The sequence below is a fragment of the Fringilla coelebs genome, assembly GCF_963513975.1.
Source record: "Fringilla coelebs genome assembly, chromosome: 4".
NCBI classification, from domain to species: domain Eukaryota; kingdom Metazoa; phylum Chordata; class Aves; order Passeriformes; family Fringillidae; genus Fringilla; species Fringilla coelebs.
The window spans coordinates 72,526,816-72,636,804 of NC_140032.1; the positions used below are offsets into that span (position 1 = coordinate 72,526,816).

Consider the following 109,989-nt stretch of genomic DNA (forward strand, 5'->3'; position numbering starts at 1 on the left):
CGGGCTTGCATCTCGTTATCCCAACTTGGGCCACACGTGGGCTGTTCTCTGTCTGGACTGCAAAGACATTTCATCAGTACCTCAGGATGTGGGCAACGGTGCTCAGAGAAAAACGATTCCCAAGGGGCACCTCAGTAAGGCTGCCAGCCCAAGGAAGATGGGAACCAAAGATCTGGTGTTTACAAAGAGCTGTGCAGTACTTACTGAGCGCTGTTGTGCAGTTCTCCATTTCACCAGGCCCACATAACGGGATCACTGTTGTGCCCAGGACTGCTTGTAGTAGGTAACCTATAAGAGAATAAAAACGTCAGTCAAAACTAGATGCATTTTGAGTTAACTATTTAAGCTGCTGTAGTAATTAATGCAAGAAGAACAGAAGCTTCTCATCTCAGCTTCTCATGGTAGGAAAGACCTGAAGTTGAAAGCTGAAAAAATACAGATCTGAGTGATGCACTGCCTACACTATATACAGCAGCCCAAAGAAACATCTCTGAAATACAAAGTTAAAATGCAGAACAACAAGATTCAACAGAAACCTGGTGTCTGTGACCACCTCTTGCCCACACTCTGAGTGAAACTGGGCAGGAACAGGCTTGGAGAGATTATGGGGAGAGGCAGGAATTAGGCCATTTGATGATTATGTTAGGTTTCTGACTGGCCTGGCATGGCACCAGTGCAAGGAAAATAGCCAGGCTTCCCCAATTAGGCATGACAGTCCAGCACTTATCACAGGAGGAGTCCTTTTGCTGATCAAAATCAAGATATCCTTGACTCACAACAGCCCACAGGAAGAGAATTTCCTAGGAATCTGCAAGTCAGTGCAGCTGGTGACTCAGCACACCAGGTCAGTGCTGAGCCAGGCTGAGCACCCCACCACCGGCTTGAGAGACCACAGACTGCTGCAGGTAGGCTTAACACCAAAGCTGCTCTCTACCAGAAAAGAACTTGCTCAGCCCTCTCCTGGCTGAAGACAGCTGAAGGGCTGGACAGTTCCTGCCCAGACACCCGCTCCTTTGGCAGTTCCTCACTGAAAGGCCCGCTTGCAAAGCCGCTAACACGAGATACCAAACGCTCCTCACCTGCCCACGGACTTGGAGAGGGTACTGACCACTCTATGGACCCTGGGCCACTGTTACCTAGCACAACACCAGAAGAAACAGGCACGGCTTCCAGGTGTTCCACTAGTTAAATGCACACTTGCAAGCAGGTCTGGAAAGCCAGCACAGGTGCCTGCAGTTTCACGGCCAGTCCATGAGGACTAGGGAACGTCTGCCCCGGCTGGCCATGAAATCCACCTGGCTAAAACTCCTGCTGTGGTCACAAATTAACCTGCTCGTGAACTGCTTAGTCATCAGCCCCATTCCACGGAAGTCTGTAATTTGTGTCTTTGGGCTGTTTGCCTCCATTAACTTGTCAGGTCATGCATGTCTAATGGAGGGAGTGTGCCTCCATAATTTCCCGATCGTTCTAATTCAACTCCAGTTATTAGAAAGTGCCATTACATCTCAGGGTTAAATCTAGTAGTGGTAATTTATGGATTTCCGGCAGCTCATCTACTTCTGAGCGATCAGTAGGCTTCCTTTATCCTTCATTCCAGCTACACACAAAACTAGCAGGAATATCTAAGAGGGACAGGGCTTCTTCCTGGTTCTGCATTTTTAAAAACATCATTCCTCCTTCTTACCTCCCTCCGCCAAGCTAATAAACCAAATTTCCACCAAGCTCTAGAAGAAAGAACAAAGCCCACGTTCCCCAGAGCCAGAGCAACAGATCCATGATGCCAGCAGCTGTACCAGCTGGAGACTCCTGTGCCTACTGGCATGACTCAGCAGGACCTGCCTTTCCCTCCAATGGGGCAGGACATGCAAGTTTACTTTCAGGGTGGGATTTTTTTTTTTTAAGCAGCAGTGTGCTCACTGTAGATTGCCTCAGCAGCAGCAGCAGCAGCAGTTTAACATTTCTGTGAGGCCCATCTGAGCTGCTAAAACATAAGTTCAAGTGTGTGAAAGGAAAGGCCACCAGCTGTCAGACAGGCAGCCCAGGGACCTGGGGTCCCAAAAGATGCTGGAAGAAGATTTACCGGGTCAGTTCTTCTTCCCAGGAACTAGGGAGACATTTCAGGAGGGCTCCATGGACTAAGCTGCTCCCTTGGAAGGGAGGAGCTGTGGAATAGCACAGCAGCGTCCCACCAAGGACACATCATGTCACAGAAAGAATTAAGGACAGAAATGAGCAAAAGTCAAGGCTAAACCTGCCAGAGGTATCCCACTTGTTAGGCAGATGGATGAAGCCAGCCGAGGATCTCATGCAGCCTACACATTTCTGTCACAGTTTGCACGCTTCCTTGACCTGGGCACAACCCGAGCAGCTGCTTTTTAAGCTGGAGTTCCCAGTTAGCAGAACCCGGCTTCCGCCTGTGAGAAAACTCCTACCAAAAGGCCCACGGAAGAGACAGGTCAGCTCTCCTCTTGGCTCCAGAAGGAAGCACGGCTTTCCAGTTAAAGGCCACAACTCAGACATCTATGGGGGACAAACTGAAAACAACCTCCTCCTTCTCCAACACTGCCCAAGGGCTTTCCCAGTGCCAGCCATGTGCAGGTGCCTCCTCCACCCCATTGCAGGCTCTCAGGGCCGGAAAGGCTGGACTGCAGGCGTGGATATTTGCTGACACCCAGCAGTATTTGCCGCTTTTGGGCAAAGTTCTTCCTGTTCTGCACTGCTCTGTTTTGCCCTTTTCCCCCATGCACATATTTCCCCTCTGACATCACCAGAGGATAAGGGATCCGCACACAGCACTGGGAAAGGAGAGCCTTTCCCAGGATATTTATCAGATGATGCATACTAAATACAGCACCTGGGAGAGGTTATATTTTTATTCCTTCACTGTTCATTAAGCAAACACAAGGTACAAGATAAGAGTAATGAGGTGGTGGATTTTCATCTGAGTCTCGCAGTTACGCGAGGGCTACATGTTGTATTCCTACACCATAATCCCATCCGGATTCACAGGTATTCCTGCAAGGCTCACACTGACAGCACTTACTGGAACAGGAATAATGCTGCTTACTTGTCCTTCCATGAGGGAAGAAAGGAAAATGAGGGCCAGTGACCAACTGCCTTCACTTCCTGCAGCCTTCATCAGAGACATCCCGCAAGGGTTAATCATCAGTTTGCCCACTGTGAGCCAGCTGTAGTTTCCAGTGGCAGGATGACTGCTAAGAATGAAGGATGCACATGTGAGATACACTCAGCTGAGGACTGCTCTGTGGAGGATTTACAGTAGGGGAACTGTCAAGTTTCTGAGAGCTCCATCATTATTTGAGTTGGCTTGGCTTTGTCTGCCACCCAGATTGCCAGTCCTGCACTAATTCACCCGAATGGTGCCACCTCCCAGTTGGCCTCTCTGTGGTCTCTCTGTCACAGCAGCAGCACCTACACCCTCCCCGTGGGTTGCACTTCCAAAGCAGAGGTGCCCAGGTGACATGCACCTGAAGGATCTCAGCCCATTTTAACTGCAAAGACAGACCAAGGTGCATCCCTTTCGCCTGATTTTGGACATCCAAGGAATGTCTTAACTGTCTTCTGTCTTCTTTGGGCAAATCAAGTAGGGAACATGGAAGTTAGCCAGTCTGTCCCACTGGCTTTGTGAGCATCCCTGCTACCACTGTTTAATTCCAGAACCGCAGACTCACAGCTGTGGATGTCCAGGATCAGGTCACAGCAGCTCTAAGGCAGCCCTGGAAACACCGGTCTGTCATGGGAAGACTGGTGCTCCAAAACTGCTACAGGCCCACAGGATCATCTCCAGCAGTGCCAGGACTTACCCTTGGGCAGAGATAATGCAGTTATGTGCATCCCAGTAGCGCTTCCACCGCTCTGCAGACCTACGCACCACTGATCTTACTCACGTGCTGCCCCTGTGCCTTGGCCACACTGCTTCCCACCCCCTGCGTGGGGCTGAGGTCCCTGTGCCACAAAAGCAGCAATCCCTTACCACTTCCAGCCAGACACAATGGCCACCAGCACTTGCCCCATCCTCAGATGCAGCAGTCTTTATGCTGAGCCAATTTGCTGAGAGCCAGGAGAATCTGACACGGGAAAACCTAAGGACAGCAGGTCCGGGCAGTGCCCGGTGAGCCCGGAGGTCCGACGCCTGCCTTCCCCGCTGAGTGGGCACTACAGGGAGCACAAGGACATCGGTGCCAAGGCTCCTGCAGCAACTCCCAGAAAAGGCAGGGCCCCACCTCATCCCCATCACCACCACATCCGCATGTGGCTGGCACAGCATCGTTTCCCCTCAGGAGCGAGTGACATCTCTATCTCACCACTCCCTTGCTGCTGTCTCCAAGCCCACAATAGCCAGGATAGGAGCCTGGCAAGGAGACTGTCACTTCAGTAAGGCTTCAGCCATTCAGCAGGGAACCTCCTCCAGTCTGGCACAACACCAGTGACAGTCTTCCCAGAAGCACCAAGTTCTGCTTACACTCCTGCCCTGGGAGGGGAAGGCAGTAAAGTGCTCATAGCACTTGTTATGATGCCACCTAGCTATGACTAACCCATCCCTTACTATTAAATGTTGTGCCTGCCCCGGAAACAAAGAAATTCCTATACAGATCCATGAAGACATACCAGTTCCTACCAGTGTCATTTTTGAGCAAAGCATGGCTGACTCACAGACTACAAGACATTCAGCCTGCTGTCCTGGCAAGTGAGATGCTGTGCAGCAGCTGCTCCATCAACTGTTATGGAAATACTTGGCAAAGACGAAAGACACAAACTCATACTGCAGTGGGCTCAGAAGGTGAGGAATACAACTGTCCCAAAAGAGAAGTCTTGGGAACTGAGTTTGTCCATCAGCTACAACCTCGAGCCCAACATCGTGAGTGTGAGAACATGCTTTGTCATTAAAGCGAGGCGTGAGTGTGCCAGGTGTCAGGATCTGCTGCCCACAGAGCTCAAGTTGCCCAACAGGGTCAGCTCTCAGCAGCTGCCACCTGTCTCTGCCAGCACTCCATGGAGGTGTGTGACAAGGATCAGCTCTTGCATCACAGCACACCCAGGCCCCAGGACTCTTGATGCTCTAAGGACACACGTGTTCACTTGAGACTTTCAGGTGGCTTATGTCATACAATGGAGTAACACACTCCCAGCGAGGAGGTGGAGAAGTGTCAAGCAGAAGGAGGCCACAACCTGTTTTGTTACGATCAGGAAGTCTCTGCTGCTGTGAGGATTCACCCACTGAGCTCGCCCAGAGCACGGCCTGGGCGAAGGCAGCACGACCGGGCTACAAACAGGACAGGTCAAGGTGAAAGAGACAGACTGCACTGAGAGCAGAGCTGGGGAGGAGGGAAAGAATGTCCACCTTCACTCAGTCACAGGACACACCTGGGCATCGCACAAGCAACGAAACATCCTGTAAGAACACACCACAGTGTGCTGTGTGCTCCACTCCTCAGCTCATACAATCCACCCGGGTACCCCTGCCAGCGCCCGGGACTTCATCTCGGAGGGAAACCCATCAGCCTCACCTGAAGGCAACCTGAACATTATGCTCTGACGCAGATTTCCCAGCAGCCAAAGAACGCCCCTGCCCCAGGACGCAGCACCCGGTACCCTCCCAGCCCTTGCCCGCAGGAACGGGGACATCGCCGCTTACCGAGGAAGAGCAGCAGGCTGCGGGCACACAGGCAGCCGGCGTCCATCGCCCTCGGTCCCCGGGGAGCAGAGGAGGCGGCAGGAAGGGAGGCGGCGGCGGCAGGAGCGGCGCAGCGGTGTGCAATCGCCCGGCCGGCTGGCCGCACTTTATGTGCCCGCGGAGAGGCGGGGCCCGGCACGGTGACACCCGGCCCGCCCGGCCGGGGGCAGCGGCTCTCGGCTCGGCCTCCGCGCTTCCTGCCCCGCCGCCCCCGGGCCGGGTCGCCCCCTGCTCTGCCCGCGGGCCATGCCCCGACGGCGGGCAGGGACAGCACCCCCGGCCCGGCTTGTCCCGGCCCTTCGCCCGGAGCAGGGGGCACCTCTGCCCCCTCCCGCCCTCGGCTGATGCCCAGGCACATTAGGTGTCCCTGGTTCCAGCAAGTAGCACTGCAAATAGTTCCTGGGGCCGTAAAATTACCCGAGCCCTCCGAGCAGTCTAGCTCATGCACTGACGCCCGGGATTTCCCAGAGCTGTGGATGCCTAGGGCACAACCTCGGGACCGCTGTCTCTGCTTGCCCTCAAAGCATCCGTCCGTGCGATACGCAATGGCACGAGCAGTGGACCCGGAGCCAGCTGCCCAGGTAGCCCCTGCCAGCACACAAGGGACCATTGCATTGCCATGAACACCACCTGCGCCTAAAGGAAGGTTTGGGAAACACCCCAGGGTGCGCAGCTGGAAACTTGCTGGCCTAATCTCCCATCTCCTGGCATTTCTGAAGTGACCCTCAGCACACACGTGCAGCTGCCAGGGAGCCCCAGAGCTAGGGGCAGAAATGGCTCATTAACTTACAGCACGGGCACCAGGAATGCCAGCACCTCACCTGGCACCTGGGCTGGCCACAACGGTCTTGAGCTCAGAGGGTGCGTATTCCATGCTCCCCCTCCAGCCCCTGGCCTCATCACGGCCCAGTAACACAGGCAGTTCCTGGAAGCAACACCTCTATCAGTTATAAGATCCTTGAAAGAGCAGCCAACAGCTACTTTTTAAAAAATTCCTTCCAAGCATCCTGCTGAAACCCACGCACTCTGACGCTATATTAGGCAAGACCTTGTTCAGCAGTTACATCCCACCATCGGATGAGCGAGGGATCCCACCCACCATATCGTACTGCACACATTTGCCTAAAATATGAAGCGTGTTTCATCTCAGGAAGCTGCTCAGAGCAAGGACGGTTTACTCCTTTTCCTTTTAAAGGAGAAACCCTCTTTCCCTGCCTTAGCGCTCTCCATAAAGGCCCATCGATACCCACTTTATTGTGGCGCTGATAAGCCTATCTCACAGCCAAGGGAACCTCAGAACTGACACTGAGCTGCACTGCACCAGCTGATGACTCAAGTGTCCCTAGTTTCTCTGTTTTAAAAGCAGTTATTGATACTGAAATTGAAGAGAGATAACTGTAGAAGATATACTGCAGATAATGCAGAATCCAGATACACTGGATACTGCAGAATTCCACACACCACAACTCCATGGTCAGAATGCAGTTCTAAGGAGTGAAGACATTCATTCAGGGGGCTGCGATAGATCTGATACTTAAAAATCATGCTTCTTATTTTCGGAGCATTTTCTTAGGTCTACAGTGGCAGGGAGATGCTGAAGTGAAAAAAGGCAGTATGTTGCTACAGAATAGTGTGTCAGCACCACTTATTAATTACCTAAGTGGTATGAGAGTTGGCAAGATAAGGTAATAAAGCTCGCTGTGAAAGTAGCATTTAGAAGGATGCCCTCCACAGCAAGTGGGACGTGATACAGCTGGAATCTTTTCCTAAGTCCCCTTTTTTTCCCCTCTAATTAGTCATGCCATGCAGATGGTGTCTTTTTTGATGCTGCATGACTGTTTTTGTTGCTTCCTTAATTTGTGCTGATCCCCCTTATTAACGATTTTATTGTCTGCTCTTTCAGGGATCATAATGAGTAAAGGAAGGAATCACAGTTATTAGCAACCTGTTTCTGTGTGTGGGCTTACAGATGCCTTAAAAAGCAGCATCACCGAAGAACTTCCACTTTATAATTAATTTTACCCTTAAATTCCTGCATGATTTATCCTCTGAAGGGCAACATTTAATTATAGTCCTGTACCGGTACCCAGATACCAAGTAACGCTGACACAATTGGAGCAATTCATTGGAATTTCCTCTTTCAGACCTGAATATGTGGAAAACAAGTATCACGGGCACATCTTTGTTCCACCTTTCTGTAACGCGCTTTGTTTCACAGCGCCTGATTTCTCATCCGGCATCCCCGCGTGCGCCTTTCACCATCCCCTCCTCCACGTGGAGGATGCCTCCTGGGGTAAGGCTGGCACACACCTTAAGAGCCAGTTTTCCAAGAGGCCTTGCAGCATCAATGGGGTCATTGTAAGGCAGGCTCCTTGCATCCCACAGGTGCCGGTAGGAGCGACAAGGCTGCGCAATGCTGGGAGGCAGCGCTGGTTGGGCAAGAGAGCATCACGGGTGCATCGCCGCTGCTGGCCCCGATTCCAGCCGGGGTGAAGCGGCACGCCCAGGGCAAGGCGCCCAGGGATCCCTGCCCCTTGGCACCCCACCAGTGAGGAGCCCCCCAAATGCTTTGACATTCCGGGATTTTTTTCTTTACCAAGTGTAACAAGGATACGAGGAACTACCCGAAGAACTTGTGCGAAAGAGTTGCTTGCTTTTATTACCTTGCGCTGCCTTAATAACCACCTTTAAAGAAAATCTCTCTTTACAAAGTACAGAGGCTCAGCTGAAGTCCTTGCTTCAGCTTGCCTCAGTCCTTGCAACGTCTCAAGCATTCACCTCCCCCTCTGGGACAGAGCAGCAGATTCACAGCAGTGATTACTGCACAGGTACAGACTGAGCCTTGTCTGTCAGTGTAGCCATCAGAGATGGGGCGCAGCACTTTCTATGAACAACATGCCCCTTTTGATTTAAAGAGGAAAAAACACAGCTTACATGTATATTTTTCTGTGGTGTCTGTTCTCCTCATGGGGACTCGCTATAGAAGAATACATATGTTCACAGCAATAAACACAAACACTTTACCTGTGTGTTTTTACATGCCTAAAACCATACACAGTGAGTGTCTGTATCACTTACTTTAGATGCTTTCTGTAAGGCTTGCACCCAGTTTTGTGCACTGCTGCTCTGGGCATGGATCTGCATTGGTTTCATCTCCTGAAAACAGGACAAATTCACAAAATCAACTTTCTTGCTAGAAAGTATTTTTGCAATGGAAAGAAAATAATTCCTAGCCTTGCACAGATGCACTCACCACTGTTACACACAAAGTAACAAAGAGCAGCAATGTCATAAATTCTTGGGAAAATCATCCAGAATTTTTCAAACAGCATGAGTGCATGTCAGTACATCCATATGCAGGCTTACAAACAGCAAGCTTTCACTGCACAAAATGAGAGATGCTCAAGAAATCATCTCAGAAGGTCAGACATAATTGGAATGCGCCTCACTTGTGACAGCACTTTCATTTCAACTACACAAGATTCCTATTAAGTTCCAAAAGGGATATAAAAGGCAAGTACATGTGCCATTGGAGTCACACTTCAGCAGTGGGATTTGAAGTGCTGGGGGGAATGGTTGGACTCAGTGATCGTAGAGGGTCTTTCCAACCTAAAAGATTCCATGATTTTGTGAAAATTATAAATGGTAAAAAACTTAAGACTCATGGGAACGTGCCCTTAGGACAAATGCCCTAAGAAGGGAAAGTATTTTTAACTGGAATACGTAGACGCAACTGGCTGGAGGAAATGGAGTAGAGAAAAACCTTGAGCCAAATTACTCCGTTTAAAGGTCAGTTTCCAATTTGCCGTGAATGCAAGGGATGAATTAAACAACCACTCTCTCCTATAAACTATGAGAGTTCAAATACTGCACCCAGGGCTGAAAGTGGTCGATGCCTCTTCCTGTAAACACAGCATGAGGTCAAAGTTACTTGACAACAAAGATGTTGTGCTATTAAAAATAAGGAACGATTCCCCAAATTCACTGACTTCTTTGCCAACTTATTCGGTCAGCATTAACCAGCAATTTAAAAAAGAAAGGGAAAAAAAAAAAAACCCAAGCAGCTAATTCTAATCCATCTCAGAAGGTGGCATTGAAAAGGGAGACAGGTCTCCCAGTTCATGCTGCATTCCTCCCTAAAGGGCAGTTTTTAAAACTTCATTCTCCTGGCTTGTATGACTTTGCCATTACTCTCCCCTGGGCAAACCGTGAATGGCTCAACACATCTCACGGGCAGCAAGAACTTCTTAATGCTCAGCTAGTGATTTCCCTTTCCTAATTACAGCCCAGTGCTCCATGCCGAGTGATTTCTTAGCCTCCAAGGGGTTGAAGCATTTCTCATTTGTGGAATTTTTCCATGGTTTCTGCCTCTACTTGGTGCTAAACAAACCCATGCCCTTGCTGAGAGTGGTATCAAGCCAAGTCTCCCCCATATCACTGTCCCTACATCTATTAATTGTTTCTCCTTGTTTTGGGTGAACTGTTTAGAACAATTACATAGAACAGAATAATAGAAGAACAAAGCATGAAACAAAGGGGATTTCCCCACAGCATGTAGTAGGTTGCAAGCAAGCTGGGAGAACACCAGCCCCTTAGCCATCAGTCCTGTGTGCTGTTCTGTCCATCAGCAACTCTGAGTTTATATAGTCATCTCTTCCACAGAATTTCCTGTTCTCCAGGGACAAGGATTAACTGCTGAGAGGCAGAGCACGTGCAGAGGTGCAGATTGCCTTCTCTGGCAAGTCACCATGTGCACACATGGGTGCATCATTCATGCCCCTGACCAGTGGCCAGTAGAACTGAAATCCCTACACGGCAGCATGTCCCTGGTGGATGGCCACGTGGCCCAGCCCCCCAATGGCTCTGCCCAGAGAGGGACATCCCCCTCGGGACAGTGAAATTATGGCAACCCCACTGTGACAGGGGTGACTCACAGCTGCTCTCAGGTTTTCTGCTCAGCAGTCTCTCCTGGCTGGGGGCTCTCCATCTCGATCTTCCACGCCTCTCCTGCACCGCCCATCGGGACAGCTGGTGCCAGCATGGGCAAGACAAGAGGAAGATGCTGTCAGTGAGAAGCACACACCTGCTGAAGCACAGCACCAGCCTCTAAGGCCCGTGCTAAAGCCCAAGCAATATGTGCTGCACACACTCCATCAGCAGAGCCCCTGACTCTTCACTGCTCCATCTGAGAATCCTGGCTGTCACAGGCCTCAGCTGCATTGGCTTCAGTCCCCTTGGCAAGTTTATTTAGGCCCTTGATAAATATTTTGCTCTTCTATCTCAAGCACATATGAACAGAGGAAGGGCTGACTAGCAGGCTGTTTCCCTGCCTGCACTGGGCCTGCTGAATTCAAAGCAGCACTGAGCTGTAACTCAGCCCAGGCTCTGCTCCACCACTGGAACTTCAGCTGTCCACAGACTCCACGTTTTGGCTGCAGCACAGCAGTGACTGTCACCTGCACGCCAACCATGCACACGGGAGCTGGAGCACCCTGGGCAGGAGGAATGTGTCATTAGGGACGATGGAGTAAACAGCAATCCACCTGAAACCAGCTCAGCCAGCACATGTTCCAGACACCAAATCTAGGAAAGAGCCACAGGTCTCTGGTGTATTTGTTTGGCCTGGTAACCAGCACTAAGCACTGTAGCAGATGCACTTAGTGGAATTCCCCCATCCACTAGCATCATGGGACACTCCCACTACTGTTCTGATAATTGCTATTAATCATTACCATTACTGAAGTGACCAAAAAAAAAAAAAAGTAGGAAAAAAAGGCTGTGAGGATCAGGCCTTTATTGTGCTGGCTGTTGTCATGCAGAGGTGATGAGCCAGTCTGCCCCAGGGAGCCCATAAACACAGGTGCCCAATTCATCGCTCTAGTCACGTTTCAAACTAGGACACTGCGGCCCCCAATGAAGCTCTCCTACAACTCCAGCAAAAATAATCCCTCCAGCTAACATCAGCTGGGAGCCAGGCTAGATATTATGCTCTCTGGCTGCAGGCAGATGCAGGTAGAAAGGAAAGAAGCTGATCAGAAATACTTTTTGACGTTGCAACACCCAACAACACATTTCCATTCAGTATTTTCCCTGACTGGGCCCAACCTGCTATAAAACCCATATTCTTTGATCTCCAATGAATTCAGTACCACCAATTCTTGGGAGCCCATGAGTCACATGGTATGTGGAAACCTCTGGGGTTTGGTTTGGGAATGACCAAGACTATGTGAAATCATCTTCTAGTCACTGCCTCCTCCCATCAATGATCTGAACATCATCTCAGGTATCCAAGTCTCCCTGGACACTGTTCCTAGGTTACACACGGAAGAAATGGATTAGCCAACTGGGTACTGACTGGAAGCCACTGTAGGCCTCTGTGGGGCTGAGAAGGGCAAGAGCTCCTGCACATGTGGAAGCAATCTGCCTACAATGCTGATTTTTCCTCCCATTTATGCAGGTCAGGCTGCTATCAGCTACCAGGAAAGGAGACAGACTCCAGTTCTCTGGTCAGGGCTGGCTGCTCCCCAACCTCTCTCAAGAGCACAGCCTGGACTAAAAAGCAAAATAAAAGGTGTTCAGTGCCTGCATATTTCTCTGCTCTCTCAGCAAGGAGCTCTGGGTTTGCCCAAGGGCCAAGAGGAGGCAAAGGCCCAAGCCCCAGGGAACTTGTCCATCACCCCATCCACGGATACGGAGGGTGCCGGTTGTTTGAGGTGCAAGTAGGAGATGGGACAAGGCAGGAATCTGCAACTAGATGTCCTGGGGGGGAGGTGGCAGCAGCCGGGTGGCTGACTGTGCCACTTCCCGCATAACTCCTCCATGTGGTATCTACACATCCACCCCCTCGTCCTCGTTCCTGCAGCTTAGTGTTATTTAAGAGAGGCAGGAGATTTCCTTTATGACACTGGGAGCGCATGCGTGTAAATCAAGTGGGACAGGACAAACGCCAGGGCTGGGCTCAATTAGATCAGCAATCCTATTAAATTAACAACAGCACTTGAGCTATGGCTGGCAGTTCTTGATCGATCCTCCTGTAGCCAGGGTCTGTGTCCTTCATGTAGGGAATTAAGGGCTAGGGAACAAGGATGAATTGGCCAAGTCTGCCAACCACAGATTTGGTCTCTGAACCTCATTAAACTTCTGAACAACAGGAGTTCCTTTACAGGATTTTCAACAGATATCCCTGAGAACCCCTTTTTCGTGAGGCTACACATCAGATGCTCAGGATGAGAAACTTTTGGCCCCTGACTTGCAGCGCACCTACAGCCAAGGTCACTCCTCAAGCATCACTTTCCAGCTCCACACATGGATGAAGCTTCCCTCTCCAAACCTCCAAATCCAGCACACAAGCAGCCTGACATCAGCCTGAAGCCCATTAAGCCAGCACAGGAGAAGATCTGTCTAAGGCGAAACATGCCAGACCCGAGAGCCTGTCCAGAACACAGCTCTGCTCTTCTGCCTCCATCCTGCCTCCTCAACCCTTCCCCCTGTTTTGTTCCCGTAACATTCCCCTTCCTAGCTTTCCAGGAAGAGCTACAGTTCACAAAGCTCATTACCCATCTTCCCAAACCAGCCACTTGAAAGGGCACACAGGTTAACTAAACTAAGCCAGAGGTCTCCCTGCAAGGCCTTTCCCAGCGTCCCGGGCTGCACCTTATGCAAGGCGCTGCGCACGGCTGCGCGTGTTTAATGACAGCGCAGCAGCTTTGATTGCCGCGCCACACCATCGGAGCGCCCGCTGCACTGCTCCTGTCAGAGCCGCCTTTTACGCACATCTGAGTAACAGTGCAGCCTCTGGGCAACGGCCTTCGATTGTTGACGTGGCTCCCATAAACAGGATATCACCCATTTGTAAATATCCTGTCAGAAGCCCCTCAGCTGCACTTGACCGCTTTGATGCATGCCCGTCTGCCTCTCTCCCCTACGGCTTCGCTGGTCATGTTGCACAACCCCTACTGACCACGCATTGCCTCTCGTGGTACATACCAAGACTCGTACTTCGTGGCTTCTACAAGTTGTTTGTAGAGCTGGTGCACTTGGAGAGCGTTTTCTGGGGAATTTTAAGTCAAAGGAATGATAGGTGACTGTTGGCATTATTTCCCAGAGGCTGATGCTGCGTAGTTCTCACTCAGGTAGAGAAGGCAAGGGAGTTACACTGGTGGAATGCTTGTTGCTACATCTTACCTAGAGGTAGGGTTTTTTTTCTCTTTCATATAAACAATCCACTCCAGCTAAACTAACAAAGTGACACACGGAGAAAAACCTACATTTTCTTGTGAGTTTCTTCACTGCTGCAAAATAGTTTTTTTGGATGGTCAATAATTAAATACCTGTCTATAATCTACAAATTTTCTGCAGTAGATCCAAACATAGCTTTCAAAAAGAACTCATAACACCTAACTCTTTTGTTTTGGCAGTGTATCTCAAGACAGAACCTCCTAGCAGAGCTAGAGAGAAGCTCAAAGTTCCCAGTCAGCTAAATCCTTTATTAAAAGCAAGGCACACTTCTCCTGGTTGGCTCATATTTGATGAATGGGGTAGCCAGCTCTGAGGGATGGAAGAATTGCTTTCATGCAGAGGGAAGCTCCAGCTTGGAAGAAAAATGAAGAGCAACACTGAGAACTCTTGGTGTAGAAGAACCAAGTTGAGCCGCTGCCCATTCGCATGTGAACAACCCACTACTGGGAGTGTGCTGATGCCAAGTAGTCTGACAGGACATCCCTGGCTCCAAAAACAAATGCCTTGAAGAACTCTAACTCCAGGCTACAATCATGGTAGCATCAGGTCAGATGCCAGCAAAGCATTCAGCTACTTCGGCTAAAAGGACAAGATTCTTACGTGCTTCACAAGCAAGAAAAAACTAGAACCAGTCTCATTTCAGTCTGATTCCCAGCATAACCTCAGTGGTGTTCCCAAAACTTTCCCAGACAGGACACCATTTTCTTCTCCTCTGCTCCTGTGAGTGGCACAGACTGCTCTGGTGTCATCCCTACTGCCACCTGGAAGTGTCAGGCCGGCGTTACACCCCTCTAACCCATCATTAGCACGACCAGGACAGCCACAGCCGCACCTCCAACAGACATTGGCTGGGAAAGGAAATCATCAGGAACTGGTTTTATTTAAAACAAGGGGCAAAGGAAACAATGTCAAGTCCTGACCCCACTTGTTCTAGGGTATATCGCTGCATACTGCACTATGAACCCAGCTGGGACCCAGATTGCTCTGCAGATAGAGCAGGAGGAAGCTGTAACATACACCCACTACAAGTGTACCTACAGCTAAGGAGCCAGATAACTAAATGCCCTTGGGGAGATATGAGAGGCACTTGAGGCATAACGATTGCTTACCTTTCCCTTACCAGGTAGGCAGATAAACACAAATATCTCTGCTCAACAGTGCCTGACAGTCTGATGCAAGCCCTCAAAAGCAAAGAAAATTAAGGCTTAGAGCAAAACATGGTGCAAGGATATCCATCCCCAGTGACAGAACACTCCCCCATCATCTCCAAAATAAGCAGTTCCAGAGAAGTGCACGAGTTGGCAGAGGTCGTGAGCCCAGCGAGCGTGGGAGAGCAGAGGCCGGCGCTTCTGTGCAGGACAGGGAGCCTGCGTGTTTCACACGGGCATTCCCAGCTTCCCAGGTGCTGCGCCGTGTTCCGACTTTCAGTCACGTGGCTGCTGGGACACACACAGCTTACCGCATGCTAAGGGAGGGTGGGAGCAATTTGCTTTACTGCTCCTGCCAAAAGCCTCTATTACTGTATGTTATGAAAGCTCTGCAGAGGCAAAACATTCCTAAAACCACTTTATTAAAATTAGTAACACCCGAAACTCCCCCCAGTTGTTTATGGATGGCAGGGCTGAAGGAGGCAAGGAGCAAAAGCAAAAGCAGAGGCAGAGAAGGCTCCGCTTTCTCTGCAGCGTGACAGGCCAAGGGAGGCTCTGGACAATTTCAGCTGGCTACTGATACATCGCCTGCTTCCCCCAGAGGTCACGCTGGGGGCAATACTGGTTTTCCACCTCCAGATGCAAAGTGTTACGTAGGGACTAAGCGCTGGTTTACCGTACCCCAGCATCTCTGAACTGCCTCGGAAGGCTGTAACACTTCCACCCCCGTGGCATCCTTGTAGCTATTGGGATATTTGTGTGATGGCAGCAGGGAGGCAAGCACAGGGTCTGCAACTCGTCAAACATGTGCAGAGGCAGGGACTCCTACCTCTGAACCTGTGCTCCACTCCTGCCCTTCTCATGGATCACTTCCTCTGTGGATGCTGAGCCAGAGCAGCAAGGCTGGCGCCCAGGCTCCTGTTCCTGATGCTGCAGTCCTGACCCATACTGCAGGAGAAGGGAAATTTAAATGTGACCACAGAGAGATTAAAGAGAGGAAAACCATCAGGTCATTATATTCCCATGCCATGACTGCTGTCCCCTGGGCCTCCTTCCCCCGGGACACGTCAGACCCTGTGCACGGCAGGCTCAGCCCTGCAATCCGTGCTATTCCCTTTGCTCACACTTAGCACAGGCTAAATCAATGGTTGCTCCTGCCCGGCACCCAGCTGGCTTGTTGCTTTAGAAAAGACTGGAGCCACATTCAAACTCCAGCCTCTGAACTAACGGGCCACCTGAAGCAGATCAAGCTGCTTTTGCACCACCTCACTCATGGTGATATGTGGAAACCTCTGCTTGGACTTCTCTGGCAGTGACTTGCATTAAATCATATGGAACTGTAATTTGTCTTATTTATATTAATTGTAATTTCCATCAATTATCATTTTTGCATTCTGCACAGGACCATAGACCCCAGGGCAATTTCTGTAGAAAGGACTGGCCAAAAGCTCTGCTGCAGAATAAGAAGACTGTGCGGGCCCTGATCTGCACCTTGTGCATACAGACCTGCCCCTGTGCCAGGGCAGAGCCCCCCACTCCAAACCCGCCACAGGCCACAGGAGGGACAGGGCAGGGGGCACAGGGGGTCCAACTCTCCCCCACAGTGGTGGGGTTTGGGTTTCCCTGAGTTCTTGGAAGGGTAATGGAACATTTTCTGCAGGGCTTTCTGCACATGTATTGGCTTCTCATCTGCATGAACCTAAGCTCTGGGTCAACAAAGATTATTTTTATGAGAAATAAAGACAAACTCGCTGTTCAACATTACAAAAGCACCTGATATCTAGGGCAGAGCCTCAGCTCTTCATCAGCACAAAGTATGGAATGCACATTAAAGTCTGAGATTTTTTTTATCAGACACATACAGGGCATTTCTGTCAATATTTGACTGTGTTTTTCCATGTCACCTTGACACTGATCACAGAAAATATCCTTTGGCATAACAGGAATTCAGCACACAGCTTAAGTGCTGAAGGAAGGACGTGCAAATAATGAAGCAATGCACAACCCTAAACAAATGTATTCCAATGTTTGGAAGACCAAGGGAACTCATGTCCCATCTGTGCCATGTTTTCTTTCAATGCACATACACAGAACTACTTGTATCGACAGAAGCAGTCTCACTTCAATTCACTGAAATTACGGACAATGCAGAGTCCCCAGAAACCCCCTGGCAGCCAAGGACTTCAAGAGGCTTTACCCAAAATGTGCCTATGTATACACACACGCTGGGGCCAAGTGCCCCTGAGTTTCCTCCTCCACCCAGAGTTTTTAACCTTCAAGTAGCATTTAAAGTACACGCTGTTACTGTTGTCACCTTGGCTTCCATCTCTCACCTTGTTCTTGATTATCATGGTGCTTCTCACTCAAGCAACCACCACAAACAAAGAGGAATTTTTAGCAATCCCACAGGACTCAAAAGCCATAAACACCTAAATACCCATGGACTGAAGGCAGTGCAAGTAGCCTGAGTCTGCACCCTCTGAAGGCAACAAATGCTTTATTACAGCCTGCAGCAGGGCTTGGAGTTAGGCCAGAGCTGACTGGGAAAATCACAGAGCCCTACTTTATGATTGTCTTGAAAAGCCTTCAGTGGAGGCCTTCCACCAGTACATCTCTCAAATGCTTAATTGCTTAAAAAGGAACCAAACTAACCCTTACTTGGAATCATCTTAAAAACCCTTATGAATTCCTTTGAGACTGCAGTTTGGATGTGGCACCTGAATTACACGAGGGCACCTGCTCCTGGCTGGGAGTTACCTCTTTTGGGCAGGCCAGGAAGGATGACCCTGAAAGGAACTGTGCTGGGCCAGAAGGAAAGGGTCAGGGAGGAATGCAAGGGAGCACCCAACTGGCTCAGAGCACCCCAAATTCCTCGCTGTCACGCTGAGGTCACGGACACTTCTGTGCAGGCCTTGAAGAGCTTGTGTGTTGGTGTAAGGTCGTGCCCTCCCCCTGCGTCACTCTCCATTCTTCCTGGGAACAATCAGGAAGAAACTCCGGGTGTTTCTTGGCTCCTGCGCACACTTTTCACGCACAGGGGAGCACCTAGCCCATAGAGAACATTTTTTTCCTGCTGTAATCTTGATGGAAAATGTCGTTAGTGATGGAGAAAGGAATTCAGGAGACGGCTGCGAAGTGCCTGAGGGAGAAGTTTCATATCTATTTGCACAAGACATGCCGTGAACATGCCACCAAAGAAGTCAAGAGAAGCATTAACAAGGTAAGGGGAAAGGGCAGGAGAATTTCCTCTTTCAGCTCCTTGGGAGCCCTGCCTGCGTTTCAGGGCATCGGTTTGCTCTGGCAAACCGGAGCAGCCTGAAAGGGCACTGCAGCAGTCATCCATCCATCCTGAGACACAAGGCAGATTAAGCTACCAAAGTACCATGTCAGAACTACAAGGACTTACACCCAAAAACTTGGCACCCGAGACGCTGAGTTCCCAAAAATCACAAACACAGGGCCAGTTGCAGGCTCTCGCTGAGTTCGCCTGCCTGAAGAGCATCCCTCCAAGAAACGCCCATGAACATGCAGCGCCCTAGCCATTTAAAAAGATGAGGAAAAGCACAAAATTCTCAGCCAAATCTTGCATGTTCTGGCACGGCCCGTAACTGAAGGTCCCCCTCCCAGCCCGTGTCACTGACTCATCCCGCCCTGCTTCCCCCGCCCAGAGGCGGCAGACCAGGGATGCGCTCAGGGGAAGCGCTCAGGTCCTCCCTGTGGTGAGGCTGCCGCAGCTCCCTGCGAGGCCCAGCTGCTGCCGCACGGCCTTGGGATCCGGCCTTGGCATCTCCTAAAGGCAGCTCCTGGAACAGCGCTCCCGACCAAATCCGCCGCCGGGCTGTGCAGAACGGCCGGCACGAGTCCATAACATTGCATCCATCGTGGCATTCGCCCTAACACACAGACAGACTTAGCCTTACCAACTGAAGTGATGTCAAACAAATCAGCTTTGCTCACGTTACTCAGATGTTCTTGCAAAGCTCGGCCCTGTCCTCTCGTGTCTCGGGCCTGGCTGCGCTGTTTGTCAGAGGGAGCTCTGGAGAGGCCTCTTCGCACAACAGCTTTGGACAAGGAAGAGAAAGGAAGGGTTCTTGCATTCCCTGTGCCCCCTCACACAAAAAAATCTGACTAACAATTAAAACCAATAGGCAAAGAGCATAACAGATTAAGAGCACCAGGGCCCATGCTCTCACACTCCTGCCAGTGGATTGCAGTGTTCCCCTTGGCTTGGGAAGCCGCAGGTGATGGCAGATGGACTGGCACATAGCAACAGTGCTCCAAAAACTGGGCTTCCAGGAGCAAGTCAGGCCTGAGGCAGCAGGGGTGGACACCCAGCTCTGGGCTCACAGACATACTCTGCCTAGGAAGCTGTCCCATGCTGGGCAACTCAGGCTGGCTCTCCATCAGCCTAGCTCCCATCAGCCAGTGGCAATGCTGCCATGCCACATTTCGGTCAGTCCTGCCCAGGAAAGACAGCTGGCATTTGAATATCAGTTATTAAAAATACAGTAAACTGTATTTCTCCTTATTAAAGGACAAAATACCTTAATAAAGAAATGCCACTAGGGAACCTATACAAGGAAACTTCCTTGCCAATATTTACCAGACAAATCCCACAAGAAGTTTTGATTAAAAATTAGCATTTAAGTGACTCGGTCTTACACAGGGGATCAAAACCTCACCTTTGGATACCTTTCACGTTTTTATGAATTAGGAAACTGAGCCCACAGCTAAGGCAGGTGGCCATTGACAGATGGCCCTAATTCCACAAATGGAAAATTTGGAATGGCTATGCAAGACATACCTCAACTACCAAGTTCAGCTCATCCCAAACTGCTCCAGAGAATGAGCATTTAAAGCTGTTTTAACCCTAATTTGTCTGTTGAAACTGCGTCACATGGGCTATTTTTATGTTTATACTTATGAAAAATGGAATTAGAATTTTAATTTGACTTGTGCAACCTCTCATTTAGAGGTTTGCTTGCCCACAGGCCATGGGCTTCATACCAAGTCAAACCCTGCTCTCAACCAAAGCCAGCCCGTGCCCCAGCTCCCAATCCTGGCAGCCACAGAGAGGGAGCTCTTCCCACCTGCACAACCAAGAGGCAAAGGGCCTGGAATAGCAGAGCTCCCAAAGCAGCCCAGTGAACACAGCTCTCGTGCACACCTCCTGCAGTGCACCCAGGTCTGCTGCTCACAGAACCTGCTCTCACCTCCTCTCAGTTCAGCGAGAGTAGGAGCAGCCCCAAGTCTAGTCACAGCACCAGGTTTTACTGCTGTCATGATAATTAATGACTACTTACACTGAGATTTTAATGAGTACCTGCACTTTTTTTGTTTGTTCCTCAGCTGGGTCATAAAGGAGGAGACCCAGGCGGTTTCCTGGATTTGCAGTACAATAGGGACCTCTACAGGCGTTCCCCTGCTCCAAGCAAGGCTCAGGACAGGTAAGAGCAGCCACAGCGGAGCTCTGTGACACACAGACCACGGAGCAGCCAGCACTGGGTTCCGTGCCAGCATTCACTGAAATCAGCAGGGCTATGAAGACCCTGCCTAGGACAAGGCTGGAGCTGACTGAATCCAGCTCGGACTGAATCTGAATCCTACAGATAATTTATCAAGCAAATTGTCTGCTCTCAAACACACTTTGCCACAACGCTTTTCAGGATAGCTCCAAAAGTTAAAAAAACCCAGTAAATCTGCACTCATATCACCAAGAGAGAAATGAAATGAATATTCAAACAGAAACTCATGCTGCTCGCCATCAAACTTGCTTGTTACCAAATCTGAGCCATTTTCCCCCTCTCTCAACACTTACTGTGTTACTGGTCTACCCAAGCACCAGTTCTTAAAAGAACTCACAGAGGAAGGATCTACTTTTTAAAACAGTTTGAAGTCTGACATCTCTCCATCATGTGGGTTTAATCCCTCTTTGCTCTATTTCTCCACAGAACATGATTCTTAAAGCCTTGCTTCCTAGACATGGGCTATAGGCAATCAATTAAGAACTGCAACCTTCAGGGGTGACTGGAGTAATTCTGAACTTCATTATGAAATCAATTGCATTACCAAACTAGCCTTCTCCCTGTGGGATGCTCCAGTGTATTTCATGGACCAGAAATGAAACAAAACCTACAACAGGTGTACAGAACTATAAAGGTCTAAAATTTTGCTGAGAAGAATATGATTGCTGAGGTTTGAGCTTGGTTTTGGGGTTTTGCTGGAGGTGGAGGGGAGAGTTGGGGTGGGCTGTTTCTGGGGGTCTTTTTTTGGTTTCTTTTTTTGCATGAAGCTGAGAGTCACTAGAAAGTGACCAGTTCCACATCTAGTTCTTAGTACACAAGCACAAGGCAGGACTGCACTGCTGCAGCAGCAGGAATCCAATTTGCACTTTTAATGCAAGTGGGATGGAGAAGAAACCCTGGTGTGTCCTTATCCCAATACACTGTGGGTTACTAGGAATAACAGAAAACCTCCAAGGAAAAACTGGCTCTTACCTGCGTGCCAGCCACCAGTGTGCCCCAGGTGGGACAGGGACACTGTGCACTCAGAGCATCAATCCAGCTCCTTACACTTCCCTCCAAAACCCATTCAAGTGTCCTTAAGGCCATCTCGTCCCCAGGCTTGCACCTCACTGTGTGCAAGAGACCTTGCTGGGAGCAGGGAAACTGCTGGTCCCCACCCAGCTGAGCATCAAATGGGAGTTGAACTCAGGGAAGGTGTTCCAGTGGCAGCCCCGCACACCTGCACCGTGGCTGCACATGCCAGCGGAGCAGGTTCAGGGCTGGCTGGCCTAAGGGCAGCCCAGCTGGAGACATGTGCCGCAGGAAAAGCCAGCGTGGTTCCACCGGCCTGGATCATTCACAGGGCAAGCGCTCTGTCCTTCAGAAAGGAAGATCCTGGTCTTGGATGTCTCTGCCCTGCTCCTGCTGAGCCGCTGCCTCCCCCAGCTGAGGCAGCCTTGCCTCAGAGTCCCACAAACGCAGAGGCTCCTCTTGAAATGACAGCTTTTGGCACGTGCAGCTGGAAAGGGAAGGAGAAGCTTACAACTCTCCTAATTATGCCACTACAGAAAGAGTCTGAGCCTGATAAATGAGCTAGGAAAGATGATCCTGATCCTCTGACAGGCCAGTTCTGCAGGAAATTCAGCACCGTAAGCAGCAACACACCATTCCAGGCTGGCAGCATCTGTCACTTATCAAGGAAGGGCTCAGCAGGGCTGACTCCCTGAAGCAATCTGAGGCCATGCAGATTCCCTCAGCCCAACTGCACCCTGAGTCAGTCATGCAGCCATGCCTCACACACAGCTGGGGCCTGCTCTGAGGCTGTGCTTCTGCAGGGCAGGCACACAGCACCCAGGTGGTGAGGAACCCTGTGCTGGAAGCTGTGACTCCACTTGGCAAAAGAGAAATAAAATAAAGCAAGCATCTTCTTGTCCTTCCTGCCTTGCCTTTCCCCCCATCTTCATTTTATTATTTTATTCTCATGCTGTCCTGACACCAAGTATCATTTTGCATAGCTCAGGCTTACCTGGTGCTTCTCCCTCCACTTTTTCCTCCACTGGCAAAAAAATACCAGCAAACTCTCACTTCCAAAGCCACCTCGAGCCTGAAAGCCAGCTAGTAAAACATATTTCCCTAGGTAGTCTCCTGCTGAATTGTGGCTCCTAAGTAGACCTTCCTTTTCACTTTTGTGTGACAAAACTTGAAAAACGCAGGTCCATGTGTGTTGCTGTAGGTACAAAATGGCTCAGTGCAGTGAGTAAATACCACTGAAAGGGCACTTGCATATCCTGCAGGGCACCTGCTTGACCTCTGGTATGCAAAGGGTGTAACAAACATCAGTAAGAGGACATTCAAACAAACAGAATGCATCTCTGTCCAACAGTTCTCCTTGGGCAAAGTGAAGTCCAGATGTTCCAACTCCTGCCCTTAGAACTTGTGTGACAAGTGTGCACAGACCCCCTGAGCCAGTTGTGTAGGGTGTGTGCTCCAAGACAGCCCCTGCAGTGGAGAAGGGCTGGTCCTTGGGAAGTGGATCCTACACCAGCAGTGTGAGCACAAGACACAACTCACTGGGGAGAGGAAGATCCACTCACGTGGCAGAAACCCTAAGGCTTTTCATCCTTTGGATATTCAGCTCCACCATTTTCTCCTGAGACCAACAAGCAGGATCTGTCACCTGTGTTTTCCTAATGACATGCACATCTTCCATTTCCATGTGAGATGGGTGAAGGGTGTTTTTCATTTGTGAGGATGTGCAGACTGTAATTTATACCTAATTGCCCTCTCACCACCTATGTGTGACAGAAAATGAGAGGGCCACAACTGAAAGCTGACTTGAAGATAGTCAAGAGCACAAGTTAGCCAGCAGTGGAACCTAAGAAAAGGTCAGAAGAATGGAAAAAAGCAAGCAGTGCAAAGATTTGACTGGAGATGAAGAAGACAAAAAGGCTGAGGATGAAAACATTGGTGTCCATGTGCAGAGGAGCGGTGCCCAACCACTCCTCTCCAGCAATCCTTTTTGTGTGTGGGTATGCTGCTTGCTCCCTCTATTACATGGGACTCAAGCAGTGTGTCATGTGCTGTTTTATTTACTGGTGTCACAGAGCCGAGATGGCTCAGCTACTGATGAGGACGCCCACATGAGAAGCCCCCTGAATTTCAGACCACTGAACTGCCACACGCACCTTTACCCTTTCATACACACTGCAGCATTGTCACCACAGTCTCAGAAATACAGTTTTTTCAACAAACAACATGCATCCTTGTTGTCAAAATTAACTCACATAACCAAGAAACTGAGCTTTCAGCAGGGCACCTGAACTTAGGAGCCAATATTACTCCACAAAACCTCAGAGTACCAATTGCCTTTCTCTGATAGACGGCTGAGCACAGCAGATGAGCCTACAATGTGCAACAGCTGAAATGAAAATCTGAGAGCCATCTCAAGTCACATCAGCACTGGGAAACACTCCAGCTGTCAGTGAGACATCCCAGTTAGTGCCATTATCTTCAGAACCAATTTTCTTCCCTTTTCCTTGAATCAAATCTTTGTACCTCCCCAGTTCTTTGCAGCTAGGATGAATGGAACCAAGCATCCGATATGCCATCTGTTAGTCCAGGGTGGAACCGAGGCCCTAAAATAAAAATTTCTTTCTTATTCGAGTGGTCACATTGTCCCCATAATGTGCAAATGGAATAGACAAAGTCTGTTTCCTGGGAAAAACTGTAGTGAAGTTTCATAACCAAATTCCATCTTCTCCAGCAATTCAAGTCTTGTGCAGAAATCAGGGCGCAGCAAGGCAATGTTCTGACTGAAATTCCATAGAACTGAGGAGCTGCTGTAGGATGTTTGGGAAGAGGAGAGTTCATTGTCACAAGCACCCTCCATAATCCATTTTGAGAAAGGTGCCTGGTTGCTTTGCTTATGAAAACAATAAGAACATGCCATGCCCGGAGGTGTCATGGTCTGATTTTCCAGGAATTGCCTACTGTCTATACTCTAAGCAAAGGATGGTTTTGAGAACCAGACATTTTCCTCAGTCCAAAGCATTTGTTGTCCTTTATGGCACCAGAAGCCCATGCTTGGCCCAGCACACCAAGGATAACTCTTGGGCTGGGAGAGGGCTGTTTATCCACACACACAGCCAGTAGACAACAACACCAGAAGCCAAATGGTTGGTGGTCAGTGCATGATGTCCTGAACACAGCTCCACTCTGAGGAAGGTGGTGCTTATCCTCCAGAGAAGAAAAAAAAGAAGAAAACAAAGCCAACAAAACACACAAAAGACCAAAGCAGAACACTGTACAAGTGCTTGAAATGACTGAGAACAGCTAAGACCAACCAGTCCTCCCCACAGCAAACACCAGGCACAGGGCAGTGCCCAGAGGCCTGCCAGTGTCCTCAGCTGCTCGCACCTGGGGACCATCCACCCTCACCCAAGAGAGGAATTCTTTCTTCAACCACACACAGAGGCTGTCAGTGCTGTGGGAGTTCCCTTGGCGCGCTCCTCTGCCGCTCCCTGGAGCTCATCTCCTCGGCGAGGCCGGGGTACCTGTCCCGTGGCGCGGGGGGCCTTCCTCCTCCGCAGGCAAACCGGCGAGCGTCCCAGCGCCAGGGCTTCACAACGCCGTCTCACCCACACACACCTTGTAGGGGGACTGCAGCTTCCTGCATCTAAAGCAGACAGCAGCACGTGATGCGCATCAGCCAAGCCTCAAACTGCAGCAGCCTGCACAGAACCCAAATCTGGCCCCCAACTCACTTAGGCAGCCCAGAGGAGCCCCACCGTTCAGACAACTGCACCACTGGACACACCAGAAATCAGAGGTATAGAGTGTTAGTTCCTTGAAGATCACACCACAGATTAATAGCAGGGAAAACCACAATCCCAATGCCCCTAAAGCTCTGCCCACTGAAATTCAGATCAAGGTAATCAGAAGGCTCCAGATCTCCCATACCTCTTTCTTACATAGCAGTAGATGATGGCGAGTATTCCACTGGTGAGTATTCCTATCCCAATCCCCACAGCAATGTAGCGCTCATAAGAATTATGTGCATAGGAATTTAGTGTTAAATGTTCACACCTCTCTCCATTATAGCCTGCAAGGCACCTACAAAATAAATACACATCATGCAAAAATCATTCAGAGCTTGTTTTGCTTTCTATTTCAAACACACATTAGTTTTCATCAGTTTCGAACAGATCACAAGAAGTCTAAACAAGGAGGGGCTGAACCTGGTGCTCACTCAGAACCTTTCTCTTCCCTCCACCAAGACTACCAGTTGTCCCAGTTTATCTAGGTTAAAGCTCGCTTGAGTACTGCAGTCACAGCAGCAACGCAGTCTAAACACTCCCTGGTTGTGCAGGGTGTGGACCAAGAGCACTGTGCTCTGCTGATCCTCAGCTGCTGTAATGTCTCCAGAGGCCAAGGCTGCCCACTACACATCCTAGAGAATTCTAAGGACACCATGGTCCTGACTGGTACGCAGCTGTGGAATAAGGTAGTTGGAGCTGATGTGTTGCAAGGCGCTGTTTCCTTCTTAGTACTGACTGTGAACATCTACTGACTCCTCTGCTGCTTACTCCAGTACCAGCTGTGATTTGAGATGGCACCATAGCAGTGACCTACAAAGCTGTGAATTCCCCCTCTCCCTTCCTCAGTTTTACGCTAGCACAGCACTGCAGCCTTGTTAGCAGTCCTGAGGCACCACAGCACTCAGGTCTGTGACAAAGTTTCATCCTGCAAATACCTGACCAACACGGTGAAGCTGCACATGCAGCGCACGAAGAATCAATCCCTGAGTCAATTTTGAAGAAGGGTACAATAGGCAGCATTCCTTACTTGCATATGGGCTTCCTCAGCTCGCTGTGGAAGGCGCAGAGCCCATTGATACAATAGCTGTGGTGTTCCTCAAGGCAGGTCTGCATCAGCTTCAAGAGCTTCGGCTGCTCTGAATAATCTACTGTGAAACAGAACAAAGTCATGTTACTTTTAGGACAAAACACTGAACGTATTTTCACACCTGCAGCAGAACAGACACTGTGCAGCAAACACTCTGTATATCAATTTACTGCGTGGTGTCCCGTGAGCTGGTTCAGTCAGCACTGAACAGAGCAAGCTTCCCAAACAGTCCAGCACAGCTTTGAGAAAGCACTAACTGGAAATAAACCACCTGCTCTTGAGGAACATGCACAGAAATGACTATGGGATATTCACATGGGGCAACATCAGCACTATCCAACCTGCAATCCAATCAGAAAACCTACCCCAGAAATAGCAGGGGTTTAGGACACAAGGAGAGAGACCACTGCATTATTCTCAGTATCCTTCCCAGTCTCGATTCAATTAATAGTTCATTTTTTCTTTTCCTTGTCCCAAGGCAAACTATTGCACTTTTAGTGCTCCTGCCTGCCAGCTCTGCAGCCATGGGTGAGGATGAATGGTGGGACTCTTCCCTCCCCTCTCTTCTCCATGGTTCAGTGTTAGCTGAGTGTGCCATGACAGTTTTAAGCTGCCAAGACTGCCTGGATGGTTTTTGCTGTGCAAAAGCACAGTCCACAGCCAGCAAGGTTCTGAACTTGTGCTGAATTCTCCACGACTGGGTCAGCAAGCACACTTCTCACACAGAACATGCTACCTTATTCATGGTGATTCAAAAGGGAATAAAGAAGTGACAGGAACAGGGGTGCAGCAGGTGAGGAGAAAGCTCCAAAGCTTTGCCATCACTGCAGGCATCTGTTCCAACTGGTCTCTCTACCCAGTTCCAGGAATCACTGACGGGGTGGGGTGTCCAAGCAATGACTTGCTATTTCAGGGGACTGCCTCAGTGACAGCTGAAGGTGATTTCCTAACAGAGTGCATGTCAACAGCAGCTTTCAGTTATGACCACAGGAAAAATAACATCTTGCAGCAAGGTGACAAGGTCTGCCCAACCAAGGTGATTCAACAAGGGCACAGCAAGCAAAACCCTTCCTTTCTGACTAAGTGCTGAATCAAGGTCTGGAGCGGGCACAATCACGGAACCATTGCCACGCACAGAACACTCAAGCCTCCGTGAGGGCAACCTGTGATCCCACCACACACTTTTCAGGATTAACAGCACCAACCCCCTAAACTCCCAATCAAATTCCAGTCTGAGCCATTTAACAGCAGGAACCTCCTTTGTGTGCTCTTCTAAGTAGTTTTGGAGGTTTTTTTCCTTCCTCCTCTCTGCTGCTTTATCAGAGGTGACAAGCAATGGCAAACAGTTGCTCTTGCTAGAGCAGCTCTCAACTTGATCTGTGAATGATGTGGTTTGGACACCCAAAAGGCATGATGCTATCACTGACACTCACATCCAACAACTCCTTTGAGAACAGTGTGTCTCACACCTGACAAAGCAACCAGACTCCCAGCTTAGCACTGAACTTAGGGAGAACAAGTGACAACTCAAGTCTGCTTGAAAAAATGGCATGATGGCTTACTGCACTTCCTCAGAAAAGCTCCAGAGGTGGGAGAAGCACGTCTTGTTTCAGAATGACCTTCTAATGGCTGAGAAAAGGGCATCCTAGCCATCCTTCAAGTTACCCACAAGTTCCTCTTCACACTGCGGGGCCTAGAAACACAATGCAAGGGAGGAAGTTGGTGCTGGCTAAATAGGAGTTCCAGTATCCAGCTCTGGCTCTTTTCTGGCTGGCTCTGGGAATGCTGCTGACAGGCTCGTTGGCTAAGAGCACAGTCAGCCAAGGACGAGGCCTTAGAGGGACAGACCTCAGGACAAAGTTAAGAAAGCGCAGTTTTCGGGATGAAAAGACAGATTTTGGGACAAGAAATGGATGACCCTACCGGCTGCACAGGAGACCTGTATGTTGTTCTCTGATGAGGAAAGCACAATGGAAAGCAAGTGGTCAGCAGAGGTGCAGGGCTCAGCATGCCAAGGAGATCCAGGGTGCCAGGGACTCGCAAAAGCCCAATCTGGCTAGGTCTAAAGTACCTGCAGAACAGCTACCTAAGCTCTGCAGGGAAGGGTTTCAAAAAACAGACAATGGCACATCCACACTTTTCCCAGGAGCCTGCTCAAGCACTCGGACACCAAGTGTTTTGAATCGCCATTTCAGCACAAAGTGCCCAAGAAAACAACTGAAAATACCCTTTAATGGGAGACCTCAGCCAGCATTTCCCACCGCCCAAAGTACCACGCTGCTGCTAGGCCCTGAGAAGGTGTCTACTGCAGTGGTTTCGTTTTTCATTTCCATCTCTCCCACGAGGGGAAGAAAGAAAATAAACATTAGGAAGATGCAAATTCACACCCCAGAGGCACAAAATCCCCAGCCACCTCTCTACCCCAACTTTGACCAGATGGATTGCCACATCCCAAAATCCCTCCTCGCTCACACCAGCTCTGCCAAAAGGTGGCAGACTTCCACCTACCCACATCTGCAGGAAACCTGGCTCTGCACAGGCACCGCTTCCCTGAGTGCCGGTGCCATTAAAACCCAGGTCAGCCTGGGGCAGCAGCCTGCCTGGAAAGCACTTGAAACAAACCAGCACATTCCTTTGTCCCGTCAGGAGGAAGAGCTTGGTGGGTAAGATCAGCCATTAAGTCTACACACAAAAATTCCGTGTGCTAATTATTTTGACATTGCAAAAGTACAAATTACCTGTGAAAGAATGAGTCTTGAAAACAAAAAGGATGATTTCCTAGCCTGCCCCAGAGCGTTACATTAATTCCTATCACACTGCCCGCCTAGATACTAAACAAGCTGTTGAATAAACAGGTCCATGTGTGAGGAGAGAGAAACATGCCGTGTAAGCACTTAACAGCTGCCTGCAACTGAGTCATTCAAATAGATATACCTGGCAAGATGTGACATGAAATCAGGGTTACAGGTACTTGGGAGCCTGGGCTTGCCAAAACTAACAGACTGGCAACAAAAGCAGTCAGCCAGTAAGACCATGACAGCTCAGCCCACAAGCATGGTGCATCAGGGAGGAAAGGCAGTGGGAAAGAGGAGGCAGGGAAGGGCTCAGTCCCAGCTCCAGAGTCTCTTTTTCAGGCTGCATGGAACCAGCTGAGGGCAGGAGATTCCATGTTTTTCCCAGTGCAACCATGACTTTCCCTACCCCTAGCTGCCCATTTTGCTACGAAGGCCATGCCATGCCAGCTCCCAGCTCCTCTCCATGGCCTTTCCCCCTTTCAGATAGTCACTGCACCTGGAACCCCCCCGGCCCTAGCACTGGTGACAAGTAACGCCTGTGGGACCTAAAAGGCGGAAACGGGATCAGATCTTGTAAATAGCAGGCAAAGAGATTGAGCAGAAATTAATGGTTTTCCACAAACAGCACCTCAGTCCCCAAAGGGCTTGAACCCCACAAGAAACTGCCAGTTTATCCAGTGACACTGAACCAGGAATTCATGTTCTTAGAACCCAGAGTGACTGAACCCTGGCAAGTAAATCTTACCACGAACTTAGAATGCACACAGGAATAGAAGCTACCAGGAAACTGGAGAGATTCAGTGAGTTTCTCTGGTGTGTTTTTAAGCATTTCTTTTCAATCTTCTTTCGGGAAAGGCTGTTTATTAACTTCTCACTGGCTTCGTAAGAGGTCCGCCAAAATGTAATTTTAACTCCCTGCATAAAGGTGTGCTTGAATGTTTGTGAATTTGATTCTACCTTGGAATGGAAGTCTCTTAAAGGAAAATGCTGGTGTCCAGTTGACAACCACAACTCCAGCTGCCACAAAGGTTCTCAGACTACTGCAGACATGGCTGTGACCCTGTAAATAAACCTCCTCTTTGTTGAAACATGACCTATTGCTCCTGCTTTCTAGAAACAACACTAAGAGGGCATTGAACGAGCCACAAGGTATTTCCACTTCACTATCCTCCCGTGTGCAGCTCTGCAAGAACCGTGTCACAGACTAACCAAACCAGACCACAGCGCTGCACTGATAAAACAAAGTACTGCGGTCAAAAATCAACACCTTACCGATTTCACATGCATACAAGCGTGTGCATACATATTTTGTGTGTATGTACATGAGGAACCCACACATACAGTGTGTGTATGGATCAATGCATATATAGAACACTGCCACTACAGTGGCAGAAACAACACAAAACAGCTGGACTTGTTATGAGAAAATAATAAAAAGCTTATGGATCTACTAAAAAACGCATGGAAGATATCCTGTGACGACTTAGAACTGACAGAAGATTATTTGTATGCAGCTTTATACACCTTTCAAAGTACAGAGACACTAAAAAGTATTGCAGTTAGATATTCCTCTCCTCCTTTACGGACCTGCCAAAACCTCATTCCCAGATGGCACAGCTCTCCGAAAGCAATGACATCACCAGCATCTCAGGTAACATCAAGAACGCAGCTGGCAGGATACGCACAGCTCTGCTCTCAGAGGTTGGCAGGTAAAAGAGCCTGAGTTCACATTTCAGTCAGGAAAGAGAAAGGAAGAAGGGAGGGAGGCAGCACTCTGAGGAGGGCTGTGAAAGCCCAGAGAGCCAAAAGCAAAACAGCAGAGACAGAAACTACTGAGCAACAACTCATGACAGGCACCGCTCCAAGTTGTGCCTGTTGGTTCTCACTTCTGTGCATGAGGTGCGTGCTGAGGTCAGAGAGAAACCAAGCACCAGGTGAAAAGAACAAATTGCCATCAGAAACCCCCATCCTCAGCCTTAAAATGTCTCCTTCAAATCATGACTGAACTTGAGTCAAATGATCCTTCAGCTGCTCACAGCTGAGCCTATCCCAGCCCTTACTCCAGAGAGGCTTCAAAGGCTCCATGAAGAAATCAGCTCATCTCAAAAATCCCACAGTGTCAAGGGACAGAGCACGACAGCAGCTAGCATCACAGATTTTGGTGGAGGTTTTGGTTTGTTGGTTGGGTTTTTTTCCCCTAATTGACAGATTAATAGAGACAAACAGAACAAAAACCAATACCTTCAGTGTTGTTTTTTGTCCAATTATTCCGTAAGTCAGTGCTGAGGGATGAAGCAGTAATAGCTGACTCTTCACTCAGTGCCCCCATTGCTGTGTAATGCAAATAGATGCTTACTGGAACAGAAAAGCTCAGTATATCTATTCAAGGTTCAATTCACCCAAAAAAACCACTTCATACAAGATGTACTTCAAACAAACCCCAGAGAAGGCAGCAATACAATAACAACTCATTTAAAACACTCTTGCCTCAAACTTCCTTTTGACACAGCGTAATTATGATTGTGGGACAACAAACGGTGGCTTGCAAATTTCCCAAAATACAAATCCATCCTGTTTTCCATTCTATTGTCTTGCACAGTTTACAGCATAGATACATGTAACATAGTACAACCTTACACCTATTTACCAGTTTAAGTAGCTATTTTCAAAGACTCTTAATTACACCCTATCAGTTAAAATTTCATCCAGGTTTCAAATGAAGTAGCTCTGCTTCCTTCATCTCTGCACACCTCCCACCCCACCACCTATCTTCAGAAGGAGAAAGGCTTTGTTCCTGTTTAACAACCCCTGGCACCTCACCACACCGAAAAGCCTCTTCCAAACCTACCTTTCAGCAAAATATAGATGAGCATTCCAAATGCCATGGCAGGCAGCTGCTTTAACACCTTCTCAGGTCTTCTTTCCAGGTGGCTTGCTTGCTCTGCTTATCTGCGCTCCCGTGTTTTCTCTTGCACTTATACGCCAGGAAGCGTCATCTCCTGTTCTCACCAATCAAAAAAAGGTGCATCTGGTAACAACCTAACCCCCAGGGCAACCACACATTTATTTAGGAAACTGCTATTATCTAGCAATGGCATCAGGTTTTCTTTTGAAACCCTAGTTTCCTATTACCTGTGGGCATAAAAGTGCAGTTTTAGAGCGAGACCCAGAATCTGACAGTGCAGAAGAACAAAAAAACAGCCAAACAAAGGCGAGCCAAACAAAACACGAGGTGAAAATGCGGTGTTTCCTTCTCTTCACAAGGTAGGTCTTGTATTAGTTCCAGGAGGATATTCACCCTCAGGATGCTACAGTGGAGTTCAAGTGCAGACACCAGTCCCTGCTCTGCTGATGTTCCTCCCCTGGTCCTGTCTCTCAGTCCCTGCCATCCAGAAGAGGAAATTCGGGAGTGCCACATTAGGAAGCAATCGGGCACAAAGATAATGGATGGTGTTCTTCATCAGTGACTGCCAGCGGGGGGCCTTTGATCCCAGGCCCTGCAAGCCTGAGGGCTGTGCTAATCCCTTTCCATTCAGCCAGGCTGCGCACAGCCCGGGAAGCCAGGGACCCTACTGGCCGGTGCCAGGCCTGGGATTGCTGGCTAGAGCTGCGGGGCACAAGTCCAGACCTGGCCAGACACAAGCAGTGACGAAACACAGACTGAAAGAGCAGCTAAGCTGTTGCCTCCTATAGCAGCAGATCCCTTCATTTCTGCTAGAAAAGTCCATCTCTGCCTCTTGGAGAAGCGACTATGCTCAATGTGAACACTCGTTACATAGTTACATAGTGTTTGCAGGGTCTCTAGAACAGACTTGTCAAACATGCTGCTCGTACTAAACCACTCTCCACAGCTCCAAACACTGTCCAGCTTCCTTGGGCACAGGCAGCTTGGAACAAGTAGGACTGGTCTCTCTGAAGGGTACTGATGCGCCCAGACAAGAGCAGTTAATTGGAAAACCCCGGTTCACTAACAGCCGAGACATCAACAACCTGACTGACCAAAGGAGAGCTACATAGTTCATCTCAGCAACAACTCTCACTTCCTCAACTCTGAGCTCCAAGCAACAAAAACATTTCACAATTTTTAGATTTTAAAACTCGAAGTCTTTCAATAAGTGTCCTGGTAACTCTGATCAGCTCATGTCCTTCCTCTCCCCAGCATTCTCCTCCGTGATCTGTAGGATTACATCTAACCACTTCACGTGTTAAGGGAAAAACACAAGCTAGTTATGCATATTTTAATTATGCCTTTTCCTGCTCACGGACTGCATTCCAGGAGGCTTTTCCCTTCCTTTGCTATCCTGAATTACTGCATGCCTGCACCCTGATTGAGTGCCGCTTGCACACTCCCTGGACGGACAGGAGCGTTTATGCCTACCCGGATAACCTCTGCCATCAGTCCCAAGCAGAGATGAGGCTGGTGAGCCCTGCTTTCAACACTCAGTTGTACAATGGCAGCTGAACCTGGCCCGAATCCGAGGGCAGTCTTTGTCGTGAGGCAGCGCAATGGGTGCGGTAGGTCTGGGACGAGGCTGCAGGGGGCAAGGCCGTGCTCTGTCTGCCACAGGGCCTCTGTCCTCGGACAAACCTTGACCAGGTCAGGCACACCAGCGTGCTTCCTGGGGCGTCTAATGGGCCTTGCCCTCCTGATGTTCCTTCTGGATGTTCTCCCGGCAGAGAGCCTCTCATGGACGCCTCCAGCAACTCTGCAGACAGCAGCAGTGGAGCCAAGCCCAGGCCTCACAAGCTGGGCTGTAATGCTAACCAAGCTACCACAGGATAAAGGGAAAAGGCTTGCCATGCACAATGACCTGCTTGGAGGGCATGACACAGGCAGGCTCGCTCAAGGAACACAGTGCTTTACATGGCTACTCTGCCAAAAATCACAGAGATGATCAGAGTTAAAGCAGAGAAAACAAACGGCAGTGCAAGCAGATGGACGCAGCAATGACTGCGCAACACAATAAACAAAGGAAGAACACAACCGTGCCCCAAACCACATCAACAGCCTCCAGCAAGGCCAAGGTAAGAGCGAACAAGTTTTATTCCATCTTTCAGTCATGGGGTGATGAGTCCAAGTACAGTCTCCATAGGTACCTTCATCCTCCTACCACTTACATTACCACAAATTTATATTACCACCTGCATTTAAAAAGACGAGCAAGTGTCCGCACCATTGGCACTGCATATTTAGTAATAATCCTGTCAAACTTCTGCAAACACCATGCTAAAGTAAACTCAAAACCCATCACAAGAACAATCAGCATGGAAATGATGCTCCACCTGGACTTATTTATCACAGTAAGGGCATTTTCCCCTTTAACAGCAAGAGAACGTAACCACAGTCTTTTTCCTGCCCCTTCCAAGTCATCCATAGCCCAGTAGCAAACACCTATGGCTCCTGATGAAAATAAATGAGTAATCCCAACTCAGATAAAGACATGGAGCAGTCCAAACTGTCTACTACTGCCTTCAGTGGGAACATGACCCGTGCACACACTCAGCTGAACTGGCATCTCAGCAGTAACTGCCATAGATCCATCCAGGAAACAACTTTGGGAATAGAAGCATACTCATCTTATCCCATGTGCTCTTCTCTAGCCAGCAAAATCCTGTGGCCATTGAAGCCAAGGCTTACAACACAGATTAAAAAAAGCCCTCTTCATGCACTTTGGAAAAAGAAGAGAATCATTAAATGGCTTAAAGCTCTAACACAAATATTTCATGAGGGATAAAGCTTTGGTTTTCTCCTCCTCTTGATCTCCTGCCACACTACATATGTTGTACATGTAGAGTAGTTTTAACTACCTTGCACTCGATTCCAATCAATTTCATACCATCCCATTCAAGTTCAATCAAATTCAGCCCAATCAACTGGTCAGGCTTGAGGGGTTTCTGTGAGATGGCAGGATTAAGCACCAAAAAGCAATTTGCCCAGACATGGAAAAAAACAACTCTAGTCTCAATTCTAGCTACTTATTCATGCTTACCTCTTGCAGATGTTTCAAGTCAGAATTCCACCAGCCTTCAAGCTTATTTGACTCTTAAAAAAAATTTACTGAACACTTGCATTCATGTCAGCATTACTGCCTGGCCATTGCTGGCTCTACTTGTTAAAAAAAAAGTATTTAAAGACCCTGAACTACGTGCAGAGTGCTTAGTGACCTCAGAACCCAAACCATCTATTTGAAAGATATCTAGCATGTCTTAGTTTTTATATTGTTTAAACAGGTCCCAGGTGTTTACAAGACCTTGATAACTGCCCCAATACATGGGTAAAGTTGTAATTTATGCTTCATTCTTCAGTCTCAAACACATAATTGGCCACCACCACCAACATACCTCTGTAGGCTGCATTCTCCAAGTCGATTTTGCCAAGTCACAATAAGTCCATAGGAGGTAAGACAAAGTATCTGAACATTTTATAAACCATCAGATTTAACATACCTGACATGAAAAAATAAATATAATGTAGAAATAAATATATTTATAGTAAAAAATAAGTGTTTTGTGTATCAATAAATAGAACAACGCGGACTCTTCTTCCAAGGTAACCCATTTGCTCTAGTAAATGAGCTTTTTAGCGACCAGGAGTGTGTTCTTCAGAAGCATTGCAACAGTCATAGGTCCTACCCCTCCCGGCACCGGAGTGATAAAGGCAGCCTTCTTCTTCACTTCTAAGAGAAAAGAGAAAACAGCATTGAACTAGGAATGCTTCCAAACCTTTTTTCCCCACATATGCATGAAGGGCTGTGACTGGCAGGTACTGCAGGGAAGGGACCAGCCAAGGCAGAAGCTTTACTGCAGCCAGGGTAGGGATGGAACGTGGCCAGCACCGGGGCTGCGAGGTACTTCTCCTAGGCTGAATGTATCACCCAGGGCTAGCTCTGGGCCAGGGCTGCACAACCTGTTCCAGCTGATCGACCTGCAACACCTTGCCCTTTCCCCATGGCAGCACAGGCACCCACACAGCCCGCACTCCCACAGATGGAGGGTTAATCCCTTTTGGCAGGGGGCAACTTTCACCCATGTGACCCGGCTGACCAGCTGTCCCAGGAAAATCTGTGGGACACAAGGTCGGGATGAGCCCAGGAGAGCAGCACCGATGGGCATGACATCTGTCAGCTGGGACACTGCACCTGCTATATCCAGGAGAGCTATGGAAGCTGGGGATGCCATTCAGTAGGTAAGGAGGTGACCCCCCCCCAACTCTGTGTTCCTGAGGGGCAGCACACAGAGCAGGAGGTTGCTGGAACTGCTGCCATCAACAGCAGAGCACCAGCAACCCAGTCATGCACTGAGCCTCTGTCCCCCATGTGACAGAGGACACACAACCAACACCATGGATGGTTTCAAGCATCAGCACTTTTTTATTCCCCAGTACAACCTTTTCTACCCTGCTTCTCACACGCAGGACACCTGTGTGGCCTTGTACTCTTTTGTGATTGGTCAAAGCACCTCAGCATTCTGTGCTCATTTTCCTTTAACAATGTTCACCTGTTTTACACAGCTGCACCCCATTAGGGATGAGGCTCAGCCACAGCCCCTTCTCCTCTGTCCCATAATCTGTTCTCCTACAACACAAGCTATAAAGACACTCTGAGATCATAGAAATACATTTAAAACTGGAGAGGGAGAGAGTACAACTTTGCTTCATTTCTTTTTCTGCTTCACACTAGAAACAAAGAAAAGAGTTCACTTCAAGAAAAAATACAATTCTACTTGCAAAATTCCCGTTGCAATTTCAGCCACAAACACTCAGTTCCTCCAGAAAAGACTTCTTTGGAAAGACCTGCCCCTTTGCACCCTGGTTTAATCTAGGCACCCTAGTTTTACTAGGGTGCAAAGGGGCAGGTCTTTCCAAAGTACCACAAAGGAAAACCTTACTGATGAATTATCTCCAACCATTAGCCATGTTAGACTAATCAAATTCAGCGTGCACCTTGAGTGCATTTAAGTTAAGGTGTTTGCACGAGCAATTCATGTAACACAGCAATAAATCCCAGCTTGATCTTCTTACCTACTGTGCACAATGCCATTGATCAGAACTACAGGCTGTCTGCAAAGGAATCCTGCTCAACTTCATATCAACTCACCTCTTGAGTACTGAGAGTCAGGGTTCTTTTAGGGCACCTCCATGAGAGGTTTTTTTGTTTGTTAGTTTGGAGCTTTTTTTTGCTTGCTTAGTAATAACTTCTTGGTACATCATTCCCCACTTACAGAAGCTTGGCTTTTTCAAAGGCATTCACAGAGGAGACGACTGAGCAAGCACAACTGACACAAACACACTCAATTCCACTCAAGTCCCTACAGAGCAGACTCTGCCTGGCTATGAGAAGAGTAAGAGACTGAAAACTAGGCACCTGGCTTTGGAACAAACAAGATCACTTGCTACTGCTTGAAGTGTATTTTGCTTGAATCTCTGGAATCTATGTGGTGCTTAACTGTCAGGAATAAGAAGGTCTCAAAAAAAGAAATATTACAAAAGAAGTTGAAAAATTGAACATTGGGGATTTTGGGAAATGATATTCACTAGATTTGAGGAGCCAGACATAAATTAAATTAATGAAATGCTGTCTGAACCTCTCCCGTGGCAGGGAACTCACGAGAGCATTTGCCAAGTTAACAGCAAATACTTCACCCAACTGAAGAACAGAAGACCAACCCTCACTGAGGAGAGCTGGTAAATACAAGCAGGAGGGTTTTCATTACCCTGCTGACTGGGACCACCAGATACACTGCTAAAATATATGGAAAGGAAATCAGGCTACAACGCAGTTTTTCTTCAGATGTCAAATTCAACAAATTAACATGTCGTATGACAGTTGCTTCTCAATATTCTCAAACACAAACAATTAGCCTTTTTAATAGTCATACTATTTTGAAGTACCTACCATTTCAGAACGGTGCTTAAAATTAATACAGTTACTATGAATTATCAGATTAGTGTCATCATTATTGAAATGTATCCACATCTAAAGAAAACACAGCCATTCACACAGAAAACACTGTAGGCACTTGAAATTGAAACACGTTTGTTTCCATGGCAATGTTACCTACCTCTTTTTGTGGTGTTTTTGAAACTACTCCCACCTTACCGACAAAGAGGACAGCCCACAACCAGACCACGCCTTTCCTCAAGAATGCCTTCCAGTGCCTGTCAGGTCACTGTCAGGTACAGCATGCATTGCCTGTGGTGTTAGCAACCCTACCCAGCAAGAAACACACAGTGCACTGTTTTCCCAAGTTGTTGGGGAATTCTTCTGCCCATACTCTACCATGATGGAAATCCCTTTGGGTAGGCATGGTAGAAGCCAAATTTCCTGTCAGTTAGCAGAAAACCACCCAGACAGCTTATGCACAAAAGCTGATCCAGATTTTTGAACACACAACTGGCATCTGTGCTGGGGAAATCACCATCTGATAAGTTCCCATTGGTAAGAGTAAATACAGATATGGGGAGCGCAATTTTCCAAGATGAATGCCAGCGACCAAAGGGGGACGATAGCTGGGCCTCAAAACCGTCAGTAGACTTTGCTGGTGAAGTGAAATAGGCCAAAGCAGAGGTCTCAGACACCATGTAAATGTGTGACTGATCTCATGTAGGCAGGTGAGGTGGTGCGCTGTCAGTTCCATCAGGTCCTGCTTCTGCTTCTCAGGAATTAAGTAACTTAGTCCACAGCTCTATCCCTGCTTTCTCCAGAGGGGTGCTGGTCTCTCAGGCCTTCCCCTGACAATCTGGAAAATGCAAATCAGACGCCTATGGGGGAGGAGCTGCTATTCTGCAGCTTCTGTAGAACCTTGAAATCTTCCTTTGATTCTTGAGAAGAAATGAAATGTAGATTGTTTCCTTGAAAAACAGGATCCGCTGCTTTGGAGACAGCCCTTCATTCCTAGGTTCCTTTAAAGCTGAGAACATCAGACACCTAATAGGGTTAATCACACAAACCAATGGCAAGTCTCAACCTGAAGGCAGTTCTGGGTCTTGTGCATCTGCATTAAGTGATGCAGAGTAATTCCTGCCTAAGCACTGTTTCCACACAGCTTTACGAGTCCCTGCAAAGCTACACTAGATCCCTGCATCCCTGCAGCGCTGCCCAAGTGAGAAATCATGTGCTCAGCAGCCACACTAGATATCCCAGGTTCTGCTCCACACGTTCTGGGATTCTTCTCACTTCGCACTGTGGGATACCAACCAGCAAGCATCTAGCCCATTTCTCAGAGCTCCTCCTTTTTCTCATCCTTGTTTCTCTTATTGCAGCTATTTTAACTGCAATATAAAGAAAAACCACGGAATTCTGGCACAGCGCTGTAATTCAAACAGCGCATATCAGTAAGACCCCTGAACAAGACCCTCTTCTGTGCAGGAGAACCTTGACTGGCCATGCAGCAGCTTACTGACCCCTGCTAGGCAGCAGCCTTCTGGCTTCAGTCACAGCATAACACCAGCCTTCTGATTCATTCCTGGCAGTCATGGAGCACAACAGGCAACAGGCAGGCAATAAGGTCTGCAGGGTGGCAATACGGCGACGTGACCACATGGAGTGGGCTCTTCTTGATGGCAAAACACACGCCAGCTCTTCGAAATCAACTGAGAAAGGAACTAACTAGAGCTACAGCAAAATCACCTGGAACGTCCACATTCTGTTTTCGTGACCACTGTTTGGGAAAGCTGCACAGGGAGCTAATTTGGAAAGGATTCAAGGAGCGAGGAGCAGCCTATAGCCAGGCAGGTATCACAACGAACGCGGAGAGGCAGCAAACACCGTCAGACGCAGCGGCTGTCACAGAGGCCAGGCTTCCTGCACACCGCTGCCAAGGCACGGCTGAAGGATCACCATTTCCACTAACTAATTGGATTTGAAGACTCTGGTGGGTAATCCCCTTGAGAGCAAATGCATAATAGAGGCCCATCACCTCTGACCACATCTATCACTTAGTGGGGCTCTCTGCTGCTCTTCAGTGATGGGAATACCTCCCTGCTCGTGGTGGCACCAATTTTCCAGGGTCTCTTTCACACTGTCAAGTCAGAAAGAACGGTTCCCATGTGTAGAGCCCTCCACTCATATCACAACTATGTCACCTAATGAAGATCTCACACAAAGGACACCTTTTCTACACAGGCATCTAATGAAGACTCAGTCAGCACTGCTGTTTGTCAAAAATCTGGAAGGAATCGTAAAGAAACACAAGCAATTTGGATTTCATTGCTATTTCCAGTTCCACTTGCAAAGGTGAGCTACTATTGTGGCGTGTTACTACCCTGCTCTACCAGTTACTCCTGGAAATGATGCTCCACCCAAAAGAGCTGTTTCAACTACATGTTCCTGGTCCTTGTAGCCCTCCTCCTTCCTTGGCATTATAGTTGTGGCAACAAAAGCGGATAAAACAGCGCCAAGCGCGCCCACACGTGCACAAGGCTCCTCAGAGAAACAGATCTCCCTTTCTGCCACTGAAACTTGCTGTCCAAAAGCAGCTAAAATGGCACTGGGGATCACACAGGGATGCCACTGCTTCTGCTCCTTCCTGGCACTTCACTCTTCCTCCTGAGGCTTCCAGAAGGCAGGACAGCCACTCCCCAGAGCACAGAACTCTTAACATCGACAGGGACTCTCCATGTGCTGTGGTGGTTTTACATGGAGAGCTGCACAAACAGTTTACTATACCCCTGCAGTATCAGGCTGGGTGTTCTCAGTGCTTGGCAGCTGACCTCCACATGCACAGTGTTCTCCTCTCTTGCTCTTTTAGATACCTTGGAACTGCACAGTCAAGTACTCCAGACCAAACCATTACTGGTTTCTGATGTGGATGCAGTTTGGAGTGTCAAAATAAAGAGGACATGGGGAGAAATGGGAAATCACAAATACTGTTCACTAAAGGCACCCGTTATTTTCACAAATGTTTACACTGAATTTAACAACGAAAGACACGAAAGAAGAGCTGAAATGCATCCTTCTGTTGTTAAAGAGATACAAAACCTTTACTCCCTCACTTACCTTGCAGAGATTAGAAGATGGGATCCAAGTATGGCAAGATAAGCAACTGAATCAAAACACCTTTCACCCACCTAATAAAATTTATTTCCACTACAGCAACGTTTCAGCCAGATGACCAAGTGAAGGAAGACACTTCCATCTATTTTTGAAAACGAAATTTGAACTCTGATTGCTCACTTAAATATCTCTCTCTCCACAGCTGGATTTTTCTCCTAAATAAGTGGATGAAGAGACAATAGATACTGGTGGGCTATGTGATGCTACACAGGTGCCACACCTTAAGCCAGCCATTTACGTGCCTGGCCACAATCTGCAGAAATCATTTTCACTCAGGCTTAAATATAGATTCAGTCAAGTGATCCAAGAGGGGAAAAGGATAAAATTATTTGCTACACAAACATGCTGGCTTGTTCCATTTCCTAACTGCCAGATCAAGTACTTGCCAAGGGTGGTTTACTTGCTAGTCTTCAGAACTGTATGCACAGGGATGTTTTTTGTTGTTGTTCAAGATTTAGTGAAACTTTCACCGATACCAATGAACCAACAACAACTTCCCTTTGGCAATGCACAGAGAAATGCTACTTGTAACTCCAGTGGCATAATCCAAGCTGAAGTTCCTCCCTCTTTTTTGGATCTTCCCTCCCCCCAGGTGAAATCTTAAGAACAACCCACAGCAGACATGACAAGACAGATACAGTGCATCGCTGAAACTCTGAATCACTCCTTGCCACTGAATCTACACCTTTATTGCAGACACAAGGTCCCGTGTTTGAAGAGAAACAAACAAGAAGGATGCAGGTCTACCTCTCTCCAAGTTCCAGCTTTTGTACTCTCCCACCTGCTAAAGCTAACCGAACACCTGAAAATTCTCCCTACTTTAGTTCAGCTCTGAAAACAGAAAATGGAACCTTCTATTTGTGATATCACAAACCCAGGCAGGATAAGAAAAAAAAATTTTTTTTCAAGCTGCCTTCCAAAAGATTTGTTTTCCTGGAACTCTGTTTCACACATCCAGTTACATATTTCCAAACACATTCCAAGAGAGTCGCTCAGCTACACTCATGCAGGTAATTTCACAGACTTTAACAGACACCTAACAGGCATGATGAATAAAAGCAGCAGGGAACTAAGAGAGTGATGTAATTAGCTGGCTCAAACCATTCTGAAAATAATTAAGCTTTGAAACATTATGCCAGCCAAGATGTTAATAACTGCAAAAAAAACCTGTGGGTGATTTTCATACTTATCAAAACAAGGAACTGTTGAGAACCATTAATAATGTGGGTAAACGCTGTCTAAGCTTCCCACACTCAACACTGCCAATAGGTGCAACAATCCTGCCATTCCTGTCTGGAGCTCCTCCAGAGCAGAGATATTTAATCAAGTTACATTGTAAACTTGCTCTGCAACAAGTTAAACATAAAAAGATCAATATGTAACAACAATTTTTATCTGCTGGGCTTGCCTGAACCAAGATGTTAGGCACTTTTAGATGAACCCACATTAAACTTCAGCTTAAAGGGGATTTCTAAAGCCAATTTAACATTTTCACAGACAAGTGTAGAGGAAGAGAGCAAAAGGAGGCTTGGAAAAGCTGTGGTTTAATAACAGCTGCTATGAACAGCAGGAGACCCTAGGCTTGAGAGAGCAGAAACTGTTTTCATTGATTATTTTCAAACATTTCACAAATTCAAAAGATTAAAGTAACTGGACACAAGCACCTTCTACACCACTGCCAGAAGAGCTCATCTGCATCTCTTAGGGGTTGCTGGCACCCGTAATTAAAAGTAGCACTTCATTTCCTAACTAACAAACAATTTCTTAATAGCAGGGAGATGTGCTCTTATTTAAGTAAATAAGTTACAAAACATTGCTGAAAACATAGTCTCATTTGAGACACTACCTAGTCCAAAAATTCACCATGAGGCAATCCTACAAACTCCAATGTATTTATGCAACAGATTCGTATGAATAGTGTTTCACTGACCTTCAAAGTCCACATCCCCAACTAATTTGGTTTTTCCTGTAAGAGGATCGTGGATATGGTTGATGCCTACGTCAATCACAGCTGCACCTTCTTTGACCATATCAGCTGTAATCAACTTTGGGATACCTGGAATCAAACACATACTTCATTACCCTGGCCGAGTAATCTGAGGTTATCACTTTTGAATGATATCAAGGGGCGTGCATGCACAAAACAGAATTCTACAGTGCTGAATATTTATACACCCCACACTGAACACAACCATTCCTCAGTTGCACACAGTTTGCTACTACTACTAGAGAAAAGACAAAAATAAAAACACAAAAAAATCCCACCTGAAGTTGTGCCATGGGATTGGTTTTGGGTCAAGAAATACACTTAACCAGTAGGCAATTTGAACTACTACAGTAATCCCAGCAGACAACACAGGTCTTCCACAGGGACAACACACCATATCTTGCTCTTTAAAGCAATTTGGGAGACTTCTGCACTTGACAGGGAAGGCCCAGCCTGGGCACTGCACACCTTGTGGTGTTTGTCTCTGTGGTGTCCTGGGGTAGGAGTTTTTTGCTATTAAGAAATTCCAGCTCAAACAGCCACAAAAAGCCACCACAGCTTTTTCACATGCACCATATTTCTCCAGCACATGAAAATGTGAAGCTTCTTGATACTCATCATGAATATGTGCGTCAGTCAGGACCCAAAAAACCTAAAAGGTCACTTCAAAGTCTAGCTAATGAAACATATCCACGGCGCTATGACTCCTGTCAGGAATTTCCTCCCTACCATGCAACCTCCAACTTCCAGTAGTGGGAATTTCCAAACTAAATATTACAACTCCCCTTGCTTCTTGAGCAACTCCATCAGCTTTTTGTTCTGAGAGCAATGTTAAAGTACCTCCAGAAAGGGAGCCTGAACTCCCCTCTCCCCATCAAAGCAACTTTCTCTCAGGTGGGGAGAAGGGAAAATGGAAAAGAAACCAAATCCATACAGGCTGAAACTGCAGCTTTTTGGAGGGAAGCAATGGTGTACAAGGCTCTGGCTCCACGTGCAGTGCTGAGCACTGACACGCAGGCATTTGGATACAGACAGTACCAGGACACTCCTTGCCCTCCATTCCTCACTCCCCCATAAGACACCCGCCTCAGACTCTGCTCCTCATGTTGAGCAAGCCACGATCTCACTCTTCCCCAGCCCGTTTGATAACATCTGACTGCATCTCCTTCATCCCCCTCTGATGTAATCCATGGCAACCTGGCTGGTAATTGGATAATGCCTCAGCCTTATGGGGGTAAATGACCTGTGGGTGATAGGGCTGGAAGCATATCACTGGAAGCTGTACAGTTACACGCTTTGTAAAACGGTTTGATAGTAAGCCAAATACTTAATAGCAACAAATGAACTCACCCCCAAACCTAATGAACAGATCTAGCTACTTAAGCCTCCTTTACATACCAAATAGGAAGGGATAAACATTAGGGTAGGTTTTCCTCAAATGCACTGACTGAAGAATATGGAAAAGCCTTTCATTGGCAATTTTCACAGAAAATGATGAAACACATTTTAAACAAAGGAAAAACAAGGCCCCACCTAATCTGAGTTTAGGTGCAAGAACTGCCAATGTCCAAGGAAGCCAACCAGAATAAAGGGTCTGATCAAGCAGCACTTCCTACGCAAGAGTGCCACAGATCACGTCCTGAGGGACAGCACAAGCAGTCCAAGCAGAAGTTCATCTGGCATTTGGCCCAGTCACTTCTGTTCATCTTGAACCCCTCTCCAAGAGTTCTGGTTCACGAGTTCTGCTGCTTCCATCACAGCCTTGCCTGTCCTGAGGTGGCACTAGGAGCACCACTGGGTAAAGCTGCACTTACACCGCTGCCATGGGGCTGGGCTGATGGCAAAAAGAACAGACTGCATGGGATGCCTGTACAAGCAAGGACTGCAGGCCAAGATGGGTAACCCCTGCGCTGACATACGAAGTGTCAGGTGTGCTTAACAGCAAACACAATGCCTTGGATAGAAATCCAAAAGCTGTGTGGTATTGAAAGATTTCAGGGAGGGGTAGGCTGGACAAGAGCAGCACTGTTGGAACTTAAGATACAAGGAGCCGAGCGGGAACAAGAAGGAAGGAATAAACTGCATGGATAGTTACAAGGCAAATAATCAGGAAAAATGGTGCCCGAAGCCTGGGGGCAAATGAGAGACAGCACACAGAGCCAAATACTCTCACATTCAGAAGTAACAGAGACAAGAAGCACCTGATTTGAAGTATTACCAAAACTATCAAAGCAAGTGAACAGGAAGGCACTCCAAGGTGGAGCACCAGATCAGAAGGGACTCACTACAAGAAGTCACCAATCAGGAGCCAGGATGCAGATGGCTCTAGTAAAAGCAGCACACAGGAAAAGGAACCTTGGTCTTCCAGGCACACACAAAAAAAAGCTCTTTTCCATTTGCACATCCTGTGCAGCAGCCTGTAAAAGCAGCCGCTCCAACCTGGCAAGGTACAAGTTGCAAGAAAGGTAATGCTCACTGAACAGATCACCCATTTCCGGGGAGTGTGTGATCCCAGAGGTAAAATGTGCACAGTTCTCATGTAACAAAAGGAAGCTTGGAGTGATTGCACCTTTCTAAAACATAACTTTCCCCAGAGCAATACACCGGGGCAGGGCTGTGTGCTGTTTGCACAACCTAGCCCTAGGTTTTTTCATCATTCCAAGTATATCTCAAGTTGTGTAATGAGTGTTGTATCATGCTCCTGTTACAAATCTTACAAGGAAAATAATGGGAAAGGTAAACATGGCTGAATGACTACTGGACCATTTAACTCCAAGCACAAACAATGACAAACCATGTTCAGCACAGAAATCGGAAGCAATGATTACACTGGAAGCAGTGAATTTGGATGAAAAGTTACTGGTTTATTTCCAGTTAGCATACCATCGCTGTCTTTTATTCACAGTGGTGAATTCTGGTCAGACCCACAGTTGAACAATTAGATGTGGGACAAATAAGTTCTTTCTTGATCCTGGCCTGCCTTAGTAAAGAGGCAGCGAAGCTAAACCCTGAAGGAAAAGGCATCTCACTTCAAGAGGAAGTGACAAGCTTTAGACACGCACCTGTCCATCTTCCTAGAAAAGACATACTCAGGTCTTGGGTATTGAGGAAGAGAAAGAGGGGGAAAGGATACACAGAAGAGGAAAGACACAATCCTCTTGTAGCCCTACAAAACTGTACAAAAGAAGGATGATATCCCTGAGCCACAAAGGGAGTCAATTTTACTGAGGTTATACTAACTTGGGTCACTCTATTTCTAAAAATTAGTTTGTATTTCTATATATATTTCCTGTAAACAAAAACAAAGGCTGCTTAGAAGCAGAGTTCCTCTTGTTTCCTTGGAAGAGATTAGTTAAACTCCAAGTATTGCAGTTAACATTGCTTTAAGAGTACAGACACTGATCTTTCAGCCCCCTTTCTCTAGGCAGTTAGCATTGTCTTTCTCTTGACATGATAATTGTAGAAGAGAAAAAACACCAGCCATCACTAACATAGGTTACCCAAAGCTCCAGTTAATTTGGCAAGGTCGGCCTTAATTCTAACAGCGAGGGAATGATACCGTGGTTTTATGAATGCAGGCTCCAGCTGATTTAAAGAAACCCTCCTGTCAAAATTTAAATGACTCATGATTTTTCCATGGCACAGAGAAGGTTTTAATTTACATAATTAGACCTGTATAAACCATGCACTGACTGGTTCCCAATCTTGAGTTCACTCCGAAGTCTCCCTAAGGGAAAGATGTCACATGTGATGAGAAACAGTTTATGAGTCTGCAAATGTGAAGGGCAAGAACAAAGAGCCAAATCACTCGCCCTTCCTACAGTGAGAAATCCTACCCACTGCAACATCCTCAGCGAGCACTGATTATTCAGTGAAACGTGAAACAGCCAGTGCCACAGACACAGACTGCAGGCCTCTTCTTAGGTCTGAAATGCTGCAACTGGAGCATTAACACCAACCAGTATTACCTGCAGCAACTATTACTATATCAGCAAGCTGTGTATGGATCTTGAGCTGCTCTTTCGGGGTGTATCTGTGAGTGATGGTCACTGTAGCATCACCTGAAACAGAAGACAAAACCAATAATTGTCAGATATAAAATGCTATAAAAAGCCCAGCATTTACCTTCAGGCACAAATTAATTCCTCTGGTACATGAACAGCAGAACAGATGATCAGATTTGTCTTGGCATGTGACTTTTAAATCGGCATAGGCAGAAGACTCACAACACTTGCTGCTCACACATCACAAAACATTTGCTATTAAAAATTCGTCCCAGGACGAATTAATTTATGAACTGTGGACTCAACTCCCTTCCATGGGAAGTGAAAACCTTCCATAGCTTTGCTACGTTCACTGGAACTCCGCAAAGCAAACCCAGCACAGAATCCAGTATCTGTTCTACCAAGCCCAGTGTGGAGAGGGTGCCACAAGACTCAGCTGTTTGCCACACACCAAAGCTTCAATACAAGACCACCAGCAGAAGCCCATGACAGACACACCCTTCTGCTCCTGCAGAATTAACTCTCCTGGTAAGACATGAAAAACCCTCGTGCTGTTTGATGGAGATACTGAGGAGAGGCCACGATACGAACAGTCACAGGAAGAGGGTCTGAAGCCTCCTCCTGCATCCAACAGCAGGTGTGGTACTCCCTCAAAGACTGCCCGAGCAAGCAGCAAGAAGAACAGCTCTCAAAGAAGACTCCTTTGAACCCTCTCTGCCATTACTGGTGCTGCACAGTGTTCAGGTGTTACATACTCCCACCTCTGCCTTCCACTCAGACACCTACGCCATGTTATCTGCAACTAAGCTAAAATCTTGTGCCTTCTCAGACATGACCATCCCACCTGCTTCCTTTGCAATGTGTGTGACTGGTCTAATCTGTGCCTCTCATCTTATTAACTCTCTCAGGCATCTCATCTTCAACCTTTCTGTGCCCTGGCTTCACTGCTCTCTCACCTCTTTTTTTATCCCTCTTCTTCAGGCTCTACAGTACACATCATCTCCCCAAAGACAAGCAGATCAAGACACTTGCAGATAAGGAAAACAGAAAAGTACAGGCTAAAAAAAATAGTCTTCCAACACCTGCTTTAAGCAAAAGAACTATGTCTTGCCCAAAATCACAATCATTACTCGGCATAAAGGTTGAGAAAAACCAATGGATAAAATCCAAAGTTACAAGGTTATCTCTGAGGAAAAAAAGTGGCACTAATTTGCTTCTAAGATTTTAATGAGGATTGTGTCTGTAGTCAGCTCCTGAACCTAATTAATTGCTTTCACTACCAAAAAGGAAAGGAGAAAATAAAAGGGGAAAAAAAAAACCAAAAACACCCCTAGCTTGAGAATAGCAGTCCAGAAGCTTACAGATAGCTCAGAAAGGGGAGGTTTTCCATTTATTTGTGATCATGCCCAAACAGAAAATAAACAACTATTTTTACACTGCTACTTCTGCTGAAAGAAGAGGAATATATTTAACAATTAAGATTCCCCATCATACTCCCAAGCCAATTCCCTACCTTACGAAACAGAGATAGTCTCTTGACCTGCCTACACAGAACATTATTTATTTTGGAAGGGTTTCACATAGCTTTTCCATCTGATCAGATATTGCCACCTGCAGGACATGAGTGTATCTACATAAGAAACATCACAAATTATGACAGTCCCCAACTATTAATTTTTGTTCATCATCTCGAAAGAAAACCAACCAAAATGCACAACAAAAAAAGAAAGTAGTACCATATACAGCCACCCCTTGCACGATTTCTCAATTAAAAAGAATTCATCAAATAAGCTCAGTTGAAGAAAAAACTCTTTCATGACCAATAACCTGACAAAGTTTTTTCAGCATCCCACTGAAGGTCTTCTCTGGTCCCTATCCTGCTGAGTTTAAACAAAGAAAACAAAGCTGAAACAATGGCCTGGCCTCCCTTCCCTTCCTTGTGCCATCCAGGCCAATCTGTTGCTGCTCACAGCAGAAGCAGAAATTAAACCCAAGTGCCGAAGCTGAAGCAGATCTTCAGGGAGGGAGAGCCCCATCTGTGAGTCAGGGAGGAAAACTCCACCAGATCACCCCAAATACAGAAGTACTACATCACACAGACACTTAATGCCAGCTCATTATCAGAGAAGTACTTGTTCCTTTGTTTTCTCATTGCCAGCTGCTTTATACTCTGTGCCAACACTCAGCAGACTGGAAAACTAAAAAACTACCTGAGAAATAAACCCATTTCTTCAGATTAGGAAAAGATAACTTCAGTAAGTTAACTCTGTATCTAGGCTCCAGTGTCAGCAAGGAGCTACCTGACCATTCTTCAGTCCCTACACCACATATGTGACACACTTCGAACCACTGGCAATGCCAGCAAGCAGGGTTTCAAGGGAAGTCTGACACGCCAGGAACCAAAACATGAGCAGAAGACCATGAAGCACCATAAAAATCTCATGGGCTGGCCCCCCAAAACAAACTGCGCTACCAGACAGTCAAACAGGAACTAGAAACCCAGGACACAAGACAAAACTGAGCCACGGATCCAATCCACTCAGAAGCTGGAAGCTGCAAGCAGTATTTAGTTGCAGCTAAAAAGTGCCCATGCAGCTGCTGAGGGTTTTGCAACAAGTTGCTGAAAGCATCACAGGTCACTAGGTCTCCTCATGTCCAGGTGGTAAGCGTGTAAGGAGCTCCTAACATGACCTTGTGTTCTACCAAGCCTACTTCAAACATCAGCTGCACTGCCAATAACAAATATCACCCAATATTTGCAGCAAATGGCAAAAATGCTACTTATTTCCGTGGGAATGAGGATGAGACCTGAACTACGTACCAATGGTAATTACAATCCAGGCACTGAGAGAAGTTCCAAATAGCAACTTTCCCACAGAGGCTGAATGGAAAAGCCAACTCTATGATTAGTATGAAGCTTTTAGTGTTTTATTATAATAACAGATTTCACTCCACTCCAATTAAACAGGCCTGGGATTAAATGTCCATGTGTACCTCATTTGTGCACACCACCACAGCAGTTTCTAACATCAAAATGAAGTTGCAAAAGTACAGCATTCTATCTAAATTATATTTAATTTCTACAGCACAATTATAGCAGCACATGTAGGCTTCTGTAATTAGAATTACTTAAAAATATTTCCACCACAGCACTCAATTTCCAGGGGGATATGAACTGCGCTGCAGAAACACCCCCCAGGCCAACAAGTAATCGAGGTACTCAAGCTGAAAAGTTCCTTGGTTGGTCATTCAGGTACTTTTGTAAGCAACACCTCACTGCCATAGCACAACTCAAGGGTCAAGCCACACCTTCTTGTTTATTCACACATAAATGTGTGTGTGCTCACTGGTGCCTGACCAACAAAACCAACACTGAACAAGCATGAGGGTAAGACATATCAACAGCTACGCTGTAAAACCATCACCAGAGCCTCTGCAGCTCTTCAAGGCCTCACTGCCAGTACTACCCTTCAAGGATCAGTAAAAATAGTAGCTGATTCAAATGGAGGAGGAAGTAATGACTTAACACCAGAAAAAGTCAAGTCCAGAAACTGCTCCCCTGAGAATAAGGCAGGAAATGTGTTAGCAAATTTATTTGCTTGGTCCAGCTGCAACTGTTCACAAGCGCCAAAAGTTTCTCTTTAATCTGAGTCCCCTAGCCAGCTTTATTTTGAGGACTCAACAAATGGAAACACTGAGACAACATTGCTGGACTTACCTCCAGGCCTTTCATGCTCTCCATCAGTATGTAAAAGCATTGAAATAGGCATTCCAACATTTTTGGATCTTCCGGCTACAAGAACATTTTTTCCAAAAGTTTGTATTCCTTGCAGGAAAAAAAAAAAGAATTAAAAAATTGTATTCCAGTATTTTGATATAACTAAACGCTTCTTTCTCAATCCCCACAACAGAATTATTTGTGGTTGTGGACTGCTGACATCAACACGACCTGAAAATCCCCAAGGCTGAATTTGAGGCATAAATCTACAAAACAACTTCCAGCTTTCACCTCGGAGAAAGAAAACTGACAGCTCATTCAGGGTACCTGAATCACCCTTAGCAAGGACTTAATTTCCTTTTGCTCCAGCCACAAAGGGAAGGACTTATGTCTACCAGTAAGAACATGTGCATTCTAAATAAAAAATTACAGCTATTGCAAACATATGCATTTTTCCCTCTTCCAGTACTAAGTGCTTCCATTTTTTGTTCTTGTTTTATCCCCTTCTCTACAAGAACTCACGCACCCCATCCTCTATTTGACAAACAGAAAAACAACAGCACAGAAAATTCCCTGCAAAACTGTGAGATCCAGAAAGTTACTGAAGTGTTCCACCAAATACTACTGTCTACGCTTAAATAATAGTTGTGCTAATGGCACAAGAGCCCATCTACTTGGCAGCTCCTTATTCACATTAATACTCTAAGTGCTTGTTCTTGAGTCAGCCCAAAGCATTTAGAGAACCTTGACCTCTTAGCTCACACCTGAGTTCATCCCTTGCTCGCCTCCCAGGATAAGAAGTGTTCCAGGAGAGCAGAGTCTCTTACCCGTCCTTTTTATGATCTCCCAGACGGCAGCAGCGGTGGCAGGGATTATGGAAGGCTGATCCAGACACAGCCGCCCGATGTTCATGATATGGAACCCATCCACATCCTTCTCAGGGGCGATGGCGTTGCACACCGTCCGCTCGTCTATGTGATCTAGGAGACACACAGCCCTCAGCTACAGCTCCTTCCCTTGGCAGGTGCCATCCATGCAGCATCACACAGCCCAGACGTGGCCAGGGCAATCAATTACTGCTCTTGATTGAGCCAACTACACACCCCATAAAGGCAGTTTCCCCTTTTCAAACAGTTTGCTGAAGATTAGGTTGAGGCATTTGTCACAGCGTCGATACAAGGCATTCTGTCAAAATATGAGAACCCAGTACGCAGCTGAGAATGACGACAGTAACTATAAGAAGAAATATTTAAGGAAACCACTACTGCAACATATAATTCTTCAAGTGGCTCAAAAACCCCAACAAACCACAGAGGAGCAGTTATATGCATTTCCCTGGTTTCTAAGCCCACAGAGAACACATGAGCTAATTTCTAAGCAAATTCACAGAAATCTCAAGCTGAAGTAACCTTGAAGGTATAACTTTCCTTTTCCAACAAGACTGGTTTTTTTAGCCAACTGTTAATCAGTAGGACCAAAACACATCCTGCTTCATTAGAGAACCAAGAATACACCAACCTGTTTGATATTGGTAATCTCAAAACACTCCATGTGGCTTAAACGGCATTGCCGGCACATTTTCATATGCATATCTATTCATAGTGAATATTTCTCATATGCACTAATGATACAGGGCAGCTCTGAAAGTGCTTAAAGCTTATACTGCATAAACATTAGTACTGATTAGGAAAAAATGTATTTGCCAGACCTCTCCCTGCAGAGTTACAAACCCAAGCATAAACCTGAAATAAGTAAGACCTCAGAGGAATGGCTCCACAAAACATCCCATACTAACCCAAAAAGCAAACTGTGTTTAATGACTGACCCACAGCCTGCAGTAACCCAGTCCTGTTGAAGAGTTTTGTCTGGGAGAAAGCCAAGCTGACCCCCAGAGTGGGTAGATGAGGAGACAGCCACTGGCCCTCTGTGGGTTGATGACCAGCTTGTTACTGAACCTCCTGGGAATTGGGTTGTTCCTCCCCAGCACCAGCAAGTGAACCAAAATACCTTCCCCTAACCCTGACAGGTAGGCCGGGGGTGTATCATTTCCATCTCACAGCAATTGCTTTTTGCATCCCTTACATGACCCATTCTAGCCACAACCTGAACACAATCCAGCAACTGTGTGGCAAGATGTCCCAGCGTCCGAGTCAGAGAGCACCACAGGAGGTTTAAAAAAAACCAAATAAAGGAAAATAAGCATCAATAAGGAAATTCAGATGTTGCCAGTAAAATATTTTAGAGATATAAACAGGATGTTTTAATTTAGCAGGTTTTTGTGGTTTTCCATTAGAAGGAGTTAGATAATTAAAAGATAAGCATGTAGACTGTAGAACTTAAACCAGGATAATCTCCTGTTAAAAGATTGCCAATTAGAAAACCCCTAGAGTTAAACCAGGCTGCTATGATTTACAGTTTAATTCTCCATTTTATGATGAGAGCAAGTTTACTTTTAAATCCTAATGAGAAAAGACTGCGGAAATTAAGTACATTGGTGAAAGAGTCCCTCAGAACTGAAACTTGCCTCACAGACTGAAAGCAACCATAACCCTGTTTCTATGTCAACTTGGGAATTAAAAAAGAAAACAAAACCAAGGAAGAAATTTGGAGTAACCTATTAAATGGCTTTTGTAAAAAAGAACTTGTTACCCCTAGGCAAGTCAGTTCTTCCAACACAAACTTGGCAGCCATGCTTTGCCTTGTGCCTAGGATGAGCAGAACACTGCTCTGAAAAACACCTCCACACTGTCTTGAGCTTCCCAAAACCAGACAGAGAATGGACACAATTATGTTAAGGGAAACAAACAAAAAAAAAAAAAAAACCAGACATGCTTTGCATGGATATTTTCAACATTCAAAACCGATTTGCAGAACACAAGAACAGGGTTTATAGTCCTGGGAAGAAATGCAGCCGCACAGCTGGGGACAAGTAAGCTGTGAGCCAAAGAAGAAGCTCCCACATGCCTTCTTAATTTCCAGAGGAACAAAGTAATTTCTTAATTATCTTACTGTCAGTCTCATAAAACATGAGCTGATAACCATACAAATTTTCTTGCTGTTATTACAAGCCACTCCCCAGGCCGAGTTGGTCTCTGCACTCCTCCTTTCCCTTTTTGGCTGAACTTGCAGGATTACACTGGGTATCACTGGCCAAGCATTTGCCCACAGAGAAACTCCTATTTACACAACAACTGCCTCTGGTGCTGGCACATGGAAAATAAAGACTGGTTTTCAAAAGGGAAGACTACTGAAAATAATAACATAGCACAAGAAGCGTTTGAAAAAAATACTTCATGGATTTTCATCTTCTCTCTCAAACATATTAATATTTTGTGGCCCTCTCCTGGGCAATTCAAACCAACACAAAGGAAAAGCTCTAGAAAACAATCACAAGAAATGCACTCAGAAGGTGCACAGAAAATAATTTCTCCTGAGGCAAAGATTACAATCCTCAAAGTTAAGTTGCCCCAGCTTACAACAGTGCAACAGAACACAGCTATTTCTGATGCTCTTTTAAACCCAATGTTGATCAAAAGCTACACTTGGTGTGGTTTACTGCAAAAAAGCCCCAAATCTCCCCCAACAAGCTCAATTCTGGATTAAGGAGCCTCCACTGATAGAGTTTTCACAACTTCTGGGCTTGGTCTCCTTCCTACAAGACAAATAAAATTTGAAAAGTGAGCTAACTTAGCTTTTGGCCCTTCAGTTTCTTAAGTTCCTTCGAGGAAAAAAAAAATCATTTATCTGAGTTATATTGTTAGAGAATTACATTATAACTCATGGCAAGTGCTTACTAAATATTTCCACTTCATGACAAATTGCACATTTTACTTTACTACACAGACACTGCAATATTGACAAAGTACTGCTATGGATCAAATTGTTCTAAAGCTTGTCCTAACACAAGAAACAGCCATGCCTGTCTGATAGGTTGGAGGGAGGCTAGTCAGCCTTCATGTAGTTATTGTGACACGTGTGTCACACTTCTTGGGAGCCATGTCCAGACAATTTTAGGACCAACCCTTATTTAAGAACTTGAGCATTTCAGCGCAGAAGCACCAAACAGTTCAACTGACACAGCTAGAATTATCATCAGGCTTTTTTTCTTTCCTCATGTTGCCCAGGTTTAAATTCCCTACATTTTGAGACTACAAGAAGTTCTGAACCGCGCACTGATGGAAGCAGGCTTTAGTGACCTGAGATCCTCCTCATCAATGCATTTCCATAAATGCATTTCTATGAGTGGTACCTAACCATTCCCCTGAGCACCCTCTCCACCAAGACACGGGTCACCTCCTGCTTTTGGGGAACACAGCACTGGACTGGGAGCCCAGTGTATCAGCCTGCTTCCTTGGCTACAGGCTTCAGACAGGATGATTCCCCATCCTCAGGCTGCTGGTGCTCCATCTTCTGCAGTTCTCATGGCTGCAATGAAGCTTTGTTAATTACATCACCTGCTGCTGTGAATCTCTGTCAGCTGGAGAGATGTTCCTCCAAAAGAAACTGTCCACATTCCATCAGCTCCTACCTTAAAGGCCAGGACGTGGCTCCAGACTTGTGTTATACTTCCACCTTGTGGCAATTTTATTTCAGTACACGGCCCATTTCGGGCACCTTTCACGTAACAGCAAGTGCAAACCCTCCTCATCATGAGCACTGCTGCTAATTACAAACACAACCAAAGCATTTTTTCCTCCATAACTCTCAGTTTGGCTGTTTTATAAATAAAAAAGATTTACAGTTCTTTATTTCTCTGCAAGTTTTATCACCTCAAAAACACCACTTGGACAGCTATCCCCTGGTGATATTTCAGTGAGATTTCATTACAAATTAGGAGAAGGTAAAAAACAGCCAAAAATTTAGTCAAGGCTTTTAGGACCTTTGCAGAATGTTCACCTGGAACATTAGGGCCAACAATGAAAACATAAACGTTGAATGCTTAAGGCAAAACCCGGAATCACTATGAGAAAGATTATAGCATCACCTGCTACATATCAATGTTGCATGACATAGAGGATAAAAGCTTGGAGTTCAAGGCAAACCAGTGCAACAACCCCAAAAAATAAAGAAGATTAAACTGGATAAATTATGTGAAATGCCTTGAAACACCACTGTGACAGATCATTAAAAAAGTTTTACATAGGAAATTATTCTCAGGATTCATTATTTTCTTTAAAATGAACTGCATATTCAACAAAAAAACACCTCAGCTAACCCTCCATTACGCAGGTCCTATTTCAAGAGTTTCTTATGGCCCTAAGGTACACTTGCAGCCCAAAACTATTAAACTCTTTCCTCCTATATGGACTGTATATGAGGAGTGGGACAAAAATGTCACGCACCTGGGAGAGGTAGCTGAACTAATAAGCCACTAACTCTGGAATCCTTGTTGAGTTTCGCTGTCATATCCAAGAGCTCTTCCTGTGAAATGTCTTTAGGCCTCAGTATGATCTCACTAGAAATGCCTGATAAAAACAAAAGACAGAAGACATATCAGAATAAGGCTACAGAGTGATCAGCTTAGTCATTTAGTCCAAAAATCTGTCTGGTATTTAAGAACTGTTTCCAAATACTATTTTAAGATACAAAATGAAACTTACAGCGCCCATTCAAATCACATTAAAACTACTTTCTTCCTACATCCATGCAATTCCTTAGTTCCATCAGAGAAAACATGGGAGAAATCGGTGCAAAATTTAATTAAGACACTATGGGGATTCCTCCTGCTTTATTTTTTTTTCCTTAAAGCTTACCAAAGGAACACTTGTATGACATACCCACAGCTGCAGCTGCCTTTATCTTGTTCCTGACATAGATGTGACTGGCTGGATTATCTCCTACCAATATGACAGTGAGATGAGGCCTCTGGTTCCCAGCAGATATCCACGATTCCACATCCCTTCGAACTTCCTTCAAAACCTGGTGTGCAAGCTTCGTCCCTGAGACAACCATTGCTTCATCACTATCAAAATAAAAAGATACACAATATTTAGGGCTAAAATTGCACCAGGATGAAAACACCTTCAAGTGTGTCATCTACCATTTTGAACACTGCCAAATGTTTTTTTTCACATGGTGGCATTTCAAGTATTACTTCAAAAACACAAACATACTACAATACACAAAGCATCACCACGCAATTTCAGAAGGTTTTAAGGCTTCACCCATACAGAGAAACATCACACCACTCCAGAAGGCTGAAAAGGTCTGCTTTTTCTTGTTGAATCTTTTATACCCTCGTGGCTCATGCATCACCCCTGTGTGCCCTCTGTTCCCTGTGGTGATTGGTCAGTGCCCCTGGGCACTCCATGGCTCGTTACCTTCAACAAGGTTCACCTGCTGCTCACAGCTGTACCCAGTTAGGGATCAGGCTCGGCCACAGCCCCGCTCCCAATGGAACAAACCGTGTGCCTACATCCACTCTCTCACCTGAAGAGCGCGGATGTGCCAGCTGTGCACTTGGACAAGGAGCCAGAACTCACTTCCCAACACACACAGCCGGCCATGTAAACATACATGAACCTGTTGCAGCTTGGAATAAAATAAGAGAATGTTCTTACCCCCTTAAGTTTTACTGGTTTAAGGAAAGTTCCCCACTTCCCTCCTCAAATTTTCCTAAAAATTGATTTGACGTAGCATTATTTACACTATTTTTTGTCCAAGCCTCAATGATATATTTCTCATCTTCCTAGCTGATGGGAAGGGAGTCAGTAAATAGCACTTCTCACATCTGTAAAATATAAAAATAGCAAATACTGAAATATGTTGATGCTTCTTAGGTTTAGAACCTAAATAAGTCCTTTGGTGGATATGTCACACAAGAACTGCATGAACAAATAAATCACCGCCTGTACAGAAAGCTTACACTGCAGCAGGCTATTCAAGACATTAAACTAAGTAATGAATAATTATTATTGTAAATTCTACACACATTAAAACATTGACCAGGTGTTGGTCAATGACAGGTTTAATGATAGATTTGTGACAGATTTCATGACCAAATTAAATGACAGACTAAATGTGTGTTACTGCCCCATCCTGTCCCACTGTTATCCCACCCACCCAGGGATGCTCTTACTCTGAACCCAGCACAGATTTACCACAGAAAATTCTTCTCGCTTATGTACCCAGTGACTTGCAGGCCATGACACAAACTGAGATCTGCAGTGTTATTTTAGATCAATTTGTACTCTAAAAGCCTGAGATCATATCCAGCATCACAACAGGACATGTCCCACGCCCCATAAAAACCTCTGGAAAATTATTAGTGCAGGGATATCTACGTTTTGCAGAACTGGAAAAAACAGTTACTAGCAACGCAGCACAGAAGCAGGATATGCACTGGCCCAGAAATACAGCTGTTTCTCCCAAAACTGGCAGAATCAATTCTCAATACACAGAACATCCAAGGGATCAGATGCTTATTTCAATGGCTGTTCAGCTCACTCACATCTTTTCATTCTTGACATCACAAAGACAGCGCTCTCAGCATTGGCACTTGTGATGTGCTGAACCTCTTTGGTCAGATTTCAGCCAGGTCTTACAAAATTACATGTAAATTAAAAGGTTCATAAGCAGGAGCTCAGAGAGACCTTCCCATGCACACCCAGGCAAGAGCTCAGAGCTGCAGTGCTGCAAAACCAACGCCACAATCCCTTTGCAGACAGTGTAATAAATTAAACACAGGTCTCAGGACACTGATCCCCAGTGCACCAAAGCATGCCCTGTTTGCCACCAAACAATGAATATACACAGCAATTCTGTATAAATCCACTGACAGGCTCTTTAAGGTACCAGGAGCAAGCAAACTCGCAGATTCCCCTCAGGGAGGGGGTAGGAAGGTCACACTGCGAGGGTTTCTTCAATTTCAAGGGCACCGCTTAAATCCCCCATGGATCACCAAGGCCAGGGCCCCGGCCCGCTGGCCACCGCTCTCCCGCTGGTTCTTCCCCGTTTGCCCGGGAAGAAGCGCGGAACTCAGCAGGGATCGGAGGGCATCCATCCCGAAGGGCGATCGCGGGGGGCCCGAGCCCGCCGATCCCTCAGGCGTTTCCCGCCCTCGGACCCGCCGCGCCATGAGGGGTGCGAGGATGAGGAGGAGGATGAGAAGGAGGGAGGGGGAGAATGACGAGCAAAAAGATCCGATCGGCGCAAGGTACCTAGCGGCGCTGCGAGGGAAGCTGCTGGTGCTGCGAGCGAGAGTTCGCCACCGCCTCAGGGGCGCCCAGCCCGGGCGCAGCAGCGCGGCAGACGAGGAGGAGGCGGAGGAGAGGGACAGGGCTGTGCTGGCCGCCGCCATTGCGGTCGGTCCCCACCGACGGAAGCGGCGCCGCAACCAAGCGACGGCGGGCGGGGCCAGCGCCGGCAGCGGGACCGCGGCCAGAGCGGGCGGAGCTCCGGGACGGGCGGGGCTGAGGGAGCGCAGGGCAGACGCCCAAGTGCGGACGGCGAGACAGGGACTCGGAGCCTCAGGGTACAGCAGGAGCCGCGCAAGCGATGCCCCAAGCGCGGGCTCGGCCGCAGCCTTTGGCCCCCGTGCGCTGCTGTTCCCGTGGCAATTCAGGGTGGGCAGACACAGAGCCCCACGGACAAGCGCCGCTGCTGCCGTTCATAGTTATTTCCCGCACTCCCGTCTTTTCTGAGGGGGAGGTGTCAGGGAATGGCTTGTAGCTTGTATATCGGTCACTTCTGTCACGTTCAATGGCAGATTTTATAGTAAAAAATCGCCTGTGCAGAGTGTAAGGAGAAAACAAACCAAGATCTGAAATGGCATATAAAGAGCAAGCCAAAACAATAACAGCACGCTCGCCTGCCTACTGACAGCGGGAAAATTCCTTTATAAAGCTGGAAAAAACTCTGGAAAAATGTGTCAACTTAGTGAGGCTTCATGTTCGGCTATGATCCTGGCAAGGTTTTTGACGAGTTAAATGTTTCCAAAAGCAATGTGGCTCGGGTGCTTCCACAGACAGCGTGCGTGCTGGGTTTTAACGGCTTGCCCTTTCCAAAATATTATTCTTATCAAATTATACCTTAAGGATAAAACCACCCCACTGTCCGCCCGCCCCTCAGCATCCCCGCTCCACCGCTCACCCGATCCTGCCGCTTGTCCCGGCCCTTTCCCTCGCCGCTTGGTTGCGGCGCCGCTTCCCCCTGTGGCACCGACCGACCTGGCTGCGGCCACCACAGCGCCCTTCTCCTCCTGCTCCGCGCTGCTGCTCCCGGCCCGGGCGCTCTCAGGGGCTGGCCAGCCTTCCCTCACCTCCCTCCCGGCGCCCCGGGCCGGCTGCAGCGCCAGCGGCGCCCACCGGGAGGGTTTTCCTCCTGGCTCCTTCCTCCTCGCCCTCCTCATCCTCGGCGGCCCCCTCACGCTGAGGCGGGAAGCGCGCGGCGGGCAAAAAGGGCGGGAAAGGCCTGAGGGGACGGCGGGGAGCTTTGGATCGGTGTGCGGTGAGGGACCGAACGGGGCAGAAAATATCAGAAGAAAAGTAATAATTTCAGAAGGTAGTAACCGTAAAAACAGTGATAAACGTTTATAATGCCATTCAAAAATATCGCTGGATCATTTAGATCCAATTTTCATGCATGTTTTCGAGTAGAAACAATCTGATCTATCTGAAATCGCGGTTTCCGTATTACAAAATAAGTGATAGATAATAACTATTCTTACTTGAAGTAGTAACAAGTCTTTCTGCATAGTGACAGCCTCCAAATTCTGTCAGATATTTGCAGAAGTGTGTGCTGTTTTGGCTTTTTTGCTGTTTTTCATCATTAGGCAAGAGAATGGGGATTTTCCACTTCTCGTAAACTGGATTGACATATCTTAATTTGGTTTAACTTGTCTTTTGGTTATTCTAAAAGAATGATTAAGAATTACAGATGTTGCCAAGAATTCTAGTGTGTAGTCTAACCACACATTACAAATTCTGTGTGATACGGAGATCTTCCTGTGGATCTTACCTTAAAGCTTATTCTATTAAAGGGGGGGGAAAGAAAAGAAAATCACAAATTAAAATTCTTGTTTTCTGATAACAAATCATCAAAGCGAATCCAGCACTTTATGTTGCTTTTACCTGGGTGTGCAGATAAATTAGCACTGCTACTGAAGTCAAGAAAAGATGTCTTTATGAACTTAAAACAAACCAAACCCACAGTGAAGTTCCCAGCAATCCCCATACATGTTATGTGCCAAACTGTTCTTCAGCTGTCTTTGGTTCTGACAGATCTACTTACCAGCTGATTTAAAGATTCGGGATAGCACTCATTTATAGACCATCCCAGAAACTAGCCTCACTCCGTGTCAGTCACACAACTAAAAAAAGCCCCAGAAATTTTATGTCAGGTCACAATTTTCAGCGTGCTTTTCATATTAAAGGTCGCACTGCTGATTTTATCTATATAAGCCTCTCCAAGATCGCGGCATTTTCCATATTGAAAGTGTGGCTATTTTTCCAAAGAGTCTTGAAAATTGCATAATCTCCAAAGAGTTATGCACGTGTTAGTTGCTATTCCCTTCTGTATCTTCACAATGTTACCATAGTATTCGTGGGGAATTAGAGACATTGTTGCATGCATGTCCCACCGCTTCAGAGTTCCCGACTCTCTGAATCTGTTTGTTTTTTTGGGGTTGGTTTTTGGGGTTTTTTAAACAGTTTTTTTAAAGTTTCTGCCTGAAATTTGGAAGTCTCTACCTTTCCCTTGCTGAATTTCTGCGCCTTCTGAAAGCGGTCCCGGAGCCTTTCTGCCCCGCTCGGTCCCTCACCGCACACCGATCCGAAGCTCCCCGCCGTCCCCTCAGGCCTTTCCCGCCCTTTTTGCCCGCCGCGCGCTTCCCGCCTCAGCGTGAGGGGGCCGCCGAGGATGAGGAGGGCGAGGAGGAAGGAGCCAGGAGGAAAACCTCCCCGGTGGGCGCCGCTGGCGCTGCAGCCGGCCCGGGGCGCCGGAGGGAGGTGAGGGAAGGCTGGCCGGCCCCTGAGAGCGGCCGGGCCGGGAGCAGCAGCGCGGAGCAGGAGGAGAAGAGCCCCGTGGTGGCCGCAGCCAGGTCGGTCGGTGCCACAGCGGGAAGCGGCGCCGCTGGGACACGGCCAGAGAGATCCAGGTGGCGGCGGGGCGGGACTGGGCTGAGGGGCGGGCGGAGCTCATCCTTAAGGTAAATCTCCGCAGTTCGTAGCTGAGCTTTGAGAAAACCTTTATGCTGTTTCTTGTCCGTGAGAAGCCCTTTCTGCAGAGGGCATAAGATCCTGCTTTTTATTTCTGTGGAAGCCCCTTTACGTGTAGCGCCTTCATTTGAAATGTGTTCAGCTACTTGGATCAAATAGTAGTGGTGAAACCCCCGAACTCTATAATAATTGTTGCTCTCTTGGACGGGGATAGCTTTTGAGTGCACTGTTTCTGTATGGAAGAGGATAGTGAGCTCAGGTCCACGGAGCAAGATGTTTGGCTGGGTTTTTGCAGAAGCAGGTGCTCCTCTGTTTTTGATGTTAAATGGAATATATTTTTCAAGAACTTTTCCTGCCTTCCTAGACAGGTCTACAAACGACTGATGTGTTATTCAAATGCTGGCAGTGATAATTTTTGAGCACCCTTGTAGACTAAGCATGTTTATTTTATCCAAGAAAGCATGGTCTGCAGGTAAAGAGAACAAAGCAATTTCCCAGTCATTCCTCCAAATATTTTATAAACGGTTTCATTTCATCAAGCTCATTACAAGCACAATATAAGCTAATTACTCAAAGCTAGAACTGCACATGGAAACCAAACTCTCTTTTCAATTCCAGAGAGAAAACAAAAAACAAAAACGAACAGAACAACCAAACAAAACAAAAACAAAACAGAAAACCCAAACAATTTCAAGTGTTAAACGTAGTTTTAAGTTGCAATGATAGGCTTACTGCGACTTTGTACATTTGACTTATCTACAGGCACTTATGTGAATCCCTTAGGGTGCTGTGAAGATTAACTTCATTCATGCTTAATATCTTGAGAATTTCAAAGGACTGATGATAACAATTCCTGAGCCCCACGAGGACTCAAAAAATCTGAGATGCTTTTGATGTGTCCTGTTTTACTAGCATTTCTTCTTGGGCAATGTACTTTCCTGCTGAAAACTGGGTGGGAGGCAAAAATCCAGAGTTGCACAAGATATTCCCATTGCTGTTTTAGTCAATTAACTTACATCTAAAGAAAAACACATGACATAGAGCAGAAGGGAAGAGCTGTAGAAGTTTTTACTGAGCCATGGTTTTCAAAAATATCATATTAAATAGGCTTCTATTGCTGCTGGTAAATTATACCTTTCAGCCTTTGAAAAAATCTGGTTATTGTCAGTGTTTTAGTCACAGCCTTTGCGGTGTACTAGGCAGGGAGAGTGAAAAATCTGCCTTGGGACTTTGCAAATATCTGCAGCTCCGGCAAAGTGAAGTTGGATGTAGCTCTCTCCAGGCTGTTCCTGAGGCAGACATGGTGTAACAGGGCAATGTGGTCATTTCAGACAGACACCATTCCCAGGGGGAAAGCCATTATTTGTGCAGACACACTGGGGTTTGTTGAGAGGTGGCCAGTGCAGGCAGGACTTTCTCAAGGTTCTGAAGAGGGAGCAACAGTCTCGGATCACCTTTAAATGGCAGGTGAAAAAAAAATCACCATTTTTTAAACAAGGAAAAAAATGTACAAGGAAATTCACAAGGAAACGGAAGAACCTTTCATGCTCTCTACCCATGGGTGTGTAAAGGAAACAGATTTCTGTATCACCTTCATGCATCTGTCCCATGTTCTGGGGATGAGCCAGCTTTCCTCAGGTGACGCAGGAGAACACTCACGACTCCCCGATGTCAGCAAGGCCAGGGTGTGGGTGTGCTTTCTGTTGGATTTCAGGTGGATTGCATTTCATTTCAGTAGACTTGTCTGTCACTAAATGAGTACCATGTACCTAGTGACAGAAGAGATTGTTTGTCCTAGAAATGTGCACTGAGGAATCCCGACAAGGGGATTCTTGGCTTTCAGAAGTGCCAGAGATCCTTGTTACAGCTGGGACACGAACCATTTTTCTTCTGGAAACAAATTTGCTGCTGCAAACTTTTACTGTTTCCTACCATAGCAGCACTGTTACTCCTTCCCATTCAGCAAAATGCGTGGAGGTGGGCTGAAGAATAGTAAGAATAGAAATTCCTGCAGATTGCAGGGGTGTGCCTGGATTCAATAGATCCATCCTGGGGTTAACCTCTTCATACCAGCAGTTCAGATCAGCTTCACATCAGAAGGTTTAAGTAATGTGCCTCTGAATATAGAAACATGTTTTCTTGGCACTAAGTGCCCCGGCACTTGAGAGAGAACCGATCTGCAGGTGTGTCCAGGAATCCCTGGGTACACAGAGGTTGCTGCTTCCCTGCATCCCGCCAGCCCAACTGACAGAGGTACACAGCTCCATTTAACATGGAATTCACAAAAACCCAGGGTGTTTTTCAACAGGAAAACATTTTTATTGCATCGTATATTTCATTACATTGTCATGAGAAATCCACCTCTTTGCATACAATTTTCCAAAGCAAAATAATGAAAATTAGTTATTCTTTATGAGTTATGACACTATGTCATACAAGCAGACAAAAAATGTCTAAGTCTCTCCAGAACATTTACCGTTCCTTTAGATCTTGTGCATAAATACCAAATATTGTAATGTAAACTCATTTAAAAACAAACCAACTAACCAACCTCAACATTATCTGGTTAAAAACCAAACCAGTCATGGCACAAACCCCCACAATTTCATAGAAATTATTAAGTCCTTCTAAGTATTGAATAGGGGCAAAAAGCCTTCAGGGGCAAAATGTGTGATTTCATTAGACAGTACATTGCGCAATAAGGTCCGAGGCATTAAAGGCTGGAGAGTTGGAGTAGGAAAAAGAGATTCGGCAAAACATTCTTGCCTGAAGCAGCTTTTATTCCCGTGTAATCCTGAACAGGCACTGAAATGTGAAGTGCCAGCCAGCACTCTCGTTATTCCTGATGGAAGGATTACCCCCAAACATCGGCACAATCCATTCAAACCTCTCCCGTCACACTGTCTGCAGACATTTGCAAAATCATCTTCACGATGGGCCCAGGTTCTTCTCGGGTATTAATGCTGTTTTATAGGAACTTATTGGCAAACAGAATTTGGCTGGAAGGAGCTTGCACAAAGGTGGAGCAAATTCTGAGAAGGTTGCTGAGAGGTGTCCAGCAAAGCTTCCACTGTCTTATCAAATGATTCAATCACTTTATCTCAGTCAATAAAAGCATGCATAGGATTGGGCAATAACAAATATGAGGGGAGGGAATGAAACATAGAACACCTGATCTACAAACCCATCAAAACTAGAGAGTTGAGCTATTGTGTTCTCATAGCATCTGTTTCCTGGGATCTTGTGGCAAACAGGTAACTTCATTCCGAGGTGTTCTTTCCCTCACTCACAGCTTGTTGGATGAACTGCAATAGGCAGAATTCAAATTATAAAGCGAGCCAGGAAAACTTTCCATAAGTTTTCTTGCTTAGACCAGATAATAAATCCCACAGAGGGTGTGGAAAAGATGCCTGATGGTGATGATGGAACGTAATGTGGCTAGATTTGCAATTAATCGGGGATTTGTTGTGGATCCTCTCCCTGACAACCTTCTGGGTTGTCTCTTCCCCAGCAAAGAAGCCACTTTCTGGACACATTTTTGGTGTAACTAACCAGATTTCCCTACAGGAATGCATAACAGAATGTGGCTCGTTATTCTTGGGTTTAAACCCCTCCAAGAAGTAGGTTTGGCCCCAAGCGCTGGCGACAGCTGCCCCGGCAGGTACCTGCGGAGGATCCTGGTGACCAGGAGCTTGACCCAGGGGGCGGCGGGGTCCAGGCAGATCATCTGTCCCTGCTTCATCGTGGCTCTGCGGGCGAGACAGGGAGGAGGTGAGGCCGGGGTCGGTTCGGCGTGCCGGGGCCGGGGCCGGGCACTTACTTACATGACCTCGGGCACGGCGCAGTGCGGCCCCTCGGCGAGGAACTCCAGGCGGGCCAGGCGCCGCGGCGGGATCACCTCGGACACGGTCTGCACGCAGCGGCAGCGCAGCTCGCCGGCCAGCGGCGCACCTGGCAGGCGAGAGGAGCCCTCTGAGCCTCGGCTCCGGGCTCCCCCGAAACCCCCCGGCCCCCCGCGCACCCCGGCCGCGGACGGATGGGTAACCCCGACGCGGTCGCTTACCCTGGCAAAGAGCGGCGGCGGCCAGGAGGAGGAGGAGGTGGAGGTGCGGGTTCATGGCTGGTGCTGGCGGCAGAGAGGGTGCAGGAGCCGGCGAGGCGTCCCCCTTTCCCTGCCGTGCTTTTATTTCCTACCGGGAGCCGCCGGGGAATTTCCCGGAGCTGAGCCGGGGGGCAGTGCCCCTTTGTACCCTTTCCACCAAGTGGGTGTGTGCCGCTAAAGGAGCAGGGCGGAGAGAAAAGATCGGCTGCTGCCGGCGCAGCGGCTCCTTCAGGTTTGGGAGCGAGGGAAGCGGGGCACTGCACCGTCCCGAGAACCTCCCGCGGTCTGCTGGGACCCCATTCTCCGGAAGGAGCGGCGGCTTTTTGCGGGGGTCTCCTTTAGCTTTCATGGGGCAAGGTACTGAGCCAAAGGGGAATTTGGGTTCTGGAGCTTGCCTTGGTGCCAAACCGTGTGCAAGCACGCACTCTAACCCAGTGGGCATTGCTCTCCCCTTCATTCACCTACATTTTGAAAACGGGACATCTTTTTTTCCTCAAGTTTCCGTACCTACACTCTACTACTGAAAGCCTTCCGTTCCACTCCTTTGCACACAAGAGGTCACTCTCTTTCTTCATTGCTGTCAAGACATTTTGCTAAGTTCAGTTATAAAGAAGCAAAACTGCAGTTTTCTATGAGCTTTTAATGAAAATGAGCTGCAGGTTTTCTAAATTTTATTCAGGCATAGGTTTAGATCAGTTATGATCAGCACAATTTCTTTTGTAGTAGGTTTTAATATGAAATATAATATTGCACTTTATTTGTCTTGGTTTTTGGTGGGTTTGGTTTTGGTTTTGGTTTTTTGTAGCCAATCTATTTTCTTCCATAGACTTTTGGGAACATGAGTGGAGTTCCTCAAATCAATTTGTTCCAGGGTCATGCTGCCGTAAAAAGGGATTAAGGAGATAACAGCAAAGACTCCCATTCCTGGGCTCCATTACCTACAGCTCAGCCAGCTTCATAAGCTGCTGGCTTAATCCCTCAGGAGATCAGCCTTGCAAGAAGATTGTATGTCACGAGCAAATGGTGATTACCCAAGTTATCAGGAAATATCTAATGACTAATTTGGACCCCTTTCCAGATACAGCTTGGTAAGACGTCCTTGGGAGCATCTGGCTTTTAGCTTGGTCTTAAAAGGAAGCTACGTGGCCAGCTTAGGGGCAGCCACTAATCAGAAACCTTCAGTGAGATCCCTTGAGATCATGGAGGTGGAATCACCATGCCCTCCAGGTCACAGCCACACAAGCCTTGGGCTGCAAGTTCCCCGTACGGTTGTCCCAAGGAAGTGCCGTGTTCTTTGCAGGAAGGAGGATTTGCCCAGCCGCAGCAAACGGAGGCAACAAGCAGGTAGGATGGTGCACAATCTGCTTCGGGACGCTGCAATTATCGCTGGCAGATCCAGCTGGGAGTGGATGTGGGCAGCAGATCACTCAGTGTCACTCGTGCGCAGTCAGATTACACACTGCTCTGGGACAGTACACATGAGTAAAGACAGCTTACGTGACAGCACTTGGCTTTATGCTTGTATGACTGCTCACAAGAACTGACCCATCGGACTCATTCCACAGTGGTTACTGCTGAGGAAATTCCAGATGTCTCCTGGGGTCTGGAGTGTGAGGCTGTTTTTAGACATGGAGCAGCAATGTGTGAAAGTCTGCAGCCAGCTCTGCCTCAGACTGCTGCTCCTCTGTGCCAAGAGGAGCAGCAGTCAGATCATGGACACGCTGTGGTGCAGCAGATGCTACAGACCCTAGTCCTCTGAGTCAGGGCTTGCACAAACAGGCCTGGAACAAGGGAAATGGGTGTCTCTGGGACTACTTCAACATGCAAGACCATCTGCCTGAGCAAGGCTTTGTACCTGCAGACTTCAGATTGCTTCTAGCTCCCTTCTGTGGGAATGTCAGTAAGGTCTCTTCAGTCCAGATGACAGCAGCAACAAGGCTGAGCTGTGGAGTAACTGTCTTCAGTTGTACCCTTTGCCCTGTTTCCCTTCGCCACATTTTGCAAAATCCCTTTAGCAAGTACATAAAAGATAGGGGGCAGACAGCATCACTTTAGAAAGCTGAGTTTTTCCCTGCCTGCTGCCCTTTTTCATTATAGATAAGTTTGCTGTGCACTGAGTGCAGGTGGAACAAATAGAATAATGAAATTACTTGGATTAGAAGGGTACTTTGAAGGTCATTTTGAATTAAGTTCGTTATTGTGAGTGGTGGTGTCAGTGTAGCTGGGACAGAGCTCACCACAAGGTTTGTATTTGCCCCACTGAAGCTCCCCTACAAGTCACCCAGCTCTTTAGCAGAAGCTGCTGTGTGAAGATGCAAGAGGATTCTGTGATTCTGCGGAATCTCTGTGTCCTTAGCCTGGGTCTTGGGGTTACTGGGACACAGGAAGCAGTCCCAGCTCAGGCAGGCCCTGAACGGGTACATAAAAACAATAAACTTCACGGCTCAGTTGCCTTCACATTATCCAGTCTTAAATTCATTACATGCAGGAAATTATTTGGCTGCCTTGTTTCAGACTTTGGCTGTGTGCCTTTCTACAGCAGGTATTTATTTGGCTTGGCACCTGTAGTGGGAGCCATTCACTGGCAGCAGGCCCAGGAGAGCTACAAGACAATTAAACAAGAGATGTCTCACTTCAACAAGTGAGGACTTCTCCTAAGTGTACAAGAATTACTTTGGAGGATGTGTCCCAGATACAAGTGTAAGGTGAACTTTCATCATGGCCTAGAAACCATTTAACATGGCCAATCTCTGAAGGAGCAGTCTTATTTCCTCCAGGGTTTTTATTAGGAATGATTTATGTTCTGATCTGTGAAATGTCAAGTCATTACTACCTAGTACAGACTAAAGTCAGAGAGTATGGACTGCTGAGATCCTCTCATCTTCATTATGTTACCTTTCTTACCTATACCAGTATGTTTCATAGTATTCCCTGGCTATGATGAGGTGCTGCTCCCTAGCACCTATGATTCCTCCTGTGGATCCAGCTCTGTCATGAAGTACAAACATATTTGCTGGAGGCAGAAACCAAATTTCAAGCTACAGTTTCCTGCAAGGTAAGTTTTATATCTATCAGATATTTCATTTCCTTCAATTTCTCAGTGTGTTTCTCAAGTTTTGAAATGTTTCCAGTCCGTATGCCCTTGAAAATAATAGCAGAAGATATAAGAGATTGAAGTGTCCTGGTGTTCACCTTGTGTCATGGAGAATCCCAACTCCATTTTGCCAGTGGCACACGTCACACGTTGTGTGCTCATTTCTGTAATACCTTTTGAGATGTGAAAATTCACGCTTAAAACAATGATCTATAGCAAATGATGCTCAGTATCTTCCTGCCTGCCTCATGCATCTTCACCTAACTTTAACATTCAGGAGCCCTCAGGTTTTTGTTTCCCTTCCCCAGAGTCAGAGGGTTCTCACCCGTGCCCAATGCCGGGAATCAGAGCGTAAACATGCAAACACACTGTTGATAGCTGAAAGGAATGTGTTTGTATTACTCAGGCATTACCTTGGCAAATAGAAGCTGTTGGCTCTGAAAACTGAGTGTTTGGCCATCATTTCTTTGTTTTTCAGTTTCAGGTGCCAACTGACCTCCTCTGAGATCACTGATGGGACTGCAGAGACTGTGGTTTCACTGTCACCTTACTAAGTGGGACTCCTGCACACACAACAATCCCCAAAAAGTGAGTGGTTGGTGGTGAATTCACTGGTTCTGGTATTTTACACCTAACATATAAGGAGAGAGGAGGGGCTTTGTTTTGAGTTTGGGACTCAACTCTTTAAGCAATTGGTTCTTCCCTCTGCTGAGGGTGAAGAATCTCCCAGCTTTTTAGTGGCAGGCATGACCCTGGACAAAGATTACAACTGTGTGGCTCCTTCCACCCCCACACAGTTGTTGAGTTGATAAGCCTTTGAGGTCATCACAGCTTCTGAAAGGCAGAAAGAGCTCCTCTTGGCCTTACCACGAGCAGAAAATGCTCTTTGTCATACAAATTGCCTGTAGGCTTTCATCCTTGGATCTGTGTGAACTTCATAACAAAGATTTCAGTCAACCTGGAAACGAGCTGTTTGGAAATAAATACATAAAAATTTGTTCCATCTGCAGGTAGTTGGAAGTAAAGAAAATATGAGTCTCTTAAAGAATGAACTATTCACCCCAACAAAACCCCAATCCAAGGCCCCAGGATAAACATTCCCCCCAACGTGGCTTAAGGCAATTTCAGTTTTCGGACTCAGTGGAGCTGAGTAATTTTTGGGAGTGTGCTTTGAATAGTTGTGGTCTTTTGGTTAAAGTGATGGCATCACTTGGGAAAACAGTGACACGAGACATCTGAACACTAGAAAATTGGAACGCTCTTTGGAATAATCACAAAATCTTTGAAGTCTTCTCTCATGACACCCAGTCTTGAGTCCTGTCTGTTGCTTTCATTGCTAGTGTTGCAATGAAGGAAAAATGAAGAAGTCATACTTGACTTACACCCTAGGAGACACTGAAGCTGCCATCTCAGGGAATGTTTCCTTTCGGCCCTTAGGGTGCCATGTGCACACACCATTTGAAACAAACCATACAGGGTACTTTTCATGCATTTTCATATTTTTTAATGGTCATTTTAGTATCAGAAGACATTGCATGCTCTCCCTCATCCTTTCCTCTAAGCAGGAAATGGAACATGGAAATGACTCCAGCATCTGGCCTGCTAACAGGTCAGGTGTGTGCAGGTGGATTGACAGCTCTTTCCCACGTTCCTTCCTCAGCTGAGTCTCCTGCTGACCTTGGTGAAAGATTTATGTATGCAAAAACCATTTGGGTTTTCCTTGTTGGTAACAAGGAGTGGGGGAAGCTGCAGTGTTCAACACGAACCAGCTTCAACAGAGCCTGTTTTCTTTGGCTCTTCCTGTGGAGATTGTGCTCAGGCTGAGCAGTGCTTACATCAATGGCTTCTCTTTTGCAGGATGATGGGCTTTGCTCTCAGAGGTGAAGTACCAAACAGAGAAGAAAGCAGAAAATGAGGAGCTGATGGAATTTTTGACTGCAGGGATGCAGTAAGTCAGCAAGCCTAGATTTTTTGGCTTTCTTATTGGTCTGCTGCTGTCAATGTCTGTCTCAGCAATGAACCAGCTGGGGGGCTGTGCATTCCTTTATTGGCTATTGATGAGTCAAACACAAAGCTTTCAGAGAGTCCGGGTCTTTGACAAGCCACTCGCTCTTCACCGTTTGTAGGGAGTGACTGAGTTCCTTTCACACAAAGGTTGGACAAACTCTTACTTTTCAGTGAGAGCAATAGAATGCAGGGGATGTTCCAAGTTCTGCTCTTTGGTCCTTTTCTGGGCTTAGTATATCCTGCTTCCCCTGTACTTTCTACTGTTGCAAAAGCCTGACCAAAGGGAGAACAGGAGTCACTTTTCTGTTGCTTGTGATGATCTGCTGCTGTGGCAGGTGGCTGTGCTTTTCTGAGTACCTGTGAAGAGCTCCTGGCTTTCAGCTAGAAACCTTGCCTTTTAACTGCACTGCAATTGCTCCATCTGTGCCTGGGCTTTTCCCCCACACACATTATCACACATTCTTATTCCTTCAAGAAGTTCTGCATCAAGTAAAAACAAAGTCCATGTGGTCCAGGCTCTCATTCACATGTCCTGTCTCACTCTTCATGAAATGTGCCATGGATGCTTTAGGCACACTTCACACAGAAGTGGTATTTCAAGCTTTTGCAGTTTTATTGCCATTTTGGCTTTAGCACAGCTGTTGAATTTTGATTCTCCCGTCTGCTTGCAAACTTGTAAAAAGTGTGACCTTGAAAACAGAAGAGGAAAAGAAGAATTGTAAGTATTTTGGAAGTCTCCTTATTTTGGTGCAAGCATGGTATATATACCTTTAATAAAAGAATCAGACTAAGAGAGTAGACTTATTCATGTGCTTCTCTTATGAGCTATGAAGCTTTCATCATTCTGGAAAATTATTTCAAGCAAAAAGCTAGAAATCGTGAATCTTAGGAGTGCAGCAAGAATGTTTCTTCATGCTTAAAAGTTATTTTTCTATTTAGCTGAGTCAGAAAAGCTGCTTAACTCTCCTTCTCAAAAACTGAAGGCTCCTTTGGAGGTAAGTTGATTAACTGGGTCTAAATATGCTCTCAAGCCACTTGCTTAACTACTTCTTATTTCTGTAAAAGATAAAAATATTAGAATTTCCCCAGTTCACCTGTCCTCTAGTAAGGAATAGGAGAAATCAACAGGCTGATGCTGGAGTTGCCAATGTGCACCTTGGGAAGTGCAGTCTTACTTCACTTTTCTGCTAATGTCCTTGGCTGAGTCGGTAGAGATGGGTTCTGGGAAACCTAGTGCAACTCTTTTCTTTCAAAAAAATGTTGACCACATTGCTCATGAATTTGAACTTCCATGGATTATGATAATTGGGTGTATCAGATGTTGATGCTTGTTAAAATAAATGATATTTGTTAGTGATGAAAAGTTATTCAGCACAGCTATGTTGAAATCTGCCCACAGAAGATTGTAGAGACGTCACACTACTGCCTGTTTCATGAAAGGGCAGAGGAAAATAGTATCAGTGAGCCTGGTTATACCTATAACCTTCCAGATTCTTCCACAGAATCTCCCTCTCCATAATTCCACAGGAATTGTGAAGTAGTCTTTGCGCTGACTGACACCAATGGTTGTTACTAGAAGTAATTTAACTGCAGGTGATATGAAAGTCAATTTTCATGACATTTTTCAACAGCAGAGATCTCAGGCTTATTTTTATAGATGACAAAATGCTTGTTTCACCTGTGCACACAGAAACAAGATGCCTATTTTCTGACCCCAAATTTTCCATGGCAGTTTGTGTAATTTCCTAAGAATCCATTCCCTGTAGAGTTGCTCATGATATCTTGTTATAAACAAGAATAAATTCCTGAAACAAATCTGCAATATAAAGTCTGTCCTACGCATAATTTTCCTGGGAAAAATGAGGTTTTCCCTTGTTATGTGACAAGAGCATAAGAAAAGCAATCATTTGAGAATGGGAAGCAGCCCATAATTAAAAGCAAGTTAAGCACGTTTGTCACCTAACACAAAACCAGGATGTTTATGTTAGCCAACACTATGTTTATGTTAGCCATTATTCAGCACAGACAGAGAAATTGAGGCCGAGAAACTCATGCTTGCATTCCCTATACTTCTAAGGAAGAGTTGGAAGTGTTTTTCAGGGACTTTCCAGTATTTCTCCCCACGACTTCCTCTATAGCTTGCGGTGTTTATACATTAGAGAGAAATATACTTTCGTTATTGCAAGGACAGCAACCACAGACACTTGAGGAGAAAAATTGCACTTCTCCATACAAGAGCAGAGCTCCAGCAACCAGGCATGGGAAGGGGAGTTTGAGGATAGGGAAATGACAGGAGGTCATGGCTTGGTCAGTTGATAGTCGCCACTTCTCTTGCGCCCCAAATGAACCTGTTGGTGCAAGAAGGAAATAAAAGTGGTTTGAAAGAAAGGTGAAGTAAGGAGCCAGGAGCAAGGGACAGAAAGGATATGTAAACCTCTGCTGCATTTCATGATGTGGAAGGCACAGAAATGAAAGGGAGGTGAAGAATGCACACTGTAAAGTGGACTGGTCTTCTGACAGTCTTGTAGAAAGACAGTGTAAATGCTAAATGAAGTGACCAGAAACTTTCATGAGATTGGGAAAAGAAGGAGATGGACAAGAGCACGTAGTTAACTGCAGTGAAATCTCAGGGTCCATCCTTTTCCTGTGGTGCAAACGTCCTGACCCTTAATCACCCGCTGGCCTGCTGCCTGCTGCATTACACAGACATGCACATGTACCCACACAGACGCTGACTGCAGGCTCTGCTTGTTTCCAAAGTGTGCACTTCTCCCCCGTGACTTCTGATAGCTGGAGGGCCACAGGGCATGTTGTTTAAAATGGCAGAACTCTTCTAGCTGATGCCAAAATAAAATGGTGAAGGAGAGAACCAGCATGAATCTTACTGAGAAAGGTCTTCAAGAAAAAACAAGCCAGAGACAGCTGTCTTGTTTTATGATCACAAAATTACCCAGGAAAAATCCCTCAGCTGTTTTTTTACTGTCTAGATTGTAGATAAAAGTGAAGTAAGAGTTTGCATCCCTCAAATAAACAGTTATCCTCTAGTTATAAATAATAGTCTTTAAACTGATGCCTTTTCTCTCCTATTCCCTGTTTCCTTCTGGAAAGTTCTTAAGAGAGGGAGGAATCGTGTTCAGCACACTGCATTTCAGGGATCGGAATAGGAAGCAATTGTTACACCAGGACAAGTGCTTGCTCTTTGGGTACCCAAAGTAAAGGCGACAAATTCCCGTTTCGATGGTCAGATAGGGGCATTTTGTTGTAGTAAAGATTTACAATTGTGAGGCTGAAGTGGACACTTAGTGGTGTTTAGGCATCTAGGGGTAAAACTCTTTTATCTGCGAGGGAATTGGAGAAGGGGCCTTGCCCTAGAGCCCACCAGTCTCCAGGGATTTGGAACAGCCTGAAGAGAGGAGAGCGAGCCACTTAGCCCACCTTAAGAGTCTGTGTTAGTATAGTCAGGAGTGCCAGGCTACCATAACAGGGTGAGTTGTGGCACCATGGACTTAAAAATATTCATTTCAGTTCAAGAAATCAGGATGGCAAAAATAAAGCACAATTTTCAAATAAAGCAAATGAAGATTTAAAAGATCAAGCAGAAAACAAATGTTTTTTTATATATAAAACTTTTAATAGTACATTTTTAGGAATAATTACACTCTCATAATCAAAGTCTAGGTATGTAAAATGCAGTTTTTTCCATCAGCTGATGAAGTAGGTTAATTAGGCATACAATCAAGTACAGAGTAATGAGATCGTGAATATTTCTCCAGAAATGGATAGCAAGAATGAAAAATCCAGTAGAAATTAAATAAATTATAACTGTTTTCTTTCTTACATAGAAGCTGCTCAATAAATACATCTATAAATACCACAGAAATCACAATCCATAAATAGCAAATAGAGCATGACACACTCTGTAGGTTAGGTTTTTCAAGTGAGACATTACAGTCCACGGTCTGGCCACAGGCTGACCGCGGCTCAGGAAGCTGTTGTTAACACAACATACTGGCACGCTCCAGGGGAGCAGGAGGATTCATCAGTTTGCTGGTGAGATAGCAAAATGATCAGGCTTAGTGTGAATAAGCTGTGCTGCAGGTGCATTGCACCTCACTGCATTTGTTTGGCTCAAGTGGCTGCCAAGGTTCTCCATCTCCTTCAGCAAACCACTTTTCCTTCAGTGTCACGGGCAGATGTCCCATGGACAACACCGACCGTAGCAAAAGACTTCCTTAAATACACACAGTTAAATAAATAGATAAATAAATAAAACCATGAGCATTAACAACATAACACTGATGCAGGATGTGGAAGATGGTGCTCTGCTTGAATGACACTTTTCTCAAACATTTCTCTTGACAGAAGAGCAGAAGCATTTCCCAAATTTTTTCCTGTCTCAGTGTTTCTTAGAGAGGAGAGTCAGAATTATCTTGAGCCCTGTTAAGAGGGGAGGGAAGAGGATAATTTAAAAGAAGGTTGAAGTTACCACTGCTTAGCATTGCACAAACAGTTTAGGATGCAGGGTCCCTTTCCCGTTCTTTGCGCTATCTTGAAGCACAAAGAGAATAAAGTTGATGCTTCAAAAGCAACTGCTGAAATCCCAGTGTGTGCATGCCTGCTGTCCAGCTGAGAAACCTCTGCAGCACAAGCTTCTGCAATTCCTCACAGCAAGAACCTCATCAGCTCAGAAATAGCAACTAAATTAGAGGAAGATGACTTTTTAAAGCCTTATTTTACAAAGGGAGAAAAAAGGTTCTGCGCTTCCCTGCAGACAGAGTTGCTGTAGTCAGAGGTTTAGTACTGACATACCAGCTTGAGCAAGGACCCTGAAGCACAGCCAGAAAAACTAAGACTGATTCTAGAGTTAAGTAGGAAGCTTCCCTATTCTTTAAATCTGATTAGGAAAGAATGGGAAGTATTGCTATGGAATCCTACAAATCGGCTTTTTCTGGGAGGTTTGCCACTCGGCTGCCCAGACAGAAAGGTAATGGGACTTACCTGGCCAAAATTGCCTTTACAATCAGCTGTACCCAGGGAGCAGTGGGCTCCAAGCACACCTCTTTGCCAGTCTTCAGAGTAGCTCTGCAAAACAGGGAATAAAGAAAAGCCAGGAAATTACTACATGGATTTGTTTTACTCACAGAATGTAATCTTGCATTTTTAGATCAGATAGTATAAAGTCATCCCAGCTATTCTAGGTTAGACTTGGCTGTTTTGCTTTATACAACTGAAGAGACCAGAAGCACCCAGAATTGTGTCTCTGTGTCCGCTCTGAAAGCAGACACACATCCCCAAAAATGTTTCCCTCCATATATGAATGCTGGTTTTGGATGTATTTATGTTACTAAAGCTTTCCTACACAATTATTGAAACCCCCAGTGGTGAAAAGGTTTGAGCAGAATAAGAATTTTAACATTTCAGTTCCTTTGTGCTGTTCAGACCAGCTTAGGTTGGTTCATTGCTTCCCTAAATCTGCTTACTGGAACTTAGTTTTTCTCCTTGAGTCTGCCTGCCTAATAAATGCAGGATTCAAACTACATCATCACCTTATGTACTAAGAGCTGACAAGCCCATGAAATTCACATTCTACCGCTATAAACATTTAATATGTCCCCTGACAGCTGAACAAGGGTCAGTTCAGGAATATGTAAGGTCACAGAGATGGTGAAAAACAGGGTGTTTCACTTAAAACCATCCCTCCCAAAATAAAAGCCGAGTCTGGCTGCATGAGGTCAGCGCGCTGGCTGTGGTGCTTGTGCAGCCTGAAAGTGCAGCAGCAGTGGCAGCAGGGCAGGGGAAGGGGAGGGAACCTCTTGCAGGGCTACTTACATGACTTCAACGTTCTTGCAGTGGGGGCCACTCTGTGTCAGCTTCACGTCCTGGATGGATTTCGGGGGAATGAACCGGGAATGAGTGGCTATGCACTGGCACCGGAGCTCGGTTCCCATCCTTGCCAGGGTCCTGCCTGTGGGCAGAAAAGGCACGCTGGGCTTTGACAGGTGCTCTCATGGTCCATGCACCAGACATAAAGCACACCTGTCTACTGTAGCAACATTCTCAGTTAAACCACTGCACTGGTCCAAGCTGCCTAAATGCTCATCTCATGGGGAGGGTTACCCAAGTTTCAGGGGAAGTGATGCCCAAGTACACTGGAAAGTAAATTAACGAATCTTATAAAAATGAACCCACATATTTCACTGTTACTAACCACACTGACTGCACAGTATGGTTAATTGCATTGTTTTAATATCTGGATCAAATACTTGGCCACTCTGCAGAAGACAGAGCCCTAGATTTGTTCATTAATTGGAGGTTTGCCCATGTTTCTGTGTTCAAATTGTTTGCTCTCCCTTTCCAACTTTGTATTACTTGCTTGAGGCGGCATGGTTACTAAGCAACAAATACGAGATGATAAACTGCTATTTGTGTGGGAACAGAGAGAAACATTAAAGCACTCCAGAGCAAAAATCTGTCTCCAGCCACAGAAGAACCTGCCTCCAGCCACATACACTTCAAAAAAACCAGAAATAAAGCAAATGCAAGTCACATCCTTAAAATATTTCCCACAAGATGTCAGTAACTCTTCAGTCTGAGGTCTACATGGTAGATTTCTGACTGAAGAGAGGTGCTGAAAATCTCCCAAAAGACACTAATTTAGAGAGACAAATCGAAAACTACCCTGCAAGGACAAGCATCTCAGTTGCTGCCTCTGCAGAACTGCAGCAAAGGGGGCTTTGGGAAGCTTTACTTACCTTGAGACACAGCTGCTGAGATCAGGAAAAGGGCCAGGACAGCTACGAGTTTGCCGTTCATGCTTGGATAGGAGTTTATCGCTGGCCTGTTTAGGTCTAGTTCTGTGAGCTGGAATCCCAAAGGATTGTTGATTCTTGCTGTGTGTGAGGACTCTTGATCCTGCTTATATACTGTTTTGTGCCCAGCCTCTGTACTCTACTGGCATGGAGATTGCGTTAGAGGAATTTCCCAGATGCAGTAAAAAATGAGTCACATGACTATTGTGAAACTTCTTCCTAGATGACGAGGAATTATTCTGCAGATACAATTAATACAAGGCATTAATTTATTAAAATATGTCTATGATAGTCACACATTCCAATTATTTTGGTAGACTTGTAAATTTCGTGCTTTTTCTAAATCATATCCTTATTTAATAATACAGCTTCAGAATGGTTTCAGTTACATTTATCATAATAATATAATGAGTTAATATGTAATATTATAATAATAGGTTGGCACTTATTATTGTTTTCTTCAGGGTTATAACTGTTCTTTGTAGAGGTATCAGATCTATACTTGAGATACTGAATTTCTTATTCCCACTTATGGTGACAACTTCTGCTTACCTGATATAAGCCACCAGAGTGGAATTCAGGCAGTGCTGAAATTACTGAGAAGCTCTTTACTGGGTCATGATTTTACCTCAGCATTAGTTTGACATAAGAGGTTTTCATTTTAGTTATTTTCATCCTCCGTTCAAGGAGCATGGTTCAAAGTAAATTCATCACTAATTCTTTGTGGCTAATAAAGGCTGCAGTATTCAAAGCTTTCTGCAGGAAGCAGATGCAGAATTCTGAATGGATTTGAAAATCATGCCTACAAGATTTCATGTTACACATGTTAATGGATGATAAACAGAGGAAGATTTATGTGCAAACTAAACAGCATGATCTGCTGAACACAACTGATTTCATTTCATCTGTAATTCCAGACACTTTTAATGAGTATTTTCTGAAATGTTCAGTGACAGCAACCCTAGGTCCTAACAAAGTGGCACAGGAGTGAGAGCTATGGCGCTGTACAGAGTTTTCTCTTAGGGATCCTTGCTGTATGAATGCCGAGCTTCTATTTGCTGTGGCTGGGGATAATACCTTGCAAGGGAGACAATTCCAAGGGAGGATGGGTCAAATGCTGAACTTTTCCTTGAGTTGAGATCTGTATTTTCAAACCCAGCTGGAATGGGTGTGATTAGGAGAAAGCCGCCTGTTTTAGTGCAGTAAAAACACCGTCCTTTTGACATGATGACTTTTGCTGCTTGTTGTCTTCAAACTCAAAGCTTTGTGGTTTTGGAATCAGTGGATTAAATGAGGTACTTCTCCCCAAATCTGGGGACTTCATAAAAACTCATGTAAAGCATTGCAGTTTATTTACAGTAAGAATGGAATAGTTTGCCCATAATTTATTGTAGTTTCCTGTGTACCACTTATCATTAACTTGATAAAAGGGACTTTGTGATAAAAATTCATTTGTTTCCCATCGCTCTGTGGGCTGTCCCAGGAAAAGATCCAGCAGCCTTGTGTCTCCTATCTCCTACTGAGTATTAGGTTGACAAAAGATACTGACTCCTGATAGTGCAGCTCCTTAGCTGTGTCTCTCAGAGAACTTCAATGAAAAATACATTTACTTCTCTGAAGGTGTGAACCAGGAGAGGGTTTTCCTATGAACTTCAGGTTATATTTTACTGCTAGTGTTCTATTATGATGTATATGTTGTGTTATATTAATGTGTGGTTTCACTGGTGCCAGATTGTAGATGTTGAAGTTTTAACCAGTTTACTTGGAAGGTTGTATTGTTTTTTTTTCTTTTGAGCTCTCTCTGTGTCTCCACATATGTAGGCACAAACACAGAGGTTAAATTAACATTTGATTAGAGATCACACTTTTCTTAGTTACTACTTGCAGCCTTATTATATCATTTTGGCCTGTGCCGAAATGTTATTACTATCTGAGGAGATAAAAGAGAATTCCCCTTCAAATCCCCGAGTGAAATCAGTGATTGCTTGTGCTCCTGACCATCAGGCACAGCTGTTTCCTGTGTGTGGCAGTAACGGATCTGCAGAAATCCCCAGGGCAGGAGTGAAGCCAAGAGTCTGCTCCACCTATGATGAGCCCTGCCCCTGAACTAAGAGTCAGTATCTGCCTAAAAGAGCAGGATGTCTGTCATGGAATAAAAATCCCTGCACTTTTTCACCAAAGTTGCAGTTTCATTGGGGCTGTGTGAAGGGAGAGTAAGAGAGACAATGTGAGGCGTGAAAATGTCGAGGCATGAGATCAAGCCCAAAGGCCAGGCACTCCTAAGCTGTGTTTCTGGGAGTGCCACGTTTTGCCCAAGCTCTCCCTACATCCCTTCAGCACTGTGCCCAGGATCTCATCCAGGTTTTTGTCACGGCAACTGCAAATCCGTTATGGGATTGTGGCAGCTCGTTTCCCTGCCAGCCATCAGAGATGACTTGTGCAAATGGAATTGCTGCTCCTTTGGAAGGATGGCGTCATGAGTGAGCTGATACTGCCGCGAGCAGAGACCTTCCATGCTAAACCCTGTAAAAACCACGCTGGCAGGGAACAAAACAACGCTTACACAACAGTCTGACTACTGAAAGACTGCTGAAAAGGAAGCAAATACCTCCCGTGCCTATGTTCTAAGGCAGGATATAGCTTGTGTTCCCCATGTTGCAGGATGGAAACTAGTGGTTTGTTGTGACTCATCAGCTTGTCTAATAAGCACAAAAGTCAAAAGGGCATCTTTAGGATCTTGTCTGGGACCCGTTAATCCTTGCCTGTAGCAAAGGATGCCCCTGCACAAGGGACACCCTGAGGGGGATTCAGGCGTACTGAGGCTGAGCTGCAGTCCGTCACTGCTTCGAGTCGCTCCAGGTCCAGAGGAGGGTTCCAGCCCCTGGGATGATAAATTTACCCTGAAAAAATTAGGGGTATGTCTTGTTTTAGGCAAATTCCATCCTCTCCCTTGATAAGTTGTGCACACAAGGCCCAGAGGCCCGGGAGGCCAAGATTTTGCTGGAATGAGGGTTCAGCCGGTCTGTCAACTCCTGCCTCCTGTGTGTTCTGTGTTCCAGCTACTCTTGTACCCAGGGAAAATCTCACTCTGGCCTCTGAAACCACCTCCTTTTCCCCACAAGGGCCTTGGCACTCAGCTGCCATTCTACTCCAGCTGCAGAGGGCTGAAGGGACAAATAGAGGAGCTGGGAAACAATCGCTTCCGCTGCTCAGAAGCTGTGCCCAGTGTTGTGCAAACACTTGTGGAAGTCTGCAATGAGGCAAAGGTTAGGGAACCGACACGTAAAAAGCAAGATATCTGCTGGACATCAGAATTGCAATAGGAGGAAGTGGCAGCAAGGAAAAGGAGAAAGGCTTAGGTCAGCTTGTGGGATTTTTCAAACTTCAGTGTTTAAATATAGATGGTTACGTAGCCTTAGATCACAGGAGTGCTGGACTTTCCTGAATCCCTCTGGAATCACAAAGTAGCAGTACAGCTTTTAGGTTGATTAGGCTTTTAATATATGTATTTATAAAAATAATAGCATGTTACTGCATATTTATTTTTGATATGTATTTCAGCTCTGCTTGCAAAGAGTCAATTCTCTATTTTAGCTTCCACTTAAAAATTGTTGAGGATGAAATGAAATGCTTGATTTGCTTCAATTCAACATGAAAATGCCTTGAAAATATTAATATAAGGCATAAAGTAATATGAGAAAGGACGCATTAGTATCACCTGTAGTGTTAACATAAAATACTAGAAAATATTAACAAATATACCTGCTACAAACAAAATTTATCTACCTGGTATGAACTGAAGAGATTCTGAGTCCACCTAGGGAATTGTTAGGCACCAGCACCAGGGCTTTATCTGCCCTACAAGGCTGCATTTATTGCCCATCTTGCATTTGCCTCTCATCAGCTCAGCCAGAGGCATTCTGACTGTGCAAGCAAGACCTGAAGGTGGCAGGAGGAAACACATGGTGAGTTTGAAGAAGTTTGCGCCAGGAACTTTTGATTAAGTTAGAGGCAGTCAGTGGCCATGACACGCATCACACCTTCATCTCTGACTCTCATAAGTGAGACCTCTTTGTAACTGCTGTAATATGTAAATTTGATGTTCCAATGGATCTCAAGCTGATGGACAGGTAAAACCTCGCTGCTCACCAAAGCGTGATGGTGGGGCACCAGGAAGAAACAGGGGATGTGTTCCGCCAGCTCATGGATTCACGTCTGAGTCCAGAGCTGCTTCAGTGAGTGGGCTCCTGGGGGTCAAACTTCAAACCCCACCACCCCCCCTTGGGCTCACAAAACTGACCCCCATAGGGCGCTCATGGCATTTTTGAGTCCTCCATCACTCCATAACTCGTACGTGTCTAGTCTGATGAGTGCTGCTACAATCTGCACTTCAGCGCTTTCTACCTCAGAAATCAGGTTTATATGGCCAGCCATAAGCAGCGTGAAGCAAATCACTAAGACAAAACATCTTTTTGACTGTAGAAAGAAATTAGCAATACATCAATGGGAATTGATACATCAACATTACTGTTAAGCCATATAAGCATTCCCCTGGGCCCTGGAAAAACAACACAGAATAAATATGTAAGCTGCAAAATCGTTTTATATAACAAAAAATGGGGTCTATTAGGGTGTCAGATAGAACATGGGGCTCGTAATGCCAAGGTCACAGGTTCAATCCCCATATTGGAGTATCACTTTAAAGTTTGTCTTAATGATCCTTCTGGGTCCCTACCAACTCAGGCTAATCTGCGAACTAACATAAGAGAAAAAAATTGACCTAGTATTTTCTGTTATATTGAAGTAAATAATGTGTTATTTTCTTTGGAAAGATGACTTCTGAACTGCTCTTGGTGTATATGTGTACGTGTGTCTCTTTGCTCGCATCTTCCTGCAGCACAGCAAACAGAAGTAACAAGGGTGATGTAGTGTCTCTATTTTTAGCCGCTCCCTTCTGAAAGCCGTGAGCTCCCAGTCTTTACCCCCAGGCTTACAGTGACTTGGAGCTGCTGATGAGACAGGAGGCATTTCAGGTATCAGCCCATGCTTGCTTGCACCTTCCTTACACCCAGACAAATCCCCTTTAGTCACTTATAAACGCTCTTCATTCCTGATCTGGTGTTCCTATCATGCACCCAGCACCACCCCAAGATCTCTCTCCTGTGTGCTGAAGGTCAGCCTAGAATGTTTTACTTCTGTAGGAGCTCTGTCAATTTTTTCCTGTGTCAATCCCTTTGGCTACTTCCTGCAGGGAATTTCACCTGGTAGTTTGTTGCCTAATCAGTGACTCTCCCAAGGTCCTTCTGCAGTTCTTCATAGATGAGCCTTGTTTTCAGATCATTATTTAGCATCACCAGAGTACTTCAGCTCTGGCAAATTACTTCCCCAGACCCGGTGTGGGACGGCCAAACCTAACAGGACCCCACACAAGGTGGTGTAAGAATCCACGGGTGAGGTCCCTTTGTCAATGAAAATTGATTTTTTCATTCTGCTCTTCATCTCTATGTATTCACCTGTTACTTATCCATTTCCAAGACATGTTTCTTTGCCTCTTTATTTCCATTGTTTAGTGAGGGCTGTGAAAGGATTTCAGAAAGACAGTTTGACTCTACCTGTGAGACCTGCCACATCTGTCAGTCCCGTCTTGTTTTCATCTTCAAACAACTGCAACAAGTGGGTGAGAGATTACTTCCTTCAAAGCTACACAGATGCTTCTTTATTATGAGTTTATTCATGTGTTTGCTAATTGTATCCATTCTGTTTCAGTTTAAGTCAGGCCATTTAGGGGTAACTAACTTCATCTTGTTTATTCTCATCCTTACAACACTTAAACACTTTCATTAACCTTGAGCTCCTTGATCTATCACAGACAGAAGTTTAGAGAGAGCGACAGCAAAAAAAATAACATGAATCAGCAACCATCTCAGGGAAAGAAAAACAATAAACTGTAGTGATGTAGCAGAGGGGGCATTCTCATCAGAAATGATGGCATTCTCAGCAGCAATGTTTTCCCTCATTTCATATCCTTGCAGAAATCCAAGGTTTATTCTTCCTTGACTTTTCTTTGACTGGTGACTCAACATTGTCCCTGGCCCTGTAATTAGATTAAGTATAAAGTGAATTCAGAAATTAATTAAAGAAAAAATCACTATTAATACAAGTTAAGGGAGAGCAATAAGTGCTCACAAATGATAAATGACTTATTTTTTATTGTACTAACCAATTGACATTTGTGCAAAGAAAAAAAATTAAAAATCGAAACTGTTCCTGCATTAAGTGCTTCAACAGGAAGAACTTCTGTCTGCCTGTGTGCAAAGTAGGGATTTGACCATCCCTGTCTACAGGAGTGAAAGCTCTTGGAAATGCCAGCTGCATGTCTGAATTATACCCAGAAAGGAAGTGAGGTTTTGGGACTTTGATTTTTGGAGGTGTCAAACACACAAAATGTGCTGTCAGCAGAGATTTAGGGGCATCATAGCCACGGCTTTTTGGGTGGTTTAACACACCCGGAAGATATCAAAGGAAACTGTTTCACTCCTCAGGCATGTATAAATATTGCTTTAGAGAGGACTGATGGAAAGAATTACCTATGCCTGAAGAGGGTGAACATTTGCATGCCAAGAATTTAAGTAGCCTTCGAAAAGGGGCTTTTAGGTGCAGGTGTTCCAGGAAAGGGAACAGCTCACCTGGCCAGCAGAGCCTTTACGGTGAGGCGGATCCAGGGCGCAGTGGGCTCGACGCACACTTCCCTGCCGTCTGTCAGCGTAGCTCTGCCAAGAAAGGAGCACAGGAGTTAGGGCCAGGTGTGTCCCTCACACTTCTGCTGATGGCTGGAAATTTCTCTTAGCCAGTAGATGAAGGACCTGTTTGGTTTTGTCTTATGTGTTTGGGGGTTTTTTACAGGTATTTATGCTATAATCTTATAATGAGCCTCTAATGAATTTTCTATTAGGTTTCAGTTCTTTCTCTGGCCATTCCTTAGCAGATCTTTCAGGAACTTAATTATCTTTAAAAGTATTTTTTTTTTAACCAAGCCTGGCTTAAATTACCAATGCCTAGTGAGGTGGAACGGGATGCCACGCAGTGCTGCACGTAGGGTGTAATTGTACAACCATTATTTGCTTAAGAAACCATAGTGAAAGCATAAAAGCCTGACAGAGCCCTTCTGTTTACTGGTTGCACCGCCCTGGTTTCTGTGACTAGTTCCAGGAGTGGTTTTAAATGAAGCTTACTGTATCTTTTATTTTGTACCCACGTGGAGTATAATCCAAATGCCCCACTCCAAATGCTCCATGTGAAATTCTGACACAAGAAATAACTTGGGGCCTTTCAAACTTTGCCACATGCAGAGGAAATTGTTTTAATTCATGTCAAGAGGATCAAGTTTGTGTCTTTGATTGATTCTTCAATGTCTAAGTTATTAATTGTGCTCTGTGTTCTGTGAATCTTATTCTGCCCTCTGATGTTGTTCATCATAAATAAGATGACAGAAAGAGAATTAAAATACTGTCTGGAAGCTGCTTGTAACACTGGCTGGGAATTAACTCATTCCTTTGGACATAAGGCCTCATTCCTGATACTTGATGTCTCTGAAGCTTTGCTAGGAAAACATCCTGCCACTCAGAAATACTTGAATAAATAGGATGAGAAATGCTGGTTGGTTCCTCCTGTAGGAAAAGTGCTGTTTAGGAAAAGTGCTCACATGATTTCCACATGTTTGCAATGAGGTCCTCTTTGGCTTAATCTCACATCCTGAATAGTCTTGGGAGGGATGAACTTGGAATGAGTGCTAATGCACTGGCATTGGGAGCCTCTTTCATCTGTCTTCTCCAGGGCCTTACCTGTGGAACAAAAATCTGTTATCTCTGGGTACATGGACAGCGCCTTTCTTTGCTCCCCAGAAGCAAACCGCATTCTCTCCTGTAGCCTCATTCTTGCTCCTCAGGCACTCTGATTTGCTGCATGCTGAGATAAAAGTAACTGCATCTGCCCAACACAGCAGCTGCATTTTCAGAGCTGTTGATGTGCAGGTGCATTTGAATTCAAACTTGGATTGCTAAGGTTCTGCCATGATCATCTGCTCATATTCCTTATTCTTTCTTGTAAACAGGATAATTCTTGCTCTGTCCTCAACCTGCCTACTAAGAATAAAATTGCAAAAAGGATAAAATTGTCATTTGTAAAAGAAGATCTTTATGGACATATTCAGGGAAAAAGGGCCTGTTTTAATTCAAGCACTTATTAAAATCTAGAGACAAGCATATGTTGTGGCAGAGGAATAAATTCATTTGCAGACAGAAGCACATTTTACACCTGGAAACATCCATAGCACCTTAACAGGCACAAATGATCCTTTGTGCTTCTGAATGACAGTTTACTGAGGATGCACTTCTCTTGCAATAAGTCATCATGGGCCCAGCACAAGTCCACTTGCATTTGCATGTGAATACTTATTAATTGCTTACATGATTTTTAAGAAATAATTTTCTTACCTTCTGACCCTGCCATTGAGACCAAGCAGAGAACCAAAGTGACAGCAACAGATTTGCCACCCATTGCTGTGCACGTTTTCTTCTTGACAGAGGTCCTGCTCTGGTGCTGTTTCCCATCAGGTTTTATACCTGAAAGGCGCACTCCCAGCAGCCTGAGTGCTGAGAGGTGGGTTCTGCACACGCAGGTTTCCTAACACATGAGAGTGTTGCACAAGAAACCCAAACCTCTGCTCAGTCCATTCAGTGGCACTTCAAACCTCCCTAGCTTTTGCCCCTGTATATTTTCAATTATTCTTCAAATTGTTGTTATCCATCACTTTCTGTTTGCCCTTCTCCACGGGATATTGGCTTTAGCCAACAACGCTAGGCTTGCGCTTGGAAATTAATACAACATCACCAGACATCTCTCCGAGCCAAAATAAAGAGACTTTTCCCCTCCTCTGTGAATATAGAACTTCTGTTCAGCTCTTTGCATCAAGCCTTGTGCAAAAACATTTACCCAGCATAGTTACAAGAACTTTTCATCCCAATCTTGCACACTATATTTCGATATGAATCGGATGAAGTTATTCAGTCAGTGTTTTATGAAGACAAGACTCAACTCGTTTCTCTTGCTCTCTGAAAGGATTTTGTCTTTTTCAGTTTGTCTAAAGGGATTTAGATGCTTTATTCTGTACTGAGAAGTCTCTCTAGCCATTAAGCAGGAAATGATGAGCTTAAAATGACTGAGGCATCATCACCGAAGTCACTTAAGCTCTTCTGAAACTCTAATCTGTTCATAATATGAAAGGAGAAAGTATCTGGCAGTAAGGGCTGTAATGATACTTTGTTAAAATAAACACTTAGGAAGTTGCTTGTTTTTCTTTCTAACCTCATGCCTTTAGAATAATCACAGGTGTTTAAGACAGCAGATAAACACATGTGGCTTCTACTGACAAGGAGGAGCAGCCCAGTCCGGTGAAGGCAGACACCAAGGCAGAAGAGCCACAGCGCTTCACTTAGCAGTCTCCAAGGGCACCGAAACACATTTTTGGAAGCATGGGAGTGGTTGTTGTGCTTCTAAGGAAGGAATTCTGTGACTGCACACAGAACAGAGATGTGGTAGGTTGGCATTTTTACCCTTGGAATAGCGGCTCACCAACGAGCCTGTGGAGGAAGGTGCAGATGCTCTGCCCAGGGTCCTACAAGTGCAGCCATTGCTGACATTTTGGACAGAAGAACTGATGAGGAGAGCCTTTTCTCAGCTGTGGTTCAGCTCCCAGCAACTTGACTGGGATTTTGCTGGTGGCAAAGGTTATGTGCATCTGTATTACACCAAAACTGATGCCAGTCCTTTAGGATACACCCAGATTTTTATGGCTGTGCAGATCAAGTGGTCTTTCCCAACCTCTCCTCATTCTTGGCTGATACTTGCGACATCCTTATCTCCAAATTACATCTCTGAAAGAAGATATCTTATAAAAATCCCTCAGGATTATTTACAGGAAGGCTTAGACTTGTATGACAAGTCTGAACAAAACCTGTCTCCTTGAGAAACCTTGACTCCTTCCCATTCTGAGGGCTAGCAGGCTGTACAATGCCGTGCAGTGGGACAGGGACTAATATGGGGACAGGGAGGAAAGTGTGGTCAGAGTAGTTATCCTCTTGCACAAGAACTTGCTCAAACGCTGCCAAAAATTCCCTTTATGTCTTGCACCATGAGCAAACATGAGCTGATTGTGCAGAATATGGAGTGGCTCCTTGTTGGAAAAGACCAAACCTAAACAAATATCAAAATATTTGCTCAACTTTCCCACTTCACAAGTGTTTGCTGCTTGAATTTCAACATTCCTCTGTAAATTGCTCTGCTACAGGTAGATCTGTTTCTCAGGATTTCCCCTGATGTAGATCTCCCTCCTAACTGGAGTTAGGGAGGATGCTCAGTGACTTTCTTAATGTTTATCAGACTTCCCTGTTTCTTTAAGCTAATGAAAACCCTTGTTCACTGCCATGTTCTCAGGTGCTGTGCTGTGCTGTCAGAGCACCACACTGCTACAGCCCTGCGATTTCTGTGACTAACAAGTATTTGTCCATTACTATCTGGAAATTTTATCGTCCAGACTTCTGAAAACACTGACAGGAAAGAGGAAGACAGTAGATAACTTTCATAATTCCTCTCATTATCTACACTTTAGAGAGGTAGCAATATGCTGTTTCAATTTGCTGGCTCCCATAACTCAGATCCCCACCTTGCCCTTCTTGGAACCCCTTATGCGATACACACTGAGAGAAAATGCTTCCTCTTTTTTCAGTTCTCTGTTCCAGCAAGGAAATAATTAACAAACAATATTGAAGTGAAAACATTTCAACAAGCATTTATTAGGTAGGTAAACATAAAAATCTTTAATAAATAAATAAATAATCAATTAAATAAATAAATAATTAACCAATTAAATAAATAAAGAAATGTTATTCTATAAATAAATAAAGTGCTTTTTTCCTAGCCAAAAGATGGCATTAAAATATATGTTTATACCCTCACAACACTCATTCACAATAAATAATATCTTGAAAAGGATGACACAAAACCTGATGTACAAGAATTTAGACATGGTAATTCTGGAAGCTCTCCTCTTCAGCCAGTAGCCCACTGTGAGTGGCAGTGACCAAGCTGCAGTTGAAGTTACTCGACCATGCTTTGCTGGAAAGAAGTTGTTGCTGGTCTTTTCCTAAACTGTTAGCAAAAAGGGATGGAGTAAAAGCTCTGCTGTGCATGCACTACACTGTTCCTGCTGTGTTTAGCAAAAACTATTCCAGAACCATCTCCATATTCCTTCACAAGCCATTTTTCCTGCCTTCTTGTTGAGGTGGCAGTGGTTTCTTTCCTACGTATTGAGACCAGTTTAAAAGACTAAAAGTGTTGTTGTCAGCTAACCACAAAACAGGGAATCCATATTTTAAATGCTGTGACATTGTGAATGTAGGAGGCAGGAGGAGGTGAGCTGTCAGAAGCTGGGTGAGTGTCTTCCCTATTTTTGCCTCGCTGGAGGAGTCAGGACATTTTTCTTCTTTGTTTTAGAGCACTGTCTCAGGTTTGGTGTTGGCCCTAGAAAGAAAGAAGATGGAAAAGGAAGCTATTAAAAATCAGCCGTACAACAGGTGAGGCTTGCTGGTGTCAGCTGAAATCCACCACTCTGTGCTTCTGTGCCCAAGACCCTGAAAAGCTGTGACAGAACCCAAGGGGGACTGGTACGTCATAACATTCCCAAAATGATTCCATAGCAGCAAATTTCCATCGTTTGATGCTTCACTTGACAACTGGAGCCTGATTTTCCCCCCGCTTATCCATGTGCCAGTAGTTTGAAAAACTGATTGCTGCTTTCTGCCGCTGCAAGCATGAGAAAACCAGCCAGTTAATGCTTGGGTTCTCTGAGCACTTGTGCTGCAGGTTTCCAAAACGCTTCTGCCTTAGGGGAGAGGAAGGTAACCTTCACAGAGATGCGCGGCACAGTAAGGCTTCCATAGCTAATGCTGTAATTAAGGCTCAAAGCAATCCCAGTGCTTGTTACAATTAGTGAACACAAAAGGTAATAACGGCCCGAGGAGACAGAATTTTGGAGCACTTCACACTCGTCTGCGTTTGGTAGTTCAATTCAAATACCGGTTTTCAATAAGCTGTGCTTATTGAGGAGAAATGACTCACTTGTCCAGAATTGCCTTGATGATCAGCTTCACCCAGGGAGCGCTGGGCTCCAGGCACACTTCTCTGCCATTTCTCAGGGTAGCTCTGCAACAGGGAAGAAAGGAAGGGAAAAGGGCTGTTCAGTGAAGTCCAAGGCAATGTCACCTTTCTCTCAGAATAACATCATTCTAGGCATATGCTGATGTCTTCCACTTGAAGCTGTATAAACTGAGGCTGCAGCCTAACATAAAGCGATCTTTATCACTATTAGTATCTTCTCATATCTGTTTGTTTGATGCATGAGACCATCTGCAGGACTCTCCCTCTCTTCAAAACTGCTTTTTCCCCCCAAGTGGCTTGGTATTTGTGTCGGTCTTTCACTGAAGAGCTAAATCTTTCCATCTAGATTCTGAAATGGTACTGCCCAGTCCAGAGGAACTTGGTTACTTACAGTAAAAGTCCTGGAATGCAACTAAAACAATTTGTATGTCAATGGTAGTTTTTTTCATTGACTTGAGCAGAAGGGTGATCATTTTTTTTGGCCTAGCCCTTAAAAAGTATTTTTTTATCTCTTGCTCAACATGGCTCCATTTATTTTCACAAGCCAGTGGAATTCAGAGTTTTAGAAAGCTATCTGCTGCCTGATGACTGCAAATTTAGGTCAAAATATTGCATGTGTTCAAAAAGTAGAGACTGGCAAAGCAACACTCAGTTCCCAACACGTAGCACATCGTCTGTAGGAGCAGGGAATGTTGCTGTCCTGCTTTCTGAGCAGCTGCTTCTGCCGGCTGCTCTCACGGCTCACAGAGCACTTACACCCTATCGAGACCAAAATCTGCTTCCTTCTTGTTAAGTAATCAGGAAGCTTTTGCAAAACACTTACATGACTTCAACATTCTTGCAGTGAGGTCCGCTGGGGGTGAGGTTCACGTTTTGGATGAACTTGGGATGGATGACCTTGGAATGGGTGCTTATGCACTGGCACCGCAGTTCGATGGCCGAGCGCGGCACCGCCTCGCCTGGAACACAAAAACAGTGGAGTGGTTCACGATTTTCACAGGAAGCACCACATGGGGGTTTTTGCTGACAGCACTAGGAGAGCCCTTTGCTGCACTGCTGAGACAGCACAGTGTCTCCCCACGGGCATTTGCTGTGGCCATTAGGCAGCAGAGCTTGAGGAAAGGTTTCTTTACCTCGTGTTCCAAGGGCTGAGATCAGGAGCAGGATCAGCGCAGCAGCCACAGCCTTGCCAGTCATGATGCAAGAGAGTGTCTTCCTCGTGTGGCCTGGGCCTGGCTCTGTGGTGGAGTGAGCTCTGGCAGATGCTGGGGTGACAAGTGCCTGTGCTCTGGGGCAGGCTGTGTTTATATCCTGCCTGGGCCAGCCGGGGCACTCCGGCATCACGCGGGGTCATAGCCGGGAAACTCCGAACCTGCGAGATGTTGCTGAGCGCTGAGTCACAGGTGAGTGGGTAAGCCCCTTTCCCTGGGTGACCACAAAGCTGCTTCTCACTCACAGAAAGCACTTCATGAAGCAGAGCCATGTAGAGTTTCCTGTACTGAGCTGTGTGGAGTCTGCAGAGAGTTTGCAATTTCTTGGAATAATTTTAATCTCTACCTGTGTCCTCCTTGTGACTTTCTACCACAGCTCAAAGGCATTTGCTCTGTGATTTTCTATCTCTGTGTCTTTGGACTTCAATTTAATTTTTTTCTCTTGTAAGACATGACAGAAGTAGGAGCCAATAATTATAGAAATTATAGATACTAACTCTCCATGTCCTTGTATTCATGTACATTTTAAAAAGCTTTTTTATACGCTGAGATAACTTTACCAGAAATATTTTCAGTATTCTTTTGATGAATTCAAATCCAGTTTCATTGAAATAAGAAATAGTATCACTGAGAGTCTGTAGGACCATTGAGAACACACAGAATATGTAAATGTGATACAATGACTTGCTTTGCCTAACCTAAAGGTGGATTTTCTTTTTTGAGGATGACTGCTTCTTCTGAAGCAAAATCTTCTTAGTTATTTGCTGCTTTGAATTTGGGCAAAGGAGAATTCTAAAAGCTGCTGTAGGATTCTGCTTCTGAAATAAAGCGGGGCACTTTTGCAAATTTAAATTTGACCCTGTGAAGAGAGGATTTCTTCTGATTATGATGAAAATAAAGAAAACTGAAGATGGGATTATTCAGACAGTGTCAGAGGTGTTCAGCCATTTCTTTTAACAATAGAGACAAATACAATAATACAACCTGGCCTTATTTGGGTGAAACATTAAGGACTGCCATTACTGTTCCTCTGCCAGGTAATGGGGAAGTCAAAGGAACAAAGTACAGGGCCAAATATGAATGAATGGAGGTTATTTTTCTCTGACTGATCATGAAGGTCTCAGAAATTTACATATGCCAGACTGAATCCCAGTTGCTCTTACCATGTCTATCACCGTCTGTAGTTTATAAATTGCCTTCAAGCACATGATCTGAGCAGTAGATATTCCAGAAGCTATGGGATTAAGCACCTACCTGGTTTCCCTGTCACTTTACAGTGTGCAGCAAATCCAGCTGGATTAGCTAGCAGATAAACCCCTCATCACAGCCCTTGCTTGTCTGACCTGAGGTCTGCCTAGGGATTGTCCTCTTCAACCACGGCACTCAGCAGGTGTCTAGGAATGTGTAAGACAAGACCAAGTGTCTTTGAGGCTCATCCCTAGCAGTCTGGTTCTGGTTTCATTTGCTGCCTCCTGATTCTCTTACCAGATAACAAGAAGTGACCCTTACCCCTGATTTCCACTGGCTTCATACTTCTGTAGGCCTTTATCATGTCTCCAGGTTAATCTCCTTTTACCAAGTGTTGTCCTGTCCAACAGACTGGGTTGCTTGTTCCTAACTCTGTACTTTTTATTTTCCCCTCACACTCTATTTCCATGCACAGCAAGCTGTTTGCAGAAATGCAAGCTAGAGCACTAAGGGAAGTCTTCTAGCCTGCATACAAGGAGAAAATGGAAGGATGAATTGCAGGGCCTAAGGAGTGTGGATTTTTTCCCAAAATATTTCCAACAAACTGTTATTTCTCTTTAATTTCACAAATTAATTTCTGTCTCCCAAGTAAGAACTTATTCTTTCTGGACTCTATGTGCAATGAAGCTTTTATCCTTTGTCCTCTTTGTGCAAAAGCTTCTGCCTGTTTGGTTTTAAGGAAACCTCATTTCTGCTTTCTTGTTCCAGACAGAGCAGGTGTTTGTGGCTCTGCATGTCTCTACTCAAATATAAAGAAAGAGTTTAGGTGTTTTACGTCTATCAGAGAGAACATCATGATTACAGCATAACAAATGTTGGAATGGAGCAGTGTGACAACCAAGCACTGTTCTGGAGGCTCTGCTTTCACTTGTAAGCTATGGTGTAGGGAGCAGAGTGCTCAGGTGTGGCCTGCAAAAACTCACAGTCCACAAAGATAAAGTTTCTCCTGTGATTACAGAGAGGTCAGAAGAGATAAACTCTGAATGGAAAGGTCACGTGTTTTATTGTCAATGTTGTGATTTGGGCCAAAGAGAGCAGCTGCCGTTCCAATTGATTGAAAAGGACCTTGTTTAGGGGACCTGGGGTGGGTGGAATAAGAGCTGCTGGAATCTAGCTCACACACACTCTGACTGAAGAGAGCCATTGCTAAGCCCTAAATATGGGTGTCATAAATGATATCTGATATCCTCCAGCTGTATAAACACCTTTTTGTGTTTATACACAGAAAGGTCATGAATACAGTTATTGAGAAGCTTGCACTTCCTTGGCAGCAGGGTACCTTAACAGCTACCAGGTGATAAGATTTCTGAGTAGTGATGCTTATCAGCAGTGTATGACAGATGGGAGTGCACACTGTCTTGTGTCAATTTCTGATGCTGGTGTGTGTCCCTGTCCAGATCACATGGCAATCTGGAACATGCAGGATTAGCTCAGATCAACCCAGAGGTGCTACAGTAGGCAGAGGACTCAGTAATTCCACTAATCGAGGCTTCCACATCAGTCATACTACAGAAAACAAAGGGCAGGCTGAGGTACCCAAGTGCAAACACTGTGGTTTCTCAGATCATTTTCTGTGTGCTCCTGCCCTTCTCTGACTCGAGTGCCCAGGAAATTGACATTTCCTTATGCCCACATGAACACTGAGGAATTTCTTTCCCCTGGGGGGATCCTTGCAGTGCCCTGTCCTCATTTCCCTCAATGACTGTTCACTACTATCTTTAGTAATTTTGCCTCCTGCCTGGAATTTTACATCCACACATGTAAAAGATGATTTAAAAATTGCTGAGCAGCTGAGTCAGTCCCTGTGACCTGATGGGGTTTTTTGAAAGAGTGTTAGGTTCCTCAGGAAAGGGTATTCCTATTTCACTTTATGTTTTCTTTAGGCAAACCCTTCCTCTTAATTTCTTACACTTCTGTGACCCTGTATACAAGATCTCTTCATATTTTTGATCTGCAAGAGGAAAATACTTCAGCATCTTCTTGGTTTTTTCCTGGCATTTGGGATCTTCAGTTTCATCTGTGTTTTAGCAGTGAGATGGTCTCTCCTGTGAACATTTCCTTGGCTGACTTGAGAGAGCCAAAGAATTAATTATGGCTAATTATAGTATTCCTTAATTTGATGTCAACCACCTCCCCAAGACTTTAAACTTGCCAGCTTTCTCACTGAATGACTTTACATGAAAAATATAGAATAAAGGGCTGTAATTAGAAATGTAATAATTAGATTCACTTTAAGTATCTGTCTTCTGATGAGCTTCTGCCATGTCTGATCAGTCCTGTGCAAAAATACTGATTCTCCTTTGTTTAGTTAAGGTGCAATTCTGCAAGCCCAACTTGTTTTGCTGAGCCCTCCATCTCAGGAGAGGCTCACTGAAGTTTGTGTGGCTGCCTCCTCACTTCCTGCAAACTGCTTGTGTTTGATATTTCCCCTCATTTAAAAAAATGGAAGCAGCATTTGTTGGTTTCTAGCAGTGCTAGGTATGGAGTGGAGGGTCTTTGCCAAATCAGTCCTGCACAGGGCAGGTGTTACAAAGGTCACTGTGCCAGTGGTTTAAGAAAGGAGTATTAATTAGTCATAAAGTTGCACAGTCTTCTGAGAAGGAGGATGAGAGGCAGAGCTCTGCTGGACCACAGCACTGCTTCCTCAGAGCACAGGAGATGATGATCCCTATTCCCGTATTTTCCGTGCAGCCCGTGATTCTCGCTGCAGAGAAGCACAGTTGCAACATCTCAGCTGGTGAGTGGTTTTTCCCCCTGCCCTGCTGATGAGAGATCTCTGGTTCAGAGGCAGGTGAGGCACCTGGAGCTCTGTCTCGAGAGCACATGGCACATGGATGTCCCTGCTGTCTCTCTCTGCTGAATTTTCTGTCAGCCAGGCGGATTTCTCAGTGTTCATCCTGCTGGCTCTTCTAGGTTCTGGTGCTGCGCATTTAACACTCTCTGCCTGCAGCTGCACATCCAAAATTCACTAATGGCCATGCTGAGCCTTGCTTCAGCACTCCCTGGGCTTCCAGCAGAGTATTTGTGGTTTACTCAGAACTTGATTCACATTTTTCAGCACTTTGAAGGACTCCAGAATTGCAATTCTTCCTTTCTGTGCCCTTTGGCAGATTCACAATACAACAAAAGCCATTTACTGATCGACTCTGATGGAAAATATCTGTCTTTGTGTATTCCTGGGTTTTTCCCATGTATGTAGTAACAAGATAGGAAATGAAATCATCTCCAGTAAGGGAACTAGTATTGGGGGAAAAAAAAAAAAGAAAAGGAAGAAATGGACAGGAAGCTGCCTGAAACACTGTCAGGGTATTCAGGGTATTCAGCAACTTTTTCAAAGAACAAGAGACCAGTTTAATTATATTAATTGCATTTTTTAAGGAAAATACTAATTGCAGTAGGATTACTCAGGGACTTTCCAGTATTGCAGTACATGGTATCACTGTGGATTGTCTTTCCTACTAGATAGATACCTTTTTTTCCTTAATCATCATATGTAACTGAAAAGCTATTACAATGCATGAACAAAAGAGTTACTCAGAGAAATGTTTTATTCAGTGTGACAAGGCCAAGACTTCCAGGACTGAGCAGGAAGAGTAGTTGAGGACAGGGAAAGGATTGGAGAAGATCCTTTGGAGTAGCACTTGCTTATGCTCCCTTCCTTACCCCCCAGCCTCCTCTTTGCCAGCTGTAACCCCACAGCTGCCCCAAAAGTAGAAGCCTGTGTTCTAGGGTTTACCAGCTTGGGAGGGAAGGATAAAATAATGACAGCTTTTCCAAAGATACCATCTTTTCAGGAATTTAAGCAAAGAAGAACTAGCTACCCTATGGTACATTCCATGGGTATTGCAATTCTAATCACCCCCCTACTGGTGTAAATGGGGAATAAATTAAAATCAATGGATTTTCCTCTTCTTTCCATCATTTAGTGTTGTTTCATTCCCATATGAAATGGAAAGCCCCAGGGAAGAATTTACATTATATTGATTTGTTGGGAATTCCTGCCATAAGGAATTTCCTTTAACTCCAGTGAATTTTGTAACACTGCTCATGAGGTGGCAGCAGGTCAAACAAATGCCTCAGGTATGACTTGTTTGCCTTCTCCCATTCCTCACAGGTATGTAACAGCAAACCAGAATACTTGTGTGACAGGGAGAGTTTGGGAACTTGCACCTTGGATTTTTCCAAGCACTCACAAGATTTTTAAAGGCCCAGTGGTATGGACAGAAATCATATTGTTTTAAGCCTGAAGAATTACAGCACTTTTGGAAAGAAACACTATATGGGTATAAAGCATCTCGGATTTTGTGAACTTAACATTTAAAATACATTGTTCAGGAGGGTAAAGCTCTGCCTAACTCTCTTGGTATTTATACACTGAATCATATCTCCTCTGCACACTAACTTCCTTGTGCACTTGCAATTCACCCTGGTGCTTTGGGAGAAAAGGATGAAGCTAAGCTTTAACTCTTCAGAAGAAAGTGACTGGACATTTTGAAGTAGTGATTTGTACTACCAGATCAATCTTCTTCATCAGAGGTAGATCCTATCTCTGTATGACTGACTTATGTCTCTGGGCCTGATGTTTACCAAACCACCATCAGCCAAGATCTCTCCTGGCTTGGACAGTCACAGCTAGAACTCCAAGTGTGTTTACACCTTTAGCAATTCCTAAGGCGTGTTCTGAACTTGGAAAAGTTCTACTCTCCTTCTGCCATTCCCACCCTACCCTCTCTTCAGTATTGGGGCTCAGCACTCCTTATTTCTGGGCTTGGATTCTCTTTGCATTAAAGGGATATCCTCCTCTTCATTTGAGGAAAAGTATTTGTCATTTGGATTCAATGAAATGTAGAAATTACTCCTGCATGTCACTGCTTCCCCTACTTTCAGCACAGAGCTGATTTCCTCTTCGAGGGAGGAATGCGATTAGAAGTAAGGAATTGAGCCACTTTTGTTTATCACGAAGAGCTGCATTGCTGTGTGACACAGAACTTCAGCGGTCGATACCAAACTCAAACATCTGAATATCTAATGCAGATCACGGATATAAACCTGCAGCAGGCAGTTTGATTTTCCCCAGCACCTTTTTCCCGAAGGTCTGACAATACCTGTTTGTTAAGTCCAACCAGCTGAGGTATCCAATCCCAGTACCATTAATCAGGAAACTATCCATTACGAGCACAGGGCACGGAGCCGAATGTTTAATCACCCACAGAAAACCATATCCCTTCCCCATTCCTCTGAAGTGCAATAACCACCAGAGAGCTTGGAAACACTAGGAGTCATTATGAGCTTTGATGCCAACCACTGCTTTATCATTTTCATTTCTGAAGTGGCATGTGTGACAGCCTGCCAGCTGGCAGCCTTTCATAAGGTTCATCCCACCAAGCACACATTTTCTTCAGAGGACATTTCTGTTTCTCCTGCAAAACCCCCATTATTTCGGCAGCTTTAGAGGACAGAAACGCCTTGGCTGGTAAGATGTCCTCCAGAAGAGTTTCTCATAGACTGTCAGAGAGTAAATATGAAATGCAAGATGCCTGGCAGCAGTTCTTCTTGGTTAGACTTCATGCTTCATCTAATTTTTGGCTTCTATGAGATTTTAAGGATTCTCTCCTGAAAATGTTTTCCCCATGTATTCCGGTTTTACTGTTCTACTTGAGCCATTTGGGAGCTCCACCTCTTCTCCTACTGCACAGGGCCTTTATTGTTACTCCTGTGTTGAGTGTGCCTTTGGTGCTGATTGCACGTGGAGTGTGACGAGTGACAAAAGCCTGCAGGAGCACAGCAGGCCCAGGAAGCTCCTGCAGCTGGGACACAAACAGTTTTCACGCAATAATGTCCTAAACAGCAATTACCAGGCCTGCAGCAGTGGTGGGGCACAATTATTGGCACATCAGGATTTGGTTTGCACTTTAGTGAGAGCTGTGTGACAGCGGTTTTGATCAAAGAACAGTTACTTAACTAAAGTTTGAAAACAATTTCCTTCCAGCTCATGTTGCAAGAGGAGCAGGATGTTCACTTGTTGGCTTGGACGTCACTGTTCACCTTTCACACAAGCTCCTGAAGGGCATTATAGAGGTGTGGGAAATGGCTACACTGCAGCTTGCAGCCCTTCTTATTATAAACTTCAAGTAATAAAGCTTCAGTTTCAAGGCACAGAATTGGACAGGAAGCAGAAAATGAGTTCTGAAGTGTTTGTGCAGCCTCATTAAATTTTTTTGTCTTTTACGCCCGCTTTCAAGATAGGCTCCATTTATCGACCTTCAAAGCCCCAAAATGCACACTCAGAATGAAAAAGCTGCTGCATTCTTTGTTCCTCTGGTGTAAACAATCTTGCCATGATGGACAGTCAGATCCTGTCCCAAATTTTCTGTCACAGTAGAATTTTTCATCTTGTATTTTCTGGATTGGGTGTTTTGTTATCCCTGTTTGCAAAGTTGTGTGTCATGGTCTGAGCTCATCCCAGAGCACTCTGAAAGTAATCCTTGCAATGCTGTATAAGCCACTGCATGTCCTATCTTTTTCAAAGCCTATTCCAAAAGGAAATGCCAAACATAATGGTAATCATTTACCAAAAGAAATTCCAGATGAAAAGCATGTGTCTGGAGCAGAAGGCATAAGAGCAAAACAATTTGATTTTTAAACACATTTTTTTGAGTACTTATGTTGTTTTTTGACAGTAAGAAACACAACCCAAGTGGCAGAAGTTCAGACACCTAATTGCCTCCCTTTTGAAGTTACCAAAAATCACATTTTATTCTTTAGGCAGAGCATGAAGGGAAATTAGGTTACACCACTGTGAGTTCCTCGGAGTCCTCCTTTATTTGCTCTTCTTTTTTTATTCTCTAAATAAAAGATCATTCCCAGTCTACAGCTGTTGTGCTGTTTTACCATGTTTTCAACAGAATAACCCAGAAAGCAATAGTGGTTCTCCTTAATATGCAGTGACAGTGGATTTTCAGTGGAGGACTTTTGGGACTGAGTTGGAGATCTGGGAATAGGATGGCCTGAGATTTCTGAGGTGCTTGTCATTACAGACAGGTTTCCTTGATTTCAGGGCTGGTCATTTTGCTTTTAGTGTGATTCTTCTTCTTTCGAGGGGGTCCATTTTATAATCTGACTCTAGGACACTGGTGGGGAAATAACTGAGCAAGTGGTGCAAAAGCTGCGCTGCAAAGGTGGAGAGAAGAGGCCAGGACTGGAAATGAAATAAAAACAACTGAGTGGCTTCCCCAAAACTGTGTGTCTTAGTGTAACAGCACTGCCTGGAAAATTATTTACTGTGATCCATTGCATGAAGCATCAGAGACACTGGTGTATTAGCTGGCAGAAAATATCTGAAGGATTAGTGGCAATGAACCACTTTATGAACCAAGGCACCACGAATTTGAATTATACAACACAATGGAACTTCAGGGCATAATGCCATTTTTATCACAGAACTTGCCCTACGAACATATAGGTCACTTCATTCCACAACAAGCCGGGTCACGTTTGCTCTTCCTGCTAGGAGCAGTGGGTGTAAATCCAGCAGGTGCTGGATATCTCTGACAGCACGCTGCATCCCTGAACCTCAGCAGCACCCAGCGAGGGTAGGAAGCGCTGAGCACCGCTCAGGACACAGTCAGACCATGCTGGGATGACTCCCAGTGCACATCTCCTCTCCCAGCTGGAGCACTGCCGCTGGAGCATGCTGCTGCACGCCACTGTGATGGGACAGAGGGAGAACAAGCAGGCTGGAGGCACAGCAGCAGTTGCTGCCCAGGGGAATTGCAAAAGGCCACTACATCTCAGCTTTGCTGCTTTTCCAGGCCTAGTCCTCAAACCTGTGAGCCAGCAACCACCCATTTCAAAGTGATTCATTGCTGGGACATCCAAAGGGCATTTTCATGTCATTCCTGTTCTTGGAGGCAGGAGCTTGGTAATCAGTTCCAGCAAGGCAATCAAATCCTCCCCACATCATGTTGCAATGTCCTGGTACTGCAGTGTCACCCTGAGAGCCCTGTGTGCGGCGTCACCTCTGCCCTGGTGGCACACACGCAAAGACAGCGGCATTTTGGACAAGATGTGGTGGTCCCTCTCTCAGGAGAGCAGGACATCATCCTGCCCAGGAGCAGGAATTTTCCCTAAGGCTCACCCCAAGGATATGAAATCACTCTGTGATGTGCCTATTTTCTGATGTGGAATGTGAGGCTAGCTGGCCTTTGACATTTAAAGCATTACCATTGAATAAATGGCCTGATTTTCACATTTTTATTTACAGTTGAAGTAGTTTCGGATCTGGGAAAGCAATAATGAAAAGGATTTCAGTATTTTGCTTTCCAAGTGCGCCTGTGAAAGGACACTGCAGTGGATGCAGTCCTTGCAATGCAATGTGCTGCATGGACCCATTAGGAATTTTCAGCTTTAGGCAAGTCTGTTGTGAAAGAAAACTACAAGGACTACCGAAGACAAATTCAGCAAGTAAATTGCATTTATTGCACGCATGTGATTTGGAAGATGGATAGATTCAGAGAAAAGACAACCACATTCCTAAAGTGTCACCCTGGAACTGCGGAGATTTCAGTGCAGCTCTTGGCGTTGGAGCGGAGGTTTGTGGCTCTGGGATAGTTGGTTAAGCCAGGATTTGCCAAGTCCTGACCAAAGATGAGACTGTCATCCTCAAAGTCTCGCCAGAGCAAATTAATTACCGCTGAGGATCAAAGTTTTATTTCTTTGTGCCTGACTTCTCCTCAACACAATAACATGGCTGCACAGATTGAAGGTGCCTGCCTATCAGGAGATGAGTTTGAGTTACTGAGGCTTTCAGAATAATTTCTAGAAGTTCAGAAAAAGAAACACTAAAATATACAGTATGGAGAAAAGTTAGTAGCCCTGAGAACTTCATTATTAGTATTTTAATATTTATATGCATATAGATGCATTTTTAAAAACAGGAGTAGAGGGTTGCCATGGATTACATGGATAAGGAATTGGCACAATTCTCAAACACAAGTAGTACAGACCTCGGACAATGCAAGTGATACTGGGCTTCCTTTCTTTCAAAAGCGAGGTTTGGGAGTTAACAAGCATACTTGGCAGTATGGATTTGGAACACCTTTGAAAGAAACATCAACTTTATTCTGCATGTGTTGTGTGAAACAATACAAATTATGGGTACATAATCTTATCTTTAATGTTTCGGGCACTTTGACCCTTTAAAAAGAAAGCATGTAAATCTGTGACTCAGAAAAGTAGCGTCTTGCTTTCTTTGTTTCTGGGGCAGATCTGCCTTATAACCCTCGGGAAAGGACTCAAGCAATATATTTCATCCTCAACACATTTGATAAAAAAATAAACTATCACAGAATAAAGGATTTGAGGTGGATTATCGTTTCATTCCACACCTCAGAGCCAGGAAATTCAGCCACCAGTGACACACTGGTTTCAATGCAGCCCATTTTGTTTTCCTAGTAGTGCCTGTTACAGACACCACCTGAAAGCTGAACTTCCTGCTTGAAGCTGACACAGGTATCAATCCTTTAATGAAGGATTTGCATGATTTATTTCTCTTCTCTTCTGCATTATTTGTCCTAACACATTGTTGGGGATTGCAAGGGTCTTATTCACCCCATTGAAGTCACTGAGGTGATTTCCCTGTCCCACTTTCCTCTTCTGTAATCTGATAATTTTCCTCCCATCTCACATGATTAACAAGATCCCCAAAGTAAAAAACACTGTCAAGACTTCCTGTTGGCATGTGAGGCGTTCCTTTCTTGTGGGCATCCTTCCCCACTCTTTGGCTTCAAAGGTTTAATGGCTCTGTTTCAGAAGGTGGGAAAGAGGTGAATAAAATAGGCATCTGATCATTTAATACTTCACTTCAAAAGGTCCAGGATGAAGCATTAGATGGCCAGACACCAGCAAGAAGGGGATGCTATTGCCAGGTACCAACTGAGAATGTTGCTCCTTGCAGCACAACTGAACTCAGAGCATCCCCTTGAAAGCTTCTTTATGCGTCTCCCCTGCTCTTACATGAATAATAATATTTAAATTTTTCCACACTTATTTTCAATTGATTTTGTGCCTTCAGTGAGAGAGCAGCCAGGAAATACTACCAGGAGGCAATGCTCAGGTTTGCAGCAACTGGGCAAGTTCTGGCAGGTGGATTTTGGGGCTCAGGAAGGACCAGCTGCTCCCTAAGGCACGGGGAGCCAAGCAGGCAAACCCAGCAGGCTGGGCAGGCACCTCTGTGCCCCTGCTCCTTCCCACAGAGCCTGAGCAAGGAGCTCCTGGCAGTTCTGGGTCCAGCCAAGAGCCCACACAGCAGCAAATTCAGGGCAATGAGGCAAGTCCCAGGTGAAGCCAGAAAGCCAAGAGACAGGGCAGGTACCCGGATCAGTGCCGTCCATGGCCAGGCCAGCTCGAAGCTGAGGCTGAGCCCAACATGAGCACTCCTCCAACAAAGTTCAAAGGCAGGAAAATGCCCAAAGGCCAAGCTTAAATGAGCCTCTGGGCCTGTGGGCAAGAGGGGATGCGTGGAGAGGTCCCAGGACCATGAAGGTAAATTGCTAGAGGAGTTTGAGGGGTCATGAAAGGATTTAGCTGGAAATACTGGAGGAAGAAGAGGCTCAATGGACTTTCCTCCTTCAACTTCCTTCAGCTACAGACTGCAAGCAAGCTTCAGCTTGTGATGCCTTCTGTGACCTTTCTGCGTGCCTGATTTCTGCCTAAGTCCTCTGAACAGAAATAAAACTCAAATCTTAATCATTTCTGAAACAGCAAAGGTAAAAGACAGAAGCTGTCTTTCAAGATACAGCACATCAGAAAACCCTTTTCTGGATCTCCTGGCCTTCCATCTTTAAATTACAGCTGAGTCTTAGACACATATCTCTGATTTTTTTTAAAATTGTTTTGAATGCATGCCTCAGTGTAAACAGGCCTTTACCACTTTCCTACGTGAGGTTCCTTGCTCAGTGAGAAACTGAACAATTTTAAATCACATGTGCTTGCTCTAGGCTGGATCTTTTGTCCCTTGGCAGTGGTGGCAGAAATGACCTAGTGTGCTTCCTGGTCCAGTTGTTGGCTGCAAATGCTTTTGTTTTTTCTGAAAGCCTGGGTGTGATGTGATTTTCAGAGTGAGCCTTTTCTTTTGTAAACCAGGTATATTTGGATCTGGATTACTCGAAGTCGTGTCAGTGCTTGGAAAAATCCTTGTGCATGGATCTCACTATTCTTTAGGTTTTTAATAATAATACTTCAGTCACTAATGGGGAAGTCTTAGACTAAATTTCTTCATGTTCCCAAGTAAGAGGTGTTACGGAGAGGCAGCTCTTTACTATTATAGCTTATGCAGATTCTTTCCCTGGGAAATTGCTTTTACTGCTCTAGCAAAAAAAAGAATGAAGAAGTAGTTCCTCCTGACATCACACAAAATGAGATTAAATGCTTTCCCATACATTTGTCTGGCTTTTATTTTTGAACAAGGTACAAAACAGCAGCAGGGCACAATTGATAACCACCAGAAGTGTTGCCAGTGAAATGCATGAGACATGTATAAAAACACCAAAAATAAAATTGTTGCATCTTGCAAAGGCTTTGAACTGCACATTTAAAAGGTTTCCTATCGATTTTTGGGTTCTGCCCCAAAAGTGTCCAAACATGGACTTCAGTTGTGTTCTTGAGGATTGTGTTTTCCAGAAATAGAACAAACCGATGCTCATGTGACTTTCAGAAATGATGACAAAGAGATACTCATGTTTTATTTTATGGGAAACAGATTAATTTCTGAAGCTACCCTGGATGTAACCTGCAGCAGCACGTCCCTGCGTGCACACACAAACCACCCAGGAAATAGCAAGCTGCTGACTGCCCAGCTGGGCCTTTTCTCCTGAAGACAAGTGCTGTGTTGTGTTGTTAATCTATTTTGAGGTTTGTGCTCGTAACATTTTGCTGTGTCAGTTTCAGACACATCAGACTGAACCCAGAAACTGTCAGGTTATCCTGATGGGTCATAACTAGGCAGAAGCTTACAATTGTTAACGAGGTGCCATTCAGCAGCCAATGCAAACAGTGTCCAGCAGACAGGCAGAGCAGCAGCTGGACTAAAAAGCAGTTCCTACGCTTCCTGCAGGTGACCCAGTGCCTCCCAATACCAGTACCTCAAACATGTTAGATCCAGTTTACAGGATCCCTGTTTGTGTGGTTGCAGTGTTTGATGGGAGGAGACACTGTTTCCTGTCTAGGAACTCACAAATCTCCAAACTAAAAGAAAGGATTTTCCTGTTCACAACAGGGGCAGAAACAGCATCTTGCCCTCAGGACAGAACAGGCTACACTGGCCATGTCCATTTCTTGCTTTGTCCAGGACTCAGCACTTTTGGTGCAGATTTTTTCCTTTAATAGTATTTGGTTTTTCTAGGAATACTGGGATTTCTCTTTCAAGTGCTTCTTTAACACCTTCAGCCAGCAGGAGCCTGTAGTACCATACTGTCCAGGAGCAGTTATCTTTCCTGTCATTGCCCACTGTAGATTTAGTAACCAAAACTGAATTCTTCATGCCCTTTCCCTGCCCTTATTTCTGGGGCAGGAAGATGTACCGCTATCCCTGGTGGGATGGACCCCTTTTTTAACATCCACATCCACTCCTGTAGCCCCCGAGCCTACAGGGCAGCCCTTTGGCGGGGAAACACTGGTGCGGGTGTTCAGCGTGTGCCACGCAGCGTGAGGAGGGAGCTGCACGTCTGTCCTTCCTTCTGTTCTGCCGCGGGTCACTGCATAAAGCGCAGCGCAATAAAATGGAACCGCAGCGCTTCTCAGGGTGGGCTAGTTGGGAAGGCAAGCTGTCCCCGTGTGTGCTTGAGCGAGGACGTGTGCGACAGAGCTGTGCGCAGCGCTATCCACGCTCGGAACACGCTGCTCCAGGAACACCGAGGCTCATCCCGCAAGAACGGCAGGAGCGATCCGCAGCGCGATCCGCGGGCGAGCAGCACCCCCTCGTGTCCATCCCCGCTCGGAACACACTTTTCCCGGGAACACCGAGGCTCATCCCGCAAGAACGGCAGGAGCGCTCCGCAGCGCGATCCGCGGGCGAGCAGCACCCCCTCGTGTCCATCCCTGCTCGGAACACGCTGCTCCAGGAACACCGACGCTCATCCCGCGGGCACAGCGGGAGTGCTCCGCAGCGCGATCTGCGGGTGGGCAGCACTCCCTCGTGTCTATCCACGCTCGGAACACACTTTTCCCGGGAACACCGAGGCTCATCCCGCGGGCACGGCGATGCGGAGCCCGCAGCGCGATCCGCGGGCGAGCAGCGCCCTCTCGTGTCTATCCCCGCTCGGAACACACTTTTCCCGGGAACACCGAGGCTCACCCCGGAGGAGCGGCGGGAGCGCTCCGCAGCGCGATCCGCGGGCGAGCAGCACCCTCTCGTGTCTATCCACGCTCGGAACACGCTCTCCCGGGAACACCGAGGGTCATCCCGCGGGCACAGCGGGAGGGGCCCAGAGCCCCGGAGCGTCAGCACCCACTCGTGCCAGCGCTATCCACATTCGGACCACGCTGCTCCCGGGAACACCGAGGCTCATCCCGCGGGCACAGCGGGAGCGATCCGCAGCGCGATCTGCGGGCGAGCAGCACCCTCTCGTGTCTATCCACGCTCGGAACACGCTCTCCCGGGAACACCGAGGCTCATCCCGCCGGCACAGCGGGAGCTATCCGCAGCGCGATCCGTGCGTGGACAGCACTCCCTCGTGTCTACCCACAGTCGGAACCCACTGCTCCAGGAACACCGAGGCTCATCCCGCGGGCACAGCGGGAGCGCTCTGCAGCGCGATCTGCGGGTGGGCAGCACTCCCTCGTGTCTATCTCCGCTCGGAACACACTTTTCCCGGGAACACCGAGGCTCATCCCGCGGGCACGGCGATGCGGAGCCCGCAGCGCGATACGCGGGCGAGCAGCGCCCTCTCGTGTCTATCCCCGCTCGGAACACACTTTTCCCGGGAACACCGAGGCTCACCCCGGAGGAGCGGCGGGAGCGCTCCGCAGCGCGATCCGCGGGCGAGCAGCACCCTCTCGTGTCTATCCACGCTCGGAACACGCTCTCCCGGGAACACCGAGGGTCATCCCGCGGGCACAGCGGGAGGGGCCCAGAGCCCCGGAGCGTCAGCACCCACTCGTGCCAGCGCTATCCACATTCGGACCACGCTGCTTCCGGGAACACCGAGGCTCATCCCGCGGGCACAGCAGGAGCTATCCGCAGCGCGATCCGTGCGTGGACAGCACTCCCTCGTGTCTACCCACAGCCGGAACCCACTGCTCCAGGAACACCGAGGCTCATCCCGCGGGCACAGCGGGAGCGCTCTGCAGCGCGATCTGCGGGTGGGCAGCACTCCCTCGTGTCTATCCACGCTCGGAACACACTTTTCCCGGGAACACCGAGGCTCATCCCGCGGGCACGGCGATGCGGAGCCCGCAGCGCGATCCGCGGGCGAGCAGCGCCCTCTCGTGTCCATCCACGCCCGGAACAGCCCTCTCCCGGGAACACCGAGGCTCACCCCGGGGGAGCGGCGGGAGCGCTCCGCAGCGCGATCCGCGGGCGAGCAGCGCGCTCTCGTGTCCGCGGTCAGGCACGGCACCGCGCCCCGCCGTGGTACCGAGAGTCCAGCAGCGGAGCCAAAATCTGCCTGTCTAGCTGGCCCCGGTCGCGCACACCGAGTTCACGCCACCCGAGCTGTGTTCGTACGTGAGGGTTTTGCTCTCACCCGGGAGCTACCGCTGACACTGCTCAATGCAGCTCGTGTTTCTGCGACCTCGGCATAACATTTCATGCCTGAAACTGTGTCCGTTCCTGCACCGGTTGGAACCTGTGCTCTGTGCACAGACCAGGGCGAGCACAGCTTCCAGGTAACAGTCCTACGGACACTCTGCAGCTTTTTAGCTGACTGACCATCCTCTTGTTGGGGATGGGCTCTGTCAGCCAGCATCCTGTGGTTTCCCGTGTGCTTTTTAAAAGCTAGGGCAACATCATCTCAGAGGCTGACTCTGCACTCCCAGTGTGTTCAGATTCTTCGCTTGTAAGGACATGTGTACTGGCTGGAATCAAAGTTTTGCCCATGGGGCTGAGAATGACAGTTTCAGACGGATCAAATTCCAAATTAGAAGACACACCCTCCCAAAACTGCACAGGGAAGAATCTTTCCACAATTTCAGCATCTCCTAAACATCTATTGACTTGTTTGTGTTGCCTTACACAGGCACAGGCAGAGCTCGTAGTCCAAATCAGATAGTTGTTTGATACTCCACCACGTTCCATGGCCCTCTCATCTGGATTCGTTTTTCCAAAGCCTCTCTGTGCCAGAAAGACATTCAGATGTCCTCAACAATCAAATCAAAGTTTAGCCCCCTTAATTCCCACAAAGCCTAGCATAGTTTGCTAAATGTGTGAGCCAAGCATGAAAGAGGGTTTGGCCCTTCAGATTAGAGACTCTATTGTTTCCTCCAATGCTGCTGAAATGCCACCGCCTCTGCCCTGGAGGGGACCTATAAATGCCACCATAAACTCTAGGATCCTAAGAATTTGGGCCTTGAATATCCAAATGAGAAGAAAAGTGTGATCCACACAATCAGACACTTGGGAGAAGGACATGAATTTGATGCAGTAAGTATATAAATGAATTTATTCTTGGTAAAATGTGCTCAACAGCACAATGCTCCAAGGGGTTGTTTGATACTGTAAGGGAAAAGCAGCATTATGGAAGGCCAGGAGTGACACAGAGCAGGCAGCTGCAGTGTCTGAGGGGTGATTTCCAGTGAGAAGACTGAGCTGAGTCGAGGAGTGTCTGTGTCAGAGCATGAACTTGCTCAGAGAGGAGTCACAGTCGTCTCCTCAACGCACCCAGCTCAGGGCAGAACCTCAGTGAATCAGCCTGATCTGTTCTGCTTTGCACTTTCTCCTCCCCAGTGCCCTCTGGGCTCATGTTTTCAAGACCATATTAATAAATATGTGCCATGGATGCCTCTGGATCATCTGCCCTGCTGTCTGTGTAGATCTCTAATGCACAGATATTACACAGTTCTCTCTGAACAATTTTTCTAACACTTCAGGGCTGTTGCTTGCCAATATTCAGTGCAGGGACATTTTTCAGGTCTCAGGTGTGGCTGGTTTCACAGCTTGCTGGCAATCTGAGGTGTCAGTGGAGGGATTTGTGCTGAGCAGCACACAGTGCAGAGCTGTGTGCCCTACACAAATGAAGAATGCCTGCAGAGCACAGGGGCCGTGAGGGCAGGGGCATGGGCTGCTCAGGCACACTGCCACTGCTGCCATTCCCCAGTGCCCACCAGCCCCTGATCCCCTGCTGCTCAGGCAGAGCTACAACAAGAGACAGCTGATTCTCATCCTTTTATTGCACTAATTGCTGCAAATGTAGGGATCACTGGCACTGAGCTCAGCCTGTTCTGCTGCAGGGACAAACTGTCCTCTTGTCTGTATAGGAGAAGCTTTGATGTGTGACACCTTCCACGTTGAAAACGCATATTTATACCTCATCTGAATGGAAGTATCAGAAAAAAAAAGAGAGGTCGTTTGGGAAGGATGTCCCAGCTGTAGCAGGTGAGTCTGCCCTTCCAGGAATGATGGTAATTTCAATTCAGGATTAAGATCTGAGTCTTCCCCAGAACTCTAGGAAGCGACTGTTCAATTGAGGGGAGCTCTGGACGGACACTTTTTTTCAGGAATAGAAAATAGGAGACCGTCCACATCATGACTCACCTGCCTTAAGGAAAAACCGAAAAAAAAAAATATGTCAATGGGAAAAGGGAGTCAGGGGATACAGTCACATGGCCTCAACTGGTCATTTCAGAGGAGTGACTGAGCACAGAAGGATCCTGTAATGCATCGGTGGGTGGTTGTTGTGCGGGGATTGGGAGGGTCTTGATAGCAGCTGTTAAAAGTAAGGGAGACCAAGGGTTTTGTATTTTGAAGACAGAAAAATCCAGATATCTACCATGACCTACAGGAAAAAAAAAACAATAGGACAAATTATGTTTTATGGACTTAGGAAAAATGCACATCTGAAGACCTTGCTTGTGGCCAAGTCACAGTTTGTAAGTGCTGTCCTGGCCGGG

At 46.1% G+C, this 109,989-nt stretch overlaps 6 protein-coding genes across 9 annotated transcripts; all 6 read right to left on the reverse strand.

The window, feature by feature from the left end:
- Positions 1-223: 223 nt before the first annotated feature.
- Positions 224-32,694, reverse strand: EPGN (epithelial mitogen). 3 transcript variants are annotated; one of them, XR_014616110.1, is made up of 6 exons: positions 32,133-32,694; positions 31,526-31,615; positions 26,430-26,550; positions 25,545-25,697; positions 25,139-25,260; positions 224-288 (listed from the first exon to the last, which is right to left on the reverse strand). XR_014616110.1 is itself a non-coding variant. In XM_084204386.1 (5 exons), exons 1-5 carry the CDS (start codon positions 32,167-32,169, stop codon positions 25,206-25,208), a joined length of 456 nt encoding a protein of 151 aa, XP_084060512.1. In that variant the 5' UTR covers positions 32,170-32,694; the 3' UTR covers positions 23,849-25,205. The 3 variants fall into 3 exon arrangements, 1 of the variants encoding a protein (XP_084060512.1); XR_014616111.1 differs by having other exon boundaries at positions 225-288; positions 24,141-25,260; XM_084204386.1 differs by lacking the exon at positions 224-288 and having other exon boundaries at positions 23,849-25,260.
- Positions 32,695-35,684: 2,990 nt separating this feature from the next.
- MTHFD2L (methylenetetrahydrofolate dehydrogenase (NADP+ dependent) 2 like) lies at positions 35,685-59,350 on the reverse strand. Of its 2 annotated transcripts, XM_084204384.1 has the most exons (8): positions 59,206-59,350; positions 56,824-57,008; positions 56,389-56,511; positions 51,874-52,026; positions 51,047-51,154; positions 47,293-47,385; positions 43,268-43,393; positions 35,685-35,961 (listed from the first exon to the last, which is right to left on the reverse strand). In XM_084204384.1, the coding sequence occupies exons 1-8, from the start codon at positions 59,343-59,345 to the stop codon at positions 35,849-35,851; spliced, it is 1,041 nt and encodes a 346-aa protein (XP_084060510.1). In that variant the 5' UTR covers positions 59,346-59,350; the 3' UTR covers positions 35,685-35,848. The 2 variants fall into 2 exon arrangements, with proteins under 2 accessions (XP_084060510.1, XP_084060511.1); XM_084204385.1 differs by lacking the exon at positions 43,268-43,393.
- A 5,780-nt stretch (positions 59,351-65,130) lies between these two features.
- Positions 65,131-66,320, reverse strand: LOC311152730 (alveolar macrophage chemotactic factor-like; the record flags this gene model as incomplete). The annotated part of the gene is made up of 5 exons (XM_084204036.1): positions 65,131-65,179; positions 65,493-65,507; positions 65,868-65,951; positions 66,027-66,153; positions 66,266-66,320. 5 exons carry the CDS (start codon positions 66,318-66,320, stop codon positions 65,131-65,133), a joined length of 330 nt encoding a protein of 109 aa, XP_084060162.1.
- A 9,491-nt stretch (positions 66,321-75,811) lies between these two features.
- On the reverse strand, positions 75,812-78,218 carry LOC311152684 (interleukin-8-like; the record flags this gene model as incomplete). Its single annotated transcript, XM_084203989.1, has 4 exons — positions 75,812-75,842; positions 76,404-76,487; positions 77,235-77,366; positions 78,154-78,218. The coding sequence occupies 4 exons, from the start codon at positions 78,216-78,218 to the stop codon at positions 75,812-75,814; spliced, it is 312 nt and encodes a 103-aa protein (XP_084060115.1).
- A 6,014-nt stretch (positions 78,219-84,232) lies between these two features.
- Positions 84,233-86,770, reverse strand: LOC311152923 (interleukin-8-like; the record flags this gene model as incomplete). Its single annotated transcript, XM_084204371.1, has 4 exons — positions 84,233-84,308; positions 84,901-84,984; positions 85,917-86,055; positions 86,707-86,770. 4 exons carry the CDS (start codon positions 86,768-86,770, stop codon positions 84,233-84,235), a joined length of 363 nt encoding a protein of 120 aa, XP_084060497.1.
- Positions 86,771-90,384: 3,614 nt separating this feature from the next.
- Positions 90,385-91,624, reverse strand: LOC311152865 (interleukin-8-like; the record flags this gene model as incomplete). Its single annotated transcript, XM_084204290.1, has 3 exons — positions 90,385-90,472; positions 91,251-91,386; positions 91,561-91,624. 3 exons carry the CDS (start codon positions 91,622-91,624, stop codon positions 90,385-90,387), a joined length of 288 nt encoding a protein of 95 aa, XP_084060416.1.
- Between the last annotated feature and the right edge of the window lie 18,365 nt (positions 91,625-109,989).

Bases quoted from the DNA above. Each gene is read 5' to 3' on its own strand.
- EPGN (XM_084204386.1), bottom strand. From the start codon at position 32,169: ATGGCATTTGGAATGCTCATCTATATTTTGCTGAAAG. The intron at 26,551-31,525 runs GTATTGGTTTTT...TCTGTTTCACAG, and splicing joins GACAAAAAACAACACTGAAG to TAGATTATTCAGAGCAGCCG. The intron at 25,698-26,429 runs GTAAGGAATGCT...TTTATTTTGTAG, and splicing joins CTGAGGAAGCCCATATGCAA to GTGCCTTGCAGGCTATAATG.
- MTHFD2L (XM_084204384.1), bottom strand. From the start codon at position 59,345: ATGGCGGCGGCCAGCACAGCCCTGTCCCTCTCCTCCGCCTCCTCCTCG. The intron at 51,155-51,873 runs GTAAGAGACTCT...TTTTCCTGCAAG, and splicing joins GGAGATCATAAAAAGGACGG to GAATACAAACTTTTGGAAAA. The intron at 43,394-47,292 runs GTAATACTGGTT...GTTTGATTCCAG, and splicing joins TATAGTAATAGTTGCTGCAG to GTATCCCAAAGTTGATTACA.